This window comes from Trichosurus vulpecula, chromosome 1 (assembly GCF_011100635.1).
Source record: "Trichosurus vulpecula isolate mTriVul1 chromosome 1, mTriVul1.pri, whole genome shotgun sequence".
Classification (NCBI taxonomy): Eukaryota; Metazoa; Chordata; class Mammalia; order Diprotodontia; family Phalangeridae; genus Trichosurus; species Trichosurus vulpecula.
In genome coordinates, this window is record NC_050573.1 from 455,477,478 (window position 1) to 455,599,667 (window position 122,190).

At 36.3% G+C, this 122,190-nt stretch overlaps 2 pseudogenes; one reads left to right on the plus strand and one right to left on the minus strand.

Moving 5' to 3' along the window:
• The first annotated feature begins 146 nt into the window (after positions 1-146).
• LOC118839800 lies at positions 147-2,142 on the plus strand (annotated as a pseudogene).
• Positions 2,143-21,055: 18,913 nt separating this feature from the next.
• On the minus strand, positions 21,056-120,906 carry LOC118839813 (annotated as a pseudogene).
• Between the last annotated feature and the right edge of the window lie 1,284 nt (positions 120,907-122,190).

The window sequence follows — 122,190 nt, forward strand, 5'->3', positions numbered from 1 at the left end:
AAAGGATTTCTATATGTTAGGCAGTGGTATTCAAGGTGTCAGTTATGCACCAACAACTGTGCTGCAAAGAAAAAAGCAAAATTGCTTAGTAGCATCCCTTCTTCCTCCACAGTGATCGGCTATGACTCACTGACTCACCAGCAACCATGTTGAAGGGACCCATAGTTAGCATTGATCTTGGCATCACTTATTCCTGTGTGGAAGTCTACCAAAATGGGAAGATAGAAATCACTGCTAATGACAAAGAAAACAGGAAAACCTCAAGTTATTGTCTTCGGTGACACAGAGTATTAATCAGTGATGCTGCAAAGAATAAAGTTGCAATGAACCCCACCAACACAGCTTTTGATGCCAAATGTCTGATTAGTCACAGATTTGATGTTGCAATCAAACAATCACACATGAAGTATTGGATTTTCACAGTAGTGAATGACACAGGAAGTTCTGAGGTCCAAATGGAGTACAAAAAGCAGACCAAAAATTTCTCTCCAGAAAAAGTATCTTCTGTGGTCTTGAACAACATGAAAGAGATTACTGAAGCTTACCTTAGGAAGACTGTCACAAATGCTGTGGTCACAGCACCAGCCTATTTCAACAATTCCCAATGACAAGACCACCAAAGATGCTGGAACCGTTGCTGGTCTCAGTGTACTCCAAATTATCAATGATCCAACTGCTGCTGCTATTGCTTATGGCATGGACAAAAGGGTTGATACTGAGAGAAATGTGTTGATCTTTGAGCTTGAAGGTGATACTGTTGATGTCTCCATTCTTACTATTAAAGATGGCATCTTTGAGGTCAAGCCCATAGCTGGGGACATCTACTTGGGTAGGAAGCACTTTGAAAACCAAATGGGCAACCATTTCATTGCCAAGTTCAAATGAATGCACAAGAAGGACATCAATGAGAACAAGACGGCTATTCACCTTCTGCACCCCACTTGTAAAAGTGAAAAGCCTACTCTCTCTTTCAGTACCCAAGCCAGTACTGAGACTGACTCCCTCCATGTAGCTATTGACTTCTATACATCAATCACCTGAGCCCATTTCAAAGAGCTGAATGTTGATCTCTTCTACGGCACATTGGACCCAGTGGGAAAGGCCTTAAGGGATGCGAAGCTGGATAAATCACAGATTCATGACATTGTCTTGGAGGTTAGTTCCACTCACTTTCCCCAAATCTACAAGATTCTACAAGACTCCTTCAAAGGCAAGGAGTTCAACAAGAGTATCAATCCTGGTGAGGTTGCTGCCTATGGTGCAACTATCCAGCCTGTCATTTTATCTAGGGATAAATCTGAGGATGCGCAGGACTTGCTGCTGTTGGATGTCACTAATCTTTCCCTTGGAATTGAAATTCTTGGTGGAATTATGACAGTTCTGATCAAATGTAACACCACCATCCCCACCAAGCAGACACCATCATTTAGCGCCTATTCAAACAATGATTCCAGTGTGCTTATTCAGATTTATGAAGGTGAGAGAGCGATGACAAAGGATAATAACCTTCTTGTCAAGTTTGAGATCACAGGAATCCCCTTAGCAATCAAGGGTGTTCCTCAGATTGAAACAACATTTGACACTGATGCAAATGGCATCCTCGATGTTTCTGCTATGGACAGGAGCACAGGGAAAAAGAACAAGATTGCCATCACCAATGACAAAGATTGTCTGAGCAAAGATGACATTGAATTAATGATCTAGGAGGCGAGAAACACCAGCCTGAGCATGAGAAGCAGAGAAACAAGGTGTCTTTCAAGAATTCCCTTGAATATTATTCCTTGGACCTAAAGGCTACCATACAAGATGAAAAAACTGCAAAGGAAAATTGGGGATGAAGACAAAAATAAGATCATTGACAAATGTAATGAAACAACCAACTTGCTGGATAAGAACAAGACTGCTGAGAAGGAAGCATTTGAGCATCAGCAGAAAGAATTGGAGGTCTTCAATCCCATCATTACTAAGCTGTACCAGAGGGCAGGTGCATGCCAGGAGGCATGCCTGGGGGGTTCCCAAGGGGTGGAACAGCCCCATCTGGAGGTATTTCTTCTGGACCCACCATTGAAGAGGTCAACTAAACACACCAGCAGAAGAGCATTCCCCACAGCTTTCCAAAAATTGAAGGACTCAAATTTGTAGCCAAAGCAATAGAAGTTTAAAAGAAACATTTAAGCTCCCTTATAAATCTGGGCATGTGAATACTTGAATGTGTGCAGGAGAGACATGAACATCATTGTACTTTATCTCTACTGTAAACAAGTGGAAATGCAATTCTTGTCCTGGAGAATAAAATCTATTTAAAATTGGCACCATAAAAATGGAATTAACATACTATTGAAGAGTACATATTCCACTCAAGAAAACTAAACTGTACATGCCATGAAGGGACTGTTTTATCTAAAACTTTTGCCTCCCCCAGATTCTGCCACTGAATTCTAAACATACTACTTAATAAATATTTGATGATTTATTTAATATAATGACATGTAATAGAAATAAATGTAACATCCTGTTCTGGGAGGAAGTAATTGCTAGGCTCTTTGTGATGAAGATAATTCTCATTATACATCAGTAGTATGATATTGCGGCCAAAAAGCTGATGCAATCTTACACTAAATTAATCACTGATTTATAACATCCACAGTAATAGTTTCCATGTATTTGGCCCGGACATATCAAATCTAGGGTATCGTGTTCAGTTTTCTGTGCCACATTTGATTGAAAATCTGAAGTACATATAGAGGGCAAGTAGAATCATGAGAAGACAGGAGACCAATGGCATGAATGAACAAATGAAATAATGGGACAGGGAATTTAACTTAGAAAAGACTGAGGTAGGGTATGGTATCCACCTTTCAATATTTGAAGGGTTATCACAGGTGAGTAGTTTAACATATATCATGTTTGGAGCAGAAGAACAAACTAAGTAATAGGAGAGATTCTGGAGGCTAATTTAGGCTCATAAAAAAAGTAAGAAAAACTCCCAAACATTCGTTTGTAAATGAGTGCATGGGGACCAGACATGAGATTTCGTTAATTCATGACTTCTTCAGTAACTACTATGCAACTTCATTTTAGAGTTACATGGAGGCATTGAAAAGTTAAATGAACTTTCCAGGATTGTAGAGCTACTATGTATGAGAAGAATGAATTGAAAGCTCCAAGCAGACCATTTTTGATCAGCTATTGAGGATGTTGTAGAGGTGATTCCTCTTAAGGAATGTGTTAAATGATATCTGAGAACACTACCAATTTCTTTGATTCTGTTAGTACTAGCCTTAATCTTCAAACTATGTTACTTGCTAATTTCTACTGGCTTTTTACATAAGCTGACAACCATTACATATATTGACTCTACTCCTATTGAGGGGCAAAATTGAGTATAATGGAGCTGTATATAAACTTGATCTTAAAATTTTGGATTAAATCAGACAGAGAAATGATTGTAGCACAGTATTATAATCAATTTGGACTAAAATCACAATTACTTTTAAAACAGTTGCCAAATAATATTACCTAAGCACACACAGGGGACTGGGGTGTATGACTTTTGACAAATTATTGAAAAAAGATTGCAATTATGAATTTGAAAAAATACATACTTTTTTAAAGATAGGAAGTAATTTATTTTATTTTTTTCTTTTTCAAGTTTCCTTTTTTTAAATTTTTTTTTTTATTTTCAGTTTACAACACTCAGTTCCACAAGTTTTTGAGTTCCAAATTTCCTCTCCATCCCTCTCCTTTCTCCTCTCCCCAAGATGGCACACTATCTGATATAGGCTCTACATATACCCTTGCATTAAACTTATTTACATAATAATCAAGTTATAAAGGAGAATTATAGCCAATGTAGTGAATCATGAGAAAGAAAAAACAATACCAAAAAAGAAGGAAAAAAGAGAGCAAACAGTTTGCCTCAATCTGTATTCAGATGCCGTAATTGTTTCTCTGGATGTGCATAGCTTTTTCCATCATGAGTTCTCTGGAGCTGTCTTTGAACCTTGCATTGATAAGAAGAACTGAATCTATCAAAGGCAGTCCTTATAGAGACCCTGTGTCCATAATCATATATATGTTCACCTGGTTCTGCTCCCCTCACTCAATATTAGTTCATATAATGAAGTCCGTTTGCTCCTCATGTCTTATAGCACAATAGTATTCAATTACACTGACATACCACAATTTATTTAGCCATTCCCAAAATAATTCACATTCCCTTGATTTCCAGTTCTTTACCACCACATAAAGAACTGCCATAAATATTTTTGTACAGACCAGTCCATTTCTCATTTGTGTGATCTCCTTTGGATACTTCCCTAGAAGTGGTACTGCTGGGGCACAGGGTGTGCACATTTTTATAGCCCTTTGGGCATGGTTCCAAATTGCTCCACAGAATGACTAGACCAGTACACAACTCTACCAACAAAGTAACAATGCTCCAATTTTCCCACATCTACTCCAGCATTTATAATTTTCCTGTTTTGTCATGTTAGCCAATCTGACAGGAGAGATATGGTTACCTAAGACTTATTTTGATTTGCATTTCTCTAATCAATAGTGAGTTAGAGCATTTTTTCATATGCTATAGATATCTTTAATTTTTTCCTCTGAAAACTGCCTGTTCATACCCTTTGACTATTATCATTTAGAGAATGACTTGTGTTCCTATAAATTTGACTCAGTTCCCTGTATATTTTAGACATGAAGCCTTCATCAGAAACACTGTTTGTAAAGATTGTTTCCCAATTTTCTGCTTCCCTCCTAATCTTTGTTGCATTGATTTTGTGTGTACAAAACTTTTCAATATAACATATCAAAATTATCCATTTTGCATTTTGTAATGCTCTCTATCTCCTGTTTGGTCGTTAATTCTTCTCTTTCCCATGAATCTGACAGGTAAACTATTCCTTGCTCTTTCAAATGCTTATAATGTCATCCTTTATTCCTAAATCATGAATCCCTTTTGACTTTATTTTGGTATACAGTGTAAGATATTGGTATATGCCCAGTTTGTCACACTATTTTCCAGCTTTCCCAGCAGTTTTTGCAAAGCAACAAATAGTTAACCCAGAATCAGGACTGTTTGAGTTTCTCAAAGAGTAGATTACTATAGTCATTTACTACTGTGTCTTGTGTACCTAACCTATTCCACTGATCCACCACTCTATTTCTTAGCCAGTATGAAGTAGTTTTAATGACTGCTGCTTTATAATATAGTTTAATATCTGATATGGCTTCCCTAGCATTTCTTTTCATCTATTGCCTTGATATTCTGGACCTTTTGTTCTTCCAGATGCATTTTGTTATTATTTTATCCAGCTCTGTAAAATAATTTTTGGTACTTTGATTGGCACGGCACTGAATCAATAAGTTATTTTTGGTAAATGGTCATTTTTATCACATTATATTGGCCCAACCATGAACAATTGATGTTTTTCCATTTATTTAAATTTGACTTTATTTCTGTGAAAAGTCTTTTGTAATTGTGTTTGTATGGGTCCTAGGTTTGTTTTGCCAGGTAGACTCCCAAATATTTTATAGTATCTATAGTAACTTTAAATGGAATTTCTCTTTCTATCTCTTGCTGTCAGGCTTTATTAGTAATATAAAGAAATAGCGATGATTTATGTGTTTTAATTTTATATCCTGTAACTTTGCTAAAATCATTTATTATTTCAAGAATCTTTTACTTGATTCTCTAGGATTCTCTATGCATATCTTCATATCATCTGCAAAGAGTGATAACTTAGTTTCTTCTTTGCTTATTCTGGTTCCTTCAATATTTTTCTTCTCCTATGGTTAAGGCTAACATTTCTAGGACCAAATTGAATAATAGGAATGATAGTGGACATTCTTGTTTCACCCCTGAACTTACTGGAATTTGTGTTTTCATCTTCTCACCAAGATACTTTTCTATGATCATTGATTTTCTTTGCTTTTTTTTGCTCTTGTTTCCTGCCTTTTTCTGGCTTTTAAAATTGATTTCTGCTTCTGGGGCACAGGGGGCACTGTCTCAGGCTTCTTGTGCTAGGGACTAGTGGCCTGGTTATTGGTATTGTGTACTGGGGCCTCAGGTGCTGATAGTTGGAGTATGTTACCCGGTGCTGAGTTGGAGCTGGTGGTAGTGGCTGGTGTGTGCCTGGTGCTCACTTATGGCTCCACCACCCTGGGTCTCAGGATCTCCTGTTGCTTTGCTGAGGTGGGGCTTACTACTGGCTTGTTGGGATACCTCCTGTCCTGTACTGGTCTCCTGCTACAGCAAGAGGGACCTTTCCCTCAATCCTCCTAGCTTCCTGAGCTAAAAGACTACTATATTTCATTTTTCTGCTACCTCCACTATTTCAGGATTTTTCCTGGGGCAATATTCTCTGGGTTTTTCAAGTTGAACAAGGGAAGGTGATAGACACTCACTGCTTACTCCACCATCTTGGGTCCCAGAAGCTGAAACAGGTGACTTTCACACATTCTGTCTATTGACTGATAGCTCCAGGAGCAGCTGCTGCCATGCTACTGCTGCTGCTGATTTAGTCACTCCCAAGTCCTAGTCCTGGTTTGCTGGGGCTGGGGCTATATCACCAGACCCTGCACTGGACTGGGCTTCTCTCTCACCCACTGGCAACAGACCCCTCCCACTGACCTTCTCTGTTGTGTATGGTCTCTGTGGGCTGAAATGTCTGGAAACTGCCACTGCTCTCAATGATTCAGTCCCTGAGGTCTGTTCCTTTACTGAGGCCAGGTCTGTACTTGCAGGGCCCATGTAAGACTGGCCTTTTCTCTCATCCTGGTGGAACAGATCCTTCCTGTCAACATTCCAATTTACCTTGGGCTGTAAATCTGCCTCACTCTGTCTCTTTGTGGGTTCTGCCACTCTAGAATTTGGTCAGAGTCATCTTTTAAAAGGTATTTGAAGGTGTTTGGGGAAGACCTCAGGAGAGTCCCTACTTTCACACTGCTGTCTTGGCGCTGTCCTCCAAACTTTTTTCCCTAGTGGTAAAGTTAAGGAGATGAGGAATAGGCAATAGTATTTTTTAATGTATTCAGAAATGATTGAATGGCAATATCCAAAATATATCTATTAATGGGTTCAATCTCAGTTTGGAAGGTCTCCAGGGGTAGTGCTCTATAAATTTATTCTTGGATATTTGGTATTTAAAATTGCTATAAAGGAATTGGATAAAGACAGATGACTCGGTCATAAAATTTTCCAATGAAATAAAGTTGAGAAGGTTAGTTTTGACTTCAGATAACAAAGTCAGAACACAATCAATCAAAAACATGTATCTTAGTATATGAAAGTACTAACTATATGCCAAATCTGTGCTAGATACTCTATCCAATAAGATATTGATGAGCTAGAACACCAGCATAAATGTAGTGAATTTAAATTTGTAGTGACAAACATAAATTATGTATTTGAATTAAAAACTCAACAGCAAATCATGAATAAACAACAATTTATATTAAAAAAAACATCTGGAGCATTTAGTGGGCTACAATTTCAATAGAAACTAACATTTTGATAAAGCAGCCAAAGAAGCTAATATAATCATAGACTGTATTGAGAGCCATAGTACTTGAACATAGGTATTCTCTCTGTACTCTGCCCTGATTGGATGATTATTATCATCATATGATTATATAAGGCCTAGTATGTACTAAACACTGCCTATTGCTTTGCAAATATTTCATTTTGTTGGACTAAATTAGTGTTGAGTTCTGTCCAGAGGAAGAAAATTAGGCTAAAGGCTTTGAAATTATTGCATGTAAAGATTGCTCAAAGAAATCAAGAGTTTAGGCTAGAAAAGAAAATATTCATGAAGTGAAGATTAAAGCTATATTCCAGTGCTTAAAGGATTATCATGTGGATGAACGTATAGATTTATTTTTCTTGGGCCCAGAAGGCAGAATTGTGAGCAAAATGTAAAAAAAAAAATGCAAAGAAGGAAGTTCAGGTATGATGGTAAGAAGAACTAACTAAGAATTAGAACTAAACAATCATAATTGGATGACTCAGAGGGTGGTGCATTTACTCTCACTGAAGGTTTCTAAACAAGATTAAATGACTACTTGTCAAAATATCAGTTAAAGGTTGGACTAGCTGATCTCTGAAGTCATATCCACCTCTGAGATTTTATAATTCAGAAGTCAATTTGGTGCGTTTTCAGTTTACCAGAGGATGATTAAATGGACATTAGCTTATTCTATAGATTCATGCATAAATATATTTGGTAGTTCCAAATATATCTAACAGAGGAAGGAACAATTTGGGAAGAAATAGAACCCTCACTACACTTAGCTTGTGTTCGACCCTGTTCCTCTCCTCATCTTTTATGATGCAGATGCCTTTTGCCACTATCCCTTCATGAACCCTAGGGAATATGAGGTGTTCAGAGAGGATTAGCACCCATGATGTGAGGATATGCTGAATTCTTTTCAGGGCTGTTTGTCCTCCACCTGTCACTCAACTCTCATCTGTGGCTCCCAGAAGCTGTAGCATGTAGAGCAGCCACACCCTAGTAAAAATCATCTTGGCAGACAGGCTAAACCATATGGAGCATAACTGACAGAACTCTAATCCATTGGTGAGTTAAGGGCATGTCTACTCCAAGCATATGAAGGGGAGGATGAAAACAATTTGTTCCAACAGTCATGAAGGCCACTGAAGCAGACATTCTGGAGGCACTTGTCCGACTTTGAAGGCACCAAGGTCATCCACTGTATCCTGGGCCATCACTAATTGTCTTGATTTTTGTCTTGCCATAGGACCTCTATGTCTCTGGAAGAGATAGTGAGGCTAATGACTTTGTGCAACTCTGCCTCACTTAAATTCACATGAAAGTCAAGACATAACCCACATCATGATGTCATTTCAAAAACAAAGGATGACCACCATCACCCCTATTTCACACGAAGGGATAGCTTTTCTCTTTGCTAAGGCAAGGCCCTCTACATGCATAATTGACATCATGTCATCTGCCCTTCTGCCGCAGGTTGCCTGCTTTACTATCTCTAATTTCTCTCTAGCATTCCGTTATTTTTGTCTACTAGCTGCTTCTCTACTGGCAACAAACAATGCTCGTTTCTCCCAAACCCTGCCCCCCCCCAAACAACCTTCACTTAAAACATTCATTTCCACTAGTTCTCATCTTATATTTCTCTGATTCATGGCTAAGTTCTTTGATAAAGCCATCCACAGTAGGTAACTATATTTACTTTCCTCACAGCTCTTCCAAACACTTTTGAGTCTGGCTCTCAAATTTATTTAAATAACTCTACTCTCTCCAAAGTTACTAAAGATCTCTTAATTATAAAAGCTAATGGACTTTTCTCAGTCCTTATCCTTCTTTACATCTCTGCGGCTGTTGACACTCTTTGATCACCCTCTTTGATATTCTCTTCTTTCCAGGTTTTTAAGATACTGAAGTCTCCTAGTTCTCTTAGCACCTGACTACCCATTCTTCATCTCCTTTGCTTATACCCATTAACAATGGAGGGCCTCTAAGGCCCCTCTTCTCTTTTAGCTCCACACTATTTCACTTTGAGATCTCATCATCTCTCATAGTTTGAATGATCACGTCTGTACAGATCACTCAGATCCATTTATCCAGCCCCAACATCTCTCCAGATCTCCAGTCTCATATCCTGAACTCCCTTTAGACATCTCGAACTGGGTGTCTCATGGACATCTTAAACTCAAATGTTCAAAACCAAACTCATTAGCCTTCCCCCAAACCACACCTGTCTTCCTAAACTTTCCTATTAGTGTTAAGGTGACCTACACACTCCTTCACATCTCATGAGCCCAGACTAACCAAACTCTTGGTTGCGCTCCTTGCCTCAAGTGTCTCTCCATTCCAATTTGTCCACCACTCAGCTGTGAAACTGATCTTGTGAAAATGCATATCTGACCATATCACCCACTCTATTTAGTAAACCCCAGTGGTTCCCTATTAACTTTACAATCAAATATAAAATCCTCTGTTTGGATTTCAGAGTCTTTCATAACCTAGGCCCTGCTTACCTGTCCAGACTTCTTTTTAAAATAAGTTTGTTTCATTCTGAACTTACGAACTAAAACAAGCATTTCATAACACAGTACAATAGAATATTGTACATGAAACTGCAAATCTTTCATGTATGACTTTCTATTCCCCTTAAATATATGATGAAGTTATCATGTAGCTTTCTTTTTGTTCTTTCTTTCTTCCTTCCCCTACTCTGCCCTAGAACTAGTTGCCATTTGGCATAAATATGTTTATACACATGTAAAATCATTCTATACCTACTTCTACTTATCGGTGCTTTCTCTGGACGTAGTCTTCTTAAAGTTTTATCCTTTCCATGCATCTGTGATCCAGTGACACTGATTTCTTTGCTGTTCCTTGCACCCAACTCACTGTCTCCTCACTAGCATTTCCACTGCCTTTCACTTATGTGTAGGATGCTCTCTCTCTCCTCATCTCTGCCTCTTCAGTTCTTTGGATTCATCCAATTTTTAACTAAAGTCTCACCTTCTAGAAAAAGCTTTTCCTTGTCCTTATCTTCATTGCTATCTCTGTGATATTATCTAAGTTTATCATATGTGTCTCATTTGTTTGCATGTTGTCTCCCTCACTAGACATGAGATTCTTGAGATCAAAGACTGGGTTTTTGGCCTTTCTTTGTGTTCCTAGTGATTAGGAAAGCTCTTGGCACATATCAGGTGCTTAATAAATCTTTTCTTTTTGTTATGTAGATAAAGTGAGACAGTGTTAAATAATTAACTGAGAGTCTCTGTCTTCTTTCCTATGTGGGCCAGAAAAAAATACCCAATATTTCCATTCAAAGTCAAAAAGCTTTTGGAGGCTTATGATTCCACCACATGAAATAAAAGATCATTTTTAAGAAACATAAGTATTATTGCAATTCATTTCTATTTTGCATCCACCTGAGGGCTAGCCACACGTTGTGAATTCAATTCAAATATAAATGTTATGGGAGACATTCCAGTATATTCACATGGATAAGGACCTATTTCACAGCTGGAATTGTGTTTCTTTAATGGCAATGAAATATATACATGGTAAATACCATATTTTGGAAATAAAATGTGGGCTTTTGGCAGTAAGACAGCAGGAGTCACAATGGAACACTGCTCTGAAAATCATTTGCTATAACCTTTTCTTCTACATGAACTAATAATAGTATATTAGGTTTAAATACACTTCACTGTTTTTTTTCTCTACGTAACACCCAACATTTATAATTCATTATTTCACAAAGTTTATGACTCGAAATTTATTTCCTTTAATTCATTGTATGTATAAATATTCTTTCTGCCAATAGAACTTAAGTTTCTTGAAGGCAAGAACTATTTGATTTTTGTCTTTTAGCTCCAGTGCATAGCACAGTATCTGGCACATACTTTTAATTTAATGAACGATTTGTGGATTACTTTGAACTATCCAATTAGTCAATCCTCCCCCATCCCCATTAAAATGAATGCTATTGAACTTTATATCCAGGACCTTGGATCATACAAATTTGAATTAAAATCAACCTGGTGTTTCACCTAGACCAACCTGCTCACTTTAAAGAGGAGATATATTTATATAATCCTCAAATCATACAAATTTTACTTGAAAGTAATCTGTGATTTAATATAATCCAATCTTCTTACTTTAAAAGAGACATATTTAGGGCTTACTTTTTAAAGAACATTAGTAACATAAGTTAAAATGGCTTAGGCTATGACACATGTCCAATAAACACATTTTTTGAAATTTACTAGAATTAATTTAATTTTTCATTCTTCAATAAAGGATAATATTCTAGAATGATAGTGATCTTCAGAATGAGTCCATCATTAACTACTGGAAAAGAAGCCAGGAGATGTGGATTCTAGTATCAGTTGTACCATTAATCACCCATAGTGTCTGGGCAAACAATTTAATGTCATAGAACAAGTTCTTTGCTAAAGGTACTGTACTTAGGGAGAGGAAAAGGACTTTCAGTCAGGTGTTTCAGGCAGCTGAGTTTGAGGGAATGTCATTTCATTATTAGATATTATTTACATAAAGTGATTAATCCTTTCCTCATTTTTATGCCACCTACTTCAACAGCCACACACAGATGAGACCTGTAGCAGTCTCAGAGCTATATTCTCTGGAGACATAATGTAAGTCAGACTTTCTGAATGTCCGATTAAGTTGATTGCTTCTTCTCTCCTCTCCACTTCTATGAGATTTCTCTGTCTGTCATATCAGGTGTGATTGGAGCCAGTTTTATTTGATCTCACATTGACATAATCTTCTGTAGAAAACCATATGGTGAGCAATAGTCCCCTGGGCATTCCATTATCCAGTAATCTGTAAATCCAAATGAAGGCAGCCTACACAATCAGTCTGTCAGATCTAATGGGCTGTGAGGGATGAGAAGGAACTCTGGAGTTTCCCACCTATTCTATGCCCTAGATTATCCACCTGGGGATGTTTCCTACATGCACCAATGATATGAGTGTGTTAGAGTCTGCTGCTAGATTGCCATGCTCACCCAAATACCAACAGAGAACCCACACCAGAGAAGATCACAGGAAAACTTGTTATCAATGTTTGCCTCACTGGTAAGCAAATAATGATAACTCTTGCCCATTTGTGATTTATTCTGTTCCTCATTCTGTTCCAGGAATGGTATTGGGCAGTTTTAATGGTCATTATCTTGCACTGACAGAACTTGCTTCCTGTGTCTTGTGTTGTACTTCCTCCACAATATATTACCCCTTCCCTAATCCATGCTGGACAGGGTCTGATTCCCCTTACTCTTATTATTTGTTGACATTTTAATTCTTTCTTCTTTAGTTTCCTCCTTTGTAAACCAAGGAAGAAGTTCTTGTCCTCCTAATGCCCAGGAGCTGTCTTTTTAAAGAAATTCTTTATGTGAAGGGTCTATAGATACATATTGCTAGTTATAGATTGTTCTCTCCAACGGCTCACAATAGCAACATTTTTCAGGAATTATCACAATAGACTGGGAGATAAACTGAAGAAAGAGAGATTGTAAAGAATCTCTCAGTCAATAAGTTGTTTTCGCATAGGAGTGTGATTCAAATAAATTGCAGAAGAAAAGAAATACTGATGATGAATTTTGTTTCTTTTTTCAACTTTTTTCTAATTTCCTATGAAGTTCACTTTGTCTTTGTAATGTAATGCTCCCAATTGTGAAATTCAATTCGATTAAGTAAACATTTCCTAAGTGCATATATGCACTTAGTCCTATATGAAAAGGTTTTTACTAGATATTTGGAATAAGTTGGGGACTATGGACAGTCCTTGCAGCATACCCCACTAAGTTTCATACCCTGTACATAGATGCAGAATGAGTAATTGCCCTAAGGAATGCATAGTAGCCACTTTACTGTAGCTGTGAAGTTTTCTTAAGTGAAACAGAAAAAGAGATTGAAGGGATAAAATTCTAGAACAAGGTGAGGGAAAGGGGACACTCTAGGCACATGTAGGCTCAAGTCACAAACAACTGACCAAGTCATGTCAAAGTTAATGGAGTAGACAGTTTGAAGGGTATGAAGCAATCAAAGGAATTAGTATATTTCTCCCTGTGAACTCATGAGACCCTTAGTTAGAGTGGACTACTAGGATTAACACTGACAGACTTCTCATTGAGGAGGACAAAGAGAGGTTAGGAGAGTCCATACACTGACTGAAATTACAATTTGGTCCTATTTTATATCATGTATCCTTGATTTCTGCATTTTTGGAAAATTCTCAATAAAGGCAAATTCAGTACTCTTATCTCTTAGAGTATTTGGTGCAACTTGAACCCAGAAACTGAGGCTTCCTGGAATTAATTCAGAATATAGAAATTAAAAGCATTATAGTCCTTGCCTTTAATGAATTTATAATCTAATAGGAGTATCAGGCACACTTACATACTTACTTATATGCAATTATACATACACATATATTTTTGTATGTATATACACACATCTATAAACACATATATAGAAAAGTATATACATAATGTACTATGTACCTATACTTATCAGATACAAAGTAGAACAGTATATGAGTAAAGGTGAGGTTTAAACAAAGAACTATGAGTAAATTTGTGGTTGGAGAGATTTCAGGACAGAAATGGATCTAATAGTTAAATTTTCATTATTCAACATCTAAATGCAGAAAAATAGCAGCTTTGAATCATCATATTTGTAGAATATGATATTGTATCAGTAGAAGTTCTTGGTGGAAAATTAGGAGATCTCGCTCTAGTCTTGACTGTGTGACTAACTTTGAGGCTTAACTTTGGGCAAGACACTGAAACTCTCTGAATCTTGGATATTCATCTTTAAAATTATAGGGTTGAATTAGATGTTTCATGAGGTTCTTTCAAGGTATATAATCCTTTGAGTTTTAATATGTTGAGTTTAATGAACACTTCAGTATATAAAATGACAAGATTGGGGCTACCTCCAATGGACAATAATGATAGGTATAAAATATTCAACAGTCAATTTTGAGGTATATATTTTTGAAAGTAACATTCTGAAACAAAATTCTAATGTTCTGACATGGTATTATACATGAAAAGTACATATATAATTGTGTGTTTTCTTTATGATTCTCTTTCTGTTTTTTAAAACAACCTAATATGTATTGTAAGTACACATGTATGCATGGATGTGTATATAATATATATGTATTTATATTATGCTAATGCAGGAATATCACTTATTGCTATTGTAGCTATTTTTCTGGCATCCTTTCCTTCCTGGAAAGAAAGTAGTGTGGATACAAGTTCTATTTTTATTAATAAGGAATTTTTTAAGTCTAATTCCTTGTTGTTGCTGTACCAGTATTAAGTAACGCAGAAAAAAGCACTGGGAATGAGAAATCTATATGGTGAGTCTTTTCATTCATATCCAATTCTTTGTGACCATATTTGAGGTTTTCTTGGCAAAGATACTACAATGGTTTACCATTTCCTTCTCCAACTATTTTATGGATGAAGTAAATGAGGTAAATGAGGTTAAATGACTTGCCCAGAGTCACAAAGCTAGAAAGTGTCTGATGCCAGATTTGAACTCAGATTTTCCTGACTCCAGTCCCAGCTCTCTATTCACTTCACTACCTAGTTGCTCTGAAAACCATTTTTTCCCATTACAAGAACAATCTTACATACAATCATTCTATTTATCCAACTTCAAATGAAAGATGAAGTGGTATGGGCCCATAGTGTTGTAGTTCAGAGTTTGTGGAATTTAGAGTTAGGCGACCTGGACCTAAATGCTGGTTCCAATATTTGATATCTTTGTAACCTTGGGCAATTTATTTCCTCTTTCTAGGGCTCATCCTCATTCAAAAAGTGGCTATAATGTTATGATCCATCTATGTATGGTTGTTGTGAGAAAAGCAGTTTAGAAACCTTACAGCACTATGGAAATGTGAATTATCCTTTTAAACATGAAGTCTATGAGAGGAAAATAAATTTTCTGTGTGATTTATATATGAGAAATATAACAAATATCTTTATATCTATACACATATATGGATCTATTTATGTCCAATTTCAAATGGGACCTTACAGCATCATGGCAATTCTACCATTCTTCCTTAATTTATTCCCTATTTTATTTTTATAAAGATATTACATACCTCCTTTTTTCTGTTTAAACCTTCTGCACCTCCATCACCCACTATTTTCTCTATTGAAGATCTTTCCTCTTCACTGAGAAATTTGAGGACATTTGATGTCAATTCCCTCTTTTATCTTTCTCTTTATTATAAAACCCCTTGATATTGTCCTCCTCTCTCACCTTTATAACTCTGTTCTTTATTGAGTTGGTCCTTTGGCTTGCAAGACCAATATTTCTATTTGTACCATGCTCTTATTTACCATAACAGAATGCAACTTCAATCATCACCTCTTCCCCCAAACTTCTTCCTCTCCTTGTCTATTAATTTCATCCTTACTGCCTTCAAAATATTTTTCATACTTGCAGATTCTTCCCTAGATCTCACCCTCTTCTCAAGTTATTGTCCTAAATCTCTCTTCCGTTTGTCAGCTAAACTCAGATAAAATAATGTCTGTATTTTCTGCCTCAAATCAAATCAACAAACATTTATTGAACTCTGTGTCACAAGCACTTTGCTAAGCAAAAGGAATACAAATACAAATAGAAGTAAAAATAATCTTTGACCTCAAGATGTTTAAATTCTAATGAGGGGACACAATACATAAAAAAAGATTCTGAAAGGGGTTGAGGAAAATATCAACATAGAATCACAGTAGTGAACATCCAGCAAATAAAGTAGAGCCAAATTTGGAATAAAGACATGGCTGGCATGGGTTCCTTCAAGCGCATGTTCTGGGAAGAACCAGCCAAATAGGGGAATGGATTGAAGAGGCGAAGTATATTTTCAATGTGCGATATCCAGGGTGGGAGTGAGGAAGATTGTATAGCAGGATAAAGACTGAAGAGTTAGAGCTGTAACATTTCAGACAATATAAGACCTCAATGATTTAAAAAAAATAGTTCCTCTCTCTGAGCACAATGACTTTCTTGAGCCATTTACTCCCTGGCCTTCCTGGGATTATTCCTTTCCAAACTTCAACTCTCTGAACCTGCTTTCTGCTCGGTGGCTCCACTTGCTTTCCTCTTACTCCATAACCATTGCCAGTCTGCCTTCTGAGATATTATCACTTGACTAAAATAACTCTTTACAAAATTACCAATGATCTCTTAGTTAACAATTCTGAATATCTTTTTTTTTTTCCCAGTCCTCCTTCTTGATGTTGCTTCATTTGGCACTATTTACCCTGCCCTCTTCTGCTCATGAACTCACATATAGTATATTCTCCCTAGTACCAATTAACCAGTTAACATGTCCCAAACATTAATTAACATGAGATAGATTTCCCAAAGGGATATTTAATGAGAAGGTATTGCAAGGAATGAAGTATATCAACAATCTCACACCCCAAATCAGAAGCATATTCTTTTCTACATACTTAGTCCCTGGTGATAGTACAATTAAACATAAAATTGCTGCAAGTGCCCAGAACAAGTTCTTTTCTGTCTTTATTGAGGCACCACTAAGTTCAATTCTGGGTGAATGCTGCTACAAATATTTGTGTACATGTGGGTCTTTTTCCCATTTTATTATCTCTTTGGGATACAGCCCTAAAAGTGGTATTGCTGGGTCAATTGGTATGCACATTTTTATAATGCTTTGTTAAAGTGCACTATGCAACACTAACACACTTAGTGGATTTGTGAACTGGTCCAACCATTCAAGAAAACATTTCGAAAGAACACTCAAAAGGCTATAAAACTGAACATACCCTTTGATCCAGCAATATCACTACTAGCTCTGTATCCCAAAGAGATCAAAGAAAATGAAAATGGACTTATATGTACAAAAATATCTGTAACAGTTCTTTTTTGTGGTGATGAAGAATTGGAGATTGAGGAGATACTAATAAATTGGGGAATGGTTGAAAAAGTTTGGGTATATGATTGTGATGGAATATTATTGTGTTATAAGAAATGAAGATGATTGCCTAAAAACCTGGAAGACCTATATGAATTTATGTAAAATGAGCTGAGCAGAACCAGGAGAACATTGTATGCAGTAACAACAATACTATAAGGATTTTCAACTGAGAAAGGTATTGTTACTCCGAACAAGACAATGAGCTATGACAATTCCAATGGACCCATGATGAAAATATCATCTACCTCCATAGAGAAAATTGGTGAATGCTTAGTTTAGATTGAAGCATATTTTCTTCTACTTCCTTTATTTTTCTTGTCACTTTTTGTTTGTTGTTGTTGTTGTTGTGGTGGTGGTGGTGGTAGTGGTGCTGGTTGCAACATGGCTAATATGGAAATGATTTGCATTATTCCACATGGATAGTTGATATCATATTTCTTGTCTTCTCAGTGGGTAGTGGAGGGTGGAAGGAAGGGAAAAAAAAATTGGAACTTACATTTTTTATAAATGGAATGCCAAAAATAAATAGATAAATGAAATTTAAAAAGATTTCAAGGAAGACCTCCCACAGGTTAGGAGGACACCTTAAGAGGAGTACATTCAAGAGAATCCAACAGGATGGGCAGACATTAAAAGAAATCATGAGTCAATGAGATGAGAGGTCTCCTTGAATATTTGAGTATTCATATATATATGTTAAGATATAGATGGTACAGTTAGACCAATGTTTACTATTGAGCAGATGAATTTTTACCTCTCTCATTAGTGTTGCATTTGATGGAAGCTAATGTTTTGACCTCTTCTTTTCTCTTGTAAAACAGAATAGTAGGGGATATTATGAATCTTTATTGCTTCCATGGACAGTTATTGGCATAAGCTCTTCTCTTCTAGTTGTTAGAATAGTGGCCAAGAATGAATTATTTTCTTTCTCTTATCACCTCCTTTCTGTATACCTGATAGGAGTTGAAGAGTCTCCCTGGTCTTCTGGTAGACTGATCTGGGTACAGGCAAGTAATCTATTCTCATCATACTTTTATAAATATGTGTGTCAAATATATTTAAGATTGTATTTAATTTTATTTTAAATTGATAAAAATAATTTTATTTTAAAATCATATTTAATTTTCTCCAGTTACATGTGAAGATAATTTTAAACTTTATTTTTTTAAATGTTTGAACTCCAAATTTATTGTCTCCCTCCTTCAGCTCCCTCCTCCATAGGGCAGTAAGCATTTTGACATAGGTTATGCATGTTCAGTCATGCAAAATATGTTACAATATCAGTCATATTGTGAAAGAAGACAGACTCAAAGAAAAAAAACGCAAAAGTACAGAAAGTGAAAAACAGTATGTTTCAATATGCATTCAGACTCCAATAGATCTTTGTCTGGAAATGGATAGACCTTTATCAGCCACACTTGCTGCAAAAATTATTTCCCACCTTCTGCTTTCCTTCTAATCTTGGTTACATTGGTTTTGTTTTTCTACCTCTTGTTTGGTCATAAATTCTTTCTTTCTCCAGATCTGGATCTATACTATTCTTTGCTTTCTTGTTTTCTTGTATCACCCTTTATGTATAAATCATATGCCCATTTGTAACAGCAAGCGCCCTGGCACACCCAGGATGGCCTGCTAGCACAGGTTCTTTGATCCACTTTTCTTAAAGGAAAGGCAACTTTAATGGGGTCAACAATCTTACTTTAATTAAACATCATTCACCAGTTCAGGGGAAAGGTCAACACCCTGAATGTGGAGAAAATATAAGCAGAAAATACAAGTAGAGAAATTAATACAGAGATTCAACATACAGGGCTTCAACTGTCTGAACTATATGATACAACTACCTACATGAGTCACTAGATCTGGGGAGCATTAATGTCTGAGTAGTCAAGGAGTTGTTAACAAATGGCTACTCAGAGTCCTGTCTGGGGAATCCACAGGTCTTTCTCATGAGCAAACCACCAAGAAAAATCTCACTTCAGAATACACACACACACACACTTGGCTAATAGGCTCAGAGACAGAAGGCCTTTCAACTCTCATGGCTCTGTGGCTAATTCACTTAGTACCCCCCAAAATGTGAAAATCTTCCTACAAGCAAGCCTCCAGTAAGCCAGCCTCCCCCTAAGCAAGCTTCTCCTTAAGCAAGTTTCTCCCCCATTGGGCTCTATTTGACCCAGGATGTATTACAACTATGACTAAACACATGTGGGCCATATAGGCCTATTAATGGATGGAGAAGATCTTCCTATTTCATGAATATTACACCATTTTGGCCTTATTTTGGTAAATGGTGTGAGATGTTGGTCTATACTTAATTTCTGTGATCTTATTTTTTTCTTTTATTAATTGTCCCAGGAGTTTTTCTTAAATAGTGAGTTCTTATCCCAAAAGCTGTGGTCTTTGGGTTTGTTACATACAAGATTACTGTGGATATTTACTACTGAGTCTTGTATACCTACTCTCTTTCACTGGTCCATTGGTCTATTTCTCACCTAGTACCAGATAGTTTTAATGATTACCACTTTATAATAGAGTTTGAGATCTGGTATGGCTAGGCCACACATATTTTTTTTCTTTAATTCCCTTAATATTCTTAACCTTTCCTTCTTCCAGCTGAACTTTTTATGATTTTTTTTCTAGCTCTTTAAAATAATTTTGGTAGTTTTATTGTTATGGCACAGAATAAGTAAATTAATTTAGATAGAATTGACATCTTTATTGTATTGGATATTTACAGATTCATAACCTACCCATGAGCAATTAATATTATCCCAATTGTTTAGATATGTCTTTATTTGTGTGAAAGGTGTTTTGTATTAAGTGATCATATAATTCCTGAATTTTTCTTGGCAGGAAGACTCCCAAGTATTTTATTTTGCCCATGGTTATTTTAAAAGGAATTTTTCTTCTGATAAAATAATTTCTTTCTTTTCCCTTGATAATATTAGGTTGTATTCACACCCTAGTGGTAAACAATAAGCTTAATAGGATGACAAAGTTTCTTTGTAGATAACTACGTCACATTGAAATACAAAAATCCATAAACAAGCAGACAGTTAATGAACATCACATATGACCTTACTGGAAAGTATTGTATACTAGTCTCTTCTCAAATCAGATTTCAAAATGCTTTGTCTCCTAGTTAGTACAAGTCACTGTATTTCTCTAACAAAGTAATGAAGGCACAGCTAGTGAAAGCAGATTTAAACCCATTCAACTAATGGACTGAAAAAACACTTTGGTTGGTTCTTCAGAAGGATTTCTTTTTTTCTAAAACAATATTGGTCTCAAATGATAGTTTGGATAATTTTCATAGCGGAAGTCTAATAGCTACATGACAAAAGACTTCACAAGAACCAAACTATGTAGCATCAGCCATGTGTTAGGGGATTCACTGCATTCTACATATTTGGCAGGAATCATACTCTTAAAATGTTATGTAGAATGAACCTATAGTTTGAACTGGTTCTTAAATGTTTCTTTTTTTCTTTTTTTCCCCTTCTTTAACAAAAATTGTTCATATGACTCTACCAAGAAAATATAAACCATAAGGCTGTAAGTAACTACTTGTTGTGTTTAGGCTGAGACAGTGCAGTAATCCTCACGGCCACAGCACACACAGCCCACTGCTGCTTGCACTCAGCTGGGTTTGGATCTTCATCAGATCATATTCTGGATCATTTTCCTCATCAGCTTCTTCTTCTGCTTCCTTATCATAGTCTCTTCATGTTCTTCATCATGATCATGATCATGATCATCTTCAATAGCTTCTACTGTGAAGTATAATACTGATCCCGGAACTATACACTCACATAAAAAGTGACCAATTTTGAAGTCTGCTGCAAGGATAATTTCTGCATCATCCTCCAGGTGTCCATTCTCAAAATCTTCAGGCAGACAAAAGAAATTGAAGAAAGAATCATTGGAAACTTTTTCTCACATTTTGAACGACCCCATGTCCCTTGTGTCTCTGTTTCTTCTTAATAGTTTTCAGAGTGACATTTTCCCCCTTTTTCCAACCTAATTGTCATCCTGTGCAACTCATAATTTCTGCTCCATCAAAAGAGAAGGGATTAGAATAATATGTCTCTGATCACATACAATATGTCTTTGTCACCACCTCATTTGTGAAATATTTGTTGGGTTCAAAATGAAACTTTAATGTAAAACTTGTAGGTTGGCCAGCATCTGAGAACTTCACTTTAATGTCTTTCAGGTGCTTCAGAATAGGTTCATCATGTTCCTGAACCATATCACTAAGCAAGTCAATGTTTTTAAAAACAGTGAGCCAAAACTGAGGAATTCCTTTAGGGTCTTCTTATTCTTCATCTTTTTTTTCTCCACTTCAAGTTTAGGCTTCTCTTTCATTTCTGAAATCTCTTCATCATCATCTGGTTTCCATGCATTTTTCCTCTGTAGGTTCATAAATTGCATTAATGATTTAAATTTGGAACTCAAAGTTTTAAAAGTAGATGTTCAAAAAAAGTTATTGCATGCAACTAAGAAATAAGATATACAGGCAATGGGTATAGAAATCTATCTTGCCGTACAAGAAAGTAAGGGAAAAGGGGTTGGGGGGAGTGGGGTGACAGAAGGGAGCGCTGATGTGATAATGAGGCAATCAGAATATATGCCATCTTGAAGTAGGGAAGAAGGTAGAAATGGGTAGAAAATTTGTAATTCAAACACTTGTGGAAATCAATGCTGGAAACTAAAAATATTAAATAAATAAATGATAATTTTAAAAAATGGCTTCACTTCTCTTATCAAAAAGCAGCTGGTAAAGAACAGCATACTTTCTTTAAAGAGCTTGTACTTCCTCGTAGAGCTTGGCTTCTATCTGTGCACATTTCACCTGAAGGTTCTGGAGGGCATTCACATGTGGCTTTACTTTTGTCAAACTTTCAACTTATCTGTTTGGTGTTCCCACTAAACCATCCAATCTTTTGTGAAGACCTGCAAGAATCTGAGGATTCAGCATCATCTGAACAGTCAGCTTATAATCTTTGCTGTTCACATCTTCACCAGTTTCTTCTTTCACTTCTTCAACATCTTGCATATCTAGTTGGTCACATTCAGTTTCTTTGTTGTCAATGTTCGCCTTGTTGTAAGATCTCTGTCTGCTACGGGGACCAAGTGGACAGAGCTGTGCAGGCTGTAACTCGGGGCAGCTCCAGCAGTGGTGGCTACAGGAGGAGACAAGGGAGGAGGAGGAAGAGAAGGAAAAGGAGGTGGAGCCCTGAGCAGATGGCCCTAAAAAAGGTGATAAAATAATTTCTATGAAGCTATATGTGTTTACTCATTTCTCTCCTTATTTTTTACAAGATTATTAAAATAGTATATTGAAGGGAATGTTATGGATATACTTACCTATTTTGGGGAGGGGTTCTAGTGTATGCATTAATAATGTCAGCTTGTTCAGCTCCCTTCTGGGAGAATCATCATGATTTATTAGGGAAATGCCTTGGAGGTAGTGGAACATAAGTAAACATTACATCAATTAACCATATATTAAAGAGGAAACTGGTTAGCTTAAGAGGTATTTTTAAAATTCTGCCATTTTTTAGCTATTTCATCTTTTACTCTCTTCTCTTTCTTCTTTGGTGATTGACCATCTAAGTCATATACCTTTACTGTAATTAGACCCAACGTCTCTGTTCTGGGATTTCTTTCCCTCTACAGTCTCTCTCGGTGACTTCATCAGTACCTATTCATTTAGTTATCACATAGCTATAGATAATTCACACATGCACACACTTATGTATATGTCTATATCTATCTACATATGTACATATATATGCATATATATACATATAACATATATATATATATATATATATATATATATATATATATATATATATATATAGTTTCTTTCCTAAAATTTAGTCTTGCATCATCAGTTGTTAATTAGATATATCAAACTGTATGCCCCAGGGCCAAATCAGAATCACCATTTCTAAAACAGATTTCATGTCATTCCCCTCTAGAAACCAGCTTACAATGAGAATGTTCATTATCTTTCCTATTGAAACTCTTCTTTATATTCATAGTACTATCACTTAATTCAGGATCTCATGATCCCCTCACCTTGACTATCATAATGTATTTCTGCTGAGTTTCCCTGCTTCTAGTCTTTCACCCATCCAAACCTTCTTGTACATAGCTGCTAAAGTAATTTTCCTTTAACTCACTTCTAGCTGTGTCTCTCTTCTATTCAAAGAATACTAATGCCACCCTATTACATCTAGAATAAAATGTGAACTCCTATACTTAATTTTAATACTGTTCACAACCTGATCCCAATCTATCTTTCCAGCCCCATTATACTTTACTCCCCTTCATACATTCTAGTTCAGATATACTGGTTTTATATGCTACTCACACATGGCATTCCATCTTCCTTCTTTGTGCCTTTGCACAAGTCATTCTCCATGCATAAGTTGTCTTTTCTCTTCAGGTTCAAGTAATAAAATCCCTCTCTTCTTTCAAGATGTAGCTGAAGCAATACCTTATACATTAGACCATTTCTGATTTCTCTACTCCATTCTCCCTTAAATACACTGCATTTTTTGGTGTATGTCTAAATATGCATACATGTTATGCCTCCCCAGCTAGAATATCAACTTCTTGAAAGCAAGGATTTCTTCCTTCATCCTTTTTAAAAAAATCTCTTTAACTCAGCACAATGTTTGACACATTGCATGTCATTATTAATTGTTGTTGACTGATTTATCTTTTATAAAATAGAAATTAAATAATAATAATTTCCAGTCATAATACTAGTTGTACAAACAAAGTTAGATAATGATTTAACATTTGTGAAATATATATGAATTATTTGATTTGATTATATTTTATCATAATGAGAGTCATTATACTATAAAGGTTATATATAGAGGGGTTGCAATCTTCATCATTGCATGAAATAATTCCTTTAATGAGGTCCCAGATCTGTCAAAGTACAGAAATACTGCTGTCAATGCAATGAGATTGTTTGCATAATCTGGTATTTCTCTTTGTATTAAATAAAATGGGACAAAACTAGTTGAGAGGGAAGTTATACTTTTCTCCATTTAAGGATACTAAAAGAGAAGCTAAAATTAGGTAAAAATCAATAACTTATTGCCAAGGAAGCTGATAGAATAGAACTTTATGCAATTTGGCTAACACAGCATGAATTCTTTATAGTCAGTGACATATTATATTTCACCTCTGTATTCCAGTCCCTATCGTAGTGTCTTGTCCATAGTAAGCATTGCATAAATATTTATTCCATTGGATTGAATTACTACAGTCTATGAAGACAGCGAACCTGAATAAGTCAGTTTTTCAGAGTCAATTTATTCTCAAGGATAGTTTATCCTCCTCACTTTAACACTTGTTCACCACCATCAGGAAGTCATTAAAGTGAAATTATTGAAGGATTATGGCAGAAAATGTTGACAACAGCCCTAATCAAAGCATCAGACATTCTCCATTTCCATTCTGTCCTTTATAAAGCAAACAAAAGCAGGGAGAATCCAGAATACTGGACTTGCATATATAATCCAGCCCTCATACTATGAATTGGGTGAGTCTACAAGAGGTAAAGCAAGACATACATGCAATCTTGTGGCAAACAAATGCATCTTTTAGGAGTCTGGTTGCCTGCATAATTTTTCCAATATGACTGTGTTGTATTCTTATTATGTTTAGTACATTTCTGATATGCCTAAAGATCTGCATAATGGTATGTTCCATGCTGCTCAAAGTATTAAGACAGGGTATTTCAAAGGGTTGGTCAATAATGATTCTGTACTTTAAAACAGCAAGATCTTTATCATTGACAATACCTTCTCAGCCACTCTAAAGCACTTAGCACAATACCTGGCACAAAATAAGACCTTAGTGGATGTTTATTCCTTTCTCTTCCTTCATGTGTGTGTTTCTCAAAAGTCCTGGCTGGTCACAACATAAATGTATACTTAATGTAATATGACAAAATGATAATTTTTTGAATTTAGCATGGAAACTAATGTCTACCTAGGTCCATCTCTATGTGATGAAGGCAATTTATCAAGACATTTTAGAAAAAATGAGGAGGAAGCTAGGTTCTTTTCCCAAAGAGACAAGAACTTCCCAAGGTCACACGACACCCAGCCTACATTTTCTCATCATCTTTCTCTCTTGCTCCCAAGAAAAAAGGGGTTTACACTTAGCCAAAGACATTGAGAATTGGTGGATTGATGAAAATAATACTTAAACCTTTTGAAATCAGATTTTTGATTTTATCAGGCTAGGAAATTTTCATATGAGGAAACTTCCTCTATCAATATTGGTTGTCACCTCCTATGCCACTTATAGTAACAGAAGAGAGTATAATGGTCAGGTTTTTTAAAATCAATATTCATCAGTCCTTGATAAGGATTTTGTCAAAATTCTGTACAAAGTGCTGTACAGTACTGTAAAGTGCAATATTTACTATGCAAATCACATGAAATTTAGAATGTACACAGTTGTATATAATGAATGACCAACATTTACAGTGTTCCACTTGGTAGTGACCTTGAGCACAAAGTGATTGATCCTTGCTCAATTTACAAAGACAATAAGACAGATTGCTTGTGATTTTTCCCAAGTAGTAATCAGTTGCAAATAAAAAATATCCAGTCACAATCATTTAAGGGTTAAGGCAAAGAGGAGAGTGGCATAGAATTATTAATAATACTTTACAGAGACTTTATAATAAAGTAGACATTACAATAAGGCTTCACAGTAAGATAAACTCACCTACAAAATGAATCCTTAACATAAGCCAGAAAGATTAGAATGAAACTACAGCAAATGTGTATACATATGTGTGTATACATACACAATACACATATATATTTGTCTGAATATAAACATATATTGTATGTATATGTATATATTTATCTTATATTTTCTCTTTGGCAATACATGTCAAGTACATAAATAGTAGGAAAGACTATGATTGAATTCAGTGGGATATTACATATATATATATATATATATATATATATATATATATATATATATATATATATATATGCTATAGAGACTCTCTCTTTCTAGAATCTTTAAAATTGACAGTTAGATTAAAAAATGATAATGAATTTCATACCATGCATGATATTTTACTGTCCGAAGTAGCCAACAACTGAAAGGAAATCAGGAGAAATAGAGAGCCCAGTGCTACTCTGGTTTAGCTAGTCTCTTGGGGCAACTTACATAGATGGCATAACAGTGTTGGTGATGAATGTAAAAATTCTGGATAGATAAGAGTTTCAGGACTTTAGATGAACTAATAAGGTAAACAAGAATACAATTTAAGCAATCAATACATTGGCATTTGGTATGCTTTAAGACAATATAACTGGAAGCAATGTAATGGAGTAACTGGAACTATGGTTTGTGGCAGAGAATTGCCAGATTTATCAGAATGGCATATAAATGTCTTGGGAAATAGCAGTTCAATGCAGCCTTATAAAGAAAGCAATAAAATGTTAGTAGAAATTGGAACAGATAAACAAACTGGAATTGCCACAAAAAAAAAAAACTCTAACACAAAGCAAGACTAGGAGATTATCCTCTGGCTTGTTATGACTGTCTTTGTTATTTTCTTTCCCAGTAAAAAATCAGATTGCTCTCGATAAGATCTTTCATCTAGCATTTCACACTTAAATTATCTTGCAACTCATTTGCAATAAAAAATCTATGGACAGTTGCATTACTAAGAAACAAACAAACAAAAAAACAAGAAGGAAATGCACAGCAAGAATAGCCCAGGAAAACTTCCCCAGTCTCTCAGGTATGTTGATTTTCACCACAAATTAGTACCTATTTCTGAGATTTCTCTGATTATCTCTTTTGGGAATAGTTTTGCTAAGAAAATTTTATAACTGGTCTATCTATTTGCTTTTCCCTTAGAATAATTACTAATGTAAGTCTTAGCAAAAGAAAATTAAAGTCACTATCCCCATAGCAAAAAAAAAAACGACATTTAATTGATCAAAATTTCTCCTACATGCCCAGAGGAATATCATTTACAATGTTACCCTCCAATTCATCAACATCCACCCAGTAGCCTAGCAACTGAGACCTTTAAGAGATGTTTATGATAACTTATCCCCTGAAATTTTATTCAAATTGATGGCTCCTGAACATCTAACAGGCTGTGTATATGCATCACATATGCCAAAGGAAAACATCTTCCTTCAAGCATTTTTGGAGGAATCTAGGCCTCTCTTCAAGCAGTCCTCTACAAATGCAGACAGACATATTCTCTATGCATTACATTCTTTTTAAATCTCAATATTTTATTTTCCCCCAATTACATTTAAAGAAATTTTAGCATTCATTTTCTTAAAAATATAGTTCCTCCTCCACCCTCCTTCCCTCCCTTCCTCCTCTCCTTTCATTGAGAAGACAAGTAATTTGATATAGGTTATACATGTGTGGTCATGTGAAACATATTTCTATGTTAGTCATGTTGTAAAAGAAAATGGACAAAAAATCCAGAAAAATAAAGTAAAGATAATGTATGCTTTCATTGGCATTCAGACTCCATCAGTTCTTTCTCTGGAGATGGATAACATTTTTCATCATAAATCCTTCAAAATTGTCTTGGATCATTTATAACATGTTCTTATAGCATTTTGTATAATACTGAGAAGGCAAATGACTTTTCCAGGATACAATAGCCTGTATATATAAGAGACAGGACTTTAATACAAGCCTTCCCTACTCCAATAACTCTCAATATACCATGCAATGCTCCCTCTTAAATACAATATTTGCTCAAAATAATTTTTGTATATTATATGTATCCATTAATATATGAGGATGGAGAAGCTTGCTCAAAAATACCCCAAAATGCCTTGGAAAAGTTAAAAGGTAATGAAGAAGGTTCCCTCTTTCACCTAATCATTTATGTTTTTTCCCCGAGAAAATGATAGAGAAATGTAAATAAGATGTAATGTATACAGTATTCTAGTCTACCTTTTGATATCTTGTATAGCCAGTATACATGTAAAGAAGCTTTTATTAAACAGCTATTTTATGCCAGGCACTGGGAATATAGATAAAAGTAATGAAAAAATTATTGCTCACAAGGAGGTTACATTCAATCTAGTGTTGTTAGTAGTGCCTAGGAGTTAATGAGGGCAATTTCTCACTCTTCAAATTCATAGATTTCATAGTAGCTAAGTTTCTTTTAATTTCTCTCGAGTATTGTAGCTCCCCAAAAAACCCTACATATCACAACTTCTATTAATATTCTGTTTTTATAAAGTTCCTACATACTCTACAGACATACCATCTATCAATAATCCCATATTTCATGTCTTTCCAGAAAGAATCATCCAGAGGGAGCAGAGCCAAGATTGCGGCTGAAAAGCAGGGACTTGCATGAGCTCCCAGCCAGGTCCCTCCAAACACCTATAAAAAAGAGCTATGAAAAAATTCTGGAACTGCAGAACCCATGAAATAGCAGAGGGAAGCAGGGCTCCAGCCCAGGACAGCGTGGATGGTTGCTAGGTAAGGTCTGTCATGCATGGACCTGAGAGTGGAGGAGAGCAGAGCCCAGTGTGGGCTGTGTGGCCCAACCAGACCAGAAGCCATGCAGAACAGGCCCTAGCACCATGAATCAGTGAGCTGTAGCAGTTACCAGACTTCTCAAGCCACAAACACCAAAGACAAGAGAGAAGGTTAGTAGGAAAAGCTTCTGGGACAGAGTGAAAGGAGTTCCCCATTCAGCCACCACCCTGGGGGCAGTGGAGGTGGTACAGCTACAGAACTACAGCTGCAGTTTCTTCAGGCCCCAGGCCCACCTGGTGGGAGGAATTAAGTGACTGATCTCAGCAGGAGTGCAAAGACTGCTTAGATCTGAGTCCAGTCCAGGTTGGCAATTCTTGGGGGATAAGTAGTGCTGGTGCGGCACAGCTTGCTGTGTAGCTATGAAAACAACAATCCCTCAAGCTCGGGACATAGTACTGCACACTCTACAAGCAGTCATACCCCAACAAAAAACTCAAGTGTCAAGTAAGTTGCCTGGGAACATGGCCAGGCAGTGAAAATCGACTCAGATTCAGTCTTTCTTTGGTGACAAAGAAGACGAAAACATACAGCCAGAGGAAGTCAACAAAGTCAAAAAGCCTGCATCCAAAGACTCCAAGAAAAAACATGAACTCATCTCAAGCCATGGAGGAGCTCAAAAAGGATTTGGAAAAGCAAGTTAGAGAAGTAGAGTAAAAATTGGGAAGAGAAATGACAGTGATGAGACAAAACCATGAAAAACAAGTTAATGACGGGGTAAAGGAGACCCAAAAAATACTAAAGAAAATAACACCTTAAAAATAGACTAACTCAAATGGCAAAAGAGTTCCAAAAAGCCAAGGAGGAGAAGATGCCTTTTGAGGCAGAATTAGCCAAATAGAAAAGGATATCAAAAAGACAACTGAAGAAAAGACTAGCTTAAAAATTAATTGGAGTAACTGGAAGCAAGTGACTTTATGAGAAATTAAGATATTATAAAACAAAACCAAAGGAATGAAAAAATGGAAGACAATGTGAAATATCTCATTGGAAAAACCACTGACCTGGAAAATAGATCCAGGAGATATAATTTAAAAATTATTGGACTACCTGAAAGGCAAGATCAAAAAGAGAGCCTAGACATCATCTTTCAAGAAATTATCAAGAAGAACTGCCCTGATATTCTAGAGCCAGAGGTTAAAATAGAAATTGAGGGGTGGAGCCAAGATGGCGGCTGGTAAGCAGGGACTAGAGTGAGCTCCGTACCCGAGTCCCTCCAAAAACCTATAAAAAATGGCTCTGAACCAATTCTAGAATGGCAGAACCCACAGAACAGCAGAGGGAAGCAGGGCTCCAGCCCAGGACAGCCTGGATGGTCTCTGGGTGAGGTCTATTCCACACAGAGCTGGGAGCTGGGAGCTGGGAGCTGGGAACGGAGTGAAGCAGAGCCCAGGCTGAGCGGCATGGACCATCCAGACCAGAAGCCGGGCGGAGGGGGACCTAGCGCCCTGAATATGTGAGCTGCGGCAGTTACCAGACCCCTCGACCCACAAACACCAAAGACTGCGGAGAAGGTTAGTGGGAAAAGCTGCGGGAGTGGAAGGAGTTCGCAGTTCGGCTTCCAGCCCCGGGGTCAGCGGAGGTGGGGCAGCTACAGCTGTTGTTACTTCCAGATCCAGGCCCACCTGGTGGGAGGAATTAAGTGGCGGATCATAGCAGGAGTGCAAAAGCCTGCTAAAGATCTAAGCCTAGCCCAGGCTGGGGGTTCTTGGGGAAGGAGTAGTGCGGGTCTGACAGAGCTGGCATCTCCCCCCCCCCCAAACGTGTAACATAGAGCTCGTTAGTCTACAAGCAGTGATACCCCACTGAAAAACTCAAGGGTCAAGTTAGTTGGTAGGGAATATGGCCAGGCAGCGAAAACATGCCCAGATTCAGTCTCAGACTTTGGATTCTTTCTTTGGTGACAAAGAAGACCAAAACATACAGCCTAAAGAAGACAACAAAGTCATAGAGCCTCAACAAAAGCCTCCAAGAAAAACATAAAATGGCCCCAGGCCATAGAAGGACTCAAAAAGGATTTGGAAAAGCAAGTTAGAGAAGTAGAGGAAAAATTGGGAAGAAAAATGAGAAGGATGCGAGAAAGCCATGAAAAACAAGTCAATGACTTCCTAAAGGAGACCCAAAAAATACTGAAAAATACACTGAAGAAAATAACACCTTAAAAAACAGACTAACTCAAATGGCAAAAGAGCTCCAAAAAGCCAATGAGGAGAAGAATGCCTTGAAAGGCAGAGTTAGCCAAATGGAAAAGGAGGTCCAAAAGACCACTGATGAAAATACTAGTTTAAAAATTAGATTGGAGCAAGTGGAAGCTAGTGACTTGATGAGAAATCAGGATATTATAAAACAGAACCACAGGAATGAAAAAATGGAAGACAATGTGAAATATCTCCTTGGAAAAACCACTGACCTGGAAAATAGATCCATGAGAGAGAATTTAAAAATTATTGGACTACCTGAAAGCCATGATCAAAAAAAGAGCCTAGATACCATCTTTCAAGAAAGTATCAAGGAAAACTGCCCTGATATTCTACAGCCACAGGGCAAAATAGAAATTGAAAGAATCCATCAATCGCCTCCTCAAATAGATCCCAGAAAGAAGTCTCCTAGGAATATTGTCACCAAATTCCAGAGCTCCCAGATCAAGGAGAAAATACTGCAAGCAGCCAGAAAGAAAGAATTTGAGTATTGTGGAAACCCAATCAGAATAATCCAAGATCTAGCAGCTTCTACATTAAGAGATCGAAGGGCTTGGAATGCGATATTCCGGAGGTCAATGGAGCTAGGATTAAAACCTAGAATCACCTACCCAGCAAAACTGAGTATCATGTTCCAAGGCAAAATATGGATTTTCAATAAAATAGAGGACTTTCAAGCTTTCTCAGTGAAAAGACCAGAACTGAATAGAAAATTTGACTTTCAAACACAAGAATGAAGAGAAGCATGAAAAGGTAGAAGAAACGGAAATTGCAAAGGACTTACTAAAGTTGAACTGTTTTGTTTACATTCCTACATGGAAAGAAGATGTGTATGATTCATGAGACCTCAGTATTAGGGTAGTTGAAGGGAATATGCATATATATATATATACATGTTTATGTATATATATATAAGTGAATGTGTATGTATGTATATATCTATGTGTATATGTATGTATGTGTATGTATGTGTATATATATATGTGTTTATATATATATGTGTATATATATATATATATATATATATATATATATATATATATATATATATATACACGTAAAAGAGAGAGAGCAGACACAGGGTGAGTTGAAGATGAAGGGAAGATATCTAAAAGAAATAAAATGAAATTAAGGGATGAGAGAGCATCATACTGAGAGAGGGAGATAAGGAGAGATAGAATGGGGTGGATTATCTTGCATAAAGGTGGCAAGAGGAAGCAGTTCTGTGGGAGGAGGGGAGAGGCAGGTGAGGGGGGAATGAGTGAACCTTACTCTCATCAGATTTGGCCTGAGGGGGAATACTAAACATACTCAGTTGGGTATCTTACCCCACAGGAAAGAAGAGGGAGGAAGATAAAAAAAATAAAAGGGGGGGATGATGGAGGGGAGGACAGATGAGGGTGGAGGTAATCAAAACAAACACTTTAGAAAGGGGACAGGGTCAAGGGAGAAAATTCAATAAAGCAGGATGGGTTGGGAAGGAGCAAAATGTAGTTAGCCTTTCACAACATGAGTATTGTGGAAGGGTTATACATAATGATACATGTGTGGCCTAGGTTGAATTGCTCAACTTCTTAGGGAGGGTGGGTGGGAAGGGAAGAGGGGAGAGAATTTGGAACTCAAAGTTTTAAATCAGATGTTCAAAAACAAAAAAGGTTTTTGCATGCAACTAAAAAATAAGATACACAGGCAATGAAGCATGGAAATTTATCTTGCCCTACAAGAAAGGAAGGGAAAAGGGGATGAGAGGGGAGGGGGCTGATAGAGGGGAGGGCTGACTGGGGAACAGGGCAACCAGAATATCAGCCATCTTGGATTGGTGGGGAGGGTAGAAATGGGGAGAAAATTTGTAATTCCAACTGTTGTGAAAATCAATGCTGAAAACCAAGTATGTTAAATAAATAAATTTAAATTAAAAAAATAGAAATTGAAAGAATCCACAAATGGCCTCCTGAAAAAGATCCCCAAAAGATAACTCCTAGTAATATTGTTGCCAAATTCCAGAGCTCCCAGGTTAAGGAGAAAATGCTGCAAGGATCCAGAAAGAAACAATTTGAGTGTTGTGGAAATACAATCAGGATAACACAATATCTAGTAGCTTCTATATTAAGGGATCAAAGGGCTTGGAATATGATATTCTGGTAGGTCAATGGAGCTAGGATTAAAACGAAGAATCACCTACCCAGCAAAACTGAGTGTCATGTTCCAAGGCAAAATATGGATTTTCAATAAAATAGAGGTCTTTCAAGCTTTCTCAGTGAAAAGACCAGAGCTGAGTAGAAAATTTGAATTTCAAACACAAGAATCAAGAGAAGCATGAAAAGGTAAACAAGAAAGAGAAATCATAAGGAGGTTACTAAAATTGAACTGTTTTGTTTACATTCCTACATGGAAAGATGATGTGTATAATTCATGAGACCACAGTATTAGGGATGCTGAAGGGAATACACATATATAGAGAGACAGAGGGCTCAGGGTGAATTCAATATGAAGGGCTGATATCTAAAAAAATAAAATCACATTATGGGATAAGAGAGGAATATATTGAGAGAGGGAGAAAGGGAGAGATAGAATGGGGTAAATCATCTCACATAAAAGTGGCAAGAAAAGGCAGTTCTGTAGGAAGGGAAAAGGGGACAGGTGAGGAGGAATGAGTGAATCTTGCTCTCATCGGAATTGACCTGAGAAGGGAATAACATACACACTCAATCGGTATCTTATCCCACAGGAAAGAAGGAGGAAGGCGATAAAAAGGTGGGGTGAAAGAAGGGAGGGCAGATGGGGGAGGAGGTAATAAAAAAATGCTTTTGAAAAGGGACAGGGTCGAAGGAGAAAACTGAATAAAAGTGGATTGGATAGGAAGGAGCAACATATAGTTAGTCTTTCACAACATGAGTATTGTGGAAGTGTTTTACATAATGATACACATGTGGCCTATGTTAAATTGCTTGCCTTCTTAGGGAGGGTGGGTGGGGAGGGAAGAGGGGAGAGAATTTGGAACTCAAAATTTTAAAAACAGATGAAAAAAAAGTTTTTGTATGCAACTAGAACATAAGATATACAGGCAATGAGACATAGAAATCTATTTTGCCCTAAAAGAAAGGGAGGGAAAAGGGGATGGGAGGGAGTGGCTGATAGAAGGGAGGGCTGACTGAGGAACGGGGCAACAAGACTATACATCATCTTGGAGTGGGGGGAAGGGCTGTAATAGGGAGAAAATTTGTAATTCAAACTCTTGTGAAAATTAATACTGAAAACTAAAAATATTAAACAAATTTTAAAAAAAAGAATCATCCAGAATTTTTGTTCTCCTGTAATAGCTTATGAAAATTGAAGATGTCTCCACACCATGATGAAATTGGGTAACTGAAACAATATTGGATCCCTAAGAAGTCAGTCATTTAATGAGAATTTATTAACCACCTATTACAGGGACCATGCTAAGCACTGGGGAAAAGAAGAAAGGCAAAATACAGACTCTGCCTTTGAGGGGGTCACAATCTAATAGGGAAACAACATCCAATCAACTATGTATAAACAAACTATACAGGATAAATTGGAAAGGAAGTTACCGGAACTAACGAAGATTGGGAAAGGCTTCCTATAGTAGGTGGGATGTTTTCTCTGATTTGAAGAAAGCCAGGAGATGGAGATGAAGAAGGAGAAAATTCCTAGCATAGGGAAAAGCCAGTGAAGATATCCTGAGTCACAAGATGGAGCATCTTGTTGGAGCAACAGCAAGTAAACCAGTGCTGTTAAGTTGAAGATTACTTGAGAGTGCACATACATACATACACACACGCGCACACACACACACACACACACACACACACACACACACATATATATATATATATATATATATATATATATATATATATATATAGTGTAAGAATATTAGATAGATATGGTGTGGGGAAGGGCCAGGTTATGAAGAACTTTGCATGTTAAACAGAGAATTTTGTATTTCATTGTGGAGGCGATAGAGTTTACCATTAGAGTTTATCAAGTAAGGTGGTGTGGTAAAATAATCAGACATATGCTTCAGGATAAACACTTCAGCACTTGAATGTAGGATAGGCTGAAATGGAGAGAAAATTGTATTAGGCAGATTAACCAGTGGATTATTACAATAGTCCATTCACAAAGTGATGGCAAAGTAGGGGGCCTGAACCAGAGAGATGACAGTGTCAGAGGAAAGAAAGGGGCATATATGAAATTTTATGAAAGTAGAATTGATAAAATCCAAGTGATCTGATATTGGGGTGGTAAGAGAGAGTTCAAATGGTGGCAGGGTTTGAATAAGGTGTTAAATAATGAGTTATGTTTTGAGGGTGTAGAGTTTGAGATACTTAAGGTACATCCATTTAGAAATGTTCAAGAGCCATTTGGTAATGTGGACCTGAAGCTCAGGAGGATTATTAGGATTACATATATAGATCTTCAGCCATCAGCATGAAGATATTTATTTCACCCACTGGAGCTGCTGATTTCTAGAAAGAGTGAGTAGAGGGAAAAGAGAAGAGAATCCAGGACAAAGACTTGGGGTTTAACTGCATTAGTGCATGTGACACAGATGATGGATCAGCAGCTTTCATTTATGATTTCTAGATATATTCCTCCAAAAACAGCTTCTAAAAAGTCAATTGTTAAAGGGAAAAGACCCACATGTACAAAAATATTTATTACAGCTCTTTTTGTGGTGGCAAAGAATTGGAAATTGAAGGGATGTCTATCAACTGGGAAATGGCTGAACAGGTTGTAGTATATGAATGTAATGGAATACTATTGTTCTATAAGAAATGATCTACGGGCAGGTTTCAGGAACAAACAACAATGATAACAATTGGAAAGTCTTACATGAGTTAATGTTGAGTGAAGTGAGCAAAACCAGGAGAACATTGTGCATGGTAACAGCAACAGTGTGTCATGATCAGCTTTGACAGACTTGGCTCTTCTCAGCCATACAATAGTCTAAGACAATTCCAAAAGGTTCATAGTAGAAAATAATATCCATATCCAGAGAAAGGACTTTGGAGTCTGAATGACGATCAAAGATGACTATTTTCACCTGCTGTTTTTATTTTTGTTTTCTCTTCATTTTTCCTTCTTGTCCTGACTTTTCTTTCACAGCACAACTAATGTGGAAATATGTTTAATATGACCATACATGTATGACCTATATCAGATTGCTTGCCATCTTGGGAGAGGAGAGGGGAGTGAGGGAGGTAGAAAAAAAGTTTGGAACTTAAAATGTTATAAAAGTGAATGCTGAAAACTTTTCTTAACATATAATTGGAAAAAAAAAAATAAAATACTATTTTTAAAAGTCCATTGTGTTGTAAATGGAGATACTTGACTATGCTTTTAAACCCAAATCATCCTGCCTTTCATTGAATGGCCAAAAAGAATCCCCAGTCCAAGCCTCTGTGGTTCATTGTTTAGATTTGATGGCTTTGATTGAATATAAACAGAAATTATTTTCTGAGTTTGGTATCTCTGTGATGGCAAATATGTTTGGAAGGCTGAGTAAATATTAAGAAGACAATGATATGAGCATGACTGATTGATTAGTTAGGCTATCAGTAATAAATAAATTGGGTCAATAGCCTCTTTCAATCACCAAAGACCCTGGGGCAGTGCTCTTTATCCTTAAGATAGTTTTAGGGAGTACAGAGTCTAGTAGGTGAGAAAGGTGGGAAAGACAATACAATTGGTTACAGATTAGAAAGCATCATGGGGGTTAGGACATGATTGGTCATTACAAAGAAAGTAGGCAAGCACAAGGGTATAGTGACTAATCCTCTCTGACAATTAAGGAATATTAAGTGTTTTATGGGACCCATCAGCATCTTGCAGACTTGGTTAGTGGACCTGAGTTAATAGACCTACTACCTAGAAAGGTTTGTTAGGGAGATAAGACCCTCCTATACTTTTGGGGTATGATAAAAAAATTAACTTGTAACTTTAACTTAGGAAAAGCTGACTCAATTATAAAATTAATATAGAAACTGATATGGTAGAAATAAGATGTAATATCAATTTTGATATTTTAATCAATAGAATTATATTTGTTGAAATATAAAGCTCAATTAAATAGATGCTTAGTATTAATATATTGTGACTCCCAGAAAGGTATATTGAAGTATCTGTGTGTGAGAAATAGCCTGGCATATTGACTTGAGTGCCAGCCTTTGAGTCAGAAAGACCTTTGTTAAAAATCTGCCTCTGGCATACTCACTGTTAGGCCATATACAAGCCACTTGATCTCTCGATGACCAATCAACTCTCCAGTATTAAAGGTTAGAGAAGAACTGTTGATTTGAATTTGTAGAGGAAGCATTGACACTGGGAGTTTGCTCTAATAATCACATAAGATGTCCAGGCTCTCCATCTCCACCAAAATCCATGTCCATTTGACAAATTACATAAATTCCTCCAGGGTAATTATTGGTAAGAAAGCCAAAACTCTATCTTGTCTGAATTTCTAGTGCTCATTCAGTCTTAGATGAACTTCAACTCAAATTTCAAAAAACCCACTAATTAATAAATATTTCTTAGTTGAGCTTTGAATAAGAAAGATTGTGTTGGATGCAAGGCTTTTACTAAAGCCATAGAAAAGACAGAATCGGAAGGAAGAAAACTTTTGGCTTGTCGTTCCCTAAGCAGAAAGTCAGAGATTTTCATTAAAAAAACAAAGATAATGTCTTGACTAGTGTTTGAAGTCTGAATAATCAGATAGAAAATATTAACTGATAAATGTAGAAGAAGAATGCCCTTGCTTTATATATACTTTTTTTCTATACTTTAGGAGGTAATTGTGCTAAGCTGTACAGTTTAATGGATGAACTAGAAATCAGAAGACCAAAGTGTTAGTGACAACTTTGGGGTTTTGTAACTTTGTAACCTTAGGCAAGTTATATTTTTTTTCATAAAGCTTTCCTTTTAACAAATAGTTTCACTAAAAATTCACTGGGGAACTTTTGAGGCTTCGGTACCCTGCTGTGCCCTTCAAAAATTTTCAACTAAACAATTTTAAAATAAGGCCTTAAATTGAATTCTGAAGTGACAGAGATAATAAAAGTTCAGGGTGATTCGTTCTTACAGGATTACTTACACATGTTAATTGGTAGTAGAAATCTATCTTATCCCAAAGGGAAGTGGGAGGGGAAGGGGATATGGAAATGGGATAGGACTATAATAAAAGGGAGGATAGATAAAAGAAAGGAACTGTCAAAAGCAAAACAGACTTTATGGGAGGATCAAGAAAAAAAAACAGAAGAAAATAGAATGGAGGGTAGTAATGCGCAGTGAGTAAGCATAACTGTAAATATTAATGTGGTGAACTGGCCCATAAAATGGAAGTGGATACCAGAATGAATTAGAAACTGTAATCTAACAAAATGTTGTTTACAATGTATTTGAAGCACAATTGAAATAGACACATACAGAGTTAACATAAGGGGCTGGAGAAAAATCTATTATGCCTCACAAGTGAAGTATAGTAAAGTATAATACTCAGAAATAAAGAAAAGCAGGTATAGCAATGATGATCTCAGACGAAGTGAAAGCAAAAACGTACTCAATTGAAAGGGAAAACAGGTCAGTTATATTTTATTAAAAGGGATCATATAAAATTAAATAACATCAGTATTAGACATCTATGCACCAAATGCCATAGATTCAGATTATTTTTATAATTCCTCTTATTTATATTATTCAAATTTTCAAAGGAAATGTTAAATGAATTACATGAGGAAATAGTAAAGCTGAACGAGTATAGAAACTCATCTTTTCCCTCTCAGAGGTAGATAAACCTAACCATAAAGTAAATAAGAAACAAATTAAAGAGATGAATAGAATCTTAGAAAAGTTAGATATGATAGACCTCTGGATAAAACTGAATGGGAAGTAGTTTACTTTTTCTCAGGTGTATATGCCACATTCACAAAAACTGACCACGTATTAGGGAATGAGAATATCACAACCAAACATAAAAATAAGAAATATTAAATGATTCCTTTCAGACCATAATGCAATAAAATTTTATTCAATAAAAAGCTGTGGAAGCATACATTAGATTGAAAACTAAATATTCTAATCCTAAACAATGACTTGATCAAAGAGCCACTCATAGAAACAATAATTTAAAGAGAACAACAAAGATGTGGCAACACACTAAAATCTGTTGAGTAGCCAGAGCAGTATTTGTAGGAAATTTTATATTTCTAAATGCCTACATCAATTAAAAAAGAAAGAGCATATTAATGAATCAGGCAAGCAGTTAAAAAAATCGAGAAAACAGCCAACTGCCCCTCCCCATTAAACACTAAAATGAAAATGCTGATAATCAAAGGGGAAATTAATAAATTTAGAAATAAAAAAATGAAATGTTAAATAAAACTAAGAATTGGTTTTGTGAAAATTTTAAAAACATAAATAAATCATTGGTTAATTTGATTTTACATAAGAAGAAATGGAAATTGCAAAAATAGAAGGCTGACTGCACCATCAATGAGCATTAAATTAAAGCAAATGCAGAGTTATTTTGCTCAGTTATATGCCAGAAACCAAGAAAGTAAAATGAATAATCATTTATAAAAATAAAAGCCCCCACATTGATGTAAGGGGAAATAGAATACTAAAATTATCCTATCTTACAAAAAGAAATGAACAAGCTATCAATGAACTTCTTAAGAAAAAATTCCTATTTGAATTTTACCAAACATTTAAAGAACAATTAATACTAACATTACATAAATTATTTCCAAAATCAAAAGAGAAGGGATCCTACTAAATTCTTTTTATTGCACAAAGATGCTTTTGATAGCTAAAGGAGAGAGAGTAAAAAACAAAGAAAGCAAATTCTAAACGAGTTTCCTTAATGAATATTAGTACATACATTTTAAATAAAATACTTGCAAGGAAGTGACGGCTATATATCACAAAATCATACACTATAATAAGCTGGGATTTATACTAGGAATGCATGGCTGAATCAACATTAGGAAAACTAGCACCATATTTGTCCATATCAAAAACAATTACAAAAAACATGTGATTATATCACAGGATGCATAGAAAACCTTTGACAAAATACAACACCAATTCCTATTAAAAACATGCATTTTTCTTCTTTTTTCTTCTTTGTTTTCTTTTGCAAAATGGCTAATATGAAAATATATTTTGTGTGACTTCACAGGTATAATTGACATCAAATTGCTTACTACTTTTAAGGAGAAGGAAGGGCTTTGAGGGAGGCAGAGAATTTGGAATTTAAAAATTTTTAAACTTATAACTAGTAAATAAATAAATGCAATATATTGGGGGGAAAAGACTTTTCTGTCCCCAAATGATAAAATGATAATAAAATATAATGGATTTTGATTGTCAGTTTGCTGAGGAATCAAAGACATAGATCACACTTCTTTTTAATTATACCTGAAATCTCCTCTACAACAACCCTTACTGGTTCATTTCTTGATGATATTTAGATCTTACCTTCATAACATCTCTTGAATTCACTCTTTTCTTTCATCTCAAACTACCACTGTCCCACTGTAGCTCCTCATCATCTCATGCCTAGATTATCACAAAAGCCTCCCAGTTGGTATCCTCAAATCTCTCCCTTCTTTATACCATCCACTACTCACCTATCAAATTAATCTTCCCAAAGCATGAATCTGACCATTTCATTTTCTTTGTCTAATAAACTCCAGTGGCTCCTTATTCCCTGCAGGATCAAATTCAAAATTTTCTCTTTCCCTTCTTAAACCTATCATAACCTGGCTCTTTTCTATTTTTTTTCTGTCTTCTTGAGCATGATTCTCCCTTCCCCAGATACTTCCTCCCTGTATGCTGGTTTCTTTGCTTTTTCTGAAACAAAATGTTCCATCTCCCAGTTTGCATTTTTATGACAGTGCCCCATACTTGGAATGCTCTGCCTCCCTGGTTTTCCTGATTTCCAGCTGAAGTCCCACCTTCTAAAAGAAATCTTTCCTTAATTCTTCCCCATCATGCTTATTCCCAATTTGTCCTATAAATAACTTGTTCATATATATACTTGCTTGCATTCTGTCTCTCCCATTAGACTGTGTAGAGCAGAAATTGTTTCCTACCTTTCATTATATTCCCAGCTTTTAGTACAGTGCCAAGACATAGTAGATAACAAATGTTTCTTGACTCACTGACAGACCATGAAGTCTATCTTAATTAATATAATATGTTCTCCTTAGACAAGAAAAGCTTGGGAAGATTGCAACCCTAAATATTAAGTGGCATATAAACTGGCACAAAGCTTTGAGACAATTAGAAAGTCTCCATACCTTTGAAGAACTCCCCCAGGGGCATGACATAGTGGAATACACACATACACACACACACACACACACACACCCCACATTTACATGCTCATGTGTACATATATACACATGCATGGAAATGTACATATATGCAGAGTGTATGAACATATATACAAGCAGACACACATATGTATATATGTGAATTTTTGAGTACATAATGTGCATTTAAATTCATGCACACATGTACATATTATTTGAATAGGTATATATAAGTGTGTATATATCCATCTATCAGAATTTATGTATTCTGATATAAATGCTTATGTGTGTTCATATGTGCATGTATTCATGTATGTACAATCAGAGAAAAAAATCCTGAGGAGCAAGGACACAAAAATTTAGCTTATCATAGAGAGAAGAAAATTTAGCAGGTCATCACATTTGGCATTATGAAAGCAGGAACAGAAGAAAGAATGACTGTGATGGGCATGTGGGGGGAAAAAGAAAGTTTCACAGTAACTAAGACAAGAATCTAACAACATTTAAATTTATATATACATATATATATATATTAAAATTTATGGTTATGTATTTTACATATATCCTCTCATTTTATCATCTGAGTTTAACATCCATCTGTACTATGTTATGCAGGTACTTTTTATTGCCATTTAAGAAATAATTTCTAAAAAGTATTTCGAAACATAGGAAACTGTGGCTCAGAGAGGTTGTCTTCCCCACATTCAAGCTGCTATTAAGGGGCAGACCTATAACTATAACCCTACTTGTATGACTTCAGTGTCCAAAAACCCCACAAAAACAAAACAAAAAAATCCCAAACCTACTCCATACACAAAATTTATCTCTGGTCATAGTGGTATTGGATTTTTAACCTAAAGGCAAAAATTAGATTTTCATAAAAAATGGTAAGAATAAAATGAAAAATATCTCACTTGCAATCCTTTTAATCTAATCATCTAGCTCAAGAGATGACATCTCATCTTCTCTGGTGGCTACAATTTTAATAATGATGATAACAACAATTTTAAAAAATGACTAGCATTTATATAAAGCTGGACAAGGAAATGGCAAACTTGTCCAGTGTTTTTGTCAAAAAAACCCCAGATGGGGCCATGGAGAGTGATATAACTAAATAACAAGTGATATAACTAAACAATGAGATCTAAAACAAGTTGGAATAACCAAGGAAAGTATTTTCCAGGGTGTTTGGATTTTGGTAGCATTTTGTAGTGTCATTATTTCTTTATTAATGACTTCTTAAAAACTTGCTGTTTTTGAGGTACAAAAAAGTAATCAAGGCCTCCAAAAATTATGAGAGGCCACTTTGAGATTCTGTGGAGTACACAAAACATATTAAAAAAAAAAAGTCTGAATTCAGAGAAATCAGCTAAGGGTCATAGAGGGTTTAGTCCTAAGACAAAATGGTTCTTCTTAACTCATTAATCATTTTACCAATCTTAACATCCTTGTCCTGGACATAATGCTGAAAAAAATTGTATTCATAAGCCAACTAATCATGGAAAAAATTTGGCGTAGACACATAATAGTTGGGAAAGAAAAGGCAATCTCAAAAATTGCCATAGGCAATCCTTTGTATAGATAAAGCATGTAGAAATAATCAGAAGTTGATCATGTAAGTTAAATTAATCTTTCCTGTCCTAATATATGATATGGGAGGTTTGTTATCTTATTGAGTTTGGAAAAAAATATAGTGCAATTTCTTTGTATTCACTACTTCTTAAATTCGTAAACTTCACTGCATCTTTCCAGTTATCATCTTCATCAATGGTCTAGTTATCTATTTCACTTGACAAGTGACCTCTCCAACTATCTCCTTCCCATGCAATTTACATTGTTATAAATAAATATTTTCTGATTGTTCTGCTTAGATCAATATTTTCTAGCTTCTATATTATTCTGTGACTACCTGTAGAATTCCTCTTGTCTTGCCAATGTTCCTTTTATTCATCTTAAGGTTACATACTGATCTACGAGGGACAATACTGAGCTTGGGAATGGCAGGACCTAATCCCTCTATCATGGGTCCATGCCAACTTTTCCCATCATTGGTTGCCTCCAGAACAGCCAATACAAATTTGTTTTTAACATTTAGCTCAGGACAATGCAGTAATAAATTTATAATCTCCTTCACTTCTGAACTCAGCCCCAGATTGAGCATGAGGTATGAGGAAGATTGATCTTTTCCTATGGCTCAGTCACAATGGGATTGACTAGTGGAAATTTGAATCCCAAAAGTTAGCTCCCCTAGCTAAGATATATTAAACTTAACATGATAAAATAGTGGCTACTTCACAAATTCTCAGTTCTAAAAATCAATAGCTGGCTCTCCAAAAGGAGAAGACAGCCACCATACTGTAGTTTGAAGGAAGGGGAAATATTACATTTATTTAGACACTGGAGAATCCAATCCCAGAACCGGTACCTCAATCGATATAGCAGTAACTATATTCCAAAATCAGTAAGCCTACCTTAATGTAGCAACAAGGAAATTATAACACAGTATTATAGCAAGGAACCAAGTCATACTGTAACCTTCCCCCCTGCTAGGGCCTTCCTGTATGCAGTCACTCACAAATCCTAATTCTCTGCTCAGCACTCTCTTCTGCAACTCTGTCAATACTGGCTCTCTCAATGTCTGCTCTTCAGTGCCCTCTTGATGTCTGCTGCTTCTATGTCTTCTTGAAGTCTGCTTCTCAATTCTGCTTCCCTTCAGTTCTGGTTCTCTTCAGTTCTGTCCCTCTTCAATTCTGATTGTCTCACACTCTGGGCTTTCCTTATATACAGTCATAGCCAGCATCTGATTGGCTAGAACTCAGGTCTCTGATTGGCTGAGCTCATGATTGACTAGAACTCAGAGCCATTGGCTCTAGTCTTAGCAACTCCTCTTAGGGCCCTGAGGACTTCACACCCAAATTGGCTTAGTACCTGGCAATTAGAGGCTTTAGGCCTACTCCCAATCAAAGATAAAATCAAGTTTTCCCATCTACCTTCATCTGAGGCCTATTGAATGGGTGGAGAAGATCTTTGATGACATTAATACTAAACCTGGACATTGAATTTAAGCCTTGCTAGCCATCCATGAAAATTAATGACAGTTGCTCAGATAGCATAGATCCAAGGCTAATGAAAAACATCCTCTCAGGTGTCCCACAAAGTTTCTATACCTTTGCCTTTCATGGTGGGAGTGGTAAATGGAGAGTATGGTGGATGAAAATGGAAATTCAAAGCTTGTGAATCCTTTGTGTCAGTAAGGAGTTTTGTTGGTTGAGGAAACAAAAGCCGTTTTATAGTAATATCATCATTGTACACCAACTCATTTGTGAGAGAGAATCTTAATACTTATGTTTGGGGAGAGCCATACTTCACCCCAAATGTATGATATAAACATTCACTATACCTAAACTTTGTTTTAGATATGTCTCTGGAATTTTACTATGGAGTGGCAGTATAAATAATCCAAAGAGGACCTGAACTTCTTAGGGTGTCATCTACCACACTGGAAGTGTGGGTCGGGCAGTCTGTATGAGCTGAAAGCACCTTGTATGGACTACTGATCCATACAACAAACTATTTAAACATAAAGGCACACACACACATACACATGCATGTATAGATATGCACATTTGCATCTGAACATATACAAATGTTCAGGACCTAAAAAAGAAATTTGGCATTAAATATGCTAGCATATTATACAAACATAGTATATATGATGATGATCCCCTAATAAATTGAATTTGCCTTCCAATTCTCATGTAGTTTTTGTTTTGTTTAATTATTTTATGTATATTTATTTTTTCCAGTGGTAGGCAACTATTATCCCTAGTGTTCCATATTTTAAGCATAATTTTCAAATGCAATTAATTCTTTGTGATATGATTTAAAATACAGTTACTACTGAGGATGAGTTTTAAATTACTTATGCAGAAATTGTGATCATTCATCATTAAAAATAATTCCATCTGGCAGGGATTCATAGAAACCACTTCACACCAGGCTTTTTGATGAGTCTGCTATTCCTAGCTGTGTCATATCCTTTTATCTTAACTGAAAACCTCAGGAGGTAAACTGTGTTCATAATTGAAAACATAATTGAAAACAAAATATCACACAATGTCATTTGGAAAGCCAAAGTTATGATTTGCACGTTTCTTGTATTGAAATTAAATTCACTGTGCATTGAAAAGATGTGTCACAGTTAGCAATGGTTTTAACAAGCTATGTTCAAATGTATGTGTGTAAAAGGAAGGGGAGGGAATTAGTTGTTACCAAAATTTCATTATGGAAATCCTTGGTTTATTTACAAATGTTGATTTTAAAAGACTTGGATATTTTTCCAGTGTGTTTATTTGTAAATTTTCATGAAAATCAACTGGCTTCATGTAATATTTTCAGTGAAAAACCTAAGTTTCTTGAGGGCAGAGATCACATTGAATGTTAGCTTTATATTGTCAGTTATTAGAATAGTGTATTGTACATAGTAGGTGCTTAATAAAGCACTTGTTGATTTGAGTTGAATTGACATCAAAATTTTTCCCTAATAATTTCTCAGGAGCTACAGCATTCATTCTGAGCATTTGATAAGAGTAATAGAAGCTATTATTACATATTGATTTATGGATGCAGAAGCTCACTCAGTACTTTATGAATAAGAGAACAGACATTCCTTGTTTAATTCATTTAAAAGCCATTTATTTGGACCCTATTTCATGCAAATCATTGTTGTAGGGGTTAGAGGAAATATAATGTTACATAAGTTAGGTGATCCATTACCCTGTCATTATAGGGGTTCCAATAAAGTAGGAGGCAACATAAAGATGTAGTATTGTGCAATGAAAGGTGCATAAATATACCATATTCCAAAATGGCAATAATTTATAAGAGCCTATAAGTGGCAAAAGTGCTGTTCAAAATACAGGGGAAATTATCTCTTTCCCAACTGGGATATTCAATTAATGCATTCTGAAGCAGATAGGGAGTTCATACAGGCTTTCCAGACAAAAGGCTCAGTGAATGTAGGGTACGGTAATAGTAAAGGATATTTCATTTACTAATATGGAGAGAATATGAGTATAGATTTTCAAAAGGAAAAGAAGATGAAAAGCAAATAATAATACAAGGTCTTATTAATTTAGTTTGCAATAGAATTAACTCTTGTACAGAAGGTGTTCTACTTGAATTTTTGACCATCTCCCTTTCCCCTTTGAAATTTAAGACAGCACTATTTGAGTGCCCACTCTGCTATAGAAGGAGGAAAATGGTCTTTCTGTACCTCATGCATTTGTCTTTCCTATAAGCACAGGTATGAAATTAGGGGAAGAATAATACAATTGCCTTATCATTTTATGTAATCTTTAAAGTGTATAGCTTCAGGAAGACAAGAAACTGTATAAATGGATCATAGAGCTAGTCATTGGTAATTATGCATGACCAACAATTACTGATTGTCTATATCCTCATCCATTTTGCTGAACATAGAGTAGCATGCCTACTTGGCAACTACTAAAATGGCAGTATAATAATACCTTATTCAAAAGTGGGGCTACACACATTTTTCATCTTGAGTCTTTTGGAATTGTCTTAGATCATTTTGTTGCTGATTAAAGCTAAGTCAATCATAGCTGATTATTGAATAATGTTGCAGTTACTGTATACATTGTTCTCGTGGTTCTGATCACTTCACTCAGCATCAGTTCATGTAAGTCTTTTGAAGTTTGTTTTATTTTTTTTCTGGAAATATGCCTGCTCATCATTTCTTATAGCAAAATAATATTCCATTACATTCATATACCACATCTAGTTGACTCATTCCCTAAATGACGGCCACCCCCTCAATTTCCAATTCTTTGCCAACACAAAAAGAGCTCCCATAAATATTTTTGTATATGTGGGTCCTTTCCCCTTTTGTGATCTCTTTGGAATACAGAGCTATTAGTGGCATTGCTGGATCAAATGGTGAGCACAGTTTGATTGCTCTTTGGGAATAATTCCAAATTGATCCCCAGAAGGCCTGGATCAGTTCAAAACTTTACCAACATTTATCATTTTCCTTTTCTATCATATTATCCAATGTGATAGGTGTTAGGCAGTACCACAGATGGTTTAATTTGCATTTCTCTAATCAGTAGTGGTTTAGAATATTTTTAAAATATAACTATAGATAGCTTTAATTTCTTCATCTGAAAATTTGCTGTTTATATTATTTGACCATTTATCAATTGAAGAATGACTTGTATTCTTATAAAGTTGACTAAGTTCTCTATATATTTGAGAAATAAGGCCTCAATCAGAAATATTTGGTGTAAAAATTGTTTGCCAACTTTCTGCTTTACTTCTAATCTTAGTTGCATTAGTTTTGTTTGTGAGAAAAATATTTACACATAACATAATGGAAGCTATACATTTTACATTTCATAATGTTCTCTGTCTTTTATTTGGTCATAAATCCTTCCCTTCTCTATAGGTCTGACAAATAAACCTTTTTTCTCCTCCTACTTTGTTTATGGTATCACCATTTATGTCTGAATAATATACCATTTTGACCTTATCTTGGTATAATTTTGTGAGATGTTGATCTATACCCAGTTTCTGATATGCTATTTTCCAGTTTTCCCAGGAATTTTTTATCAGATAGCTCTTATCTCAAAAGCTAAAAAATATTTATCGAATAGTAGATTACTAGAGGCATTTATTTATATGTCTTCTCTACTTAATCCATTCCACTGATTCACCAAACTATTTCTTAACCAGTATCAAATATTTTTGATAGGGACAGCTAGGTGGTGCAGTGAGTAGAGTACCAGCCCTAGAGTAAGGAGTACCTGAGTTCAAATCTGGCCTCAGACACTTGACACATGTACTAGCTGTGTGACCCTGGTAAGTCACTTAACCCCAATTGCCCTGCCAAAAAATGAAAACAAAATTTAAAAAAAAATAAATCGTTTTGATGCTTGCTGCTTTATAAAATAGTTTTATATCTGCTACAGCTAGGCCACCTTTCTTTGTATTTCTTTTTTTTAATAATTCCCTTAATATTCTTGACCTTCTGTTCTTTCAAATGATTTTTTTTATCTATTGAGATAATCATATGATTTGCCATTGTTTTTATTTGATTTTTTTAAAAAAATTTTATTTAAAGTTTTGAGTTACAAATTCTGTCCTTTCCTCCCTACTCTCTCTCCACCCAGAGATGGTAAGCAATCTGATATAGGTTATACATGTGCAATCATGTAAAACATAACCATATAAGCCATTTCATACCAGAAGACTTCAACAAAAAAAATGAAAGTGAAAAATATCAGTCTTCAGTCTGTATTCCAACAATATCAGTTCTTTCCCTGGGAATGGATAATATGCTTCATCATTAGTGCTTTGGGGTGGCCTTGGATAATAATATTGCTGAGAATATCTAGGTCATTCACAGGTCTTCATCAAACAATATTGCTGTTACTGTGTATAATATTCTTCTGGTTCTGGTCACTTCACTATGCATCAATTCAGGTAAGTCTTTCAAGGTTTCTCTAAAATCATCCAGCTAGTCATTTCATATAGCACAATAATATTTCATTAATATCATTTGCCACAGCTTTTTTGGCCATTTTCCAATTGATGGATGTCCCATTGATTTTGATTTCTTAGCTACCACAAAAAGAGACGCTAAAATATCTTTGTACAAATATGTTGTACAAAATCCATTTTTATGTCTTTTGGATATAGACCTAGCAGTGGCAATGCTGGATCAAAGGTCATGCACAGTTTCATAGCCCTTTGGGAATAATTCTAAATGTGTCTCCAGAATGGTCAGATCAATTTACAACTCTACCAAAGGTGGATTAGTGTTACAGTTTTCAAGCATCTTCTTCTGCATCTAACATTTTCCTTTTTTTGTCTTATAGTCAATTTTTTTGTCTTATACTCAATCCGATAGGTGTGAAGTGATACCTCAAAAATGTTTTATTTTACATTTCTCTGATCACTAGTACCTATAGATAGCTTTGATTTATTGATCTGAAAATGGCCTGTTCATATCCTTTGACCTTTTGTCAATTGGGGAATGACTTATATTTTTATGAATTTGACTCAGTTCTGTGCATATTTGAGAAACTGGACCTTTATCAAATACACTGGTTTTTCATCCACTCTGCTATTTGCTTCCCTTTTAGGGGAGAGTTCATCCCATTTACACTCATACTTATGATTACTGTATATTTCCCTTCATTCTATTTTCCCTTGTTTGTAGTAATCTTTCTCATTTAAACATTTGTTTCTCTCCAGTCTTTTGCTTCTGGCCACGAATTCCCTCAACCTGCCTTATTTTCTATTAACACCCCCCTCCCCACACTTTTCTTTTCCCCTTCACCTCTTACTTCCCTATACGGTAAGATAGACACCTATACCCAACTGTATGTTTATGTTATTCTTTCTTTGAGCCAAATCTGGTGAGAGTAAGGTTCAAAAACATTCATTCCTCTCTCTTCTTTGCCTCTAGTGCAAGAGACCTTTTGTGCTTCTTCAGGTGATATAATTTATCCCATCCTACTTCTGTCTTCCCTCTTGTCCCAGTACAACCCCTTTTTTTTACTCCTTAATACTTTTTATATTATCACATCAATTTCAACTTATACCCACACCCTGTTTCTGTATCTTCTTTCTAATTGCCCTAACAGAGAAACAATTCTTAAAAGTTATAAGTATCATCTTCCCATGTAAGTATAGAAATAGTTGAACTTCATTGAATAACATTTTTTCTTCCCCAATTATCTTTTCCTGGTTCTCTTGAATCTTGTATTGAAAATCATATTTTCTGTTCAGCTCTGGTCTTTTCATCAGGAAAGGTTGAAAGTCCCATATTTCATAGAATATGCACTTTTTTCTCCTGAAAAATTATGCTCCTTTTCTCTGGGTAGTTGATTCTTGGTTATAATACAACATCCTTTGTCATCCAGAATATCATATTCCAAGCTCTCTGATCATTTAACATATAATCTACTAATTCCTGTGTAATACTGTCTGTGGCACTTTGATATTTGAATTGTTTCCTTCTGGCTACTTGCAGTATTTTTTCCTTGACCTGAGAGTTCTGGAATTTGTCAATGATATTCCTTGGAGTTTTCATTTTGGGATCTCTTTCAGGAGGTGATCAGTGAATTCTTTCAATATCTATTTTACTCTCTGGTTCTAGTACATCTAGGTAAATTTCCTTGACAATTTCTTGAAAAATTCTGTCCAGACTCTTTTTTAATCATTGCTTTTAGGTAAATCCAATGATTCTGACATTATCTTTCCTGGATTTATTTCCAGGTGAGCTGTTTTTCCCATGAGGTATTTTACATTTTCTTCTTTTTTTCATTCTTTTGATTATGTTTGATTGATTCTTCATGTTTCATAAAGTTGTTACTCTCCAATTTTCCAGCTCTAATTTTTACAGTATTATTTTCTTTAGTGAGTTTTTGTATATCATTTTCCATTTGGCCAATTCAACTTTTTAAGGAATTATTTTCTTCAGTGAATTTTTGTACCCCTTTTTCCATTTGGTCAATACTATTTTTTTTAATGCAATTTATTTATTTAGCATATTTGGTTTTCAACATTGATTTTCACAACAGTTTTAATTACAAATTTTCTCCCCATTTCTGCCCTCCCCCCCCACTCCAAGATGGCTTATATTCTGGTTGCCCTGTTCCCCAGTCAGCCCTCCCCTCTATCAACCCCTCCCCTCTCATCCCCTTTTCCCTTCCTTTCTTGTAGGGCAAGATAAATTTCTATGCCCCATTGCCTGTGTATCTTATTTTTTAGTTGCATACAAAAACTTTTTTTGTTTTTGAACATCTGATTTTAAAACTTTGAGTTCCAAATTCCCTTCCCTCTTCCCTTCCCACCCACCCTCCCTAAGAAGTTGAGCAATTCAACCTAGGCCACACATGTATTATTATGTATAACCCTTCCACAATACTCATGTTGTGAAAGGCTAACTACATTTTGCTCCTTCCCAGCCCATCCCGCTTTATTGAATTTTCTCTCTTGACCCTGTCCCCTTTCCAAAGTGTTTGTTTTGATTACCTCCACCCCCATCTGCCCTCCACTCCATCATCCCCCCGCCTTTTATTTTTTTTTTTATCTTCCTCCCTCTTCTTTCCTGTGGGGTAAGATACCCAACTGAGTATGTATGGTATTCCCCCTCAGGCCAAATCTGACGAGAGCAAGGTTCCCTCATTCCCCCCTCACCTGCCCTCTCCCCTCCTCCCATAGAACTGCTTCCTCTTGCCACCTTTATGCGAGATAATCCACCCCATTCTATCTCTCCCTATCTCCCTCTCTCAGTATGTTACTCTCTCATCCCTTAATTTCATTTTATTTCTTTTAGCTATCTTCCCTTCATCCTCAACTCACCCTGTGTCTGCTCTCTCTCTTTCACATATATATATATGCACATACATACACATACATACATATACACATAGATACATACATACATACACATTCACTTATATATATACATAAACATATATATATATGCATATACATATATATATATGCATATTCCCTTCAACTACCCTAATACTGAGGTCTCATGAATCATACTCATCATCTTTCCATGTAGGAATGTAAACAAAACAGTTCAACTTTAGTAAGTCCCTTGCAATTTCCGTTTCTTGATTACCTTTTCATGCTTCTCTTGATTCTTGTGTTTGAAAGTCAAATTTTCTATTCAGTTCTGGTCTTTTCACTGAGAAGCTTGAAAGCCCTCTATTTTATTGAAATGCCATATTTTGCCTTGGAACATGATACTCAGTTTTGCTGGGTAGGTGATTTTAGGTTTTAATCCTAGCTCCATTGACCTCCGGAATATCCCATTCCAAGCCCTTCGATCTCTTAATGTAGAAGCTGCCAGATCTTGGGTTATTCTGATTGGGTTTCCACAATATTCAAATTGTTTCTTTCTGGCTGCTTGCAGTATTTTCTCCTTGATCTGGGAGCTCTGGAATTTGGCAACAATATTCCTAGGAGATTTCTTTTTGGGATCTATTTGAGGAGGCGATCGATGGATTCTTTCAATTTCTATTTTGCCCTGTGGCTCTAGAATATCAGGGCAGTTCTCCTTGATCATTTCCTGAAAGATGGTATCTAGGCTCTTTTTTTGATCATGGCTTTCAGGTAGTCCAATAATTTTTAAATTATCTCTCCTGGATCTATTTTCCAGGTCAGTGGTTTTTCCAAGGAGATATTTCACATTGTCTTCCATTTTTTCATTCCTCTGGTTCTGTTTTATAATATCCTGATTTCTCATAAAGTCACTAGCTTCCACTTGCTCCAATCTAATTTTTAAAGTAGTATTTTCTTCAGTGGTCTTTTGGACCTCCTTTTCCATTTGGCTAATTCTGCCTTTCAAGGCATTCTTCTCCTCATTGGCTTTTTGGAGCTCTTTTGCCATTTGAGTTAGTCTATTTTTTAAGGTGTTGTTTTCTTTAGTGTATTTTTCAGTATTTTTTTGGGTCTCCTTTAGCAAGTCATTGACTTGTTTTTCATGGTTTTCTCGCATCCTTCTTATTTCTCTTCCCAATTTTTCCTCTACTTCTCTAACTTGCTTTTCCAAATCCTTTTTGAGTTCTTCTATGGCCTGGGGCCAGTTCATGTTTTTCTTGGAGGCTTTGGTTGTAGGCTCTATGACTTTGTTGTCTTCTTTAGGCTGTATGTTTTGGTCTTCTTTGTCACCAAAGAAAGAATCCAAAGTCTGAGAGTGAATCTGGGCCCGTTTTCGCTGCCTGGCCATATTCCCAACCAACTAACTTGACCCTTGAGTTTTTCAGTGGGGTATGACTGCTTCTAGATTACAGAGTTCTATGTTCTACGTTTGGGGGGGAGGTGCCAGCTCTGTCAGAGCCGCACTCCTCCTTCCCCAAGGACCCCCAGTCCAGGCTGGGCTCAGATCTTCGGCAAGCTGTGCACCCCTACTGTGATCCGCCACTTAATTCCTCCCACCAGGTGGGCCTGGAGCCGGAAGTAACAACAGCTGTAGCTGCCCCACCTCCGCTGCCCCCGGGGCTGGAAGCCGAACCGCGAACTCCTTCCACTCCCTCAGCTTTTCCCACTAACCTTCTCCACAGTCTTTGGTGTTTGTGGGTGGAGGGGTCTGGTAACTGCCGCAGCTCACATATTCAGGGCGCTAGGGCCCCCTCCGCCCGGCTTCTGGTCTGGATCGTCCACGCCGCTCAGGCTGGGCTCTGCTCCACTCAGTTCCCAGCTCCCAGCTCCCAGGTCCCAGCTCCCAGCTCCCAGCTCCGTGTGGAATAGAGCTCACCCAGAGACCATCCGGGCTTTCCTGGGCTGGAGCCCTGCTTCCCTCTGCTGTTCTGTGGGTTCTGCCGTTCTAGAATTGGTTCAGAGCCATTTTTATAGGTTTTTGGAGGGACTCGGGTACGGAGCTCACTCTAGTCCCTGCTTACCAGCCGCCATCTTGGCTCCGCCTCTTGGTCAATACTATTTTTAAGAAGTTGTTTTTGAAGGTTGGACTTCAAAACACCTGGAAATATTTATATGAACTGATGCTGAGTGAAGTGAGCAGAACCAGGAGAACATTGTACACAGCAATAGCCAAATTGTGCAATGAGTGACTTTGATAGACTTAACACTTCTCAGCAATACAAGGACCTAAAACAACTCCAAAAGACTAATGATGGAAAATGCCATCCACATCCAGAGAAAGAAATATGTAGTCTGAAAGCAGATCAAAGCATACTAATTGTTCTGTTTTTTTTTTTTTTTTCTTTCTCATGGATCCTCACATTTGCTCTAACTGTTCTATACAACAGGACTAATGTGAAAATGTTTAATAAGAATGCATATGTAGAGCCTTTATTTTATTACATGCCATCCTAGTGAGGGGGTAAGGGAGGGAGAAGGAGAACATTTAAAACTTATGAAAGTAAATGTTGAAAACTAATAACAAATTAATTTATAAAAAAGTTTTTTTCCAAGAAGTTGACTCTTTTTTCATGACTCTTTTGCATCACTCTCACATCTTTTTCACATTTTTTCTTCTTCCTCTCTTACCTGATTCTTAAAATTCTTTTTGAGATCTTCCAAGAGGACTTTCTGGGTCTGTGGCTAATTCATATTCCTCTTTGCAGCTTTTCATGTAGGCATGTTGATATTTCTGTCTTCTTATGAGTTTGTGGTTTTATTTTCCCTATCAACATAGTAGATTTTTATGGTCAGAACTCTTTTTGTTTTTTTTTTTTTTTTGTTCATTTTCCATTGTATTTCATGACTTTTAAAGTTGAGCTCTGCTTCTGGGCCACAGGTGTCACTGTCCAGACTTCTTATACTGGAGACCAGTTATGCCTATTGTAGCAGGGGTTCCAAGGCTTGTAGTTTGTCTGCTGCTTTGGGGGCTGGGAGCCTCACAACTGGCCTGCTGTGCCCCTGATCTGCTGAGTCATGGTCACGGGGCCTTGATTGCTGAACTGTGCTATGGCTAATGCCTTTTCTTGGCTTGCCTGAACACAACCTGTGCTGGGCTATGCTTGCCTTTCATCTAAGTGAGAGAGACCTTCCCTGCAGTCCTCAGTTATCTTGGACTGGAAAATTGTTTCTTCTCATCTTTTTTGTGGGCTTTGATGCTCCAGAATTTGTTTAAAGTCTTGATTTACTGTTGTTTCAAGGGAAACTGAGGAAAATCCAGGCAACTTCCTAGCCTTTTTTTTTTCATTTTTGACATATTAGCTCCCTTCCAAAGTTAATTACGCTGGCTCTAACACAGTTCTGTGACAGTCTTTCATTATGAAAGCCCTTCAACTAATTGAAAGAAACTATCATGCTAGTTTTGAGTATTCTTTCTCCATGTTAAAGATTCTGAATTCTCTCTCCTGATCCTCTATCATATGGACTCAATGACCTTAACCATAACTGTTAGTTTAATCTTTACCATCTTTAATTTATAAATGTCATTTATAAACTCTGCCACTGGTAACTATTCACAACACTCTAGATATGATCTGACCACTCAATTACCTCATTATTGCTACAATCTTTGCCTCACTTAATGAAGCTGCATAATATCTCTGAATATCCCATGCTAGTCCCAATTCTGGCTCCATATCTCAGAGTTTTGAAAATGAATTACTAGCCCCCCCCCAAAAAAAATCAGGAAGCATGATATCCACAAAACCAACTAGGGAAATAATCAGAATACCACATGACGAGATAGAATCTATAACCAGTCATACAGTCATACACAACTTGGTGGGACAGTGGACAAAATTCCTGGCTTGAAGTCAAGAAAACTTGAGTTCAAATCTGGCCTTAGGCACTTCCTAGCTAGGCCACCCTTGGCAAGTCACTTAACCTTGTTTGCCTTGGTTTCTTCATCTGTGAAATGAGCTAGAGAAGGAATTGGCAAACCACTCCATTATCTTTCACAAGAAAACCTGAAATGGAGTCACAAATAATCAGATGCAACTAAATAAACAATTGAGTCCACCCCTAAAAGTACAAGATTTCCCATAAGCCACAAGGAAAAAAATATAGTCTTCTGAAATAATTTAATTCAGAATAAAACCACATATCTTGGCATCTATACTTCAATGATATTTCTGATTTTAGGAAAAATAATTTTAAAAGTTTTATTGACTGTAGAATAATAAGAAAATGTAAGGATTGGGTCTCATGCATTACAAAATAATTGATGAGATATGATATAAAATGCAATTAAATAATTAGATCTATTTTAATTTGATTTATTGTGAGTTTGTCACCAAAATAATAAAAAAACCCTATATTTTGATTCATTCATGGCAAGATATTTCCTAACTCCTGAATCGTAAATATTTGCTTACTTCTATGACTGATACGTAGCCTTCTTTTGTTATAGAAGCCTCTTCATTTTACCAGAATTTTCCTAACTCCTTATTTTATTAATTCCATTTTTCTTGTTATGCTTCTCTCAAATACTGGGGTTCACTATCTTGGCAGTATTTGTTTCCCTTAGCAAGGAGTGACTTTTTGGTCAATCCCTGGCAGTAGTGTTTTTTCTTAAAAATCCAATGGGTCAAATTTATTTCCCACATGATTTTTTCTTAAAAGAAAGTATGAAAGGAGAAGAAAATCCCTGTGGAGTCTGTCAGCTACCTTGTAAATGGTTTTTCCCCTCACTTCCACTAGCTTTGAGACTCCCCGGTGTAGTATATTTTCTTGCCCATGGGTCACTTATTTGGCTTCTTTTGTGCTAAATAATTCAGCAGGGAACTACTTTATGTTGAGATGTATTGTCACCATGCAATCAAATTAAAACAGCTGATAACATAGTGAAAAGTGGGGGATATGTGAAAGAAGACACAAGTAACTTATGTTGAGATACAAACTTCACACTCCTCATTTTGAATCACTTCTCCATCATTAAAAGTATAAGAGTATGTGGCTTAGTGTCTAGACTCAGTCTTCAGTCTTAAAGATGTGCACATCTGACATATATTGTCTAGACAACTCCGGAAAAGTAATGCAATATCTCTGTTTTATAGGCAACTCTATCAGATTTTAAGTTGTAAGCCAAGTACTGATTTAAGTTGGTGAAGGGAATATCCTCTCAGGGAATTCCTTATATTAATGAAATCATGGACCTGATCCAAAACCAAAAGTTCATTATATATGCGATTTGGCTGAATTTTCAACATACGTACAGTTGCATGTCTCATTATCCCTTCCTAACATGTTCTTTGTCAATTCCTGGTTTGCCAAGGAGCGATTCATCTTATCTGATCCAAGTACTTTCTCCCCTGACTATTCCATGTGTGTTGGACTGTGATAAGAGATTTATACACATCATTTCTATTTGTGATTCTCTAATAGAATGATAGAGTTCTTCTTTTGTGTCAGTCCTTAAATATCACATAAAAATCTCACAACTTTTTGGAATAAACTTTTTCTGTTCCTTTACTGAGAGAAATCTAGCCTTGAATTTATATCTTTATTCCCATGTAACATAGCTTATTTCATTTTATTAATCTAAATAAAAGGTCAGTTTTTCCACTAACAGAGAAAATGGACAATAATAGAGATATTTTAGATCAAAGGAATCATTCTTCTATTACCTGGATATTTCCATCAGAATAGGTATTTGTCCTGAGTAACACAGATCACTGCTTTTATTCTTCACAATTTTCTAGTACAGACCTGCTCTCAATCATATATTTAAATAGAAACCTGACTCTCTTTGGCATAGGTTTCCACACAGTAGGCTATCTGAGCACCTTTTGATATAAAACAAATTCAATAGTTACCACAGTTTCTGCATACTAAATTCAATAAAAGAAAGCATACCTCAGGTTCATTTAGCAAGTTCTTCCTTTCCACATGTTATCTTCATTGTAACTGTCTTCAATTAGTTTGTGGAAGATAATCAGCAGTCTTAATAGTGTTTCAAAAAGAACACTGGACTGCATAATTAACTCCTAAACAGATGAGACAATCACATGGCTGGTTGTGAGAACTCAAGATTTCTATTTCCTGAAGTTTTTTTTTTAATACCTTACTTCTTTTAAAGCACATTAATCCATTCAAAAGAAAACTTTCTTTCTATACTATTGTTTTACTTGACTTTGTTAGATCAAATAACATTGAAGAAAACATAAAAACTCTAGTGTGCAGGTTAGATGTCCCCACGCACCAATCTACATGACTATTTTTCACTGTGTATTACAGCTATGAGTAGGTCTTCATGCCACCTACTTTCCAAATTTCATGTTTGGAATATAAGTTGCTAAAGAGCAAGGGTTGTGTCATTTTATCTTTGAAAACTCGGGATTTAGTAGAATCCTTTCCACATAATATAATTTTTATGAAATTGATTTAAAATTGAATTTAGTCTCAAATGATCTTATCTCTGGTAGTGGGGGAAAAGCATACCCCAAAATTGTGAACATGAGGTATGGTTAAATAGAGAGAATACATTTAGCCTTTATTCCTTTTTACCATGGAAGACAATGAGAAAGAAAAATCAGTCAAATATGGAGAATTTACCAAAAAATCCCTTATCTATTCTTAATGAGCCATACATTTAGAGTTTCAAAGGTCCTTAAAGGTCCTATTACCTAATCTTAATGTCTTACAGATTAGGAAGCTAAAGCCTAGGGAGGAAAAATGTGTTTTCCATGGTCAGAAATTTAATAGCTGTCAGGTCCTCTGGTGCCACACTATTTTTCCCCCTTGAATCAACAATCTGACTAGTAGCCACTGTGGTTGTGTAAAATTAATAATAACCAGCACACAGAAGACCACTAACATAGGTTCTTTGATCTACTTTTCTAAGGAAAGCAAATTTAAGGGGTTAACAATCTCAGTTTAATTGACCATACACGTATCATTCACTTAGTTCAGGGGGAAAAGATCAGCCCCCTGAACTTGAAGGCAAATACAAACAGAAATTGCAAACATCAACAGACAGACCTTGTCTGATTCAAATCACAATTCATAGTTATCAGAGAAGAACCAATGGTTCTAAGTTTGCAAAGCCCAGGGGGCAGTTGCAATGGCTTGCCCAGAGTCTCAATACTCCTTCCATGAGGGAGCTCCAAAAATCAAACACCAAGATCACCTCAGTTATATCCTGTTCAGAGCTCTGAGGGCTCTGACCTCACCCAGGCTGTATGGGTGAAAGTTCCCCATCCCCAATATCATATCATATACAATTCAATGACTCTCCATTGATTGTCTTAATCCTGAGAAACACTCCAAGGCAAAAGATCCCAGGGTACCTGCCCCATTCAAACAAAGAAGAGTGAAAAGTCCCATTTTGCTTGCCACTACATTTGAAAGGCAAGAATCATTAAGGGCACTTAAGAGAAGAACAGAAAAACCCTGGCCCTGATGACCATTACACCCTTACACCAGTCTGCTCTCAAACTAAATAAATATTAACTAAGCCTGTGCAAATTAAACATATCTTCTTTCACTTTTGATGGCATTGGATCATTTCATGCAATAAAGAACAGTTTGTACAAAATCAATTACAGGATGAAAAAGTATTCATTACCAACATGCAGTCAAAGTCATTCTCTGAAACCCTATGTTTCACCTATATCAAATCATGGTTCCTCCATGGAATCAGATGCCAACAGGACTTTGTTATAGTTAGGCCAACATTTTCAGTGGGAATTTTGAAGATAGCTCCACCACATATCAAGCTCACAAGTATTGATTAATCAAGTATAACCCCTTATTTATGACCTTCCAAGCAAAGTGAATTCTTTATTGTATAACATAGCGCGTCCTTATGTTTTAGACCCATTAAGCTCAGTTAGCCGTAAAGAATAAAACAACCTAGACCTGATTTCTTAAGGCTTCACAGAGTTGCAGGACATGATGCTACAGGAACATATCCTGTTTAGTTAGGATTTGATGAAAACCAGACAACAAATTACTTATGAGCAAAATGGAATGTTTTTCAAACATATATGTTAGGTATATGTTTGAGTAACAAATCTTTTTAGCTGTGACAGCTTCTTGTTTAATTCCACTAGCCTTCACCTCATACTTCCTCCTTACAAGATGAAAAATGGATAACCTTTTCCTGTTATTTTTGGCACTTCCTCCTTGGCATGGCATATGTTTGTTGGTTTGGGGGTGAGGCTTGCATCTTTTTTGCCATAATTAAAGCAAGATTTTGAGAATGTTTTGAGAAAATGGTACTACCTATTCCTAAAAGAGGAGAACATTGATATTGATATAGGGATAAATATTGGTAAAACATCATAATTGGTATAAGGAACTAGTGGATGTGGAAACCCCCTCAATCCATGTTGGCATGAATCCACTTTGGCACCTTTTCTGTAACTTATCTTACACAGCTGTTTGGGAGAGCTTAGAGATTAAAGGATTTTTTGGAGGGGGAGGGAAGTGGTATAACATATAAAGGTTAAGAATCACTGGTTATGCTGCACATTCAAATTTAGCTCAGGCAAGCTTCATGTTTTGTTTTCCATTGGATTTCCCCTTAAGGCAAAGAGCATGCAAGCTAAAAAATACTTGCAACTGAATTGAGTTCCCTGTTAGAATATCTCAGGAATCTCTGAGGTGCCCCTTGCAAGCTCAGCTAATTGGCTCAAAGGTAACCTGTCTCTAACCAATAAGATTCTTTTTTAAAAAAATTGGTGACAAATGCATGTTCTGCCTATTCTTTGAAATATATCTAAAAAGTCCTTCCTTAATGTTTAATGTGAATGTACATGTAGAACCTATATCGGACTGTATGCCATTTGGGGGATGCGGGAGGAGCAGAGGTAGGGGGAGGAAATTTGGAACTCAAAGCTTGTGGAACTGAATCTTGTAAAGTAAAAAATAAATTAATTAATAAAAAAAGAAATTTTGAACAAATCTAAAAATAAGTCCTTCCTTGTTTTCCTTTTATTTTTACTCTGCTTAGAAGAGAAGTGAAGGAGATGTACCATTCCTTCAGAGAAAGTCACAATTATCTCTTCTGACCTATTTGTAGTCAACATGGGTCAGGGCAATTCAGAGATGGGACTTTCTTCCTTTCACATTCTACTTTTTCAGAAGTCTTAAGTTGTTGGTGGGAAACTATAAGGAGTATAGCAAGAGGAGGTAGACAGCCTTCTTGCAAATAGCAACAAAAATGTTATGTATTCCCTTTCAATAGTTCTTGGGTCACCAAGGCTTTGATTACAGTATCACAAAATCACCATGTGACAGAGGGAGGACTGAAATGTACATCTTCCTGGTTCCTAGGGAAGCTCTCTTCACTACATCTTGGTATCTTTCTAATAATAATAATGATTACCACTTCATCTTCCCTTATTTTTCTTCTCTCAAACCATCAGAATAAAATAAATCTACCACCTCTCTTTCCCTCCCTTATTTAACTCACTCAGCACACTTAGAAGACATTAAGGTTTTGAAAGAATATTTGGTTCTTATTCCATTATTAGAATGTTAGCACAATATCACCAACAGTTTCATGTTATTTAGTCATTTCAATCATGTCCAGCTCTTCATGACCAAATTTGGGATTTTCTTGGTAAAGATATTGGAGTGGTTAGTCATTTCTTTCTTACACATGAGGAACTGTGGCAAACAGAGTTAAATAATTGGCCCCAAAAAGGACCCACATGTACAAAAATATTTACAGTGTTTCTTTTCATTGTGATCAAGAACTAGAAATACAGGGGATACCCATCAATTAGGGAATGGCTGAACAAGTTGTGGCATATGAATGTAATAGAACACTTTTTTGCTATAACGATGAACAGGCAGATTTCAGAAAAAACTTGGAAAGACTTATATGAACTAATGCTGAGTGAAGTGAGCAGAACCAGAAGAACCTTGTACACAGTAACAGCCACGGTGTGCAAAGACTGATTTTGATAGCTTTAGTCATTCTCAGCAATGCAAGAATCTAAAACTTTTCCAAAGGACTCATGATGGAAAATGCACTCCATATCCAGAGAAAGAACTATGGAGTTGCAATGCAGAGTGAAGCAGCGTATTTTCTCTTTTGTTTTCTTTCTCATGGTTTTTCCCATTTGTTATAATTCTTCCATGCAACATGGCTAATGTGAAAATATGCTTAATAGAGAGGTATGTGTATCAGATTGCATGTCATCTTGGGGAGGGAGGGGGAGAAAATTTAAAACTTATGGAAGTGAATGTTGAAAACTTAAAATAAATAAATTAATAAATTGGAAAACAAATACTTGGCCTGAGGTCACACAGCCAGTAAATGTCTGAGGCCAGATTTGAAATCAGACCTTCCTGACTCTAGGCCCAGTATTTTATCCACTGTGCTACCTGTTACAATAAATTTACCTTTTTATGACTCTCTGGACACTTGTGTTTTATTTAAAAATTTTCACTCAGCTCTGTTTTTTGGGAGATGGGTTAGAGTGGGGGAGAAGACATTCATGAAAATCCTCTATTCCGTTAAAGCTCTGTCTCCCCTATCCCTTCCTAGATTTGCTGAATTATGTTCAGCTTTCAAGATAAGGTTATGATTATTTATAAGCCTATCTCTTTCACCTTTCAAAATACTGTTTTTTGACACCTCCTCTCAATTGTGGTAGAAACAGTTACCAGCAGTATATTAGTATGTTTGTCTTTCAAATACCACCTCCAACATTTATAACTTTTATACATTGTTATCTTTGTCAATTTGAATGGAGTGAGGTGAAATATCAGAGTTGCTTAGATTTTCATTATTCTTATAATTAATGAGTTGGAGGAATATTTCATGTAGATATTAACAATTTCATTTCTCTTTTGAGAATTATGATTATATCTAGCCCTTATTTTGATAAATAAAAACCTTCCTCCTAAAGATTTTAAAATAATAATACTTCTTTCTTCTACTCATAGATATGAAAATAATCTAATCTTATTCTTCTAACTTTAATGGTATATGATTTAATATTGAGAGCCTATGTCCATTTTAAAGTATGATGTATTAAGGGTTGACCTAAATCTAATTATAATTCCCTGTTGGGTGGTTGTGGTAAAGTATTGATGAGCTTTGTAGAAAGTAATTAATATTGCATCCTTCTAGACTTTCTCCCCAATCCATTAATAGCTTTATAAAAGTCAAATAAGAAATGGAAACATATTTAAGATTTGTCTTACGGGGGTATAAAGGAATCATGCTCCTCGTGTATCACATTTAATCATTTATTATACACAATTTGTCACTGTGAATTAACACTTTTTAAAAGTTTCCCTGGTTCCTTCCCAAATTCCCCTTCTTGTCAATAAATACAAGCATTCTACTTGCCTCCTTTTACAAAGACGAGATTTGTCTAAGAAAATGTTTCAAAGAACTCTTAGGAAAAAGTGGATAAGTATAGACTCAATCAAATGCCTTAATTAAACCACTATGTTCTGTTTGAATCTTCAGTAGATTTTTCCCTTTTGGGAGGGGACAATGAAAGAAATTCAATGGATATTCCTTGAGCCTAATGAATTCCCTGTATTTTTTTAATTTTTTAAAATTTATTTAATATTTTTAGTTTTCAGCATTGATTTTCACAAGAGTTTGAATTACAAATTTTCTTCCTATTAGAGCCCTCTGCCTGCAGTATTTTCTCCTTCATCTGGGAGCTCTGGAATTTGACAACAATGTTCCTAGGAGTTTTCTTTTTGGGATCATTTTCAGGAGGTAATCAGTGAATTCTTTCAGTTTTTATCTTACCCTCTGGCTCTAGAATATCAGGGCAGTTCTCCTTGATAATTTCTTGAATGAAGATATCTAGGCTCTTTTTTTATCATGGTTTTCAGGTAGTTGAATAATTTTTAAATTATCTCTCCTGGACCTATTTTCCAGGTCAGTGGTTTTTCCAATGAAATATTTCACATTGTCTTCCATTTTTTCATTCCTTTGGTTCTGCTTTATAATATCTTGATTTCTCATAAAGTCACTTTCTTCCACTTGCTCCAATCTAATTTTTAAACTAGTATTTTCATCAGTGGTCTTTTGGACCTCCTTTTCCATTTGGCTAATTCTGCCTTTCAAGGCATTCTTCTCCTCATTGGCTTTTTGGTGCTCTTTTGCCAGTTGAGTTAATCTATTTTTAAGGTGTTATTTTCTTAAGTATCTTTTTGGGTCACCATTAGCAAGTCCTTGACTTGATTTTCATGGTTTTCCCACATCATTATCATTTCTCTTCCAAATTTTTCCTCTATTTCTCTAACTTGCTTTTCCCAATCCTTTTTGAGTTCTTCCATGGTCTGAGACCAGTTCATGTTTTTCTTGGAGGCTTTTGATGTAGGCCCTTTGACGTTGTTGACTTCTTCTCGCTGCATGTTTTGGTTTTCTTTGTCACCAAAGAAACATTCCAAAGTCTGAATCTGAACCTGAGTCTGTTTTTGATGCCTGGCCATGTTCCCAGCCAACTACTTGACCCTTCACTTTTTGTTGGAGTATGACTGCTTGTAGAGTAGAGAGTACTTTGTCCCAAGCTTAAGGGGCTGTGCTGCTGTTTTCAGAGCTTTTTCTATAAAGCAATTTCTGTCACACCAGTGTTCCTCCTTCCCCAAGAACTGCCAACCCTGTCCTTAACTCAGATTTGAGCAGACTCTGCACTCCTGCTCTGATTTGCCACTTAATTCTTCCCACCAGGTGGGCCTGGGGTTGGGAGCAGCTGCAGCTGTAGTTCTGTAGCTGCACCACCTCCACTGTCCCCAGGGTGGTGGCTGAATGGTGAACTCCTTTCACTCTGTTCCTGTAGTTTTTTTCCCAGTAACCTTCTCTGTTGTCTTTGGTGTTTGTGAGTTGAGAAGTTTGGTAAGTGCCACAGCTCACTGATTCAGCATGCTAGGGCTTGTTCTGCCATGCTTCTGTTCTGGTTGGTCTTGGGTTCTGCTCTGCTCCACTCCCATCTCTGTGCAATAGACCTTACCCAGTGACTATCCAGGCTGTCCAGGGCTGGAGCCCTGCTTCCCTCCACTATTTTGTGGGTTTTGCAGTTCTAGAATTTGTTCAGAGCCATTTTTATAGGTGTTTGGAGGGTGCTGGGGGAGAATTTAAGGCCAGTCCCTGCTTTCCAGCCACCATCTTGTGTCTGCCCTCTAAATTTCTGGTTTTAAAGTAATTTGGCACCCAGATTTTTGCTGCTGCAGTAGGTTCATGGTTCACAGCATCTCCAGTCCAAGAGAGAACCTGATTGATATAATCACCTGCAAAGATGATGGAAAGCGAAATATACCTCATAACAAGGCAGAAACTCTATTCAGTCTTTAACAACTCTTAATCAGAGACTTTGTAAGAATCCTATCTTTATAGTATGGAAAATATGTGATATGAGCAAATCACTTAATTTACTAAGCCTTAATTATATCATGTGCAAAAAGGAATCTCACACAAGTGGGAAAAGGATCCATATGTACAACAATATTTATAGTGTCTCTTGTTGCAGTAGCAAAGGATTCGAAATCAAGAGGATGTCCATCAATTGGGGAATGGCTGAACAAGTTGTGGTATATGAAGTTAATGGAATACTATTGGGCTATAAGAAATGGGGAAGATACAGACTTTATAGTAACCTGGAAAAGCCTACATGATATCACACTGAGTGAGTGGAGCAGAACTGGGAGAACATTATACACAACCACAGATATATGGATTCTGTGATTACTAACCCTGATAGACTTTGCTCTTCTCAGCAATACAAGGTTCAAAGACAACTCCAAAGGACTCATGAGGGAGAGAGATATCTACATCCAGAGAAAGAACTATGGTGCCAGAATGCAGATTGAGGCACACTGTTGCTCTCCTTTTTTCCCTTTGTATATTTTTCTCCTTTTTGGGGGGTTTGTTTCTTCTTTCTCATGATTCATTCCATTGATCATGATTCTTCTTTACAACTTGACTATTGTGTAAATAAGTTCATGCAAAGCTGTATGTAGAAGGTATATCGGATTCCATGCTGTCTTGGGAAGGGACAGGGGGAGGGGAGGAAGAAAATCTGGAACTCAAAATTATGTGGAACTGAGTGTTGTAAACTAAAAATAAAAAATATCTTAATTACAAAAAATGAATGTTTTTAGGTTAGCTATGAGTATTCTATATGGAATGTGGGAGTGAGTTGATTAGGTTGGGTGGTGTAGAATAAAAAAGGTAGATCAGAAATAAAAATGCTCTGGGAAAAGAGAGCAGGAAGAAGAACATGGGAAATTATCTTATATATCATAGGCTTATGAGGAAGAGGTTTTACAGTTAAGGTGGACATGGTGAGGGGACTGATAACAGGCAATGTTAGATTCTCACTCATATCTAATTTGGTTCAGAGAGGCAAAATCTTACATAGACACAGACACAGACACAGACACAGACACACACTACTCAATTGGTAATAGAAATCTATGTCACTCAACAAGGAAGTAAGAGGGGAAGGAGACAAAAGAAAGGGGAGCTGAGATTTGGGAAAGAGAGAGGGAGAGAGAGAGAGAGAGAGAGAGAGAGAGAGAGAGAGAGAGAGAGAGAGAGAGAGAGAGAGAGAGAGAGAGAGAGAGAGAGAGAGAGAGAGAATGAAATAGCAGCAAAAAGAGGGAGGGAAATGTACAGGTGAGCAACTAATAATCATGAATATTAATGTAAATCGGATAAACTCACTCATGAAACAGAAGAATTGCAGAATCAATTAAGCTCAATTAAGCACCAAAATGGAAATCCTGATAATCAAAAGAGAGGTTAATGAAGATGGCGGCTGGTAAGCAGGGACTAGAGTGAGCTCCATACCCGAGTCCCTCCAAACTCCTATAAAAAATGGCTCTGAACCAATTCTAGAATGGCAGAACCCACAGAACAGCAGAGGGAAGCAGGGCTCCAGCCCAGGACAGCCTGGATGGTCTCTGGGTGAGGTCTATTCCACACGGAGCTGGAAGCTGGGAGCTGGGAGCTGGGAACAGGGTGGAGCAGAGCCCAGCCTGAGCAGCGTGGACCATCCAGACCAGAAGTCCAGCGGAGGGGGCCCTAGCACCCTGAATATGTGAGCTGCGGCAGTTACCAGACCCCTTGGCCCACAAACACCAAAGACTGCGGAGAAGGTTAGTGGGAAAAGCTGCGGGAGTAGGAGGAGTTTGTGGTTAGGCTTCCAGCCCTGGGGGCAGCGGAGTTGGGGCAGCTACAGCTGTTGTTACTTCCGGCTCCAGGCCCACCTGGTGGGAGGAATTAAGTGGCGAATCAGAGCAGGAGTGCAACAGCCTGCTGAAGATCTAAGCCCAGTCTGGACTGGGGGTTCCTGGGGAAGGAGTAGTGCGGGTCTGACAGAGCTGGCACCTCCCCCCCAAACGTGGAACATAGAACTTGTTAGTCTACAAGCAGTCATACCCCACTGAAAAACTCACGGGTCAAGTTAGTTGGTTGGGAATATGGCCAGGCAGCGAAAATGCACCCAGATTCAGTCTCAGACTTTGGATTCTTTCTTTGGTAACAAAGAAGACCAAAACATACAGCCTAAAGAAGACAACAAAGTCATAGAGCCTACAACAAAAGCCTCCAAGAGAAACATGAACTGGCCCTAGGCCATAGAAGAACTCAAAAAGGATTTGGAAAAGCAAGTTAGCGAAGTAGAGGAAAAATTGGGAAGAGAAATGAGAAGGATGCGAGAAAACCATGAAAAACAAGTCAATGACTTGCTAAAGGAGACCCAAAAAAACACTGAAAAATACACTGAAGAAAACAACACCTTAAAAAACAGACTAACTCAAATGGCAAAAGAGCTCCAAAAAGCCAATGAGGAGAAGAATACCTTGAAAGGCAGAATTAGCCAAATGGAAAAGGAGGTCCAAAAGACCACTGAAGAAAATACTACTTTAAAATTAGATTGGAGTAAGTGGAAGCTAGTGACTTTATGAGAAATCAGGATATTATAAAACAGAACCAAAGGAATGAAAAAATGGAAGACAATATGAAATATCTCCTTGGAGAAACCACTGACCTGGAAAATAGATCCAGGACAGATAATTTAAAAATTATTGGACTACCTGAAAGCCATGATCAAAAAAAGAGCCTACATATCCATCTTTCAAGAAATTATCAAGGAGAACTGCCCTGATATCTAGAGCCACAGGGCAAAATAGAAATTGAAAGACTCCATCGATCGCCTCCTCAAATAGATCCCAAAAAGAAATCTCCCAGGAATATTGTCGCCAAATTCCAGAGCTCCCAGATCAAGGAGAAATTACTGCAAGCAGCCAGAAAGAAACAATATGAGTATTGTGGAAACATAATCAGAATAACCTAAGATCTGGCAGCTTCTACATTAAGAGATCGAAGGGCTTGGAATGTGATATTCCGGAGGTCAATGGAGCTAGGATTAAAACCTAGAATCACCTACCCAGCAAAACTGAGTATCATGTTCCAAGGCAAAATATGGCATTTCAATAAAATAGAGGACTTTCAAGCTTTCTCAGTGAAAAGACCAGAACTGAACAGAAAATTTGACTTTCAAACACAAGAATCAAGAGAAGCATGAAAAGGTAATCAAGAAACGGAAATTGCAAGGGACTTACTAAAGTTGAACTGTTTTGTTTACATTCCTACATGGAAAGATGATGTGTATGACTCATTGAGACCTCAGTATTAGGGTAGCTGAAGGGAATATGCATATATGTATATATATGTTTATGTATATATATATATATATAAGTGAATATGTATGTATATATGTATGTGCATGTGCATGTATGTGTATATGTATATATATATATGTGTGTTTTTATATATATATATATATGTAAAAGAGAGAGAACAGACACAGGGTGAGTTGAAGATGAAGGGAAGATATCTAAAAGAAATAAAATGAAATTAAGTGATGAGAGAGCAACATACTGAGAGACGGAGATAGGGAGAGATAGAATGGGGTGGATTATCTTGCATAAAGGTGGCAAGAGGAAGCAGTTCTGTGGGAGGAGGGGAGAGGGCAGGTGAGGGGGGAATGAGTGAACCTTGCTCTCATCAGATTTGGCCTGAGGGGGAATACCATACATACTCAGTTGGGTATCTTACCCCACAGGAAAGAAGAGGGAGGAAGATTAAAAAAAATAAAAGGGGGGGGATGATGGAGGGGAGGGCAGATGGGGGTGGAGGTAATCAAAACAAACACTTTGGGAAAGGGGACAGGGTCAAGGGAGAAAATTCAATAAAGTGGAATGGGTTGGGAAGGAGCAAAATGTAGTTAGTCTTTCACATCATGAGTATTGTGGAAGGGTTAAACATAATGATACATGTGTGGCCTAGGTTGAATTACTCAACTTCTTAGGGAGGGTGGGTGGGAAGGGAAGAGGGGAGAGAATTTGGAACTCAAAGTTTTAAAATCAGATCTTCAAAAACAAAAAAAGTTTTTGCATGCAACTAAAAAATAAGATACACAGGCAATGGGGCGTAGAAATTTATCTTGCCCAACAAGAAAGGAAGGGAAAAGGGGATGAGAGGGGAGGGGGGTGATAGAGGGGAGGGCTAACTGGGGAACAGGGCAACCAGAATATAAGACATCCTGGATTGGCGGGGAGGGTAGAAATGGGGAGAAAATTTGTAATTCAAACTGTTGTGAAAATCAATGCTGAAAACCAAATATGTTAAATAAATAAATTTATATTAAAAAAATAAAAAAAGAGAGGTTAATAAAATTGAAAGTAAAAATAACGTATTGAACCAAGAAATAAAATTAGGAGCTGCTGTTATTTTTTAAAAACCACTAAAGTAGATAAGCCATTGGTTAGTTTGGTTAAAATAAAAGAAAGAAAACTAAATTATTACTATCAAAATGCAAAATTTGAATGCACCAACATGAATATGAAATTAACCAGTTATTACAAGTTATTTCACCAATTATATGAAAGTAAAATGGGCAATCTATATGAAATGGATAAATATTTACAGAAATATGAACTTCCTAGGTTAATAGAAGAAATATAGTCCTTAATTTACCCTGTCTTAGAAAAAGAAACTGTATACTTAGAGAACCCTAATGAATTCAGGAATTTACTAAAGTGGCAGGATGTAGAATAAATCCACACAAATCATAATTTTTTCTGTATGCTACCAAAAAAACCTCCAGAAGCAGGAACTAGATGAATTCCACTTAAAACAGCTGTAAACTATAGAACATAAAGGGCTTGGAAGTATAGCTTCAAAAACAAACAAGTAGGGGTCCTACCTAACTTAATCTACCTATTCAGTAAGATAACCATCAAACTCAAAAAGAATTACTTTGTAGAGCAAGAAAAAATAACCACAAAATTCATCTGAAAGAAGAAAAGGTAAAAATTAATGAATGAAAATCAATAATAAAAAGTTAAGGAAACTAGTGGTTCCAGATTTCAAACTATATTACAAAGTGGTAATCATGAAAACAATCTGGTGCTGGCTAAGAAATAGAGTGGTGGATCAGTGGAATAGATTACATATATAGTGCTCAGTAGTACATGACCAGAGTAAATCAGTGTTTGATAAATCCAAAGATTGAAGCTTTTTGAGTAATAGTTCAACTTTTAGCAAATATTTCTGGGAAAACTGGAAAGCAGTCTGGCAGAACCTAGCTTTAGCTCTCACATCATATGCCAAGCTAAGGTCAAAATGACTAAATGGTTTAGAAATAAAGGGTGATATTATAAATAAATTAGAAGAGCAATGAAAAATGTACCTGTCAAATTTATATATAAGGGAAGAATTTATGATCAAACAAGGGATATAGTGAATGACAGGAAGTAAAATAGGTAATTGATTACATGAAATTGAAAGACTTTTGCAAAAACAAAATGCATGTAGCCAAAATTAGATGAAAAAGAAGAAACTGGGAGAAAATTTGCAGCATTTTTTTTCTGACAAAAGCCTCATTTCTCATATAGGAAATCTGATCAGATTTGCAAAATTAAAAGTCATTCCTCAGTTGATAAATGGTCAGACAATTTTCAGAAGAATCAAAACCAGCAATACTAACATGAAAAAGGGGTCTTTTGATTAGAGAAATGCAAATTATGACAAGTTTGAGATACTACCTCACACCTTTCAGATTGGCTAACATTACAAAAAAGGAAAATGACAAATGTTAGAAAGCATGTGGGAATATTTAGACTCTAATGTATTGTCAGTGAATTTGCAAACTCATAAACCAGTATAAAAAAACAAAACAAACAAAACAAAACCTGGGTCACATGCTCTGTTATTGGTGGTGTGTTCTCATGCAGAACATTCTGAGAGAACAACTGGAAACTATGCCCCAAAGACTCTAAAACTGTGCACACCCTTTGACTCAGCAATACCACTACTAGATCTGTATCCTGAAGAGATCAAAGAAATGGGCAAAGGACCTCTTTTACCAAAAATATAGTGTAGCTCTTTTTTGATGGCAAAGGATTGGAAAATGAGGGTATACCCAAGAATTGGAGAATGTCTGAATAAGTTGTGGTATTTCATTGCAATGGAATATCATTTTGCTTTAATAAATGAACAGAAGGTTGGTTTCAGGAAAATGTGAGGAACTTTATATAAACTAATGCAAAGTGAGGTAAGCTAAACCATTAGAATATTGTAGAGATTGTAAAGATGATCAACTGTGAGCCAATTAGCTACTCTGATTAAAACAATGATCCAAGATAATTACAAAGAACCCGTGATGAAAAATGCTATACAACTTCAGAAAGAGAACTAATGAGTCTGGAAGCAGATTGAAGCATGCTTTTTTTAAACTCACTTTTCTTGTCATATTTTGTGTGTATTCACTTTTGCAACATGGTTAATAAGGAAACACATTTTGCATGACCTCAAAAAATAAAAATAGATAATATAATGCCTTTTGAGATATTACTGAACACAGCAACACATTTATGATTACTGTATATGATTTATATGGATGCTTATTTTATTTTAAAAAAGAAAACTGCTTGAAATAACTTCCAACTAAGTGTTTTCATCAGTTCACTAGGGGCTTCCACCATCCAACTTGTGGTGAAAGCATTCACATGCAACTTAATGTTTAAAAACCAAGACTCAAAAATGTACATATGATACACATTAAAAATATATTTAATTGAATATGGTAGAGAAAAGACAGGGATTACCTTGAACTTTTTCAATTCCCTTTCCAAACAAGTTTATATAATGTTCCAGAATGAATTCTGGAGCAGCAGAACCTAAAAAAGGACAGAGTGAAACAATTTTCCAGCCCAAGGCTACTTAAAAGGTTGTCAAGAAAAGTTGTTGTACTGTGATGAGAATGGACCCCAGTGCTGTATAGGTTGCACCAGCTCTGGTCAGACCCAGAAAACCAACAGCAATCTGAGGATAAACTGAATCAGTGGTTTCTGAAGCTCTCATTTGACAGAAAGCAAGAGGGATGGACAATTGGTCAGAAGAAGATTACAGGGAGCCCTTTTGGTGAAGGAATCTGTTTCATGGCCCATGTGTAGATTCTGGGCACAGTCTTGTGTTACAGTCTAAGGGCAAGGAGGAGCACACAGTTTGTGGCTACAGGGAAGCAGCGACCCTGGTCAAGGTTTTTTTGTTTGTTTGTTTTAAATTCATTTATTTATTTTTATTTTTCAACAGTTCTTCAAGTTTTTGAGGTTCAATTTTTCCCCTTCCCTCTCCTCCCCCCTCCCCATGCAAGGCAGCATGCAATCCTATTTAGGTTCTCCATAAACCTTCATTATAAAGATATTTTGAAATTAGTCATATTATAAAGAAGAATTATAACCAATCGAATGATCCATGAGAAAGAAGAAAAACATAAACAAAAAAGAGAGAGAGCAAATACTTTGCTTTAATCTGCATTCAGACTCCACAATATTTTCTCTGGGTGTGGATAACTTTTGCCATCATGAGTCTTTTGGAGCTGTCTTATAACTGTGCATTGCTGAGAAGAGCCAAGTCTATCAAAGTTCGTCATCATAGATACCATGTGTCTGTAATTGTGTATAATGTTCTAGGGAAATCGGTCTATAATTTTCTTTCTCTTTTACTCTTCCTTTTTAGGTATAAGTATCATATCTGTGTCATAAAATGAATTTCGTATGATTCTTTCTTCTCCTACTTCCTTAAATAGACTATAAAGTATGGGAATTAATTGTTCTTTAAATGTTTGATAGAATTCATTTTTAAATCCATCTGTCCCTGGAGAATTTTTTCCTAGGGAGTTCAGTGATGGTTTGTTCAATTTCTTTTTCTGAGATGGGGTAACTTAAGTATTTCATTTTCCCTTCTGTTAATCTGGGCAATATATATTTATGTAAATATTGCTCCTTTACACTAAAATTATCAAATTTATGAGCATACAATTGGGCAAAACAGTTCTTTTTTTTTCTTTCTTTGTTTATTATTTATTTTTTTTAAATTTATTTAATATATTTAGTTTTCAGCATTGATTTTCACAATAGTTTGAATTACAAATTTTCTCCCCATTTCTACCCTCCTGTCCACTCCAATATGGCATATATTCTGGTTGCCCCATTCCCCAGTCAGCACTGCCTTCTGTCACCCCACTCCCCTCCAATCCCCTTTTCCCTTCCTTTCTTGTAGGGCAAGATAAATTTCTATGCCTCATTCCCTATATATCTTATTTCCTAGTTACATGCAATAACTTTTTTTGTTTGTTTTTGAACATCTGGTTTTTAAGCTTTGAGTTCCAAATTCTCTCCTCTCTTCCCTCCCCACCCACCCTCCCTAAGAAGGCAAGCAATTCAACATAGGCCACAAGTGTATCATTATGTAAAACCCTTCCACAATACTCATGTTGTGACAGACTAACTATATTTTGCTCCTTCCTAACCTATACTCCTTTAATGAATTTTCTCCCTTGACCTTGTCCCTTTTCAAAAGTGTTTGTTTTTGATTACTTCCTCCCCCTATCTGCCCTCCCTTCTATCATCCCCCCTTTTTTATCTTCTTCCTTCTTCTTTCCTGTGGGGTAAGATACCCAATTAAGTGTGTATGGTATTCCCTCCTCAGGTCAAATCCGATGAGAGCAAGATTCACTCATTCCCGCTCACTTATCCCCTCTTCCCTTCCTAGAAAACAGCTTTTTCTTGCCACTTTTATGCAAGATAATTTACCCCACTCTATCTCTCCCTTTCTCCCTCTCTCAGTACATTCCTCTCTAATCCCTTTATATAGGTGTTTGGATGGTCGTGGGGGAGAGCTTTAGGCAAGTCCCTGCTCTCCAGCCACCATTTTGGCTCCACCAACTTGGGCTATTTCAACAAGACTGGTGACTGAGGGATATGTAAAATACATTCTTATTGGGAAGAGTTGCCTTCCAACATACATGCTGATGAGCAAACAGAGATTCAAAGATATTGAATTTTTAGCTCAAAGTCCTACATATAGTTCAGCAAAACCAGGCTTTCTCTATTGTAAGACAGCTAGGTTGCAATCCCATTGGTCAGCATGTGTTGCCTAGAGAAACTAATTTTGCTATCTTATATTACTACCTAGAAATATAACTGATTATCAGAAATAAAGAGATGGCTGATGTATCAGCAAAAAAGAAAGTATTCAAACCTAAGCATATGAGTGGAGTTAGCCACAGTATGATACTAAAGGGAGACAATAATTAAAAGTGTATGTGCACGTGTATTTGTGCATAATATTTGTGATTGACTCAATCATCCTACCTAACACAAAGTATCTAAGGACATGCTTTATCCCCAGTACTTTTATCATCTATTGAATCAGTCAACCAACCAAAGTGATTAAATCGAGAGCAAAATATTTTTCCATCAATAAGAGAGGAAACTGCTTCCAATCATTAAATGAAGTCAAATGAAGCTACACAAGAAGTATATTGGGATTGGGTGGGGAATCCACCAGACATTCATTGTAGAACTTATATATAATAGCAAGACGGTTGAGAATCAGATATTTCAATGTCAGGCAAGCCCAGTGATGAAAGAAGTTCCAATCAAGCCCTTAAAAGAAATTTCTTTGGCAGGAGGAATGAGAAAATATATTGTTTCCTCCTCCCTTTAGCCAGATGATGACACTAAGAACTTCATTTATTACTTGATGTACCTATTTGGAAGAAACTTTTTAAAACTTCATAGTTATTTCAGATAGTAAAAATCTCTCAGGGTCAACAAAAGTTCCTATATTTTTAGGGAAAACAATAAAAAAATGGAGACACTGGAATATTGGGGAGAGGGGGAGAAATATTGCATTGAAACTGGTTATGTTAATAATCTACATACTTTTAAATGTAATAAATTTACATATTCATATTGGACCAGTGAGGTAGAAAAAGGTCAATGGGACTCTTTTTTGAAAGTAAAATATGAATGTACAATGGATTATTGAACACAGTTAAGCAAAAGCAAGTTCCCTCATTGCTCTGCCTAAAGACAGATAACCTCAATCTCTTGGGAATCAAATGGCTAAATTATGTACATATAATTCTTTGAACTAAACTACTGTTAATCATGTAGAAGAATAATAATTCATAAGCCTGGAATGTAACAGATCTAAACCTCTGTTCTCACATTAAGACTCAACACAGTTTCATCAAAAATGTGTCACACCAGACTAAAAATTTCCTGTTCTAACGTGTCTACTAAACGAGTAGACTGGGAAATATGGTAGATGATAGCGTACTAAGATTTTAGCAAAGAATTTGGTTGTCTCCAACAATTCTTATGGAGACAATAGAGAAATATAGACTAGATGATAATGGAATTAGATGGATTTGGAACTGGTTGAATGAATCCATTCAAAATGTAGTCATTAATCATTCCATGTCAATTTATCAAGAATATATGAAGAGTCTTGTGGTATTTAATATTTTTAATCTGACAGATAAATTCATAGATGGCATGCTCGGCAAATGTTCAGATTGCATAAAACAGAATTGTTGAGAGAAATCTAAAGGAACAGCAAAGAGATGAAGAAATGAGAAAATGGAAGAAGGTAGGAAGTACATTTGGGATTGAAAAAGATTCTAAAAATTCTATAGCATTAAACTGAATGTAATAAAATCACATTCAATAGAAACAAATGTAGTTTTCTTCTTGGTTCCAAAAACTTAACTTCTTAAGCAGAGAATAGGGAAATCATGACTATGTAGCAGTTTGTCTGAAAAAAAAAGTGCCTGGGTTACTTAGCACATTGTAAGACAAATATGACTCAGTAGTATCATGTGCAATATAATCTTGGGCTTCATTAAGAAAGTCAAAGCTTTCAGGATACTAATGTGATAATATTTCTGTACTTAGTTCTGTTTAGAGCACATTTAAGTATTGGGCTTAGTTCTGGAAACCAAGATTTAAGTACATTAATGGGGTAGCGAAAATGCAGAGAGTAACCAGTATAGTGTTGAATCTATTACACGACCACTTGTTGAAGGAACTGGGATTGGTTTTGTTTTTTTTTTAATATAGAGGAGTGAATACTCAGTGAGGATTTGATAGCTATGCCTTAGTATTTTAAAGGTTATGCTATGTAGGAGGAACTAGGCTTTTTCCATTTAGCCTCAAAGAGCAAAATTAGGGACAACAAGTGGATGGTATGATAAGAAAAATGTTGGCTTACAATTATACAAAAATAAACAGGGGCATCTTGAGAGGTTGTGGGTTTCCTTCCATGAGAAGTTTTCAACTATAGAGTGAATGACAACTTGCCAGGTATGTTATTATAAGAATTTCTTTCAAACAAGGGTTAGACTAGATGGGCAATAAGGTCCTTTGCACAGTGGTGCAAAGGGAACAGGCAGCCTCAAGGCCACATGTGGCCTTTTTGGTCCTTCAGTATGGCCTTTTGACTGAGCCCAAGTTTTACAGAACAAATGTTTGTATTAAGGGAATTTGTTCTGTGAAGTTTAGATTCAGTCAAAGGGCCACCACGCTTGAAGACCCAGGGGACCACATGTGGCCTCGATGTCACAGCTTCGCCACCCTGTTTACATTATATGATTCTCTAAAGTAGATACATGGTGTCTTCCCTTGATGGCTGGTGTATCATGACCCACTGTAGAACACTTTTCTACTTCAAGGAGAGGATGGCATCATTAAATTATACTAAAATAATGTGACAGGGCACTAAACAACCATACATTTGACAACTGCAAGCTCTTTTATGACATTCTTCTAGCCCAACTCCATCTCACCCATATTACATGAACCTTAGTTTAGTTGTTTTTGAGAAATGACTTTGATTTCCTTTCCCTCAGCACATAACCCCAAATCGCAACTTAGAAATGTACTACTTCAGAAAGACTTTCTTGACTAAATGACCTTGATTTGAAGCCCTACTGCACCTCCTATTCCTGAATACTATTGAGCTCAAACATGACCTCTGGACATAAAGTGATTAATTTAGAGCTACAATGATGCAGCTCATACTATGTTGGAACCAACTTATACTAGCTCACAGGAGGCAATTATTATATTTTCAGTGTGAACATTTTTTTCATTATTTATTTATTTAATATTTTTCGTTTTCAGCATTAATATTCATAAGAGTTTGAATTACAAAATTTCTCCCCATTTCTACCCTCCCCCAAACTCCAAAATGGCATATATTCTGATTGTCCCTTCCCCGGTCAACCTTCCCTTCTGTCATCCCACTCCCCCCCCATCCCCTGTTCCCTTACTTTCTTGTAGGGCAAGATAGATTTTTATTCTCCATTGCTTGTATATCTTATTTCCTAGTTGCAAGCAAAAACTATTTTTTTAACATCTTCTTTTAAAACTATTTTTAAACTATATTTTAAAAATCCACTTGCTACTTCTTCCTTCCCTTCTGACCACCCCCCTCCCTTTTTTCCCCCTTTTCCCTCCTACTGCCTGCAGGACAAATTAGATTTCTATACTTATCAGGGTATGTTATTCCTTTCTTGAACTAGATCCAATCACAGTAAAACTCAAATACTGCTCTTCTCCCTCCAAATTTCCCTCTAGTATAATGTGATTTTGTGCATCTTCATTCGATGTAATTTACCCTTTTTTAGTACCTACTTAACTCTTCTCCCATAATCTTCCCTTTACATCTCTTAATTATGTTTTTTATCCTTATATTAGTTATTTTATATGGACATTCACATTCTATGTGTATCCTTTTCAATCATCATGATAACTGTACTATTCTCAAGAATGAAATATATATATATATATATGTGTGTGTGTGTGTGTGTGTGTATATACATATATATATATATATATATATACATGACATATATAAGATGATATAATCCTACATAAAGATATAAATAATGTTCCCCTATTGATTAATAAGGTTTGTGGGGTTTTTCCTCCTGTTTACTTTTTTATGTCTCTCTTGAGTTTTGTATTTGAAGATCAAATTTGCCATTGAGTTCTGACCTTTTCATCAGAAAGGTCTGAAATTCCCTTATTTCATTGAATGTCCATCTCCTTGCCTGGAAAATTATGCTTCATTTTGCTGGGCAGTTGATCCTTGGTTGTACTCCCAGCTCCTCTGCCCTTTGGAATATCATATTCCAATTTCCTCTGTCAGCTGAGTACAAGCTGAGATATCCTGCGTGACCTTGACTGTAGTTCCACAATATTTGAATTGTTTCTTTTTTGTTGCTTGCAGTATTTTCTTCTTGACTTTATAATTCTGAAATTTGGCTATAATATTTCTTGGTGTTTTTAATTTGGGATCTCTTTCAGAGGGTGATTGGTGGATTCTTTCAGTGACTATTTTACCCTCTGGTTCTAGGACCTCTGGGCAGTTATCTTTGATAATTTCTTCAAACATACTTTGAAGGCTCTTTTTTTCATCATGGATTTCTGGTATACCAATAACTCTTAAATTGTCTTTCCTGGATCTAATTTCCAAGTCAGTTGTTTTTTTTTCTTTTTGTCCCCAACCAGATATTTCACATTTTTCCTATATTTTTCATTCTTTACACTTTGTTTGACTACTTCTTTTTTGATTTATTTAATATATTTAGTTTTCAGCATTGATTTTCACAAGAGTTTTAATTACAAATTTTCTCCCCATTTCTACTCTCCCAGCACTCCAAGATGGCATACATACTTGTTGTCCCGCTCCCCAGTCAGCCCTCTCTTCTGTCACCCCACTCTTCTCCCATCCTTTTTTCCCTTACTTTCTTGTAGGGCAAGATAAATTTCTATGTCCCATTGCCTGTGTATCTTATTTCCTAGTTGCATGAAAAAGGTTTTTTTTGAACATTTGTTTTTAAAACTTTAAGTTCCAAATTCTCTCCCCTCTTCCCTCCCCACCCACCCTCCCTAAGAAGTGAAGCAATTCAACATAGGCCACATGTGAATCATTATGTAAAACCCTTCCACAATACTCATGTTGCGAAAGACTAACTATATTTTGCTCCTTCCCAACTATCCCCCTTATTCAAGTTTCTCCTTTGACCCTGTCCTTTTTTGAAAGTGTTTGTTTTTGATTACCTCTTCCCCTTATCTGCCCCCCCTTGAATTATCCCCCCTGCTTTATGGTCTTCCTCCTTCTTTCCATGGGGGAAGATTCCCAACTAAGTGTGTATGTTACTCCCTCCTCAGGTCAAGTCCCATGAGAGCAAGATTCATTTATTCCCCCTCACCTGCCCCATCTTCCCTTCATAAAGAACTGTTTTTTTCTTGCCACTTTTATGCAAGATAATTTACCCCATTCTATCTCTCCCTTTCTCCCTCACTCAATATATTTCTCTCTCATACTTAATTGGATTTAATTTTTTTAGACATCATCCCTTCATATTCAACTCTCCCTTTGCCCTCTGTCTATATATTCCCTTCAGCTACCCTAATACTGAGGTCTCATGAATCATACACATCATCTTTCCATGTGGGAATGTAAACAAAACAGTTCAACTTTAGTAAGTCCCTTGTGATTTCTCATTCTTGTTTACCTTTTCATGTTTCTCTTGATTCTTGTGTTTGAAAGTCAAATTTTCTATTCACCTCTGGTCTTCACACTGAGAAAGCTTGAAAGTCCTCTATTTTATTGAAAATCCATATTTTACCTTGGAGCATTATAATCACTTTTGCTGGGCAGGTGATTCTTGGTTTAAATTTCAGCTCCATTGACCTCTGGAATGTCATATTCCAAGACCTTCGATCCCTTAATGTAGAAGCTGCTAGATCTTGTATTATTCTGATTGTGTTTCCACAATACTCAAATTGTTTCTTTTGGACTGCTTGCAGGATTTTCTCCTGGATCTGGGAGCTCTGGAATTTGGTGACTATATTCCTAAGAGTTTTCTTTTTGGGTTCTTTTTCAGGAGGTGATCGGTGGGTTGTTTCAATTTCTATTTCACCCTTTGACTCTAGAATAACAGGACAATTCTCCCTGATAATTTCTTGAAAGATGACATCTAGGCTCTTTTTTGACCATGGCTTTCAGGTAGTCCAATAATTTTTAAATTATCTCTCCTGAATCTATTTTCCAGGTCAGTGGTTTTTCCAATGAGATATTTCACGTTGTTTTCCACTTTTTCATTCCTTTGGTTCTGTTTTATAATATCTTGATTTCTCATAAAGTCACTAGCTTCCACTTGCTGAAGTCTAATTTTCAAAGCAGTATTTTCTTCAGTTTTCTTTTGGATCTCATTTTCCATCTGGCTAATTGTGCCTTTCAAGGCATTCTTCTTCTCACTGGCTTTTTGGAGCTCTTTTGCTAGTTGAGCTAGTCTTTTTTCTAAGGTGTTATTTTTTTCAGTATTTCTTTTGGTCTCCTTTAGCAAGTCATTGACTTGTTGTTCATGGTTTTCTTGCATCATTCTCATTTCTCTTATCAAATTTTCCTCTACTTTTATAACTTGCTTTTCCAACTCCTTTTTGAGCTCTTCCATGGCCTGAGAACAATTCATGTTTCTCTTGGATGTAGGCTCTTTGACGTTGTTGACTTCTTCTGGCTGTATGTTTTGGTCTTCTTTGTCACCAAAAAAAAGATTCCAAAGTCTGAGTCTCAATCTGAGTCCGCTTTTGCTGCCTGGCCATGTTCCCAGCCAACTACTTGACCCTTGATTTTTTCTTGGGGTATGACTGCTTGTAGAGTAGTGAATACTTTGTTCCAAGCTTGAAGGGATGCACTGTTTTTTTTGAGAGCTGTTTCTATACAGCAAGCTCTGCCACACCAATGCTCCTCTCCCAAGAACTGCCAACCTGGATTGGACTCAGATCTTAAGCAGGCTCTGCACTGCTGCTCTGATCTGCCAATTAATTCCTTCTACCAGGTGGGCCTGCGGTTGGAAGCAGCTGCAGCGGTACTTCTGTAGCTGCACCACCACCCCTATCCCTGGGGTGGTGGCTGAATTGTAAACTCCTTTCACTCTGTCCCCCACAGCTTTTCCCACTAATCTTCTCTGTTGTCTTTGGTGTTTGTGGTTTGAGAAGTCTGGTAACTGCCACAGCTCACTGATTCAGGGTGGTAGTGCCTTTTTCGCCTGTCTCCTGTTCTGGTTGGTCCTGCCCTCACCCACGCTGGGCTTTGCTCTGCTCTGCTCCCAGTGCTGCACAGGATAGACCTTACCCAGAAACCATCCAGGCTGTCCTGTGTGGGAGCCCTGCTTCCCTCTGCTGTTTTTTGGGTTCTGCTGTTCTTTTGTTTTCTTTGTTATTTATGGGTTTGAGAAGTCTGGGAACTGCCATAGCTCACCGATTCAGGATGTTAGGGCCTGTTCTACAGGGCTTCTGGTCTGGTTGGTCCCGGTGTGGCTCATGCTGGGCTCTGCTACACTCTGCTCCTAGTTCTGTGCTATAGACCTTACCCAGTGACCATCCAGGCTGTCCTGGGCTGGAGCCCTGCTTCACTCTGCTATTTTGTGTGTTCTACATTTCTAGAATTTGATCAGAGCCATGTTTATAGGTTTTTGGAGGGACCTGGTGGGGAGCTTACTGAAGTCCCTGCTTTCCATCTGCCATCTTGGCTCTGCCTCCCCCTGTTTGACTACTTCTTAATGCCTCATAGAGTCATTAGCTTCCACTTGCTCAATTCTAATTTAGTGAGTTGCTACCATCATTTTGCTTTGTATTCTCCTTTTCCAATTGGTTCATTTTGTGTGTCCTTTTCTCTATTTAGATTCTGCATCTCCATAGCCATTTCACCAGTATATTTTTTAAGCACTTGATTTCATCAGTGTTTTTTCTTTTCCATTTTTCTTTACCTCCCTAATGTGGTTTTTAAAATCCTCTTTTAGCTTTTCCAGTAATGCTTTTTTGGTTTGAGACCAGTATGCATTCCCTTTTGAGGTATCAGATGCGTGCATAGTGTCATTGCTACCCTCTTCCAAATTGGTATTTTGATCTTGCCTGTCTCTGTAAAAAGAATCAATGTTCCCTGGTTTTTTGTGTTCTCCTTTATGTTGGTTAGACTTTTCTGGCTTTACAATGAATTTCTGCTTTTGGGGCTCAGGGTTCTCTGTCCCAGGTTTCTTCTTCTGGAGATTGTAAGTCTATTTATTGGCTTTGTGAATTATAGCCCTTCAGTTTCCCGAGGTGTGGGGGAGGGGTCTGACTGCTTGAAGTCGCCTCTTCCCCTGGGGTTGCTCTCCAGCCCTGTTGCTCTTCAGCAATGGTCTCAGTTGTTCGTTGTTTGTGCTGGTGTCTGGCACTTCCCCTGGGGGCACAAGGGTGCACCTGGGCTCCTGCTGTCCTGTCCATGTTTTCCTGGTGGGAAAAGAACCCAAAATTCAAAAATATTTATAGCAGCTCTTTTTTTAGTAGCTAAGAATTGGTAATCAAGGGGAAGCCCATCAATTGGGGAATGGCTGAACACGTTGTGGTATATGAAGGTAATGAAATACTATTTTGCTATAAGAAATGGGGATGATACGGACTTCATAACAACCTGGAAAAACCTACATGACATGATGTTGAGTGAGTGAAGCAGAACCAGGAGAACATTATACACAACCACGGATATATGGATTCTGTGAGGACTAACCCTGATGGACTTTGCTCTTCTCAGCTACCCAAGCTGCAAAGAAAACTCCTTAAGGACTCATGATGGAGAATAATATCTACATCCAGAGAAAGAATTATGAAGTATGAATGCAGACTGAGGCACACCTTATGCTCACCTATATTTCCCCTTTTTTCTTTCTTTTGTTATTGTTTTGGGTTTTTTTTTTTTGGTTCTGTTTCTTCTTTCTCATGATTCAATCCATTGGTCATAATTCTTCTCCATAACATGACTAGTGTGTAATAAGTTCAATGTGAAGCTATACATAGATGATATATAGGTTTATATGGCATCTTGGGGAGGGAGGAGGGGGGAGGGAGGGAAAAAAATCTGGAACTCAAAATTATGCAGGACCTACTGTTGTAAACTAAAAATAAATAAAGACCTTTATCTTTAAGAAAAAAAAAAACGTGTTTTATACAAATAAAGGCAGATTTAAATAAAAAAAAAGAAATACAAAAAAAAGACCAACTATATTTTGCTCCTTCCTTTCCTATCCCCCTTTATCCAGTTTTCTCCCTTGACCCTGTCCCTTTTCAAAACTGTTTGCTTTTTATTACCTCCTCCCCCATCTGTCATCCCTTTTATCATCCCCCCCCCTTTTTATCTCCTTCCGCCTTTTTTCCTGTGTGGTAAGATACCCAATTGAGTGAGTGTGTTATTCCTGCCTCAGGTCAAATCCAATGAGAGCAAGATTCACTCATTCACCCTCACCTGCCCCCTCTTCTTTCCTAATGGAACTGCTTTTTCTTGCCACTTTTTTTCTGAGATAATTTACCCCATTCTATCCCTCCCTTTCTCCCTCACTTAATATATTCCCCTCTCATACCTTAATTGGATTTTGTTTCTTTTTTTTAGATATCATCCCCTCATATTCGACTCACCCTGTGCCCTATATTTGTATGTATATTCCCTTCAGCTACCCTAATACTGAGGTCTCATGAATTATACACATCATCTTTCCATGTAGGAATATAAACAAAACAGTTCAACTTTAGTAAGACCCTTATGATTTGCCTTTCTTGTTTAGCTTTTCATGTTTCTCTCACTTCTTGTATTTGAAAGAGAAATTTTCTATTCAGCTCTGATCTTGTCACTGAGAAAGCTGGAAAGTCCTCTATTTTGTTGAAAATCCGTATTTTGCCTTGGAGCATGATACTCAGTTTTGCTCAGTTTTAATCCTAGCTCCCTTGACCTCTGGAATATCATATTCCAAGCTCTTCAATACCTTAATGTAGAAGCTGCTAGATCTTGTGTTACCTTGAATGTTTTTCCCCTCAATACTCAAATTGTTTCTTTCTGGCTGCTTGCAGAATTTTCTCCTTGATCTGGGAGCTCTGGAATTTTGCGACCATATTCGTAGGAGTTTTCTTTTTTGGGATCTTTTTCAGGAGGCAATCAGTTAGTTCTTTCACTTTCTATTTTACCCTCTAGAATATCATGGCAGTTCTCCTTGATAATTTCTTGAAAAATGATATCTAGGCTCTTTTTTTGATCATGGCTTTCAGGTAGTCCAATAATTTTTAAATTATCTCTCCTGGATCTATTTTCCAGGTCAGTTGTTTTTCCAATGAGATATTTCACATTGTTTTCCACTTTTCCATTACTTTGGTTCTGTTTCATAATATCTTTATTTCTTATAAAGTCACTAGCTTCCACTTGCTCCAATCTAATTTTTAAGGTAGTATTTTCTTCAGTGGTCCATTGGACCACCTTTTCCATTTGGCTAATTGTGCCTTTGAAGGCATTCTTCTTCTCACTGGCTTTTTGGAATTCTGTTGCCAGTTGAGTTAGTCTCTTTTATAAGGTGTTATTTTTTTCAGTATTTCTTTGGGTCTCCTTTAGCAAGCCATTAACTTGTTTTTCATGGTTTTCTTGCATCATTCTCATTTCTCTTATCAAATTTTCCTCTACTTCTCTAACTTGCTTTTCCATCTCCTTTTTGAGCTCTTCCATGGCCTGAGAACAATTCATGTTTTTCTTGGAGGCTTTTGATGTATGCTCTTTGACTTTGTTGACTTCTTTGGGCTGTATGTTTTGGTCTTCTGTGTCACCAAAAAGGATTCCAAAGTCTGAGTCTGAATTTGCTGCCTGGCTATGTTCCTAGCCAACTACTTGACCCTTGAATTTTTCATCAGGGTATGACTGCTTGTAGAGTAGAGAGCATTTTATCCCAAGCTTGAGGGGCTGTGCTGTTTTTTAGAGGTATTTCTACACAGCAAGCTCTGCCACACCAGTGCTCCTCCTCCCCCAAGGACTGCCAACCTGGACTGGACTTAGATCTTAAGCAAGCTCTGCACTGCTGCTCTGATCAACCACTTAATTCTCCCCACCAGGTGGGACTGGGGCCGGAAGCAACTTCAGCTGTACTTTTGTCCTCAGACAGGCACCACCTCTGCTGCCCCCGGGTTGGTGGTCTAACTGTGAACTCCTTTTACTCTGTCCCTGCAGCTTTTCCTAGTAACCTTCTCTGTTGTCTCTTTTGTTTCTGGGTTGAGAAGTCTGGTAAGTACCACAGCTCACTGATTCAGGGCGCTAGGGCCTGCACCACCCAGCTCCTGGTCTGTTTGATCCATGTGGGGCTCATGCTGGGCTCTACTCCCCTCTCGTCCCAGCTCCTTGCAATAGTTCTTACCCAGTGACCATCCGGGCTGTCCTGGACTGGAGCCATGCTCCCCTCTGCTTTTTTGTGGGTTCTGCACTTCTAGAATTTGTTCAGAGACATTTTTATAGGTTTTTGGAGGGACGTGGTGGGGAGCTCACGCAAGTCCCTGCTCTCCAACTACCATCTTGGCTCTGACCCCCCTCCAGTGTAAACATTTTAACCCCAGAAATCAGTAAATACAAAAATTGGGACTTTATTTATTTGGTGTTTTTTGTTTGTACTCAAGAAACTGATGGAAAATATTAAAACTCCATATTAAATTTAAAAGTGTAATTTTCCATGAAGAGCTAATTATTAAATATTTACTAACCCACCTCAGTGCAAGGGATACTAGTGGTCAATATTATTCCAACTTTATTATTTTGAGTGAGGAAGTGGAAGCTGAGAAAGATTAAGTGACTTGTCCATGTCTACACATATAGTAACTATTAGAGCTCGGCTTTCAGACAAGCTTTCTCACTGATATCCAGATATATGTTCATGTGAAATAAGGAAAAAAAAAAGATCAGATAATATCCCAAAGGGTTAAGAAATCCATGAAAATATTTTTGGGGGATAAGAAGGGGATTACACCAGTGGAGATGGAGATATTTACAATATAAGAAAGAAAAAGAATAATTGATAGACCAGAGACTCACATATTAGAACATAATTCTTCTGTTTAGAATTGAACTTTATTTAAAGGTCATTAAAATATATAAACTAGAGCTTGCTCCTACTCCACTTTCCTTCTAAACTCATTTTTTTGTGACATAATTGCGGAAACAATTGGTAGCCAATTATACTTTCCCACAAATACATTAAATATTGTTGTGAAACTATTATGTTCTCAAATACTTGAAAATCTGAATCCTGGTTTTTTCTCTTGCTGTAGGGTGATGTGCAGGGCTGGCACACATTTCCTGAGTTAAGCCTTTCTAAAGCCATTTTATTTGGAATGAGCATACCAAGATGCAATTGTGTATACTCACCTAGCAGTTATTTCATGGCTTTTGTCTACTGACCTGGAAATTAAGCCTCAGCTATAGGGGTGTTAAGTTATTCATTACTATTACAGTAGTTCTATTTCAGTAAAAGCCAAGTTGAAAGAAGGTCACTGGGAAAGAAGTGATTACCAAGCTCACTACTATCAGCAAGTGTTTCTAAGTAAATGCTAGTGAAAAACACTTTGTGTTCAATGGCACACATTTTCATTCTAGGCAGCCAAGTAAAACCTCTGCAAAGGCCTCTTCTGATCTCCTTTGTCGTGCCTGTTGTAGCAGGAAGTCCTATGGAGGTGGAATAGTTGACCTGCTTTCAAATACTGGATTTGAGATGCTTTGATTCCTAGCTGTACGATGATGTTCAGATCATATAGTTTCACTGAGCATTATGTTTCTGTTCTGCAAAATGGGAACAATCATATATCTATAATAGACTGTCACATAGGTTTGTCATGAGAGTCAAAGAATATAACACATATAAAGTACTTTGTAGATATTAACACTTGATCTGAATGTCAGTTATATCCCTGCTTGCAAAATAAGTAAAATATGAGGACACTGAACAAAAGTCATACAGAAGAAATGAATTGTCAAAAGAAACTTTGCTGTACAGAAGTTTATAGTGAGTTATCCTAAGAACACTGAATGTGCTGCCAGATAACTTGGTTTGAAGTCTTGGACCTACCATTTCTTATCCTGTGTGACTTTGTAAACATAATTTAACTCACTTCAATTTTCTTGTCTCTGAGATTAGGGTAATAGTAGACTAACTAAAACAATGTTGAGCATTATCACCACCACCATCACCACTGCTAACACCACCACCACCACCACCACCACCACTATTACTAGTACCAGTACTACTACTACCACTACTACTACTACTACCACTACTACTACTACTACTACTACTACTACTATATTGCTAGGATTGCTATGAGTGAAGTCTCTTTACAAACACAAATATCATTAGGTGAGCCATTTTTCAAGTATTTAAATTTGTTCTTCTTATTAAGTTTTAGTGTATGTCCTGATAATATCAAAACAATCGGTTGAAAAGAAAAAAATCCAGTCACTTCACTATTTATCCAAAATTCATATGGCTGATTACTTGTTAGTTGAATTTCTAGTTGAATGGGCCAACTTTAGTGTTAAAAATCTTTGCTTCTAACGTGGTAAAACCTCAAGTTAGTGGATGTTTTGACATCCTAGCCATTTTCACCTGATATTCAATAATTTTTAAATTAATGTATTCAATAAATACTTATTGAGTACTCAATGTATATTGAAGGAACTATGGTAGGTAATGGAATAGAGGTGAATATTCTAGACATGGTCCTTGTTCTACAGTCAGGTTTATGTATCAGAAAGAAAGAAAGAAAGCTAGGAAAATAGAAGAGCTAAATTGAAAAGAAACTAATAGCAAACTGAAGAATTTTGCTTTATTAGATAAGCATTTGGGAATCAATGAAGGATTATGAATAGGGAATGACACAATTAAATCATTCATTTATTTTCATTCATTAACTTTTTTATATAAATTACAATCATCTCTTTTAAACCATAGTCATTTCTTGATATAGACTGTCCCCAAACCCAACCTAAGGGAAAGAAAAATAGTTGAGCAAAATCAATAGACACAGTGAATGAATATGAGAGTATTCAGCATTCCATATATCTAGTACTCCCAGCTTTATACAAAGAGGGAAAAGGTATATTTTATCTTGTGCTCTTCAGGAATGAGATTTTTCATTACAATTAGTTATAATTCAATTATCTAGGGGAAGGACAAAATTAGTACCATGAGAGACAGCATTGTGTAGTGGAAACAGTGTTGTTGTTATATTCAGGAAAAAATGGTTTCACATTCCACCTCTCAAATGTCTTAGCTGTGAAACCATAAATCCATAGCTTAAACTCTCTGAGCCTCATTTTTTTCATTATAAAGTAGAGTATGGTAAGCAACAGATTCCTGCCCAAAACTCCAGCAAAGAGAGCTGTGTAATCTCCTTCTGATCAATTGTTCAACCCCTTTATGGTCTGTGGACTGAGACCTCTGGAAGCAGCTGAAGCTGCTGCTGAGTCAATGGCTCCCCGGGCCTTATTGTAGTTTGCTCAACCTCAGTCCATGCTGGTACAGCTTGTATTGTACTGTGTTCCTCTCTCATCCAGGTGTGACAGACTTTTCATACTGACCATCTAAGTTGTTTTCAGTGTCTGTGAGCTGAGAGGTTTGGAAACCAACACTGCTACACTGATTCTGTTACTCCAGGCCTTCTACTGCTTTGCTGGGTTCTGGTCTATATTGGCATGGCCTGCATTGGACTGTGTTCCTCTCTCACCTTGGTGCAAGAGACCTTTCCTGCCAGCCTTCTGAGTTGTCTTTAGCTGGAAAGTTATTTCATTCCATCTTTTTGTGGTTTTGCTGCTTTATAATTTGTTTAGAGTCATTATTTAAAGGTGTTTGGAGGGTTTGATGGAAAAGCTCAGAGAAGTCCCCACCTTAACTCAGCTATCTTGACTCTGTACTATCATTTTTTTAGTAATTTAAAGATGTTTATAAAACTCCTTAAGTACGTGAAAATAGTAATTTAAGTCCATTTTATCACAACATCAAGGAAATTATTGGTTTCTATAACTTTTTCACAGGCATGTATTTTAAAATATAGTAGCTTTATAGATCCTAAAGTTAGTGTGGTATTAATTATTCACAGAGATAACCACTGATATTCTCTGGTGTTGTATTACATAATTTTAATGATTTTATATGAGATATCATGTTAAATCCTTAATATAGCAAATTCATTTTACTTCTTTTAATGCTAATGAAGCAGTAACTAGACCAAGTTCATTTTGACAATATTATATGTAACTTAATTGAGATCTTTTGATAGGGGCATATTATGAAACTTATTCTGGTTTCAGAGTTGCTTGTGACAGAAAAAGACATTATTAAAATTACCTGGGATAAATAGCTGCTTACAGAGATATACAGTATTCAATCAAGCAGCTTTGTTTTTTTTTGTAAAGTACTAAATAGTGAAAATACTGATCACAATTGATATGTTTGAGTAGTTCCTAGAAAAATATGTGTTTTTCAAAAGCTCTCATGTCATGGAGAATTCAGAGTATAATACACCTTGCTCCTGTTTGTAGTCAATAGTTCCCTGACAATGGCAAAAAGAAGCTTGACATACAAATAAAGAATTCTACAGAAATTGATGTTCAATTAGGAAGCCAGTAGGGCAATGAGTTCTGCAGGGAAGAAAACTGATTGGAGTGGTGAGCATTATTTCCTTCTGATCTCAAGTGACATCTAATGGAATAGCTTGTTTTTTAGCAAAAGCTGAAATTACAGTGTTGGCTGAAATAATCTGTTCACTTTAATTTTAAGAATATTGCAGGGGTGCTGCAAGAGGTAGCAAATTCATTGTAAAAATAATGTATAATAGCCTTCAGATTTTAAAAGAACTATCTGAATTGATCAGTATGTAAAAAGAATTACTAGGAAATATAATTGTATAAAGACTTGCCTCTCAGGGAATTCCTGGTTACCTTTTTGCCCTTTGTGTCTCCTAAAATGTTCACTGTTATATATTATTTAGCTCAGTTGTTTATGATAAGTTTAATACTTCTGGATTTTAGATTTATTAAATATAAGAAATCATATATGTCCGGAAACATTGATTTGGGATGCTTAAGTCCTTACACCTCACTGTAGTTTTGTTTTCCTCTTGTGACAATTTATCAGGATATTTCCCCATTATTTTGTAACTGATACAGTAAGGTGTTGAAACAATATCAGTACTCAAATATGAATACAATTTTTTAAGCTTTTTTTTATTCTAAATTGAAAAAATCTAAGGAACAGATTCTAAAACACTTTACTTTTCTTCATTTTCTTATCTTTCTTCTGCAGACTTCAATTTTATATTAGAACTCTAGGTTAATGAATAAAATACTAGGCTTGGAAACAAAGAGATTAGGATTCAAATTCTGCACCTGATACTAATGTTTATTTTAAGTAAAACTTGAGTATTTACCTATTAATCTATGGATCCACATTGAGAGTTGAAGTTTCCACCCAAAGACATTTCCTATACAATATAATACATAACCTGGGAATTCTATAAATTTTAGACCTCATTTCTAATGGTTTTTATTAATTGATTCAACAAATATTTTTAAAATATTTACTCTTTGTAAGGTATTTTGTATAGCTAAACAATAAGTAAATGTTGATGGCAAAAAAATCAACTGATTTGTACTTCTTTAGATGGAGTCTAATTTCAACTCAGATGTTACTGCTTCCAAGTCCAGTGTTCTATCCACTATCACACCTACCTGCCTTAATGGATTAATGGAAGGACAAATGGCAAAGCCTGGAGTGCCTTAAGTCATAAATAGAGAAGATGGTAAAACTTAGAATTATCCTTTTCCCCCTGAAAGTATAATTTTTGTTTTGTTTTGTTTTTCTTTTTTTCTTTTATTTTTTCTTATATTTAGTTTACAACACTCAGTTCCACAAACTTTTAAGTTCCAAATTTTCTCTCCCTCCCCCTCCTCCCCCTTCCCCTCATAAGACAGCATGTAATCTGATATAGGTTCTACATACACCGTCAGATTAAACTTATTAATATAATAGTCAAGTTGTAAAGAAGAATGATAACCAATGGAATGAACCATGAGAAAGAAGAAACAAAACCAGAAAAAGAGGGAATGAAAGAGACCAGTTTGTCTCAATTTACATTCAGACTCCATAGTTCTTTCTCTGGATGTAGATAGCTCTTACCATCATGAGTCCTTTGGAGTGGTCTTAGAAACTTGCTTTGCTGAAATTAGCCAAGTCTATAGAAGTTGCTCATCATACATACCTTGTGCTTCTAATCATGTATAATGTTCTAGTTCTGTTCCCCTCACTCAGCATCAGATCATTTAATCTTTCCAGGTCATTATGAAGTCCATCTGGTCCTCATTTTTTATAGCACAATAGTATTCCGTTACATTCATATGACACAACTTGTTTAGCCATTCAACAATTGATGGGCATCCCCTTAATTTCCAATTCTTTGACACCACAAAAACAGCTTCTATAAATATTTTTGAACATACAGGCCCTTTGCCCATTTGTATGATCTCTTTGAGATACAGCCCTAGAAGTGATATTATTGTGTCAAAGGGAATGCATATTTTATAGCCCTTTGGGCATAGTTGCAAATTGCTCTCCAGAATGGCAGGATACGTTCACAACTCCATCAACAATGTAACAGTGTTCCTATTTTCCCCCATCATCCCCAGCATTTATAATTTTCCTGTTTTGTCATGTTAGCCAATTTGACAGGAGAAATGAGGCACCTAAGGTTTGTATTGATTTGCATTTCTCTAATCAATAGTGATTTAGAGCATCTTTAAAATATGCTATAGCTATCTTTAATTTCTTCCTCTGAAAACTGCCTGTACATATCCTTTAACCATTCCTCAATTGGGGAATGACTTGTATTCCTATAAATTTAACTCAGTTCCCTGTATATTTTAGAGATGAGGCCTTTTCAGAGACACTGGTTGTAAAAATTCTTTCCCAATTTTCGGCTTCCCTCCTAATCTTGGGTGTACTGGCTTTGTTTGTACAAAACTTTTCAATTTAACATAATCAAAATTATCCATTTTGCATTTCATAATGCTCTCTGTCTTGTTTGGTCATAAATTCTTCCTTTATCCATAAATCTGAAAGGTAAATTATCTCTTGCTCTCCCAACCTGTTAATAGTATCAGCATTTATATCTAAATCATGAACCCATTTTGACTTTATTTTTGCATATGTTGTAAGATATTGGTCTACATCCAGTTTCTGCCACACTGTTTTCCAGTTTTCCCAGCAGTTTTTGTGAAATAGTGAGTACTTATCACAGAAGCTGGACTCTTTGGATTTATAAAAGAGTAGATTAGTATAGTCATTGATTACTGTGTCTTGTGTGCCTAACCTATTCCACTGATCCACCACTCTAGTTCTTAGCCAATACCAAGTGGTTTTGATGATTGCTGCTTTGTAGTACAGTTTAAGGTCTGGTATGGCTGCGCCACCTCCCCTAACATTACTTTTCATTAAATTTCTTGATAATCTGGATCTTTTGTTCTTACAGATGAATTTCACTATTATTTTATCTAGCTCTATGAAATAATTTTTGGTAGTTTGATTGACATGGCACTAAATGAGTAAATTACTTTAGGTTAAATGTCATTTTTGTTATATTAACTGGCCCTAACCATGAGCAACTGATGTTTTCCCATTCATTTAGATCTGACTTTATTTGTGTGAAAAGTGTTTTGTAATTTTTTTCAGATATATCCTGGGTTTGTCTTGGAAGGTAGACTCCCAGATATTTTATATTGTCTACAATAATTTTAAATGGAATTTCACTTTCTATCTCTTGCTGTTGGGTTTTGTTAGCAACATATAGGGATGTCAAGGATTCATGTGGGTTTATTATATATCCTTCAACTTTGCTAAAATTATTTGTTACGTCAAGTAGTTTTTTACATGATTTTCTGGCTTTCTCTAAGTATATCATCATATCATCTGCAAAGAGCAATAACATAGTTTCTTCTTTGCCTATTCTAATTTCTTCAGTTTCTTTTTCTTCTCTTATTTCTTAAGCTAATATTTTGTTTTGTTTTCTGTTTTGTTTTCTTTTTTTTTTTTTTGGAAAGGGAAAGGCAGGACAATTGGGTTTAAGTCACTTGCCCAGAGTCTTATAGCTAGTAAGTGTGTCAAGTGTCTGAGGCCAGATTTGAACTCAGGTCCTCCTGACTCCAAGGCTTGTGCTCTACTCACTGTACCGCCTAGCTGCCCCCAAAGCTAAAATTTCTAGTAACAAATTCAATAATAGGGTGATAATGGGCATCCTTGTTTAACCACTGATCATAATGGGAATTCATCTAGCTTATCCCCATTACATATAATGCTGGCTGATGGTTTTAGGTAGATGCTACTTATAATTAGAAGGAAGACTCCATTTATTCCTGTGCATGCAAGTATTTTTAATAGGAATGAGTGTTGTATTTTTTCAAAAGCATTTTTTCTGCATCTATTGAGATAATCATATGGTTTCTGCTAGTTTTGTTGTTGATATGATTTATCGTGCTGATTATTTTCCTAATATTGCACCAGCCTTGCATTCTTGGAATAAATCTTGCCTGGCAATAGTGTATTATTCTCATAAGTGGCTGTAATCTTTTTGCTAATTTGTTATTTAAAATTTTTACATGTATATTCCTTTGGGAAACTGGTGCATAATTTAATTTCTCTGTTTTGACTTTTCCTAGTTTAGGTATTCGTGCCATATTTGTGTCATAAAAAGAGTTTTGTAGGTCTCCCCATTTTCCTCATCCATTTTCCCAAATAGTCTATAAAGTTTTGGAATTAATTGTTCTTTAAATGTTTGATAGAATTCACGGGTAAATCCATCTGTCCCTGGATACTTTTTCCTCCAGAGTTCATTGATCTTTTTCTAAGATGAAGTTATTTAAGTATTTTATTCCCTCTTCTGTTAATCTGGGTAATTTCCGTTTTTGTAAATATTCATCTGTTTCCTTAAGATAATTAAATTTATGGGTATACAATTGGGCAAAATAATTGCTAATTGTTGTTTTAATTTCCTCCTCATTGGAGGTGAGTTCACCCTTTTCATTTTTGATACTGGTAATTTGTTTTTTTTTTCTTTCTTTTCTAAATCAAATTGACCAAAAGTTAATCAATTTTATTGTTTTTTTCATAAAGCCAGCTCTTAGTTTTATTTATTAGTTCAATAGTTTTCTTGATTTCAATTTTATTAATTTCTCCTTTGGTTTTCAGTATTTCTGGTTTGGTATTTAATTTGGGATTTTCAATCATTCTTTTTCTAGTTTTTTCATTTGCATGTCCAAATCCTTGATCTCCTTTTTCTCTATTTTATTCATGTAAGCATTCAGAGATATAAAACTTACCCTAAGAATAGCTTTCACTGCATCGCATAAATTTTTGTATATTGTCTCATTTTTATCATTCTCTTGAATGAAGTTATTGATTGTTTCTATGATTTGTTGTTTTACTCACTCATTCTTTAGGATTAGATTTTTTTAGTTTCCAATTAATTTTTGATCTCTCTTTCCATGGTCCTGTATTTCAAATAATTTTTATTGCATCATGATCTGAAGAAGATGCACTAACTATATCTACCTTTCTGCACTAGATTGTGAGGGTTTTATGCCCTTTTACATGGTCAATTTTTGTATATGTGCCATGTGCCAATGAGAAAAAAGTATATTCCTTTCTATTCCCATTCAGTTTTCTCCAGAGAAAAATATCTGCCTTTTCTAAAATACTATTAACTTCCTTAACTTCTTTCTTGTTCATTTTTAGATTAGATACATCAAATTCAGAGAAGGGGATGTTGAGGTACCCCACTAGTATAGTTTTGCTGTCTATTTCTTCTGTAATTCACTGATTTCTCCTCTAAGAACCACTTGGCTCATATATGTTAAGTAATTATGCTGCTTCATTGTTGGTGGTGTCTTTTAGCAGGATATAGTTCCCTTCTTTATCTCTTTTAATTTGATGTATCTTTGCTTGTGTTTTGTCTGCTGTTGGGATTGCTGCCCTTGATTTTTTTTTACTTCAGTTGAAGCATGATATATTCTGCTCCATCCTTTTACCTTTACTCTGTGTGTATCCCCCATTTCAAATGTGTTTCTTCTAAACAACATATTGTAGGATTATAGTTTTTAATCCATCCTGCTATACACCTCTGTTTTATGGGAAAGTTCATCTCATTCACATTCACGGTTATGATTACTATTTGTGTTTTTTGTCCATCTTACCGCCTCCCCATTTATGCTTTTATTTCTCCCTTGTCCCTTCCCATCCTCTAAAGAATTTAGCTTTTGACTACAGCCTTTCTCAATATCCTCTCCCCATCAGGCCCTCCCATTTTCCCTTTTCCATTACTACTTCTTTCCTCTCCTCTAACCAACCCCCCCCTTTCTTTCCCCTTTCCTCTCCTACTGCTTGTAGGGCATTTTTGAGTTCTACACATAACAGAGTATGTTATTCCCTCGTTGAACAAAATCCTATGAGAGTAAACCTCAAACACTGCTCTTCTTCCTCCCTTCTTCACCTGTACTATAATGTTTTTGTGCCTCTTCATGTGATGTAAGTTACCATTTTCTGCCTCATCCTTACCTCTTCCCCCAATACAATCTATTTACACACCTTAGTTTTTTATCATCACATCAGTTAATTTATACCCACACTTTCTGTCTGTGTATATCTCTTTTAGATCTCGCAATAACTATATCACTCTCAAAATTAATAAGTTCCATCCTCCCATATAGGGATGCAAATAATTTGCCCTTGTGATAACAAAATCTTCTTTTCTTTTTTCCCCCATGTTTACCTTTTTATGCCTCTCTTGAGTCCTGTATTTGAAGGCTAAATTTTCCATTAACCTCTGGCCTTTTCATCAGGAAGGTCTGGAATTCCTTTATTTCATTGAATATCCATCTTCTTGCCTGAAAGATTGTGCTCAATTTTGCTGGGTAGTTGATCCTTGGTTGTCATCCAAGCTCTTTTGCCTTTCAGCATATCATGTTCCAATCATTTTGATTTTTTGTTGTATAAGCTGCAAGGTGCTATATGATCCTGACTGTAGTTCTGCAAAATTTGAATTGTTTCTTTCTAGTTGCTTGCAATATTTTCTCCTTGATCTGATAATTCTGGAATTTGGCTACAACATTCCTTGGACTTTTCAATTTGGCATCTCCTTCAGGGAGTGACAGGGGGGTTTTTGGATGACTATTTTCCCCTCTGGTTCTAGGACCTCAGAGCAATTTTCCTTGTGAATTCTTGGAAGATACTATCCAGGCTCTCTTTTTCATCATGGTTATTTGGTAAACCAATAAATCTTATATTATCTCTCATGGATCTATTTTCCAGGTCAGTTCCTTTTCCAATGAGATATTTTACATTTTCTCCTATTTTTTCATTATTTAGATTTTATTTGACTGATGCTTGATGACTCAAAGATTCATTAGCTTCTACTTGTCCAATTCTAATTAACAAATTGTTTTCTTCAGATAGCTTTTGCATCTCTCTTTACATTTGACCAATTTTACTTTTCAAGGATTCATTTTCTCCTGTTATGTTCTGTAATTTTTCTTTTACCTCTCTAATTTGACTTTTAAAATCCCTTCTTTAACTTTTCCAGGAATGCTTTTTGGTCTGGAGAGCATATCATATTCCCTTTTGAGGTTTCAGATGTCCTCTTCTGAAATCCTATTTTTATCTTTCTGTCCCCATAATAAAATTCTATGGCCTTTTTTTACTTTTCTAGTTTGCTTCTTAATGGTGATTGACTTTTCCCTCTTTTAAAGTGGATCTCTCCTTCAGTGCCCCAGGTAGCTCTCTCTCAATATCTTTGTGCTGGGAGCTAGTGGCCTGATCATTGACTTTGTGTGCTATGGCCTCTAGTTTTATCAGTTTTAAGCTATATGATGCTGCATATATAATATTCCCCTTTTGCTGACCTGGAGCTAGCTGATGTGTGCCAAGTTGGAGGTCCAATGAAGTCTTTCTGAGTTTCCCTGGGATTACATTGAGGCTCACAGCATGAGGTCTGTGGGAGCAGTGGTCTGGCTGCTGGTAGTCTCCTCCTCCCCTAGGGTTGCACTATAGCTTGGGTGGCATTCAGCTTTGATTGGATTAGTGTCTACCAATTCCCCTGGCTGTGCAAAGGGAACCCCCATGGTCCTGGTGTTGGCACTTGCTGACTGCACCCTCCCTGGGGCTCAGAAACTTCTCCTGGTCTGCTGAGGTGTGGCTTGCTAGGATGCCTCCTTTCTTGCACTGGTCTCCTTCTGTCACCACAAGAGGGGCCATCTCCTAGCTTCCTGAGCCAAAAGACTGCTTTCCCCCTACTTTTTGCTCCACTATTCTGGGGTTTTTCCTTGGGCAGTATTTTCTGGGTTATTCAAGGAAGGAATAAGAGCACTTAGTCATCATGGCTCCCAGAATTTCAAGTAGATGAGTTTAGTGTTTTAGTCCTTTTAGACCTTTAATCTCTGGGATGATAGTCCCAGGAGTAGCTACTGCCATGGCCACAGGCTCTGTGCTTCTGTCTCACCTAGCTATGACAGACTCCTATCCTGTGCTGAGTGGCCTGAGGATCATCAGTGGGGCTGGTGATTCAGCTCACTATGTCTGCTCCTGCTGGGGTATTGTTGCATATAGTTACATGCTCTCAGTTCTCTTCCAGTCTGGTGCAACAGAACCTTCCTGTTGACCCTTCAGACTCTCCTGGTCTGGAAATCTGCCACACTCTGTCTTGTAGTGGATTCTGTCTCTCTCAAATTTGTAATTTGTTCAGATTCAATTTTAAGAGGTATCTGAAAAAATTTTTGAGAGAACTCAGGTACATATCATCTTTCACTCCTCTATTTTGGCTCTGCCCCAAGTATTTTAATTTGTGACTTTCTGCTCCACAAAATGGTGTGAGTAGCTTTTCTAGAGCAGTAGGGGTGGTCTAAGAAAGTTCAAGTCACCACCATTGTGAACAGGGTAGAAGAATTGAAGTTTTAGCTGCAAGAGGATAATAGACTACCTACTGCAGGGATGATGATGGAGGGGGTTTGTGTCCAGGAAGGATGGGGGTTAAAGAAGCAAGAAGATTGGGAGAGAAAGGCATCCCAATGCACTTGTTCCCCCATGTTTTCCAGGGACTCATAGCTTAGAAGAGGTCTGATGTGAGGAGGGAGGGGAAAATAAAGCTATTCAGATCTTATGGTCCAGCAGTGGGGAACCTGCAGCTTTTAGGGCCCTCTAGGTCCTCATGTGTGGCCCTTTGACTGAATCCAAACTTCACAGAACAAATCCCCTTATTAAAAAATTTGTTCTGTAAAACTTGGACTCCATTAAAAGGCTGCACCCAAAGACCTAGAAGGCCACACATGGCTTCATATCTATGGTCCCATGGGCTGTGATAAACCTAGGAAAATAAGACCAACTTTGAGTGACCTCCTATTTAATCTTGACATGGGCAAAAGCTGCCACCATTACTACTGATGATTTTAGGCTTAGGATACACAGGGGGTATTTTTCATGAGTTTCCTGCATTTTAACATGAAATGCATAAACACTAAATAAGACAGTATTTGTGTGAAAGTTAAAATACCAACATACTTGTTGTTTATCTCACTGTCACTCAATTGGGTAAGCATAGTGTAATAATATGATTTTTAAAATATCAAAAACTTCAACTTGGTTTTCAAAATACTTTACAAATATCATTTAATTTAACTTCACAACTGTTGGAAGTAGTTGCTGTCATTGCTCACTTTTTACAAATGAGGAAACTGAGATTAAGAGAAATTCAGTGATTTGTTCAGGGTAGCCAATATGTCTGAGACTGGATTTCAAATTTGAAAAAATTGAATAATATAATTTATGTAGATTTTTTTATGAATCACCTGAGAAGGTATGAAATTTCAATTTTGTTTCTGTAGGTAGAGGGGCATAAAGTTTGGAAAACACAGAGTTAGTGAGAAGAGGAAGGACAAGGGAATAAAAACAACAAAAATGATTTGAATAAACATGAATGGAGTTGCAGAAATATGATTATTCTTACTTGATCTACATTATTGTTAAATTTAAAGGTCATTATTTACCCTAGATTACCACATTTGTACAAGACTTCAGCTGCCTTTGTCTACAATATAAAACTAGCACAGCCCTTATAACTATATCTGCCCCCCAGTGTACATGCACACAAATACACACAGACACACACTCACACACATACATACATTCACACTCGCATATTTCACCCCAGTATTTCTAAATCAATTTTAAAATTTAATAGACCTGATTTCCTCCTTGAGCTTCATTTCAGGGAGCTAGACCAATAATGGTACTGAATAATGGTACTGAAATATAATCATGGGTTTCCTTTCATCCTTTCCATAGTTAGTTTAAAGGCAAATGTACATTGGTTGCTGGAATTAAAAAAAAAAACTATACCACCATCAATATCCTTAGATGGTTCTAGCCCAATTCTGAAAGGAGAAAGGAAGGAAATCTGTCACTTGAGTGCAGAAGGTCAGTACTAGAAAGAATATTCTAGAATTTCTGTATATATGCTATATACACTAATGCAATGTAAGGATCGTAAGGGTAAAGACTGTTGCACATTTTTAATTTGTCTCCCCAACATGTAGCATTATTCTGGACACATACTTGGTGTTTAGTAAATACTTGTGTGTTGATTGATTAATTTCAAGAAATCTGATGAAGAGAAGATTTTCCCATGGACTGGGCCAGGATTTAATGAGCTATGAGTGATAATGGTTAAGATGATTGGTGAAAATGCTTCAAAAGGGAAAAAATGAACTGTGCATGAAAATCATAATGTATTATGAAAACATAATTGATAGCCTAGAATTATGAGTATAGGCAAGAGAAAAGTGGAAGTGGGTCCATGAACCAAAGATGGCCACATTAGCTTCAGTCACAATGGAGATTATAAGGCAGATAGCATTTGTATAGGAAATGAATGAAAATGGCATGTATGTAGTGATTTGGGATGTGGGGAGAGCATATAATGAAGTCTAGGGAAGGATCATGGCAGTGGCATAATAGTAATGGAGGCCATGGGTATTTTGATCATGCTTTTGTATTTATGTATTCCATTTACTACCAATTCCCTTAGAGAGGCAGCTATAATTATGTATGTTATTGTTTCAGTGGTGGTCTGTGAACTAGATCTCATTGTGCTTTCTTGGTGATCAGAAGACAGGGTCCATATAAAAAGGATCTGTATAGGCAGAAATAAGCAACATGACACAGACAAGACAATACTAAGAAGTAAGCTAGGGTCTCTCTAAACTGGAGGATCAGAAAGAGACAGCACTGTCTAAACTGATGTCAAGTTCAAGAATCACCATTAGGCCAAAGGGAGAAAAAAAGCTATGCCAGGTTCAGATTTGTCTGTAAGGGTATTGTGTCAGGCAAGAAAAATTTTTTAAAAAGACTTCAATCTAGACATATGAGACACTTCCTTTTACCATGCATCCCAATGAAGTTCCATCTCCTTCTCTCCCAACATTTTCTTTGGCAGAATTACCTAGGCAATAGCTTGTTTGTTGTCATTTTTCTGTGATCAACTGGAAGCCAGGTTGAGGTTATACCTGAAGAAGAAGCCAATCAAGAATTTGTCTCATAATGAGCCTGAGAGTTAAATATCTGAATTTGCTAGCTGAGTTCACCTCCCCATGCTTGCAAAGGAAAGGCCTTTCTTCAAGTGACAACACTGAAACAGAAGGGTCCTGTTAGTACTCAAATGTTTAATTGTCATCTTACTCTCTCTTTCAACAAAAAAAGACTAACAATGATCCACGTTTAAAAACATGTGGATTTTAAAATGGAAATCAAATAGGAAACAGAACCTACTTCATAGCTAATATTATGGAAATAGATCTGTTCCACATAAAGTGAAGTGAGTTTTATGTGACGTAATAAACATAAGCAGTCCCATTAGATATTGGCCTTAAAACAATTCAAAGGATCTCAAATTCTGAGTCTACAATGCATGATACAGGGTTTGTCTTCAATTCAGTTATTCAGCTGACTAGGTCAGAAACAAAAAAGGTTTCTTTCACTTTTTTTCTGAAACATAGTGAAAACAATTATATTATGTTTGGGCTTAATGTTTCCATAAAGTTAATGTCCTGTACAAAAAAGCAGTGATAGAAGGCTTTATGTACCTTCCATCAAGGTAATAAATACAATTTTGCATGCAAGTTATAGTCAGGACAGGCATGTTTTAGAAGTGTGAAAGTTTCTGCCTTTTCCAGTGTTGAAATGGCACTGATCATGCAAGGAATTTTTGAATTTATTTTCACCTTTTAAAGTCATGAAAGATAGAACATTTTATCTACTTTTTTTTTGAAAAGCCTTATAAAGTTTTATGAACTGTAATTTTTAAAACTACCATTAATGCCATCCATATGAGAGATAGAATAGTACAAAGGAAAGGGAACAGGATTTGAGGTGCTGCATTTCAGATCTGACAATTATGTGTTCTGTGACTCTGGCCAAGTAATTAACTTTTCTGCTTTTCTTCATTTATAAAATCATAACAAGACTGTTTGTTCTATTTACCTCTCAGGATTATGTTTAGATTAAGACTTTTTGATGATAATGAGTGTGTATAGGGATAGGAATAGTGAGGTGGACTATGATTTCATTACTATAGGGAACTGCCAATTGAAGAAACTCCTTCTAGCAATTGAAGTTGGCACATTCTACTCAATTTAGAATCTTACAGAGTTGTTTAGCAGGGTGGAGTCAAATGGGAGCCACTAATACAACATAAGGATTGTTAAAGGCTGCATATTGACTTCATTTTAAAGTGTAATATTATTTATGTTTTACTGTATTTTTATTTATTTTGTTAAATATTTCCCATATAAATTTTAAAGGGATTTTGGCAACATTATCGAGGGCACCCAGGGGCAGCATCTTTGAAACCTCTTTCCTAGAATACTGAGAGCTCAGTTATTTGCTCGAGGTCACATAGCCAATATGTTTCTGAATTGTGACTTGAACTCTGGTCCTCTTGGCTTCAGCATAAGCTTGCCATTTCCACTGCACTACATTATGTCTATGCTCTATGTGTGTGTAAACATACAAACATATATACCGTATTTCCCCATGTATAAGATGCACCTTAATTTGGGGGCCCAAAATTTGAAAAAAAAAGTATTACATAAAGTTATTGAACTCAAGTTTTATTCATCATAAAATTCATACAATAATACATTGAAATTCAAGAACCTTCTGCTCATAGCTTTCAGGCATCTTTTGGGCAAGTCTGGTATGTCTACGTATACTTAGTCCATTCCCTTTCATGAACCTGAAGCACCAACTGTGTCCTCCTTTGAAATCAGTAACTTCTTTTTCATCAGCAGTTCTTCTTGCCTCATGCTGAACCATCTTTGTGGATACAGGAATTCTAATTGCCCTTTGCTCTTCAATCTATATCTTCAGTTCCCTCTCTAAATAAGGCCATTTTGCTGACTTGCCTCTCATGGCATTCTTCTGCCATGGTGTTTTCAGTAGAGTTTCTTCTTCCTATGGCCAGTCCCAGATTGATTTCTCAGTTGCATGCGGACCAAAATTACTTTCAGCTGCACACTTTCCATTCACTTTTGCAAACTGGATCACTTTTAACTTGAATTCAGCACTGTATGAAAATTTTTTCTGAGCCATTTCTGGGCAGAACGTGGCAAAACATAACCTAATATGCTGGTAACAAATGCAAAACAATGAGCACAAAGACAACAAGTGCAAAAAATCAGGAAATGTAAGTAAAAAATCTACAGCCTCTGTATAAGACACACCCAGTATTTAGACCCCAAATTTTTTGGAAAAGGTTGTGTCTTATACATGGGAAAATGTGGTACATACATGTATACACAGACATACACACTTATTTACATACACATATGTGTGCATATGTGTTCCTAATGAAAAGTATATAATTATGTTTATATAAACTTATGCATATTTTATATATATTTATATGGAATCTATGTATTTATATTCATTATATAAATTATATGTAATATAAAATTATATAAATTATACTAAACTATAAAATATACACAATTATATAAATTACATAAAACTATATAAACTTTACTACTGCCACCACTACTACCACTATTACCACCACCACCACCACCACTACTACTACTACTACTACTACTGCTACTACTACTAATGACATTTCTTCATGGCATTACTTCAAATACCTGAATATTTCTATTATTTGTACTCTGTTTTCTCTTCTACAAATTAAACAATCCTGGTTCCTTCACCTACTCCTCAAATGTTGGGAATTTAAATACTTTCATCATCTTTGTTGGTCTCTCCAAAGAACTCACAAGTTGATTGCTGTCGTTCAGTCATTACGTCACATCTGACTCTTTCTGACCACATGGATCACAGCAGGCCAATAACATCCATGGTGTTTTATTGGCAAGGATATTGAAATGGTTTGCCATTTCTTTCTCCAGTGGATTAATGCAAAGAGAGGTTAAGTGACTTTCACAGGTTCATACAACTAATACATACCTGAGGCAGGATTTGAACTCAGGTCTTCTTAACTCCAGGCCCAGTGCTCTATCCACTGAGCCACCTAGCTCAAAATTTAATCATCCAACAGGGATTTTTTTAAAAACCCTTTTATGGTTATTATGCTCTATTTTTTTTCCCTCACTAGGAACAACAAATGTAATCTTACAAAGTGGGTTTCACTAATAAAGTTTCAGCACTTGACATAATTTATGTTTTGTCATCACTAAATAGGAACATTTACAAAACTTTGCTATCAATAAGAAATCTGTCTTTTGTTAAGATTCTTTGTAGGCCTTCTTCTATGACAATTTTATTTCTCCTTTCAAGAAACTTTAGCAGGTCCCTATCATTTCTAGGATCAAATGTAGAACCCTGTCTATCATTCAAAGCCCTTTGGCTTTGATCTGGGTCCACCTTACCTTTTTAGTCTTCTTATACTTCAGACCTCCCCTCTGATTAAAATGCAAGCAACTGACACTGGCCACCTTGCTCTTTCTTAAATAAGACAATCCATCTCCCAATTTTGGGGATTTTCTCTGGCTGTTCCCAATATCTAGAATCATCTCCTTTCTCATCTTTGCCTTCCAATTTCCCTGGCTTCCTTTAAGTCTCACTCAAGGTCTTACTGTCTATAAGAAATGATTCTTGATTTCCCTTTATTCTGGTGCCTTCCCTATGTTGATTATTGATAATTTATCCTGCATATAAAATGTGTGTGAAAGAGAGAAAGGAAGGAAGGAAGAAAGAAAGAAAGGAAGGAAGGAAGGAAGGAAGGAAGGAAGGAAGGGAAGGAAGGGAAAGAGGGAAGGAGGAAGGAAGAAAGGAATAAAGAAAGAAAAGAAGGAAGGAAGGAAGGAAGAAAGAAAGAAAGAAAGAAAGAAAGAAAGAAAGAAAGAAAGAAAGAAAGAAAGAAAGAAAGAGAAAGAGAAAGAAATCTAGCCAGTAAACCCCAAGTTAAGTAGGTAGCTTCTGGCTATCAAATTAATGTTTCGGTGGAGAGGGGAAGGAGAAGGAGAGGGAGAGGGAGAGGACAAGCTGAGTTACTCAACTAGCTGGATCCAGATGACTCTAGAGGCGAAAGTGACACTGGTGACCTTGCACTGCCCTTCCTCACTCAAATCAAAGTCAACCACAATCATGTCATCATTTCCCTGATGTCTTGGTTCTCTTTGAAAATGAAGGATAAACACAACCTGTGAGTAGACCAAGCTGCCTGAAAGGGGACCCAGATACTTGGGTAATTCAGCTTGTTCTCTCGCTCTCCTTCTCCTTAGTCTCTCCAAAAGAAGGTATATTTTGATGGCCAGAAGCTCCCCACTTAACTTGAGGTTTTCTTTTCTTCCTTCCTTCCTTCCTTCCTTCCTTCCTTCCTTCCTTCCTTCCTTCCTTCCTTCCTTCTTTCTTTCTTTCTTTCTTTCTTTCTTTCTTTCTTTCTTTCTTTCTTCTTTCTTTCTTCCTTCCTTCTTCCTTCCTTCCTTTCTTTCTTTCTTCTTTCTTTCTTTCTTTTCTTTCTTTCTTTCTTTCTTTCTTTCTTTCTTTCTTTCTTTCTTTCTTTCTTTCTTTCTTTCTCTTTCTTTCTTTCTTTCTTTCTTTCTCTTTCTTTCTTTCTTCACATCTTCCTTTCTTCATTTCTTCCTTCCTTCCTTCCTTGCTTCCTTCCTTCCTTCTTCTAACCCTGAGGGTCTTCCCCTCCCATTTTGATTTTTTTAATTTTTTTTTTTAATTAAAGGGGCCATCCTTTGGCTCACTTCTTTAAAAGGCCTATTCACTGAATGGATGTTACCTCACTCTAAGTGAGTATATGAAAAGGCCTTAGTCTAAAAGGGCCAACGTCCCCCATTGCATCCTAGATCATCTCTAGTTATCTTGATGAATATCTGGTTACTGGATTCAGATGTCTCTGGAGGATAAAATGAGGCTGGTGACTTTGCACAACCCTCCTTCTCTCAAATCAAAGTCAGCTGCAGATCCCTAATGTCATGGTCCTCTTCAAAAACAAAGGACAAACACAAAATGTGCGTACATAGTAGTTTATATAATATCTCCCACGATATCTCCCAACTCTTTGAGGGCATGAGCAACATCTTACCTTTTTTTTTTCTTTTTTAGCAGGGCAATTGGAGTTAGGTGGCTTGCCCTAGGTCACACAGCTAGTATATGTGTCAAGTGTCTGAGGCCAGATTTGAAGTCAGGTCTTCCCGACTCCATGGCTGGTTCTCTATTCACTGTGCCACCTACCTGCCTCTGCCATCCTCCCTTTTTTAATTCCTCAGCACTTAGTATTTGGTACATAGTAGGTGCTTATTCATGTGTTGGCTTGATATTGTCAAAAGTCTCTCATAAATATTACTTCCCACTGAATAAATGTATCACTGATCTCTCATAGAATCTTGAAAATGTATCTGTTACGACTCTAAACAAGTCAGGTACAGTTTTATATGCCATTATGTACATGGAGGAAGATGTGACTCTTTATTGGGAAAGAGAATGCTAAATCTGACACTTCATATTGACTGTAAGAGACTTAATTAAGTTTGCTTCCAGACACTCTTTGGAGAGATAGATGGATAAAGTACTCATAGGAAGGCAGTGGAGAAAGTCTTTGAATGGTACTCATCTACTAAGCTGTAGATATTTATAGAAGTTGGTCCTATTCAAGGCATACAATTCTAGATGGTGCTGAAAGAGGAACTTTCTGGATGAGAATGATCTCTCTTTCTATAATGAAGCTCTCATCTTATCTTAGCTCAAGAGTCCATTTACTGTTACGTATTTCTAGGTATATTCTATTATATAGAACTTCTCTGCTTTTTTTTCTCTTTTGTTTAAATAAATGGCTTCATTTGGTATTTGTTATTTGTGATAGTTCTTTGTATAATTAGCATTTAGTCAGGAGGGGCTAAAAGTAGTGAGGGTAAGCTGAGATATTCTCCTTCTTTAAAGTGGTTAGTGAAGTGGCCTTCCTTTTGAGCTTAGACTTGTGCTCCTGGATCAGAGACATTTAAAAATATAAAAATACAAATATAATTCTAGGCAAATAATACTATTTTATACTGGAAGAGACATTTTCAAGCCTCTGCTATCCAGGACCTTCCTCTCCCAGCTATCCTTCTGGCAATATAGGCATGACCCTTCCCCTACTCTCTGTAAAGGTGATCCATACTTCATATCAAACCTACTAATTCCACTCATAAACCACATTAACATATGTAAACAAACCATACACATATATCTTACATGACACGCAAATATAATTATTCAGATGGTGACCTTCACTCATGAGAAGAAAAATAAAAACACACTAAAACTGTTTTTCAAATACATGCCAAGCAGAAATTCTGCATGCTTGTTACTACAGAAAAGCTAATTTTCTCTAAATAAGAAAACAAGGTTTCTTCTTTTTCATTATGCTTATAATATGTGAATTAATATTGGGAAGAGAGGCCAGAGAGACAGAAACAGAATTAATTTGGTCAAACCCAGGTACTCAACCCATCTAACCAATTATACTTCTCTCAATGGGTGATAAAACAACAAGATAATTAGGCTAAACATTACACAAGCATAATAGGTACGCACTTGAAGCAAATGACTATAACTCTCATATCTCAAATATCTAAAGGAAAATCAATGCTGTTTATAGTAACTATGTGTGTGTGTGTGTGTGTGTGTGTGTGTGTGTGTGTGTATTTACTTTATGCAGAATTAAGTGGTGAATCCTGTTAATTTGTCCCTTTCCTCTATCAGGAGCATTTCCTCTATTTACTCCCAGAACTACTTTAACCAACAAAAAGCTACAATATGCTCTAAGTTTTTGGGGTTTACATCTTCTTGAAAGTATGTTTTATGAGGCTCACCAACATGTATAACTTTACTAGGTAGAAAGATATTGCATTTATTTAAAAGGATATGTATTTAGTGAAGTAGTATAGGGAAAGGAACAAAATAATTTTCTCTCCCTTAATTATGGAGTTTACTTTCCTACAAACACACGTGTCTTTAGTAGGGAGAACTGAACAAGTAAAATTTCTATGCCTCTGGGGCATATGCACTTCAGGAACTTGAAGGGACACTTGTGTACAGGGAATGCACATGCAGGAACATTTCCATCTGGGCTGCCAATTTTGTTTGTTGATGTTATCATGTTGCTCTTCACTGTATGTACCTTGTGCTGGAGGTGAATCCCTGATTCTCCCCCCTGATCTTCATGTGTACTGATCCCCAGAAATTGTCATTTCTCTTCTCTTTCTCTTCTTCAGCTATTTAGTTCTTTCTAAGTCACCTAATACCTCGAATTCTTTTTCTCCCATTCTCTCTCTAACTCTAAAGTCTGGTAAACTACTTCACAATTTAACTGAAACTACTCTTTCCAAAGTCACCAAAAGTCTCTTAATAGTCAAATCTAGTGTTCTTTTCTCAGTCCTCATCCTTCTTTCCATCTATTCAGCCTTTGCCACTGTTAATCACTTTCTCCTTGATATTTAATTCATTTTAGTTTTCATGACACTACTCTATTCTGGTTCTTCTCCTACCTATCTGACCACTCCTTACTTTCCTCTGCTGGATATTCATCTGAGTAACATTTGATAATTCTGTTCTGGGTCCTATTCTCTTCTTACTTTATACATTTTCTTTGATGATCTCATTAGCCACCAAGGATTCAATTATCATCTCTCTGTTGATTATTTTTCAGAATTATTAACCAGCAGGTGATTGTAACAACCCAGGTATTAGGTAATGGTTTGCAGCCCAAAGTTCTCTCCTAACCTCCAGATTCTCAACCCCAACTGCTTATTGGATGTTATAAACTGAAGTCTTAGAAACATATTGAACACAATATAACTAAACCTGAATTCAAATTCCTCTCCAAAGCCTCCCCTTTTCCTAACTTTATATTATTATGGCAGACATTACCATCATCTCTGTCACCAGAATCATAAACAAGGTATCATCCCCAACTGCTCAGTCTTTCTGCTCCCATATTGTATCCATTACCATTTGCTATCAATTTCCCTTTGTAACATTTCTCGTGTAAATTCTCTTGTCTTCCCTTAAATAATTCTAGTGCAGGCCTTCATTACCTAATATCTGAACTATTGGAATCACTGCTTGTTGGTCTCTTTGCCTCCAGTATCACTCCATGCATGACTGTCCTTCACTCATATGTCATAGTAGTCTTCTTAAAGTACACTTCTGATCATCTAACACACACCCTAACAAATAAATGAAAGTAAAAGATGATCTTTATCACCTTTAGTATCAAAGACAAAACCCCCTGTTTGGCATTCTAAGCCCTTTGTAACCAGACCCTCAATATCTTTCTAGTCTTCTTATACCTTACCCTCCCCTTCACAATGTCTTTGTGATCCATTGACACTGATCACCTTGCTGTTCATGGAACAAGATGCCCCAATAAATTCAATTTGGTAATTTTAATTCTTATAGAAAATATGCACAATTTGTGAATGGAGAGTTGCAGACTTAAGAATCAAACATTACAGAAGAGAAAAAAAAATAAGATTTCCATTTGTTATTTTACAAAATTAAATGATTGGAAGTACTTCCAATGGTACTTGTCAATTATCAATCTTCCACTCTCTAGTCAAGTATTTACTTCTCCATATCTCCATGCCTATGGTATTTCAGCAATTGTGAATAAAGCCACTTATATACACATTTGTATATTTTTATGTATGTGTGTGTATATATATATATATATATATGCATATATACACACACTATACATATAAAATATACATACATATGCAGTGTGTGTGTTTGTAATACAAAAAGAGAAATAGAATTGGTTCATTGGCACTGAAGAAAATTGGAAACTATGCTTCATATAAACTATTAAAAATATATAGATAATCCCTTTGCAAAATATACACATACTAAATTATTTGTTATATACCCTTTGAATATTAAATCATAAAAAATTCTGCAAATACCTAATGGGGATGTTGCTACTTGATACTCAAAACCAAATCAATGTTTTGGTGTTAATTTGGAAAACTAAGAGCCGGCATGTCTATTTACCCATCCTTGCAACAATCTCTGCGATCCACAACACAGCAATTCTTACAGAATGCAAACATACACACACAGAGACACACACATACAAACACACACACACATACTTTGGAGACAGACAATTTACATTTCTTTCATACAGTCCAACGGGATAAATAGAGGGCTCATGAAATCTAATAATTCAGCATATTTCAGAATCAGACTTTGTATTATTTCGACCACAAAGTTGCTTTTCCAAACAGCTTGAAATCAGAAAGGAAATGTAAGGGGTAAATAAATGGCCACAATTGCAAGACAGTTAACTAAATCATAGAAAGGTCTTATTCCAAATTACTCAAAAGGATAAGAAAATAGATGAAAGCAAGAGATAGAAAAGAACTTAGAGAAAATAAAGCTACTAGAGGATTCACTAGACATGGGGATGAGATAGAAATGAAATGCTCAACTCTTAAATTTCTTATCACAAGCATTCCAAAGTTATACACAAAGGATAAAACCAATATTTTTATACGGTCTTTATCTGGATAATCTGGGGAGGAAAATTTTGTTGTATCTTTGTGAATTTATTCTATTTTTAAATAGACATTTTGTCTTCATAGACCCTGCCTGGATTTATTACGGGCAATTTAAGTAACAGCTCAAATATGACACCACATTCTTCTTTATTATTTTATATAATTTTGAGTCCCTGGAGCAGACTTTCTGACTGCTTTTGTCTCTTCAACTTTACCTAACTACATTTAAACATTGAGCCTCAATTCTATTATCTCTTACAAAAGCACTTGCGTTAATGAACTACTTTGCTACTATTTAAGCTTAAGCATATTGCACCCAAAATATCCTAAACAAAATCCTTACTAATTGGACTGAAACACTGAATCTGAATGAAATCAATCCATTAGGGTTGAACATTGGATATAGGGATTAGATAATTTTCCTAGTTCTGAAACTCAGTAGATGAGAGAGAACTAAAATGTCAGTAATAATAATATTGTAATAAAAATCAAAGAACTTGTTTAGTCTAGAAGACTTTATTTGGAAGATAAAAATTAAACTTTTACAAATCAGAGATTCCAATAACATCATTTAATTTTCCTATATTCAGCACTGATCTCATCAAAGAGCATATAGGTAGCTGTCCAACGTGTTTAAGAGAGTCATGCTGGGACTGGCACCCATTGCGTCATAATTGACAGTAGCATTGCTGATGAAATAGGTAGTTGTAAGGTTAAAACAGACAGAATTGTCAGAAAGGTGATATCTGATCTTTGTAGCCATTGCATGTTATATATTACTTGATTCTTCGGAGAGTCTCGGATGAAATATTAGAATGTTAAGGAAACACAGAAAGATTATTTTTCCTGAAAAAGCATTGGAAATTATACTGCCACCACCAAAAAAAAGGACAGTGTTATTTGGAGTCTTTCAGTATATAGAACAGCCTAATGGGACCTCATGCTTGAGTTCCTCAGATATTTTCTGAATGATGAAATGACACCATGCCTCTGTATTAGTTTGATTTTCAGTGCCTATATTTAAAAAAAAAGAAAAAAAGTTAGAAAAAAAGATAAATTCCAACCAAAGCAATGTACTTCTACCTTCATGGTGTTATATAACTAAAATGACTCACTTTAAATAAACACAAATAGTCAGTGGTTCCTGTAAAATAGGATAATAGCAATTCATATATATATCTATAGGATTAGAGATTTGGAGAATGAAGAGACTTTAAACACCATGAGCAGTTAAATCCAATATTGATTCCTATGTAATGAGGCTAGTAAACCAATGCCATGTTCATTGAGTTACCAGATGTCCCAATGTTACTGTATATCAACTAATAGGAAATTTATACTTGCCATTTTTCTGCATGTATTCATATTTTCATGCATATACATAAATTCACATCCAGAGAACTCTAGTTGTAAATTACTCAAATACCCTTTAGGTAAAATTTATTTTGATGGACTGGCATAACATTCTTATTTTTTACTTTTTAAATTATATTGTTTTATCTTCAGTTTCAAATTTTCTTCCTTGCCCCACCATTTACCATGTACAATGTGAAAGCAAGAAATATAATACCCATCATACATATGTAGTCATGTAAAACCAAATACCTTATTAGCCATGTTGCAAAAAAACAAGAAAAATACATACATACATACATACACACACACACACACACACACACACACACACACACCAATCTGTACTCAGATTTAAGAAGTTCATTACCGAAAAAGAAGAAATCATTTTATAACACAAGTCCTTTGGAAGTGTTATGGATCATTATATTGGTCAGAGTAACAAAGTCTTTAACAGCTAATCATCTCTATGATATTGCTGTTGCTGTGTGTGATGTTCCTGGTTTTGCTCACTTCACTTTGCATCAGTTCGTATAAGTCTTCACAGATTTTTCTGAAACCATATCCCTCATCATTTCTTAAAACACTATAGTGTGCCATTACAATCATATACCATAATTGATTCAGTCATTACCCAAATGATGGGCATCCCCTCAGTTTCTTAATTTTTGCCACCCTAAAACAACTTGCCATATTAGAAAATAAATTAATGTCCTTTTCCTTTTTCCTTGGTGTTTTTGGAGTATAGCCCTCATAGTATGACTGTTTGGTATGGACCATTTTATAGTTTTTGATGCATAGTTCTGACATGCTGGGTAGACCTCTTTGAAGTAAATGGAACAGATCACACAGGATTGTCAGACCTGGATGATTTGGGTTCTGTGTTTGCTGTAGGGAATTCACATGAATTCACAAATCTATTGGAGTGTTAGTCTTCAATCAGCCAAACTAAATAATTCTTCCTAAAAACCCCACTTAAATTGATGGTCATATAATAATAGTCTGCTTTAACATATAATTGTAAGTGCATATATGACCAAAGTATTCTACATTTTTAATGAGTTTCCATATACTTTGTCTATATGATTTCTAAGGAACAGTAATGAATCTGAGATATATATTCATGCAAACAAACATACATACATATATACAAACACATAAAAACAAACATACATGTATACCTATATATATATATATACACATACATACATACATATATATACACATCAATCTGTACTCAGATTTAAGAAGTTCATTACCAAATGAACATATATATATACACATATATATGGAGAGAGAGAGAGAGAGAGAGAGAGAGAGAGAGAGAGACTTTTGTCAGTAGAATAGAAAAAATATTTTTGAAAGAAATTTTCCTCAGCTCACTGGTTGAGGAGAGAGAATTGGAATGGTCTTTACTCCCTATTTCTACTTTCAAGTTCTCTCTCTTCCTCTGTCCCTCAGTAATCTCTCTTCCTTTGCAGTTCATATTATTCATATCAACCATGCAGTTAAAATCCTGGCAGCTGTTGCCTAGACTCCCAGGTCACTTCCCTTCCTTCTGTAAGGAGTTTGATATTTGACTTATTTTTCTCTCCTCTTCCACTTTTTACCTCATACTAAGGGACTTCAACACACTGTTTCAACAATCCAGTTAGCAGCTGTTGTGGGGCTGAAAGACCAACACAAACCCAACAACAAGAATGCTCCCAGCATGCTGCAAAAGCACAGGTTCTTTTGATCTGCTTCAGTAAGGAACGCAACATTAAGGGGTTGACAAGCTTACTTTAATTCAGCACATAAATATAATTCACTTAGTTCAGGGGAAAAAAAACCAGCACCCTGAACTTCAGAGCAAAATACAAAGTACAAGCATTGACAGACAGACCTTGTCTGATTCAAATCCCAATACATAGTTACCAGAGTTTTAAAAAGTCCCAACATCTGGGTTACAAGCTGGAGGGCACTTAGCTACAGCTTCCCGGAGTCTACGCATGAGCACCACCATGAGTGAGAGCCCTAAATAAATTACAAACATTGACAGACAGACCAAATACAGATTCACAGTTACCAACATCTAGGTTCACCCCAGGAACTCATAAAATGAGCTGGCCCAGAGTCAAGCATGCTACCGCTGCTGTGGTAAGAGCTCCAAAGAAGAGAAAGCCAACCCCTGGTTTTATATCTTTTTCAGGGTCAGGGATGAGTCACACATGCGACTCACCCAGGTGACCTAGAATCATCACAAAGAAGCAACTTAAACCCAGTGTGGTCTAAAAGCCTTTGCTGTCCCAGACATGTCACTCAAACTCATGTGTAAACTAGGCCCTCCCCTGAGTTAGCCCCACCTTGGGCCCCACCTTAGTTACCAATCCACACCCACATAGGTTTTACACCTAATAGGGATTTGGGCCTGGGGCTTAGCACCTAGTAAGACTCAATTAAATACACTGAATTAATCAAAGGAAACAAAAGCCAAACTCTTCAAGGGCACTTGGTTGAGCTAAGTGCTAAGAGCCCATTTTTTTTTACCAAGACACACACGCATGTGGATTCTCCATTAAATACCTTAACCACTGAGTTGCTCAATCTGCTATCTCCCTTGAACTATTTCTCCATCCTGCTTTAGCCACTCAGAAATACAGTTACACCCTTGATCTTACCATCACCCACAAACTTACAGGCTCTCTGTTTGAGAATTCAGAAATCTGAGAGGACTCTGGGAAGATGGGAGAGTAGGTCAGAAAATATTCATTAGGGAAATTGGTCTATAATTTTCTTTCTCTATTTTGACCCCTCCTGGTTTAGCAATTAGTACCATATTTGTTTCAAAAAAACCCAATTTGGTAGGATGCCTTCTTCACCTATTTTCCCAAAAATAGTCTATAAAGTGTGGGAATTAATTTTTTCTTTAAATGTTTGGTAGAATTCACACATAAATCCATCTAACTCTGGATATATTTTCCTTGGGAGTACATTGATGGCTTGTTCAATTTCTTTTTCTGAGATGTGTGGTTATTTAGTATTTTATCCTCTTCTGTTAATCTGGAGAGTTTCTATTTTTGTAAGTATTCTTCCATTTCTCTAAGATTATCAAATTCATGGACATACAATTGGGCAAAATAATTCCTAAATATTGTTTTAATTTCTTCTTCATTGGAGGTGAATTCACCCTTTCCATTTTTGATACTGGTAATTTGAATTCTTTTTTTTTTCTTTTTTTAAATCAAATTGACCAAAGAGTATTCAATTTTATTGTTTTATTTTCATAAAACCAGCTTTTAGTTTTATTTTTAGGTCAATAGTTTTCTAGATTTCAATTTTATTAATCTCCTTTTTAGTTTTCAGTATTTCTAATTTGGTATTTGATTGGGGATTTTCAATTTGTTCTTTTTCTAGCTTTTTCTTTTTCATGCCCAATTCATTGATCTCCTTTTTCTTTATTTTATTCATGTAAGTATTCAGAGATATCAAACTTCCCCTAAGAACTCCTTTTGCTGCCTCACATAGATTTTGCCAAGTTGTCTCATTATTTTCATCCTCTTGAATGAAGTTACTGATTATTTCCATGATTTGTTGTTTGACCTACTCATTCTTTAGGATTAGATTTTTTAGTTTCCAGTTAGTTTTAAGTTTATCTTTCTGTAGCCTTTTACTACAAATAATTTTTATTGCATCAGGATCTGAAAAAGATGCATTGACTATTTCTGCCTTTCTGCACTAGATTGTGAGGTTTTTATGCCCTAGTAAATGGTCTATTTTTGTGTGTATTCCATGTACCACTGAAAAATGGTATATTGTTTTCTATCCCCATTCTGTTTTCTACATAAGTCTGTTATATCTATGTTTCCTAAAATTCTGTTCACCTCCTTAACTTCTTTCTTGTTTATTTTGAGGTTAGATTTATCAAGTTCAGAGAGGGAGAGATTGAGATCCTTCAATAGTATAGTTTTGCTGTCTATTTCTTCCTGTAACTCCCTTAACTTCTCCTCTAAGAATCTGGATGCTGTACCACTTGGTGCATATATGTTAAGTAATGATACTACATCATTGTCTATGGTGCCTTTTAGTAGGATATAGTTTCCTTCCTTATGTCCTTTAATTAGATCTGTTTTTTATTTTCCTTTATCTGAGATTAAGATTGCTAACTCTGCCTTTTTTATTTCCCCTGAAGAATAACATATTCTACTCCAACTTTGAACTTTACCCTGTGTATTTCTTGTAAGCAACACATTGCAGGTTTATGGTTTTTAATCCATTCTGCTATCCATCTCTGTTTTATGGAAGAGTTCATCCCATTCACATTCACAGTTTTGATTACTATCTGTGTCTTTTCTCTATCCTATTCTGTGCCCCCCCCAATTTATAGTTTTATTTTTCCTTTCCTTTCCTCAAAAAAGTTTTGCTTTTCACATCTGCCTCCCTCAATTTCCCCTCCCTATCAACACTCCTCCCTTGTCTTCCCTTTTCCCTTACTACTTCTTAGTTCCCTTCTAAATACCCCCTCCTTTCTTTTCCCTTTCTACTACTACTGCCTGTAGGAAAACTTGGATTTCTATACATTTCAATGTATGTTCTTCCCTCCTTGAACCAGAGAATAAAGCTCAAACTCTGCTCTATCTCTTCCTTATCTCTTCTCCCAGAACAATCCCTTTGTAGCCCTTAATTATTTTTTATCATCACATCAGTTAGTTTATACTCAAACCATCTTTATATGTATATTCCTTTTAATTGTCATAACTGTACTTTCTAAAGATTAACAATTATATGTATATATTTGTATATCATATATAAAACAATATAATTCTATATAAGGATGTAAACAGTTTACTCTTATTGAATCACAAGGTTTCCCCCCCATTTACTTTTTTATGCCTTTTTTTACTTTTGTATTTGAAGATCATATTTTCCTTTGAGCTCTGGCATTCTCATCAGGAAGGTCTGGAATTCCCTTATTTTATTGAATGTCCATCTCTTTGCCTGAAATATTATGCTTAATTTTGCTGCACAGTTGATCTGTGGTTGCAGTCCAAGCTCCTTTGCCTTTCATCCTTGCTCCATGCCTTCCATCCTTTAATGTAGAAGCTGTGAGGTCCTGCGTGATCCTGATAGTAGTTCTGAGATATTTCTATTTTTTTTCTGGCTGCTTGCAGGATTTTCTCCTTAACATAATTCTGGAATCTGGCTATGATATTCCTTGGAGTTTTCAATTTGGCATCTCTTTCAGAGGGTGGGAGGTGGATTCTTGTGATGACTATTTGCCCTCTGTTTCTAGGACCTTATGGTAGGTTTCCTTGAGGATTTCTTGGAAGATATCGTCCAGGTGCTTTTTTCATCATGGCTTTCTGGTAGACCAATAATCCTTAGGTTATCACTCCTGGATCTATTTTCCAAGTCAGTTGGTTTTCTGATGACATATTTTATGTTTTGGTGTACTTTTTAGTTCTTTAGATTTCCTTTGACTGATTCTTTTTTTTAAAATTTATTTAATATATTTAGTTTTCAGCCTTGATTTTCACAAAAGTTTGAAATACAAATTTTTCCCTGTTTCTGCCCTCCTCCCACTCCAACATGGTATATATTCTGGTTGCCCCGTTCCCCAGTCAGCCCTCCCATCTCTCACCCCAATCACATCCCATCCCCCTTTCCCTTCTTCTCTTGTAGGGCAAGATAAATTTCTATGCCCTGTTGCCTGTGTAGCTTATTTCCTAGTAGCATGAAAAAACTTTTTTTTGTTGCTGTTGTTTTTGAATGTCTGTTTTTAAAACTTTGAGTTACAAATTCTCTCCCCTCTTCCCTCCCCCACCCCACCCTCCCTAAGAAGGCAAACAATTCGACATAGGCCACATGTGTATCATTATGTAAACCCTCCACAATACTCATGTTGTGAAAGATTAACCATGATTTGCTCCTTCCTAACCTATCCCCCTTTATTGAATTTTCTCCCTTGACCCTGTCCCTTTTCAAAAATGTTTGTTTTTTATTACTTCCTCCCCCCATCTGCCCTCCCTTCTATCATTCCCCCTTTTTTATCTTCTTCCTCCTTTTTTCCTGTGGGGTAAGATACCTAATTGAGTGTGTATGGTATTCCCTCCTCAGGTCAAATCCGATGAGAGCAAGATTTACTCATTCCCCCTCCCCTGCCCCTTCTTCCCTTCCTACAGAACCACTTTTTCTTGCCACTCTTATGTGAGATAATTTACCTCATTCTATCTCTGCCTTTCTCCCTCTCTCAATATATTCCTCTCTTCTCCCTTAAATTGATTTTATTTTTAGATTTCATCCCTTCATATTCAACTCACCCTGTGCCCTTTGTGTGTGTGTGTGTGTGTGTGTATATATATATATATATATACACACACATACACATATATATACCCACATATACACATACATAGACACACATATGTATATATACGTATACATATATATATATATATATATATATATATATATATATATATATATATATATATATATATATATATATATATATTTGCATACTCCTTTCAGCTACTATGATATTGAGGCTTCATGAATCATACATATAATCTTTCTATGTAGGAATGTAAACAAAACAGTTTAACTTTAGTAAGTCCCTTATGATTTCTCTTTCTTGTTTACCTTTTCATGCTTCTCTTGATTGTTCTGTTTGAAAGTCAAATTTGTATTCAGCTCTGGTCTTTTCACTGAGAAAACTTGAAAGTCTTCTATTTTATTGAAAATCCATATTTTGCCTTGGAGCATGATACTCAGTTTTACTGGGTATGTGATTTTTGGTTTTAATCCTAGCTCCATTGACCTCTGGAATATCATATTCCCAAGCCCTTAGGTCCCTTAATGTGGAAGCTGCCAGATCCTGTGTTATCCTGCTTGTTTTTCTACGGTATTCAAATGTTTTTTCTGTCTGCTTGCAGGTATTTTCTCCTTGATCCTGGAGCTCTGGAATTTGGCAACAATGCTCCTAGGAGTTTTCTTTTTTGGATCTATTTGAGGAGTCAATCTGTGGATTCTTTCCATTTCTATTTTACCCTCTGGCTCTAGAATATCATGGCAATTCTCCTTGATAATTTCTTGAAAGGACAATATCTACGCTTATTTTTCTTGATCATGGCTTTCAGGTAGGTCCAATAATTTTAAATTATCTCTCCTGCATCTATTTCTAGGTCAGTGGTTTTCCAATGAGATATTTGACATTGTCTTCCATTTTTTCATCTCCTTTGGTTCTGTTTTATAATATCTGATTTCTCATCAAGTCACCAGCTTTCACTTGCTCCAATCTCATTTTTAAGGTAATATTTTCTTCAGTGGTCTTTTGGACCTCCTTTTCCATTTGGGTAATTCTGCCTTTCAAGGTGTTTTTCTCCTTATTGGCTTTTTGGAGCTCTTTTGACATTTGAGTTAGTCTATTTTTTAAAGTGTTGTTTTCTTCAATATTTTTTTCAGTATTTCTGGGGTCTCCTTTAGCAAGTCATTGACTTGTTTTCTATGGTTTTCTTGCATCATTCTCATTACTCATCTCAATTTTTCCTCTACTTCTCTAACTTGCTTTTCCAAATCCTTTTTGAGCTCTTCCATGGCCTGAGACCAGTTCATGTTTTTCTTGGAGGATTTTGGTGTAGGCTCTTGGACTTTGTTGACTTCTTAGGCCATATGTTTTGGTCTTCTTTGTCACCAAAGAAGGATTCCAAAGTCTGAGACTGAATTTGGTTGTGTTTTTGCTGCCTGGCCCTGTTCCCAGCCAACTTACTTGACCCTTGAGTTTTTGGTAGGGATATGACTGCTTGTAGAGCAAAGAGTACTTTGTTCCAAGCTTGATGGGATGCACTGTTGATTTCAGAAGTATTTCTATACAGCCAGCTCTGCCACCCCAGCACTCCTCCTTCCTCAAGAACCACCAACCTGGACCTGATGCAAATCTTCAGCAGGCACTGCACTCCTGCTCTGATCCGCCACTTAATTCCTCCCACCACGTGGGCCTGGTGTCAGAAGTAACTGCAGCTGTAGTTCTGTATGTGCACCTCCCCCGCTGCCCCTGGGGTGGTGGCCAAACCACAACCTCTGTCCCCCGCAGCTTTTCCCACTAACCTTCTCTGTTGTCTTTGGTGTTTGTGGTTTGAGAAGTCTGGTAACTGCCACAGCTCACTGATTCAGGGTGCTAGGCCTGTCCTGCCTGGCTCCTGGTCTGGTTGTCCCTGCTGCCTCCCATGCTGAGCTCTGCTCCCCTCCACTCTGCCTGCGATGGACTGCCTCCAGAGACCATCCAGGCTGTCCTGGCTGGATCCCTGCTTCCCTCTGCTATTTTGTGGGTTCTGCAGTTCTAGAATTTTTTCAGAGCCATTTTTATGGGCTTTTGGAGGGACATGGTGGGGAGCTCATGAAAATCCCTGCTTTCCAGCTACCATCTTCGCTCCACCCCCGGAAGTCCGTTTGACTGATTCTTGATGCCTCACGAAGTCAGTAGCTCCTACTTGCCCAATTCTAATTTCTAATGAATTGTTTTCTTCATTTAGCTTCTTTACCTCCTTTTCCATTGGGTCAATCTTACTTTTCAGGGAGTCATTTTCTTCCATTAGATCCTGAACCCCCTTAACCATTTTGCCAATTTTACTTTTTAAATATTTGTTCTCATCAGTCTTTTTTTTTCCATTTTTTCTTTAACCTCTCTAATTTGGCTTTTGAAATCCTTTTTTATTTCTTTCAGGATTGTTTTTTGGCCTTGAGACCAGTTCATATTTGATTTTTACCGTTTCAGATGTGGGTATAGTGTAAATGCTGTCCTGTTCTGAATTGGTATTTTGACCTTTCCGGTTTCCATATTAAGAACAAGTGGTCTTCTTTTCCTGGATTGCTTCTTCACTGTAGTTACATTTTTCCTGGCTTTTAAAGTCCATCTCTGCTTCTGAGGCACAGGGGACTCTGTCCCAAGCATCTTTGCTGGGAACTGGGGGCCTGGTTGCTGGCTTTGTGTGCTGTTTCTTCTTGTTTTATCAACTAATGGCTATATAATGCTGCCACTCACCTCGTGCTGAGCTAAAACTACCTGGTGTGTGCCAAGGATAACCTGGTGAAGACTTTCTGAGTTTTCCTTGCCTGTCGCAGTGTAGGGGTAGGGGGCAGGGTGGTCTGGCTGCTGGAAGTCTCCTCTTACATTTGGACTGTATTATAGCATGCGTGGTCTCAGCCATTGTCTACACTGCTGTCTGCCAATTCCCCTGGATGTGCAAAGGCATGCCTGTGGTCCTGGTGATGGTGCTTGCCAGCTCCAACCCTTGGCACTCAGGAACTCCCACTGGTCTGCTAAGGTGGGGCTTGCTGGGATGCCTCCCTTCCTGCAATGACTTCTATGTGACAAGATTTGTAAGAAGGTTCTGGTAAGTCCCTGTTTTCACTCCTTCATCTTGGCTCTGCCCCCCACCTTTGAGGTTTATGTTAAGAGGCAAAAAGTAATGTCAAATGGTCACCTGCTGAAAAAGATTTCAAAGATATTTGAAAATACTTTAAAAATCAAATGACAAAATGGAGGAAAAATTAAAAAAATAAATAAGAATAATCCAAGAAAAACAAATTAAGAAAGCAAACTCCACCAATTAAATAAAGACTATGATAGCCTTGAAAATTAGCACTGGGCAAGTGATTCCAGAGAAATTGTAAGAGATCAAGAAATAATTAAACAAATATAAATAATGAAAATCAGAAGAGAAAATGTAGCATCGTATAAGATAAACAACAGACCTGGAGAATATATCAGGAAGAGAAAACAGAAATAATTAAACTAACTGAAAGTTATGATCAGAAAAATATCATAACACAAGAAATAGTTAAAGAAAATTGTTTTGAATTATTAAAATGCAGAGGGAAAGTAGAAATAAAAAAAACCCCTCGATCACCACTTAAAAGAGATCTTATGAAGAAAACTCTGAAAGTCAAATTCCAAAACCACTAGCTCAAGGAAAAAATATTAAAAGCCACAAGAATAAAAGAACTTAAACGTGATGATGCCACAATTAGAATCACACAAGACTTAGCAGCAGAGACATTAAAGAACTGCAGGTCTTGGAAGATTATATATAGAAGACCACAAGAACTGGGGCTCTGGCCAAAAATATCATACCCAATAAAATTAAACATAATTCTGAATGCATTAAAAAGGACATCTGATCAACTGTCAGACTTCCAAGGATTTGTTGAAAAAAAACCTGAACTTAATAGAAGATTTAACATATAAGAGCCAAGAGAAATAAGGTACATACCAAAGAGTGATTATAAGTAATTCAACAAAGAAAGACTGTTATTATTGTGTATATATATATATATATATATATTATATATATATATATATATATGTGATTCTTATTAATAATTGGGTAGCTCATAAAAAGATTTGGGTAAACTTGAATATGATATGAATTTAAAAAGGAAATTTAGAAACAGCTAAAAGAGTAATTATTTCATACAAATAAGGTGCAAGA